Source organism: Macaca mulatta, chromosome 1, assembly GCF_049350105.2.
Source record: "Macaca mulatta isolate MMU2019108-1 chromosome 1, T2T-MMU8v2.0, whole genome shotgun sequence".
Classification (NCBI taxonomy): domain Eukaryota; kingdom Metazoa; phylum Chordata; class Mammalia; order Primates; family Cercopithecidae; genus Macaca; species Macaca mulatta.
The window spans coordinates 108,049,259-108,193,437 of NC_133406.1; the positions used below are offsets into that span (position 1 = coordinate 108,049,259).

Here is a 144,179-nt window from a genome sequence, read left to right on the forward strand (position 1 = left end):
TCTTTTTCTATTGATTGGAATAGTTTCAGAAGGAATGGTGCCAGCTCCTCCTTGTACCTCTGGTAGAATTCAGCTGTGAATCCATCTGCTCCTGTACTTTTTTTGGTTGGTAGGCTATTAATTATTGCCTCAATTTCAGAGCCTACTATTGGTCTATTCAAGGATTCAACTTCTTCCTGCTTTAGTCTTGGGAGAGTGTAAGTGTCCAGGAAATTATCCATTTCTTCTAGATTTTCTAGTTTATTTGCATAGAGGTGTTTATAGTATTCTCTGATGGTAGTTTGTATTTCTGTGGGGTTGGTGGTGATATCCCCTTTATCACTTTTTACTGCATCTATTTGATTCTTCTCTCTTTTTTTTCTTCTTTATTAGTCTTGCTAGCAGTCTATCAATTTTGTTGATCTTTTCAAAAAACCAACTCCTGGATTCATTGATTTTTTGGAGGGTTTTTTGTGTCTCTATCTCCTTCAGTTCTGCTCTGATCTTAGTTATTTCTTGCCTTCTGCTAGTTTTTGAATGTGTTTGCTCTTGCTTCTCTAGTTCTTTTAATTGTGATGGTAGAGTGTCAATTTTAGATCTTTCCAGCTTCCTCTTGTGGCCATTTAGTGCTATAAATTTCCCTCTACACACTGCTTTAAATGTGTCCCAGAGATTCTGGTATGTTGTATGTTTGCTCTCATTGGTTTCAAAGAACATCTTTATTTCTGCCTTCATTTTGTTATGTACCCAGTAGTCATTCAGGAGCAGGTTATTCAGTTTCCATGTAGTTGAGTGGTTTTGATTGAGTTTCTTAGTCCTGATTTCCAGTTTGATTGCACTGTGGTCTGAGAGACAGTTTGTTACTATTTCTGCTCTTGTATATTTGCTGAGGCGTGCTTTACTTCCAATTATGTGGTCAATTATGCAATAAGTGGGATGTGGTGCTGAGTAGAATGTATATTCTGTTGATTTGGGGTGAAGAGTTCTGTAGATATCGGTTAGATCTGCTTGCTGCAGAGATGAGTTCAATTCCTGGATATTCTTGTTAACTTTCTGTCTCGTTGATCTGTCTAATGTTGACAGTAGAGTGTTGAAGTCTCCCATTTTTATTGTGTGGGAGTCTAAGTCTCTTTGTAAGTCACTAAGGACTTGCTTTACGAATCTGGGTGCTCCTGTATTGGGTGCATATATATTTAGGATAGTTAGCTCTGCCTGTTGAATTGATCCCTTTACCATTATGTAATGGCCTTCTTTGTCTCTTTTGATCTTTGATGGTTTAAAGTCTGTTTTATCAGAGACTAGTATTGCAACCCCTGCTTTTTTTTTGTTCTCCATTTGCTTGGTAGATCTTCCTCCATCCCTTTATTTTGAGCCTATGTATATCTCTGCATGTGAGATGGGTCTCCTGAATACAGCAAACTGATGGGTCTTGACTCTTTATCCAGTTTGCCAGTCTGTGTCTTTTAATTGGAGCATTCAGTCCATTTACATTTAAGGTTAATATTGTTATGTGTGAACTTGATCCTGCCATTATGATATTAACTGGTTATTTTGCTCATTAGTTGATGCAGTTTCTTCCTAGCCTTGATGGTCTTTACATTTTGGCATGTTTTTGCAATGGCTGGTACTGGTTTTTCCTTTCCATGTTTAGTGCTTCCTTCAGGTGCTCTTGTAAGGCAGGCCTAGTGGTGACAAAATCTCTAAGCATTTGCTTATCTGTAAAGGATTTTATTTCTCCTTCACTTATGAAACTTAGTTTGGCTGGATATGAAATTCTGGGTTGAAAATTCTTTTCTTTAAGAATGTTGAATATTGGCCCCCACTCTCTTCTGGCTTGTAGAGTTTCTGCCGAGAGATCTGCTGTTAGTCTGATGGGCTTCCCTTTGTGGGTAACCCAACCTTTGTCTCTGGCTGCCCTTAAGATTTTTTCCTTCATTTCAACTTTGGTGAATCTGGCAATTATGTGTCTTGGAGTTGCTCTTCTCAAGGAGTATCTTTGTGGTGTTCTCTGCATTTCCTGAATTTGAATGTTGGCCTGCCCTACTACGTTGAGGAAGTTCTCCTGGATGATATCCTGAAGAGTGTTTTCCAACTTGGTTCCATTTTCCCCCTCACTTTCAGGCACCCCAATCATATGTAGATTTGGTCGTTTTACATAATCGCATACTTCTTGCAGGCTTTGTTCATTTCTTTTTCTTCTTTATCCTTTAGATTTCTCTTCTTGCTTCATTTCATTCATTTGATCCTCAATCGCTGATACTCTTTCTTCCAGTTGATCGTGTCGGTTACTGAAGCTTGTACATTTGTCATGTATTTCTCGTGTCATGGTTTTCATCTCTGTCAGTTCGTTTGTGGCCTTCTCTGCATTAATTATTCTAGTTATCAATTCTTCCACTCTTTTTTCAAGATTTTTAGTTTCTTTGCACTGGGTACGTAATTCCTCCTTTAGGTCTGAGAAGTTTGATGGACTGGAGCCATCTTCTCTCATCTTGTCAAAGTCATTCTCCATCCAGCTTTGATCCATTGCTGGCAATGAGCTGCGTTCCTTCGCAGGGGTGATGCACTCTTATTTTTTGAATTTCCAGCTTTTCTGCCCTGCTTTTTCTCCATCTTCGTGGTTTTATCTGCCTCTGGTCTTTGGTGATGGTGACATACTTATGGGGTTTTGGTGTGGGTGTCCTTCCTGTTTGTTAGTTTTCCTTCTTACAGTCAGGGCCCTCAGCTGTAGGTCTGTTGGAGATTGCTTGAGGTCCACTCCAGACCCTGTTTGCCTGGGTATCAGCAGCAGAGGCTGCAGAAGATAGAATATTGCTGAACAGCGAGTGTACCTGTCTGATTCTTGCTTTGGAAGGTTCCTCTCAGGGGTGTACTCCACTGTGTGAGGTGTGGGGTGTCAGTCTGCCCCTAGTGGGGATGTCTCCCAGTTAGGCTACTCAGGGGTCAGGGACCCACTTGAGCAGGCAGTCTGTCCGTTCTCAGATCTCAACCTCCCTGTTGGGAGATCCACTGCTCTCTTCAAAGCTGTCAGAGTCGTTTGCGTCTGCAGAGGTTTCAGCTGCTTTTTGTTGTTGTTGTTGTTGTTGTTGTTTAGCTGTACCCTGTCCCCAGAGGTGGAGTCTACAGAGACAGGCAGGACTCCTTGAGCTGCTGTGAGCTCCACCCAGTTCGAGCCTCCCAGCTGCTTTGTTTACCTACTTAAGCCTCAGCAATGGTGGGCGCCCCTCCCCAAGCCTGGCTGTTGCCTTGCCGTTAGATCGCAGACTGCTGTGCTAGCAATGAGGGTGGCTCCGTGGGCACCCTCCCGGCCAGGTGTGGGATATAATCTCCTGGTGTGCCCATTTGCTAAGATCCTTGGTAAAGTGCAGTATTGGGGTGGGAGTTACCCGATTTTCCAGGTGTTGTGTGTACAGTTTCCCTGGCTAGAAAAAGGGATTCCCTTCCCCCTTGGGCTTCCCAGGTGAGGCGATGCCTGGCCCTGCTTCAGCTCTCCCTGGTCAGGCTGCAGCAGCTGACAAGCACCGACTGTCCCGCACTCCCCAGTGAGATGAACCCAGTACCTCAGTTGAAAATGCAGAAATCACCTGTCTTCTGTGTCACTCGCGCTAGGAGTTGGAGACTGGAGCTGTTCCTATTCGGCCATCTTGCTCCGCCCCCCATACCCTTTATTTCTTTCTCTTGCCTGATTGCCCTAGCCAGAACTTCCAATACTATGTTTACTAGGAGTGGTGAGAGAGGGCATCCTTGTCTTGTGCCAGTTTTCAAAGGGAATGCTTCCACTTTTTGCCCATTCAGTATGATATTGACTCGGTTTGTCATAAATAGCCCTTATTATTTTGACATACATTCCGTGAATACCTAGTTCATTGAAAGTTTTTAGCATGAAGTGCTGTTGAATTTTGTCAAAGGTCTTTTCTGCATCTATTTAGATAATCATGTGGTTTTTGTCATTGGTTCTGTTTATGTGATGGATTACATTTCTTGATTTGTGTATGTTGAACCAACCTTTCATCCCAGGGATGAAGCCAACTTGATTGTGGTGGATAAACTTTTTGATGTGCTGCTGGATTAGGTTTGCCAGTATTTTATTGAGGATTTTCACATAAATGTTCATCATTGATATTGGCCTAAAATTCTCTGTCTTTTTTTTTTGTTGTTGTTGTTGTATCTCTTTTTTTTTTTTTGAGACGGAGTCTCGCTCTGTCGCCCAGGCTGGAGTGCAGTGGTCGGATCTCAGCTCACTGCAAGCTCCACCTCCCAGGTTTACGCCATTCTCCTGCCTCAGCCTCCCGAGTAGCTGGGACTACAGGCGCCCGCCACCTCGCCCGGCTAGTTTTTTTTTTTTTTTTTTTGTATTTTTTAGTAGAGACGGGGTTTCATGGTGTTAGCCAGGATGGTCTCAATCTCCTGACCTCGTGATCCGCCCGTCTCAGCCTCCCAAAGTGCTGGGATTACAGGCTTGAGCCACCACGCCCGGCCCTGTTGTTGTATCTCTATCAGGCTTTGGTATCAGGATGATGCTAGCCTTACAAAATGAGTTAGGGAGGATTCCCTCTTTTTCTATTGATTGAAATAGTTTCAGAAGAAATAGTACCAGATCCTCTTCCTACCTTTGGTAGAATTCAACTGTGAATCCATCTGGTCCTGGACTTTTTTTGGTTGGTAGACTATTAATTATTGCCTCAACTTCAGAACCTGTTATTGGTCTATTCAGAGATTCAATTTGTTCCTGGTTTAGTCTTGGGAGGGCGTATGTGTCCAGGAATTTATCCATTTCTTCTAGATTTTCTAGCTTATTTGTGTAGTGGTGTTTATAGTATTCTCTGATGGTAGTTTGTATTTCTGTGGGATCAGTGGTCATATCCCCTTTATCATTTTTTATTGCATCTACTTGATTCTTCTCTCTTTTCTTCTTTATTAGTCTTGCTAGTGATCTATCTATTTTGTTGATCTTTTCAGAAAACCAACTCCTAGATTCATTTATTTTTTTTTGAAGGTTTTTTTGTGTCTCTATCTCCTTCAGTTCTGCTCTGATCTTAGTTATTTCTTGTCTTCTGCTAGCTTTTACATTTGTTTGCTCTTGTTTCTTTAGTTCTTTTAATTGTGATGTTATGGTGCCAATTTTAGATCTTTCCTGCTTTATCCTGTAGGCATTTAGTGCTATTTCCCTCTACACACTGCTTTAAATATGTCCCAGAGATTATGGTACATTGCACCTTTGTTCTCATTGGTTTCAAAGGACGTCTTTATTTCTGCCTTCATTTCATTATTTACCCAGTAGTCATTCAGGAGCAGGTTGTTCAGTTTCCATGTAGTTGTGTGGCTTTGTGTGAGTTTATTATCTTGAGTTCTAATTTGAACACACTGTGGCCTGAGAGACAGTTTGTTGTGATTTCTGTTCTGTTACATTTGCTGAGGAGTGTTTTACTACCAATTATGTGGCCAATTTTAGAATAAGTACAATGTGGTGCTGAGAAGAATGTATATTCTGCTGATTTGGGGTGTAGAATTCTGTAGATGTCTATTAGTCCCACTTGGTGCAGAGCTGAGTTCAAGCCCTGGATATTGTTGTTAAATTTCTGTCTCGTTGATCTGTCTAATATTGGTAGTGAGATGTTAAAGTCTCCCACTATCATTATGTGGGAGTGTAAGTCTCTTTGTAGATCTCTAAGGACTTGTTTTATGAACATGGGTGCTCCTGTATTGGGTGCATATATCTTTAAGATAGTTATCTCTTCTTGTTATTGATCCTTTTACCATTACACAGTGGCCTTCTTTGTCTCTTTTGATCTTTGTTGGTTTAAAGTCTGTTTTATCAGAGATTAGGGTTGCAACCCTTGCTTTTTTTTTTTTTTCTTTTCTATTTGCTTGGTTGATTCTCCCTTCATCCCTTTATTTTGAGCCTATGTGCATCTTTGCACATGAGATGGGTCTCCTCAATACAGCACACTGATGGGTCTTCACTCTTTATCCAATTTGCCAGTCTGTGTCTTTTAATTGGGGCATTTAGCCCATTTACATTTAAGGTTAATATTGTTATGTTTGAATTTGATGCTGTCATTATGATGTCAGCTGGCTATTTTGCCCATTAATTGATGCAGTTTCTTCATAGCACTGATGGTCTTTACCATTTGGCATGTTTCTGCAGTGGCTGGTACTGGTTGGTCCTTTCCACGTTTAATGCTTCCTTCAGGTGCTCTTGTAAGGCAAGCCTGGTGGTGACAAAATCTCTCAGCATTTGCTTGTCTGTAAATAATTTTATTTCTCCTTCACTTAGGAAGTTTAGTTTGGCTGGATATGAGATTCTGGTTTGAAAATTCTTTTCATTAAGAATTTTGAATATTGGTCCCCACTCTCTTCTGGATTGTAGGGTTTCTGCTGAGATAGCCACTGTTAGTCTGATGGGTTTCCATTTGTGGGTAACCTGTCCTTTCTCTCTGGCTGCCCTTAACACTTTTTCCTTCATTTCAACCTTGGTGAATCTGACAGTTATGTGTCTTGGGGCTGTTCTTCTGGAGACATATCTTTGTGGTGCTCTCTGGATTTCCTGAATTTGAATGTTGGCCTGCCTAGGTTAGGGAAGTTCTTCTGGGTAATATCCTGAAGAGTGTTTTCTAACTTGTTTCCATTCTCCTCATCACTTTCTGGTACACCAATTCAACGTAGATTTGGCCTTTTCACATAATCCCATATTTCCTGGAGTCTTTGTTCATTTCTTTTTACTCTTTTTTCTCTAATCTTGTCTTCTTGCTGTATTTCATTAATTTGATCTTCAATCACTGATATCCTTTCTTGGTCGAATTGGCTTGATCGAATTGGTTACTGAGGCTTGTGCATACGTCACGAAGTTCTCGTACTGTGGTTTTCAGCTCCATCAGGTCATTTAAGGTCTTCGCTACACTGTTTATTCTAGTTAGCCACTCGTCTTTTTCCAAGGTTTTTAGCTTCCTTGCAATGGGTTAGAACATGCTCCTTTAGCTCGGAGAAGTTTGTTATTACTGACCTTCTGAAGCCTTCTTCTGTCAACTTGCCAAAGTCATTCTCCATCCAGTTTTGTTCCCTTGCTGGCAAGGAGCTGCCATCCTTTGGAGGAGAAGAGGTGCTCTGTTTTTTGAAAATTTCAGCTTTTCTGCTCTGGTTTCTCCTCATCTTTGTGGTTTTATCTACCTTTGGTCTTTGATGTTGGTGACCTACAGATGGAGTTTTGGTGTGGATATCTTTTTTGTTGATGTTGATACTATTCCTTTCTGTTTGTTAGTTTTCCTTCTTATAGTCAGACCCCTCAACTGCAGGTCTGTTGGAGTTTGCTGGAGGTCCATCCACTCTAGACCCTGTTTGCCTGGGTATCACCAGTGGAGGCTACAGAACAGCAAATATTGCTGCCTGATTCTTCCTCTGGAAGCTTCATCCCAGAGGACACCTGCCTGTTTGAGGTGTCTGTCAGCCCCTACTGGGAGGTGTTTCCCAGTCAGGCTACATGGGGGTCAGGAACCCACTTGAGGAGGCAGTCTGTCCATTCTCAGAGCTTGAACACTGTGCTGATAGAACCACTGCTCTCTTCAGAGCTGTCAGACAGGGATGTTTAAGCCTGCAGAAGCTGTCTGCTGAGTTTTGCTCTACTATGCCCTGCCACCAGCGGTGGAATCTATAGAGGAAGTAGGCGTTGCTGAGCTGCAGTGGGCTCCACCCAGTTTGTGCTTCCTGACCTCTTTGTTTACGCTGTGAGCTACTCAAGCCTCAACAATGGCAGATGTCCCTCCCCTCATCAAGCTGCAGCATCGCAGGTCCATCTCTGACTGCTGCGCTAGCAGTGAGCAAGGTTCTGTGTGCATGGGACCTGCCGAGCCAAGCATGGGAGGGTATCTCCTGGTCTACCGATTGCTAAGACTGTGAGTAAAAAAGCACAGTATTTGGTCAGGAGTCTACTATTTCTCCAGGTACAGTCTGTCACGGCTTCCTTGGCTAGAAAAGGGAAATTCTCCAACCCCTTGTGCTTCCCAGGCGAGGCAACACCCTGCCCTGCTTCAGCTCCCCCTCCATGGGCTGTACCCACTGTCCAATCTGTCCCAGTGAGATGAACTGAGTACCTCAGTTGGAAATGCAGAAACCACCCATCTTCTATGTTGATCTCTAGATAATATAAGATCTTTATCTCTAGATGATAATATCTCTGCATACTTTATCTCTAGATGATAATATCTCTAGATGATAATATCTAATACAATATAAATGCTATGTAAATAGTTGTTCTACATGAGAGTAACAATAGTAACAGTGGAATGCAGACTGAACATGAAAAAGTGACAAGAAAAAATATTCTATACATGTTCAGTTCAAAGGAAATCCTTTTTCTTTTACAAATATGTTCAATGTGTAGTTGGGTGAATCTATAGATATGGAGGGCATACTGCACTCAGGTATTTATTACGTCATTTGGTAAGTGTATTTATTCACAATCTACTATGAGACATATCATGAACTAGCAACTGGGATAAAGTGGTTTAAAAGGCAGCCAGCGTACCCCTACTCCTGAAACTTACAGATTGGCTGAAAAGACAAATATCCATTAACTACTGTGTCTTAAGTGATGGAAAATAAACAAAACAAAAAAAAACCTTCTACAAAAGTAAACGCCAACAAGGTTTCTACTAACCTGAGAACGGATCAAAGGCAGGATTTCCTAAGAAGGAGACATTAACACTGAGACCCAGAGAATGGATGGGTTTGACCAAAGTAGGAGGTTTTCAGGTAGAATAAGCAAGATGAAAACCTTTAAGAAGACAAGAGAATGATGTGTTGAAGAAATTTTAGTAGATTAGTGAGTAAGGGCAAGAAATATAAAAGAGGCTTTAGCAGCAAACAATGAACCCAACTGCTTCTTGTTATGGACACTACGCTCTCTCTGCTTCCCACAGAACGACACAAGACAGATCTTACATTAACGAAGTATCTCTTGTGGAAGCAAAAGATTAATTGTTGTGAATTCTCAATATATTAATTTGAATAAGTAATTAGTAGCATTATTTTTAGATAGAACAGATAAAATGCTCTTTTGAGGTTTGAGCCCTATAGGATGCATTAAAGGGCCGGGCATGGTGGCTCACACCTGTAATCCCAGCACTCTGGGAGGCCGAGATGGGTGGATCAACTTGAGGCTGGGAGTTTGAGACCAGCCTGACCAATGTAGTGAAACCTCATCTTCAATAAAAATACAAAAATTAGCCGGGTGTGGTGGTGCGCACCTGTAATCCCAGCTACTCGGGAAGCGGGCATGAAAATCACTTGAGCCTAGAGGCAGCCGAGTTTGTGCCACTGCACTCCAGCCTGGACAACAGAGCAAGACTCTGTCTCAAAAAAAATGCATTAAAGAAAAATGGAGGAAAGAAAACACCTAAGTTAGGAGAAAATTCCTCTGTAATTTTGTGGTTAACAAAGGAGTTCCCAAATCTTTCTCTACAAATCCCCACAGGTGTCACATCACTAGAATTTCTTCCACAGTAATCTAGACCTTATTTTTTTTCAAAAAATGTAGGAATAGCTGTTTGGTTTGTACAAATGGAATGGTAAATCATTATAATCATCCAAAGACTGAACTGAAAGATATTATGATCTTGTGAAAGGCTAAGAAAGTGAAACTATTTTGAAAGATAACAATAAAAAAATTATTTTAAAAGATAACAATAAAGAAAGGCATTGGCTTGGCTTACTTAAAAACTTTACTAGTGGTGATCCTCATACTGTACTATGCTGCAGGGAGACTGAAATGATGGACCAATTCTGAGACTTCTCTCATCAATGTTCTTAGATTTTGATACTTTTAGTTAGAGAAACTGAACTATTTATTTTATGTAGATAATTTATTACAAAGAAAAAACAATAGCATAATTTTTATTTTGTTCTTTTGTAACTACATTTGCACAACAGATAACATAAGGCTGGGATACATGAGAGAAGGAAAACAATTGAGGTGAGACTTATTATGGTCTCAGCTTTTAGCAGTCGATTTTAAGAGTTTGGTGAATGGAGTGGGAATCCAGGCAGAACTTGGTAGTCTTGCTGCGGAGCATCAAGAGATCAAAGTTTAGGCAGAATTTACAGAGCAGAGCACTACAGATGAATAAGCTAGGCAGAAAACAAAGAAGCAAACAAACGAGCAACAACAACAGTAAAACAAACAGAAATCTCTTGTTGTTCTTCAGTCTTTGACTTAGTAACACTCTGTGTATTCCTAGTAGAAACCCCTCAAGATGGTCAAAGAAAAACGTCTGGAGAAAGTACCGTTATTAGGCAGTTGTTAGTTGAAAAATTCCCAGAGCTCATATAGAGCCAAGGATTGTTTGATTTCTCTCTAGCCAAGCTGGATAGGCTTTACTGAATACAGAGCATGTGGCAGAGAGCTCGCTCACTCATTTGGTTAAGACTTCAACACGAGGATATATTAGCTCTAGAATGAAGGCTAATTTTTACCCACCCTAAAATGAGCCTAAAAATGAGATTCAAAAGGATCAAACTAATTGACAAGAGCAGTTTTAGGTTTACAGAAAAATTAGAGGAAAGAACAGAGAGTTCCCATTAACCTATTACCTTCAATATTTCCTATTATTATTTTGCATTAGTGCGGTACACTTATTATAATTGAGCCAGGGAATGGAGTCTCACTGTCACTCAAGCTGGGGTGCCGTGGAGCAATCACAACTCACTGCAGCCTCAAACTCGTGGCCTCAAGTGATCCTCCTGCCTCAGCCTCCCAAGTATCTAGGACTACAGGAATACACCACCACACTTGGCAAATTTTTAGAATTTTTGTAGAGAAGGGGTATTGCTATGTTGCCCAGGCTGGTATCAAATTCCTGGACTCAAGCAATTCCTCCCCTGTGGCCTCGCAAAGTGCTGGAATTATAGGCATGAGACACCACACTTGGCTAGATATAGTTTTACTGACTAAAAAGCATAGTTTACGTTAGAATTTGCTCTAGATGTTTGCACTCTATGGCTTTCGAAAAATGCATAAGGACATGTATTCACCATTACAGTATCAATTAGAATAATTTTATCCTAAAATCCTCTTGGCACCACTTTTTCATTCCTCTTTACTCTTCCTGAACTCCTGGCAACCACTGGTCTTTTTACTGTCTTCTCAGCTTTGCCTTTTGCAAAATAACTTACAGTAGTTGGAATCAAACAGTATGCAGCCTTTTTATATTATTTTCTTTCACTTATCAATATACATTTAAGATTCCTTCGTGTCTCTTCATGGTTTGATAGCTCATTACTTTTTATTATTAAATAATATTCCATTGTATGGATGTACCAAATTTGTTTATTCATTTATCTATTACAGGACATTTTGGTGCTTCCAAACTTTGACAAGAAACTTGTATACAAATTTTTGTGTAGACATACGTTTTAAACTCTGGGTTAATATCAAAGAACATGATTGCTGGATTGTGTGGTAAGAATTTGTTTAGTTTTGTAAGAAACAACCAAAATGTCTTTTGAAGTGGCTGTCTCAAATTTCATTATCAGTAATGATTGAGGTTTTCTATTGCTCCAAAGCTACATCAGCATTTGATATTGTCAGCATTTTGGATTATAGCCATTCTGATAGGTGTGGTGGGATCATTTTGTTTTAATTTGTAATTAATAACATAAGATGTTGAAGATCTTTTCATGTGCTTATTTTACATCTGTATCTCTTACTTGTGGAATTGTCTGTTCAAATCTTTTATAATTTGAACTGTTTTCTGGTTGTCGAATTGTAACAATCTTGCATGGTTTCTGAAATGCAGTCTGATATTATTATCCTTGCTCTTCTATAATGAGAGTATTTTATCCTTCTGACTTCTTCCAAGACTCTCTCTTTGTCTGATTTTCTCCAGTCTAAATATGTGTGGGTGTCATTTTTTCTTTTTATTCTGCTTGGTTCTCTGAGATTCCTGGGTTTGTGGTTGGGTGTCTATCATTAATTTGAGGAAAAACTTCAGTCAATATTACTTCAAATATTTCTTATTTTTCTTTCTCATTTTTTGTTCTTCTTGTATGCCCATTATACATACATTATGCCTTTAAATATTCTACAGTTCAGGATATTTCCTTCTTAATTCTTTTTCTCTTTCTGTTTCAATTTTGGAAGCTTCTACTGACAGTTCACTCATTCTTTTCTCAGCCATGCCTAACTGTTGATGGGTCCAACAAATAAATTCTTCATTTCTTCTATAACATTTTTTATTTCCAGCCTTTCTTCTTGATTTTATCTTAAAGTTTTCATTTCTCTTCATACATTACAAAGCTCTTCTTGCATGTTGTACACTTTCAAGATTAAATTCCCTAGCATATTAATCAGTGTGATTTTAAATCCCTAGATGGATAATTTCAACATCACTGCCGTTTCTGAGTCTGGTTTGGATGCTTGCCCTCTCTATCACTTTGGACTGTGTCTTTTGTATTTTTGTATGCCTTACAATTTTTGGAAAGCAGGACAGCAAGTACTGGTTAAAAATACCTGAGGTTTCATGTTTTTCTGGCTAGGTGTTAGGCTTTGTTTACTCTTTGTTGGAGCTGTAGGTGTTGACACAGGATTTTTCTCAGTTACTTTGTAAGATGGGGACCTCTGGCTAGTGATGTCCCCCTGCCTGGACCTTGCTTGACCATGCTACCTGCAGCCTGCACGCTTGACCTGCCTGGGCTGCAGTATAGAGACTGCTTAAATAATTTCTGATATATGTATATCTTTCATTTGTATTGCCCTGTTATTATATAGGAACCCTATTGATGTGGTGTAAGGGGTGGGAGGAAGAGAAGTGTTCAATAGACGTATGATTAAGTTTTTTTTTTTTTTTTTTTTTTTTTTTTGAGACGGAGTCTGGCTCTGTCACCCAGGCTGGAGTGCAGTGGCGCGATCTCGGCTCACTGCAAGCTCCGCCTCCCGGGTTTACGCCATTCTCCTGCCTCAGCCTCCCGAGTAGCTGGGACTACAGGCGCCCACCACCTCGCCCGGCTAGTTTTTTGTATTTTTTAGTAGAGACGGGGTTTCACCGTGTTAGCCAGGATGGTCTTGATCTCCTGACCTCGTGATCCGCCCGTCTCGGCCTCCCAAAGTGCTGGGATTACAGGCTTGAGCCACCGCGCCCGGCCGCATGATTAAGTTTTAGTCTTCTGGGGAGCTTGTGTCCCCGGGCTCTGACCTTCACAAGTGCTTCTCAGTTCCCTTCCCCCAAACTTAGGTGTAACAGGACAGCTAGAGAGAGTAGGAGTTAGGTATTTCCCTTCCCCCATATCAGGCTCTGGCAATATCTCAGCTGGTTAGGGGGCTGGAGAAATAGTCTTTTGAGGACAGGTCTTGTTACAGAGAACAGAGTGCTCTGAAAATATTTCAAACTGGCTACTTTCCCCCTCTCCCTGACAGAATCACTCAAGGACTTTGTTTCTGGTTATCATTGTGAGAAACTTTTAGGCTCTTCGAGGTAAAACTCACAGAAGTGTGTGGTTTTCCTAAGAAGGGCACTGTTGTGATGCAAATCCTCAAAATTCTCCACATTGAACATCCAGCAATTAATCAATTACAGTTAAGGTTTTCTTATCCTGATACTGGTTGCCATTGAGATTTCTTCATGTAGGTTTGTGCTCTCATAGTTCTGATTCTCCATATCTGCTAGCATGTGACTCAGAATTTTTGGGGCAGTGTATTTTTCCTGTGATCTCAATTCTTTCATGAATCTAAAAATAATTGTGAATTTTTCAATTTTTTAAAGCTATTTTCTGTAGATGATAATTTCTAAGTTCCTTCTGTGTTAGGCTAGAAACCAGAACTGAAATACAATTTTAATAAAAAGTATAAATCCAGAGCTCATACAAGGAATCCAAAAAACCACAAACAGGTTAGACACAAAAAAAACCACATTGAGGCAGATTATTACTAAATTGCTGAAATAGTGTTAAGTAGAAAGTCTTAAAAGAACTAGACGAAAAGAGGCAGTCTGTGCAGAGGAACAAAAATAAGAATGAACACACATTTCTTATCAGAAACTCATACTGGAAAGGGGTTCAGATCCAGACCCTAAGAGAAGTTTCCTGGAACTCACAAAATAATTCAGGGCAAGACCATACAGTCAAGTGAAAGCAAGTTTATTAAGAAAGTAAAGGAATAAAGAATGGGTACTCTCTAGGCAGAGCAGCCCTGCGGGCTTCTGGGTGCCCATTTTTCTGGTTATTTCTGATTATATGCTAAACAAGGGGTGGATTCTTCATGCCTCCCCTTTTTAGACCATATAGAGTAACTTCCTGATGTTGCCATGTCATTTGTAAACTGTCATGGCGCAGGTGGCAGTGTAACAGTGAGGATGACCAGAGGTTACTCTCATCACCATCTTGATTTTGGTGGGTTTTAGCTGGCTTCTTTACTGCAACCTGCTTTATCAGTGAGGACTTCATGACCCGTATCTTATGCCAACCTCCTATCTCATCCTGTGACTAAGAATGCCTTAACCTCCTAGAAATGCTGTCCAGTAGGTCTCAGCCTTGTTTTACCCAGCCCCTATCCAAGATGGAGTTGCTCTTGTTCAAATGCCTCTGACGAAACTACACAAAACCATAAGATAAGGAAATAACATACTTAAAGTACTGAAAGAAAAATACATAATTAGATTTCTATATACATTAAAAATATGTTTCAAAAATGCAAGTAAAATAAAGACATTTTTAGACCAACAAGATTTAAGAATATTTTTCACTTGTAAATAGATACATTAAAATGTTAATGGAAGGTCTCTAGGCAGAAAGAACATGATACCAGATAGAAATTTGAATATACACAAAAAATTATAGAAATAATTAATATATGAATACATAGGGAAGACATGTTCTCCATTATATGTGTGTGTGTATATATATAATATATATATATACTCTAAGAGTAATAAAATGTTTAAAGCACATAATAACTCTGTATTATTATGTTTATAAAATAAGCCGAAGTAAAATACATTACAAAAAGAACACTAACAACACAAGTAAGGAAATAGAAGATCAATGTTATAAACTTCATACATTTTATGTGTAGTGGTAACATTTGAAAATATATTGAAATAAGTTACAGATTATAGATCCTAGAGCAAAGGATTAAAAATATAACTCGTATAACTATTTAGCCAATAGCTGAGATAAAATGGAATACAGATGTTCCTCAGCTTACAATGGGGTTACATCTTGATAAACCCACTGGGAGTTGAAACCATCATAAATCAAAATTTTACTTAGTACACTATGTAGTATCAGTTGTGTACTTTTGTGATCTTATGGCTGACTGGGAACTGTGCTTTGAGTCACTTCCCAGCATCGTGAGATAGTATCGTAGTATATATCACTAGTCCAGAAAAATATTAAGTTTCATAATTCAGCTTCTACTGAATGCATATCCCTTTTGCACCAATGTACAGTTGAAAAATTATAAGTAAAATAACATAATTTGGGGGTCATCTGTACTAAAAGGTAATAATAGTAGTAGTAGGAAAAAGTACAGGACAGATAAATAGAAAATAAATAGTAGCAAGATGGTAGCATTAAACCCAAACACATTAATAATTTTATTAAATATAAATAGCTTAAGCATTCCAATTAACATGCAAATGCTTTCAGAACAGATAAAACAGCAAGACCCACATACTTGCAGTTTATCGAGTACCCAAATAAAATGTAAAGACACAGGTTAAAAATAAGAAGATGTAAAATATTTATCACACCAGTTCAAATAATGATAAAGCTGAAATGATTGGATGAATATCAGAAAAAGTAGACTTCCAAGAAAGGACTATATTATTAAGAATTTACAGGGTACAATTTATAATTACAAAGGTTGAAGTCATCAAAGAGTTATAACAAATGAGTTTAAAACACAAGCTTAAGACACAAGAAGGAAAACCTACAGAAATTTAAAAAATACATAAAACTACAATTATAGTTAGACATTTCAATAAATTTATCAGTAATTGATAAAACGAGTAGATAAATATACAGTCATAATAGAATTAAATAATGATACCAGCCAACTTCACCTAATTGGTGTTTAATACCACTTCAACCAACTACTACAGAAATATACTTTTCAACTGCACACAAATCATTCACCAAGATAGATGATATTCTGGTTAATAAAAAAAGCAATAAATTCAGAAACAAAAAAGTTATACAAAGTATGTTCTCTGATCAGCATAAAATTAAATTAAACAATGATAACAAAAATATATCTAAGATATCTATAAATATTTGGAAATTAATACACTTCTAAATACTTCATAAAAATAAACCATGAGGGGAAATTAGGAAATATTTTTACTAAATAATAATAAAAACAATATATTTCAAACATTGTGAGATTAGCTAATTCAATGTTCAGAGAGAATTATAGCTTCAAATACTTCTATTAAAAATACGAGGTTTAAAATAAATAATTTAAGATTCTGCCTTAGAACTCTAAAAAACAAAACAAAAAACAGATAAATAAAAAGAACTCTAGGAAATTGAACTCATAGTAAATGAAAAGCTGGAGATAATGAAGAACACAAAAATTTGGGAAAAGCCAAAAGAAGAGAAATCAATGAAACAAGAAACTCTTTTTATTTTGTTTTAAAAATTAACACATTGTTTCATGTTCCTGGCCTTTTCTCTCAACAAAATCTGAGACTTATCTGTGTCATAATATATATGACAGATATATTCTTATATTGTTTAGTAGCATTCCATAGTATGAATATACTACAGTTTATTTCCTTTGGTTTTACTTTTTCAGCTTTTGGCTATTGTGAATAAAGTTGCTATGAACGTTCCTGTTCAAGATCATGGTAAATGGGTGTGTTTTTTTAAATCCAAATTTTAATTTTATTTTTAAGAGACAAAGTCTGGCTGTGTTGCCCAGGCTGGATTCCAACTACTGGGCTCAAGTTCTCACACCTGATTTCCAAGGAGCTGGGATTAGAGACACATACCACCACACCAAACTGGTCAATGTGTACTTCTTTTTCCCCTCTCTCTCTAAGAGTGGAATGCTTGATGACATTATGAGTGTTTGTTTAAAATTTTAAGAAAACTATTTTATAAAGTAGTTGCAGTATTTGACAATTACCAAGAGAAAAATATGAGCATTTGCATTGCTCCATGTTTTTGCTAACATGTGTTGTAGTCACTATACTGTTATAATTTCAGCCATTCTTGTAAGAAGTTGTATCTCTTTATGATTTTCATCTGTATTTCCCTGATAACTAAAAAGTCTAAACAATTTTCATGTGCTTATTTATAATCTGCGCATCTTCTGTAGAATGTTCATATATTGTGTCATTTTACATTGAGTTGTTTGCCGCCTTTTCATTAAAGCATTGATAGAATTGAAGAATTCTAAGAATCCTTTGCATATGCTAGATACAAATTTTTTGTCAAATATGTGTTGAGAATAGTATTTTTCCAGTTTGGAGTTTGTTGTTTTCTTTTCTTAAATATATCTTTTGAAGAGGTGACGTTTTAAATTTTGATGACATCCAGGTCGTTAATTTTTCTTTTCCATTTACTGTTATTTATGTGCTAAAAACGTGTAGTCTATCCCAGGTTCATGCAGATTTTCTCCTCTGTGTTAATACTGAACTATTGTTCTGGGTTTTATGTTTAGTCTATGATCTCACTTCAATTAGTATTTTTCTGTGTGGGATGAATTTCAAGTCAATGCTCATTATGTTTTCAGCACCATTTTTTGAAAAGACTATCTTACTTACTGCTATTAAATTCCAATGGCTATTTCGTAAAACATGAATTGATCATTTACAAATCATCCATTTCTGGACTCTCTGCTCCATTTTAATGACCAATATGTTTTTATTTATGCTAATATCACAGTGCCTTTATCTTTATAGCTTTATCATAAGTCATGAAATCAATGAGTCCAAATTCCCTAGTTTTGTGTCTATATTTTGAAATTGCTTTGGCTATTCTAGATCCCTTGCATTTTCATGTACATTTCATGTTCAGCCTGTCAATTTGTACCAAAAAATCTTTTGTGATGTTGACTGGGATTTCCTTGAATTTATAGATCAATTTGAGGAAAATGCACATCTAAAACCTGTTGGATCTTTTAGCCCACAAACATGATCTACTTATTTATATTTTTAATGTCAGTAGTGTTTTGTTGTTTTCAGTGTAAAGGACTTGCATATCTCTTATTATATTTATTTCTAAATATTTTGTATTTATTACTTTCAGTTGCATATTCTATTTTTTTAAAGTTCATTTCTGGCTGTTGCAAATCCATGTAAGTTGGATTTATATATTGACCTCACATTGTATCTTGATTAATTTTATTTACTCAAGTAGTTTTCTTATTTTATTTGTTATAATTTTTATGCAGATAATTATCATCTATGAATAGAGTTTATATACAAATAATTCTTTTCTAATCTTTATTTATTTTATTTATTGTTATACTAAAGAACTTCAGATACATGGTAGAATAGAAGTGAAGTGATCATCCACCTTTCTTTGTTGTTGTTTCTGATCCTAAAAGGCAAGAATGTAGTCTTTCATCAATATTAATTAACTATAGCTTATTTGTTGCTACCATTGTGAGGTAGTGAGCATAGTACTCCATAGGTAGTTTTTCAATCCACATCCCCCCGCCAGTACTCCACAGTGCCTTTTATTCCCACTTTTATGTCCATGTGCACTCCGTGCTTAGCTCCCACTTGTAAGTGAGAACATGCAGTATTTGATTTTCACTTCCTGCCTCAATTTGCTTAGGATAATGGCCTCCAGCTCCATCTATGTTGCTTCAAAGGACATGGTCTCATTCTTTTTTATGGCTTCATAATACTGCATGGTATATATGTACTATATTTTCTTTATCCAGTCCACAACTGATGGGAATCTAAGTTGATTCCATGTCCTTGCTATTGTAAATAGCGTGGCAATGAACATACAAGTGCACATGTCTTTTTGGTATAATGACCTTATTTTCCTTTGAATATATACCCAGTAATGAAATTGTTGTGTTGAATGGTAGTTCTGTTTTAAGTCATTTGAGAAATCTCCAAACTGCTTTCCACAGTGGTTGAACTAATTTACATCCCCGCCACCACTCTACAAGCATTCTCTTTTCTCCTCAGCTTTGCCAGTGTCTGTTGCTTTTTGGCTTTTTAATAATCATCATTCTGATTGGTGTGAGAGTATCTCCTTGTGGTTTTAATTTGCATTTCTCTGAGAAGTAGTGATGATGAGCATTATTTCATATGTTTGTTGGCTACTCATATGTCTTCTTTTGATAAGTGACTATTCATGTCCTTTGCCCATTTTTTATTGGAGTTATTTGTTTTTTGCTTGTTATTTTAAGTTCCTTATAGATTCTGGATATTAGATCTTTGTCAGATGCATAGTTTGTGAATATTTTTTCCCATTCTGTAGATTCTCTGTTTACTCTGTTGATAGTTTCTTTTGCTTCATAGAACCTCTTTAGTTTAATTAGGTCCTACTTGTCATTTTATGTTTTTGTTACAATTGCTTTTAGGAACTTAATCTAAAATTTTTTTCAAGGTGGATGTTGAGAGGGGTATTTCTTGGGTTTTTTTCTAGGATATTTGTAGTTTGAAGCCTTACATTGAAATCTTTAATTCATCTTGAGTTAATTTATATATGGTGAAAGGTAAGGGTCTAGGTTCATTGTTCTGCATATGATTAGTCAGTTACTGAATTTACTGAATAGAGAGTTCACTTATTGAGTAAAGAGTTCTTTCCCTCTTGCTTGTTTTTGTCCACCTTGTCAAATATCAGATACTTATAGGTGTTCAGCTTTATTTCAGAATTTTCTATTCTCCTCCGTTGGTCTGTGTCTGTTTTTGCACCAATACCATGCAGTTTTGGTGACTGTAGTCTTACAGTGTAGTTTGAAGTTGGGTAATGTAATGCCTCCAATTTTGTTCTTTTTACTTAGGATTGCTTTGGTTATTTGGGTTCCTTTTTGGTTCCATATAAATCTTAAAATAGGCATTTTCTAATTCTGTGAAGAATGACATTGGTAGTTTAATAGGAATAGCATTAACCCTGTAATGACTTGCTTTGGGCACTATAGTAATTTCAACAATATTGATTCTCCCAATGCATGAGCATGGAACAGTTTTTCATTTATTTCTGTCATCTCTGATTTCTTTCAGCAGTTCTGTGTAGTTCTTGTAGACATCTTTCACCTCCCTGGTTAGCTGTATTCCCAGATATTTCCTTGTCTTTGTGGCTATTGTAAGTGGGACTATGTTCTTGATTTGACTCTTAACCTGGGTATTATTGGTGTATAGAAATGCTACTAATTTTTGTATGTTAATTTTGTATCCTGAAACCTTACTAAAATATTTTATCAGTTTTAGTAGCATTTTGACATAGTCTCTAGAATTTTCTAAGTATAGAATCATATCATCAGCAAAGAGAGATAATTTGAATTCTTCTTTTCTTATTTAGATACCTTTTACGTCTCTCTCTTGCCTGATTGCTCTGGCTAGGACTTCTATTACTAGGTTGAATAGAAGTAGTAAGGCTGGGCATCCTTGTCTTGTTCCTAATTTTAGTGGAAACACTTTCAACTTTTTATCATTGAGTGTGATGTTAGCTATGCACTTGTGATAATTGGCCTTTATTGTGTTGAAGCACACATTCCTTCTTTATCTAATTTGTTGATAAGTTTTATCATGAAAGGATGTTGAATTTTGTCAAATGCTTTTTTTGCACTGATTGAGATGATCATATGTTTCTTGTCCTTCATTCTGCTAACATACATTATGTATCAGATTGACTGATTTTCATATGATGAATGATCCTTATAACTCAAGGATAGATCCCACTTTATCATAGTGTATAATCCTCTTAATGTGCTGTTGAATTTGGTTTCCTAGTATTGAGGATTTTTTTCACCTACAATCATAAGGTATGCTAGCCTATATAAATTTTTTTTGTAGTGTTCTTGTGTAGCCTTGCTGTCAGGGTATTGCTGACTTAAAAGAGTGTGAAAGTGTTCCCTCCTCTGATTTTTTTGAAATAATTTGTGAAAAGTTGGAGTCAATAATTCTATAAATGTTTGGTAGAATTCATCTGTGATGTGATCAGATTCTTGGCTTTTTGTTGTTGGAAGTTTCTTGATGACTGATTTAATCTCCTTGTTTGTCATTTGTTTTTTTTTTTTTTTTTTTTGGGGGAGGGGTGTTCTGTTTCTTCTTAATTCAGTCTTTGTAGGTTTGGCCTTAATTTGTGTTTCTTTTTTCAGTTCCCTGAGGCATTTAGTTGTTTACTTGAGAGCTTTCTTTTTTAAGGTAAATGCTTATAACTATAAATTTTCCTCTTAGAACTCCTTTTGCTGTATCACATACATTTTAGTACATTGTGGTTTCATTTTCATTTGTCTCATTTTTTAAATTACCCTTTTAATTTCTTCTTTGATCCATTGACTATACAGGAGCATGTTTTTAAATTTTCACATATATGTCAGTTTTCCAGTTGTTTATTTGCTATATAATTAGGTTAATATAGGTTAATTCTATAATAATCAGAAAAGATGCTTATTATAATTTTATTCTTCTGGAATTCATTAAGACTTGTTTTGTGACCTAGAATGTGACATGTTGTGGACAATGCTCCATGCATACTTGAGGCAAATGTGTATTTTGATGTTGTTGTGTAGAATGTTCTGTTTATATCTGTTAGGTCCGTTGGTGTATTGAGTTGTTGATGTCTGCTATTTTCTTATTGAATAACTGCCTGGATAATCTCTTCATTATTGTGAGTACTGAAGTCTCTTACTATTACATTGCTGTATATTTCTTCCCTCAGATCTGTCAATGTTTGTTTTATGTTTTTAGTTGCTCTGATTTTGAATATATATGTAGATGTATCTACAAATCAGATAAATGGAATATGATGGATATGATAATCCACACCAACTAAGGAGGGCAAGTGTCTTGCATATATTGGTACCTTTATGCAAATCACCAGTGTTGTCCCCTTCAGAGAAACCAATTACCCCAACGGCCCTCTTCTGGAGGACATAATTGCATAAAGGAATCCTTTCCTCTAGATCTATTACTTCCCTAGGCCACAGTGTTTGTTCATTTAAGCATGGGCTACATAAATTTAGTCACAGCCTTTATTTGGGCCTTATCCTCTGGAGATCACAATATAGACTCCAGTGTGGATAAGGCCCCATGAGTCTCTCCCCATCTCTAGAATGTGCTTCACAGTGTACAAAGTGCTTAGCCTCAAGCAGCTCACTACTGACCTTAAGAGAACATATACAAGACTTTGGGAAAATAATGTCCTTCAAAAAAAGATATTTTATTTTTTACCTTATGAAAGTCATAAATGCAAAATGTAATATCTAAAAAAATATGGAAGAGTATAAGAAGAAAATTTTATTCCAGAAAGCAACCTAATCTATAACTCATATATAAAAGCTCTTAATATGCTACAGTGTATCTACTGAATCCATTATTTAAACGAATTACTGAAATTTAGAAAACCACAGTTATTAACAACTTAATTTTTTAAGCAGAAATTATTTGTTGCATTTCAGCTTGCATATTTCAATTAACATTCATTGATCCTTCCTTGTTTTTCTTGGCCTTGATGACCTTTAAAGAGAGATAAGAAAGACATAATGAGACCCTACATACTGAAATGAAGCTCTGCTTATGGTTCTCTTTTCACCTGCATGTCTTTTCTTCCCATTGGCTACATTATTCTCCTTCTACCCTATGAAAGCCCATTAGTCACAAAGTTATGAAGATCTACCTTCAAAAAACTCATTTTCCTCCCATTAACTAATCCCTCTTTGTCTTTTTCCTTCCTGAATAGATTTTTGAAATAAACTTCTGTGGTATCCTGGTTAACCAGGTGCCCACTTTTTTAAAAGTTTAGATTTGTAACATTTGCAGAGTCTGGTGGTATACATATTTTTCACATGGCTGATTTCAAACTACCACATGTTTAACAAGCAGTGCATACAATTCCTGAATTTCCAACAATAAGCTGTCTTCAGTAAGGATAGGAGTGAACTCCAGCACACTACTTCTAGTAGATATCTCTGCCCCAAGCCTAATTGCTCTGTAATGCAACTCCATAGATATTTGCTAAAATGTCAAAGTGATCAGGCATTCTTCTGCATAATTTTGTTTCAATTTTTCATGTATTTTCAACAATAAAGTTCCCATTAATTTACTTTTGTAAAAGCCACACCTCTGTTTCTTTTTTATCTTTGGGCCTCAGTAGTCCCTTTTTTTTCTTTTTTTTAAATCTTTGGGTCCCAGAGTCTTCTACATCTACTGAATTTCAGTTGCACAGAACTCATTATGCTGTGTCACGCTTTTGGAATTTTCATGTATCATTTCCTTTGCCCAAAAGTCCCTCTAGTGTCTTTACCTTCCTAAAAAAAAATACTATCTCCCACAGTTCAGTTTATTATGATGTGCCAGGCTGTGAGATAATTAATATGAATGCAGTGTTTGAATGTTTAAACCATTCCAATGAAGTGGAGACTTCCATTATTTTAGAGGACCAAATAAACTATTTCTCCAATATCAGCCAACTAGTGCTTGTTAAAGGCAGGATTCAAATCAGATCTGTCTTATTCAAAGCCCTTGCTCTTAAGTCCTATGTTCCCTGTCCCTAGACACATCTTTAAATCAATTAACACTAGTATTATATCCTTTCTATAGCTGTATGAATGCCTTTACCTTAATATCCTTTTGAAAATCCTCCAGTTACAAATGCAAGGGCATTGTTTAGGTTATCCTTTCACTCGCTGGACTCTCTGAGTAATACATGAGGAATCTGGTGTTCCCAAAGCCTAAGCCAAATTATTTGCCTCTTTAGCAAGCTCATTCTCCTCTATCCAGTTCCCACCTTGATGAAGCTGTGACTTCCGCACACCAGTTTCAGCTTGCGGTTAACTGTTCTCAGTTGAAAGCAGAAGAGTCGAAGTTTATCTCCTTTCTCACACTTGATATTGTGCCATTTTCCATTCCCCACTACATCCATGGATCCTGTATTATCTTTTATTTCATAGATTGTGTTCTTCTTGTGTATGCTTTTCTGCAAAAGAAGATTAACATCCTGTTTCTGAGAGGATTCTTAGTATCGTATACATGAGAAAGAGCCTCATGACAAAGTTAATGCAATATGCACGAGAGGAATGACAGGTACAGGTCATACATGTGGCTTGGCCTGCCATCTCACAGGGCCCATCTTTTATTATCCAACAACAAGGTATTTTTCTTCCTGCAATTTTACACCAGTAAATGTTTCCCTCTTTTTCTCCTGCTACCACCTTCAGATCAGCTGAGAGTAAATAAAGCACCTAGATATAGAGGAATCAAAAATTCCTATAGGACTTCTTGGCTTATGGTCCTGTGGAAAACCAAATGTATGCTTTCTACAATTATTCAGTCAGTAGATTATGAGGAATTTCACTTTATTATTATTTTAATTTTTTAAAATTTCAATAGCTTTTGGGGTACAAATGGTTTTGGGTCACATGGGTTAATTATATAGTGGTGAATTCTGAGATTTTAGTGCACCCATCACCCAAGTAGTGTACATTGTACCCAATATATTGTTTTGTATCCCTCACCTCCCTCCCAGTCTCCCCCTTCTGAGTCTTGAAAGTTTATTATATCATTCTGTATGCCTTTGTGTACTCATAGCTTAGCTTCCCCTTATCAGTGAGAACATACAAAATTTGGTTTTCCACTCCTGAGTTACTTTGGATTATGAGGAATTTTAAAGGAAAAAACGTCTATGACACAATCATTCATTCTTTTTCAGCCTTCCTCATTACTCATTCTTTTCCAGTATCTTGTCCCCATTGACCTAGATCCCTCCATTCATACTCTGTAGTTTCTCACACACTATTACTCATCAATTCTGTAATTGTATTTATAAGCAAGATCTCTTAAAGACAGTGTGAGAAAATGTGGAGGTAAATTTAAGGGGCTATCTTGGAAGACATGTATATAGGGTTATAAAGCAGTCAATCACATAAAATGTTAGTTGAGTTCATAGAAATGTGTAATGTTTCAGAGTGGAGAAAGGGATGGAATGCATTGTCCTAACTAGCATCTTGAATTTGGACATGGACATATCAATAAAACTCTGTGCCTTGTAATTATTTTTTTTTTGTAAATAATATGATGAGATTGCCTTATCCTCTAAGTATCATGGAATTCAATATTTCTCAGTTGTTCAATGCTGTCTTCATAAATAAATGAATAAATAAATAAGACAGAAGAGCAACAGCACAAATGTTTAGATTGTATGGATAGCTGTTGAATGTATTTGCATTTATGAGCATACCAGCCAATCCACTTATTACTCCAAATATATGTCACAACCAGAGTTCAACCTTAGTAGCACGATTCATTATTTAAAATAAATTTATCAAAATTCAAAGTAAAATTATCAGCGCTCATTGGGATGGAGCAGAAAGAGATGATGTTATTAGCCTGCTCCCATTGATTTGGACCCTGTATTGTCCTCTAGTTTATTGTGGCTGACAACAGATTATTACTGCTAATATTTCTTGGTAACTCTTTTTCAAAGTCCCTACATTTACTTTGGCGTAAGAAAGTTAATAGGTCACTTAGTCCTATTTCCTATTTTGTGGGAAAACTTCATCAGTATCTCTAGTCAATATAAATTATTGTGTTCCAATATTGAGGCAGTTAGCAAAGTCTGACAAGACATTTAGTTCCAGGTAATGGTAGAGAAAATTAAAACAAAATTAAGGGATTACCTTTTGTACCATAAACAACCCATACACCATTGTTCCAGATGCTTGCTTGTAAAGTTGACTGATCTTGGGAGTTTTATTTGCTATTTCGATAATTCTGTTTGGGACCTCAAAGTTTTGATCAAAGTCAGACACAGATGATGCTTCCTTTATTTCCATTACTCCTTTACATTCAGAGTAATCAGATATGGTAATGACCTTCTTCCTTATGAATTTCTCTTTCAAGCTGATGTCGAAGACTTTCACATGGAAATACTGAGTCTTACTGGCCACTGTAGCATGAAACATTGTGCTTTTCCCATGTTCTGGGGACTCATATTTAAATGGTGCTGTTGCTTTCAGTACCATCACTGTCACTGGGTCCTTTTGGGGAACATTTCTTCTCGTATCCACCTGACATTGGGCCTGGGTTTGCTGATTCTGTGTTGGGCAGACACAAGAAAACAAACTTAAAACTTTGAGCAGGAGGTCGGACGCGGTGGCTCACGCCTGTAATCCCAGCACTTTGGGAGGCCGAGGTGGGTGGATCACGAGGCCAGGAGATCAGGACCACCCTGATTAACACCGTGAAACCCCGTCTCTACTAAAAATACAAAAAAATTAGCCGGGCATAGTGGCGGGCTTCTGTAGTCCCAGCTACTCGGGAGGCAGAGGCAGGAGAATGGCGTGAACCCGGGAGGCGGAGTTTGCAGTGAGCCGAGATCACGCCACTGCACTCCAGCCTGGGCGACAGAGCGAGACTCCGTCTCAAAAACAAACAAAACAAAACAAACAAGAAAACAAAACAAAACGAAACAAAAAACTTTGAACAGGAATACAAAGTCACTCTGCACGAGTGACTCTGCAGAGCTTTCGACCCAACAACTTTCACAGATACGTGGAGCTGGGGGCTAGGCTAGACAGGGATTGCTGAACTGAAAGGAAAGGCACATGAGCTGGTATAGTTTAGCTAGTGAAAGTCTAAGGTAGCAGACAACGGGCTTGGAAATTAAATCACCCTCATTGACTCAGAATAATCTTCCTGAAGCAAAGCATGATTATCTGCATGAACAATCTAGAGCAGCAGATGATGAAAGCATTATTGTGAAGAAACTTTAAAGAAAGATTAGAATATAATAACAAATCCAAATATCTCCTCTACCTACTTAAATTATCAAAGACAATCAACAAAGTGAAAACAACTTGGATAGCATTAAAAATGAAGAACCATGCCCACCACAAGCCTCAAACATCATTAGATGTTCTAATGATCAAACATTCATTAGAAATTCTAATGATCACTAGTGTACTCTACCATTTTGAGGACCCAACTCCTTTGTTTCTTCCCAAGAAACAGTGCTGTTACAAGTGGAAAGACTTGGCCTGGCTCAGCATATAAGTAGTCTCAGGTAGAGGATTTCTGGTTAGAGCTATGTCCTCGACAGCATTTCACAGTGGCTAGAACACTAGCAATAATGAAAAAAGGACAAGTTTGTTTATCTCATGTCCTCTCCCCACAGTGGCCTGGCCTATTTGAGTTGCAGCAGAATACTTTTCTGAAGAGAACGTTGCCAGATCTGTACTAGGAAGTGTGGGGAGCAAAGATGAGCCATGGACTTGTATGTACTAGTACTAGAAGCCAAGCTACTTACCTGCACAGACCAGAAATGCTTAGTGGTCTGTCTTGGTGTTTTACACACAGTGATCGCCTGTGGGTAATTGGACTTTACTTGCATGTGGCTTCTCACCAATGTAAACAAGGTATCATAATATAGAAAACAGTTTTCCCTCAGCAAATCAGTAACATGAAGAGTTATGCATGAGAGTAACAATAGTAACAGTGGAATGCACTGTGACTGGGTTAAAAAAATGGAGAAGAGGACCAGGAAAGAGTGTACCTGAGCAAATGAAGTATTGGATGGAGTTGATGATGAGGTATGGGGTAATGGGGGATGATCCGTGGCTGCAGATGTGCTGGCTCCTGAGGGACGTGGGGGCTCACTCTGCTCCTGGGGCACCTTAATCCTTTTGGCTTCAGTCTTTCCTTTGTTCAGAGTTTTTCTTTTCTGAAAGCAGTTTAATTTTCCTGTTAATGGGGTTTAGTATGAAAAGAAGCAGAGCAAGTTTTCATTACAACGTAGTAAGTTCTATTTATATTGGATGGGATGTCCTTGGAAACCCCACAGAATTACAACCTCTCACTTGAAGATATGGACAATAGATAATATTGGGTGTGGATTGTTGCACTAAAAAAAAGATAGATGATTTCAACAGATGCATTACTGTTATCGCCACTGTGGTGTGATGAGAAGAGCACTGGACTTGGAATGAGAAAATCTAGATTTGTGTAAGGATGGGCAAGATGTATATTAAATATGATTATTACCACATTTTTATAATGCAGATGATAACATATTTATGTCACAGAAATTTTTTACTACATTTTTATGATGCCTAACTCTTTACCCATCACAAAGATGATCCATAATTACTAATTTGGTAAATCTAAGCTGTGTTGAGATATTAGTGAAGAGCCATGTGCCATAGCAGAGTATCTTCTGTGGGACTTCAATCCTGCTCCTCTTTCTCAAGCTTACCTGAGCTACAGGAATCCTCTCTCCTACTTCAGATGTCAGTGTGTTTCTTGCGGTGGGTGCAGGTGCCACAAGACCCACTTCTTCCTGGTTTATTTTTTTCATTAGAACTACTCCTTGTGCTTTCATTTTCCTAGCAACTGACAAAAGAAAAGAAAAAGGGCACAATAGGCCTAGACTGGAATAGCTTATCTAAGACAGCTAAAGCAGTTTCAATATTACCTGCTGTCAGCTCCTGCATGAGAGTTCGGATTTGCCTGTTACCTCTACTACATTAACCCAGCCTGGCTGCTAGGAGGCCAACAGTAGCATGGTAGGCATAGGCACTGTCTCATTCTCCTCAGTGCTTTCCTCACTCCTCCCCTGTGCAGTGAGAACATGCTTCCTGTCCTGTGAACTCCATGTGCCTCAGTCAACCTTTTCTCAGTCTTGTTCTCCTACCATTTATTTTAAATATCTAAGGTCATGATGCTGACAGGCTGGTCATGTTCTGTGCAATATTTGTTCAAATGACAGAAATACGACCTGAAAGGAAATATGATCTGAATTGTAATGTGGCAAAGTGCTAATATTGGCTTTTGAATTTTAAAAAATAGTGATTTATATTAAGTGGAGAAATTCTATACTTCTCTTAATAGAACTATTTGCTGTGCAAATTGGTTAAATATAAATATTTCAAATAAAATGCATTTTAAAAAGTAGCTTTTTTTTTTCTGACATTTCTAATTTACTGAAACCCTCATCCTCTCATAAATCCCTGTCTTTGATTTTTTATCCATACCCCAAATACATTCTTCTAAATCTATCGATCTCTTTTATATGAAACAGAATGTTCTAAATTGCCAACTGGTCAGTCTCTGAGGTGCCAACATCCCCATGACTGCTGAGTTATAAATTGGGAAAGGGATGTACCAGCTATGACCAAGGTGGGGTTCTACTCAAGACTGGGGAGACTCAAGGCAGAGTAGCCATGTGCAAGGTTTTCCCTATTACCTTTTGACCTCTCTTTTCGAAGATTGTTGACAAGGTTTTTAAGTGGTGGCATGTCTTTGGCCAGTTCTATTAGTTTGTCTACACAGGCAACACCTTGGAACTTTTTTTCCATCAAATCTGAAATCTTAATTCTGTTGTATTCCTCTTGCATTTTTGTAGTTAGTCCTAAATCATAGGCCAGTAAGGACTTAATTATTATAAAATGATACTCATCCATGAGCTCGAATCCTTTCAGCAAAAGAATTTTCTTGTATTCATTCGCCATTTCTGAAGTTATAGCTTGGCCTATAAAGTAAAAATGACACACAACATTACATATTTATGCAGACAATTTTAAAAAATGAGATATGCTTTTGTGAGTGAGTGTCCCAGGACAAAATGTTGTCCTTGGATGTGTATAAGAAAAAGGAACTAAGTTACCAGCTGTGTCACTGTGAACAATGGATCAAGACTTGCTTTATTAGGAGGTTCAGTGAAGTTCTTCCCTTTTAATGTTGGTTGTTGAGCTGGGTCAGAGGTGTGTGTGGTGAAATGATGTTTGGAAACAGGTAATCGTTGCAGTGTTTATAGTATGGGTTTTGTGGTGTCAAAGTCCCTGGTTCCCCTTCTGATACTTTACTGGGGCCTCAGCCTATCCTTCAATGCCTACCTCTTGGTTCCTGACTCTTCCCATACTCACTATGACCAAAGTGGCCTAAGTATAAATGGGCTGCAGCTACTTACCTTATATGAACAAACTTCTGCCACAGCACTACACTTCTGAGTAGTGAAATGGACTCTAGACCTTCTTGGCTCTCCCTAGTCGGCTCTCATTAGCATTTTGTCTCCCTGGGACTTATTCTCTGTGTCTCATGCATCTACAAAGTTATCATTTTACTGTCCTCCTAACTGTTCTCTAGTGTAGAATTGCAGCATTTATTTTTTGTCCATTTGTTTTTTACAGTCAATTATTTACCTCCAACTAGTCTTACTTTTACTAAAAGATTTCTGTCAGACAACCAAGTAGGTTTCTTTATGGATAAAGGCACGACTCTATTTTTCCTGAAATCCTTCAATAAGTTTTGATTTTTATTAGTATAAATTTCCACTCAGCATGACCTGAAAGGCCTTGAATAAACTATAGCTTTCTTTGTGTATGTGTCTGTTACTTTTGAATTTCTTACATCTTATGCTCTAGTAATATACAATATGTCATTCTTTTTCAGGTCTTCTCACTGTTAATTCCCTTCCCGCTACCTGGGAAAGCATTCCCACTTTTCTTCCTCTGAATACTTCCTTAGAGTTTTTAATGCTTAATTGAGGCTTTATCTTCTGGGAGCTGTTGTGGTCCCAGTCTCACGAATGTGTGCCTCTTTAACCCCTTGTGTACTACCTAAGGGTATTCAGTTCTTAATGTATATTCCAATTTTCTATTTAAATTTGTGGGTGTTCCTTTAGGTTGGTGACCATATGTTTGTGCAACTTTTCTATAATTAGAGTGTTCTAATTCTTAGGGCTGTAAATTGTTCTCTTTTGGGAGATAATGAGTGTTCCTGTGTTCAAACCTATCAAATAAAGAAAAATTTCACACATGGGCACATACAGTAAAGCCAAAGAATATTAAAAGCAAAATGATAAAATCTTCCAGAAATACTGAGTAGAACACCTACAAAGATTAAATACTCTGATTGAATAGTCTGTAGCAGGTTAAGAAAGTAATTTTTACATAGTATTGATCCATAATTATATATCTGCAATTTTACAACCTAAGAAGAAGCTGAAGGATGAAAAGATTTGGTAGGTTTCAGGGCCTGGGAAGGGATGAGAGTTAGCAGGGAAGTGTGGTACCAAAATCACTTTGCAAATTAGAAATATGATGTAAAGTAATACGTGGCTGATATGGCTTGGCTATGTCCCAACACAAATCTCATCTTGAATTGCAGTTCCCAGAATCCCTATGTGTCATGGGAGGGACCAAGTAGAGGTAATTGAATCATGGGGGTGTTTTCCCCATGATGTTCTTGTGATAGTGAGCAAGTTCTCATGAGATCTATGGTTTTATAAACATCAGGCATTTCCCCTGCTAGCACTCATTCTCTCTTCTGCCACCCTGTGAAGAGGTGCCTTCCATCAAGATTGTAAGTTTCCTTAGGCCTCCCCAGCCATGCAGAACTGTGAGTCAATTAAATCTCTTTTCTTTATAAATTACTCAGTCTCAGGTATTTCTTCATAGCAGCATGAGAAGGAACTAATACAGTGGTTATTTTTAATCTCCCTTATTCATCTCACTTTAATATGTATAATGACATGGTTTGTTGAAGAACTCTTAATGCATTTGATATTAGGATGTTGATATTACCTCTACTGGGACAATTGCAATGCCTACATACAATGTATGCATTAAGTAGTCTTTCTAAAATCCCTCCCTGAGTAAATGAATTAAAAATCAGAGTTGTCCCAGGAGTTTCAGGTGAAGTGCTGTGAATCAGTTTTCAAGCAAAAATATTTTTCAAACTAAAATTTTGTAACTGGTCAAAATGTTATTTGAACGTTATGGTTTAAAAAATTATTCTCTTGTTTACTTAGAGTGACATTAGTAAGATTACAGACAAGGAAGTTCCAGACTTTCATTATGTCATGGAAACACCAAATAAATAACAATTTATGAACCAAACTAATGTTTTCAGCTGTTAAGAAGTGGTTGCAACAAAAGAAATTCCAAACCAAGATTAAGCCACACTCAAAATAGTAGAAAACTTCTAGGTGTTTTTCTTTGTCCCTGTTTAACTTTCTCCCTTGAACGGTGTGATGTGATCAGGAGAAAACTTCCTAATTCCTCATTCCTCCTCTGGAATAGAAGGAAAAGTGTGGAACTGCTTTGCAACATTATGGCTTATCTGGAGGTTCCTTGAGGGACTAGTATCTGCTTCACATGACTTGGAGCATTGATGGAAATGGTGACATAGTTTAAATGTCAGATTTGAGGCTGCAAAAGGTAGCGGTGGGTGCTCCAGCTTGTGAGAGCTGCATGGGATCTGCTACTCCCTGGGTGCCAGAAGGCAAGAGATTATGGATAGAGGAATACAGTAGAACATCTACGGTTACCAAAAGAGGCAGATGTGGCTCTTAGGGAAATTATGGCTTAAAAGCAGTGTGTATATGAGAGAATTACAAAAAAAAAAAAAATGCATACACATAAGCCCAGGCAAGACACACGTCCATATAGGCCTCAGATAACATTTAGATTTCATACTTAGATGAAGAGTGAAAGTCCTCCCCTGAATGATGCCATTTAATAATGGTTGAGAGGGGGCTGTTTTTATAAATGTCCAGTTTTCAACAAAAAGTATGAAACAAAAAGAAACAGGTAAACATGGTCAATTTAAAAGAAAAAAAAATGAATCTCCAAAAACTTTCTCTAAAGAAACAGAGCACTCAGACTTTCTTGTTAAAGACTAAAGCAGCACTCTTAAATATGATCAGTGAGTTAAAGGAAAATATGTACAGACAACTAAATAAAATCAGGAAAATGGTTAATAAAATGAGAATATACAAAAAAATAGAAATTACCAGAAAAAAATCCCATAAATTCTGAAGCTGAAAAACACATTGACTGCATTGTAAAATTCACTAGAGGTTTTCCTCAGCCTACACCAATAGACAGAAGAATCGGTTACCTTGAAGACAGGTCATGTGTAATTATCAAGACTGAAGAACAAATTTTTTTTAAAGATATAAAGGAAAGTGAACAGAACTTATAAATGACTTACAGTACATCATCAAGTAGGACAATATATGCATTATGTAAGTCTAAAAAGGTGATGAAAAAGAGAAAGGAATAACGAAATTACTTGAGTAAATAAGGACTGAAAACTTTCCAAATTTGAGAAAAGACAAAATGTACAGATATAAGAAACCGAACAAGCTGCAACTATGATAAACTCAAAGAAACTTACACTATGACACATTATTATCAAATTACCAACTCTCAAAGACAAAAACAAAATCATTTAAAAAGCATCAAGAAAAAGGTCACTCATTATATACAAGAAATCTTCAATAGAATTATGAGCACATTTGTCAGTAAATACTTTGTAGACCAGAAATAGTGGGACAATATATCTCAAGTGTTTAAAGAAAAGTCTGTCCATCAAAAACACTATATCTGGGAAACCTGCTTTCATAAATGAGAGAAATTAAGATATTCCTAGATAAATATAAGCTGAATGATTTCATTACCACTATATCTACCCTAAAAGAAATACTAAAGAGCTTTCTTCAAGCTGAAACACAAGGATGAGGCAGTAACTCAAACTCATACAAAAATATAAGTTCTTCATGAAAGGTAAATATATACATAAATATAAAACATGGCTTTTGCTATTTTGATTTGTAATCACTTTTAATTATTTTATAGGATTTAAAATGTGAAAGCAAAACTATTTATAAATCAATGTCAATTGGTACATATTATATAAATGCAATTTGTAATATTAACATAAAATTTGTGTTGAGGAGCTGTAAAGGAGTAAACATTTCACATATGATTGAAGTTAAGTTGTTATCAGTTAAAAATAGATTGCTATAACTTTAGAATATATGCAACCTGATGATAACCACAAAGATATCTGTAGGATGTACACAAAGGAATAGAAGAACATTAAAATGTTTCACTACAGGAAAAATCAACAAAAAGAAGTCACTGAGAGAGGAGAGACAAAAACCTATTAAGACATACAGAAAATAAATGAAAAATGGCAACAGTAAGTTCTAAGTTCTTATCAATAATTAGTTCAAATGTAAATGGTTTAAACTTACTAATCAAAAAGCATATTAAAATTACATATATAGATATATCACAATGAATTTAAAAACAGGGGATCCAACTATATGTTGCATACAAGAGGCTCATTTTACAGATCTAAGGACAAGGATAGAAAGTGACAGAATAATAAATATATTCCATTGAAATATTAAATAAGAGAGCAGAGGCCGGGCGCGGTGGCTCAAGCCTGTAATCCCAGCACTTTGGGAGGCCGAGACGGGCGGATCACGAGGTCAGGAGATCGAGACCATCCTGGCTAACACAATGAAACCCCGTCTCTACTAAAAATACAAAAAAATTAGCCGGGCGAGGTGGCGGGCGCCTGTAGTCCCAGCTACTCGGGAGGCTGAGGCAGGAGAATGGCGTAAACCCGGGAGGCGGAGCTTGCAGTGAGCCGAGATAGCACCACTGCACTCCAGCCTGGGCGACAGAGCGAGACTCCGTCTCAAAAAAAAAAAAAAAAAAAAAAAAAAAAAAAAAAAAAGAGAGCAGAGTTTGCTATGCTAGTATCAGATAAAATAAAAATAACAGTCAAACAGTGTTATAAGAGACAAAGATTATTACATAGTGTTAAAAAGGCCAATTCACCTACAAGATATAAAAATTAGAAACACACATGCACAAAACATCAGAGCTCCTAATATATGAAACATTTACAGAATAGAAGGGAGAAATAGACAGCTCTAAAGTAGTAGTAAGAGACTTTAATGTTCCACTTTCAATAATAGATAGAACAACCTGACAAGAAAATTAGGAAAAAATAAATATTGAAAAACATTATAGACCACTTATAGACCAATTGTATCTAACAGATTTATCCAAAACAGTAAAGCCAACAACAGTGGAATACACAGTTTTCACATGAACATATGGAACACTGTCCCAAAATATACTACAAATTAGGACACCAAACAAGTGTTAATAAATGTTAAATGTTTGAAATCATACAGACTATATTTTTTATCATAATGGAATAAAAGTAGAAATCAACAGAAAGAAAACTAGAAAATTCATGACCACGTTAAAATAAACAACACAAACAATGAAACATGTACAAAGAATCACAAGTCAAATTTAAATCCATATTTAGAGAATTATATGAAAACACAACATATTTCATTAAATGCAGAGAATATGGTGATGAGGGTAATTTGAAGATTTAAACAACTACATTTACAAAGAAGAAGACTCTCAAATCAATAACCTGACTTTACACCATAAAGAACTTAAAAAAGTAGAACTAAACCTAAAGCCATCAAAAGGAAGGAAAAAAGAAAAATTAGAGGTAAAATTGAGATTAGAAAAATAATAAATAAAACCAATAAAAACAAGAGTTGGTTCTCTGAAAATGTGAATAATACTGACAGAACTTTAACTAAATTAACATAGAAAAAAAAAGGAGAATCAAATAACAAAATCAGAAACTAAAAAGAGAACATTACAACAGATTTCACAGAAATAAAAAGAATTATAAGAGAATACTTTGAACAATTGTATATCAATAGGTGGGATAACCTAAATGAAATGGATAAACGGATAAATTATTAGAAAAATACAACCCGCAAATTTTGAATCATAAAGAAACAGAAAATCTGAACAGTCATTATGACCAGTCAGGAGACTGAATCAGAAATCAGAAACCTTTCAGTAAAGAAAAGTCCAGACTAAGTGGTTTTACTGGCAAATTCCACCAAATATTTAAAGAAGAATTAAGACCAAAATTCTTCAAAGTCTTTCAAAATTTGAAAAGGAGGGAACACTTCCAAACTCATTGTATAACTCAGCATTACTCTAATGCAAAGCCAGACAGAGGAGAAAATTACTTCAACACAGTAAAGTCTATATACAAAAACACCATAGCTAACATTATTCCCAATGGCAAGAGACTGAAAACATTTCTTTTGCTCCTGAAAGATCAGGAAAAAGACAAGGGTGAATTTTTGTTCACTTCTGTTTGAGACAGTACTGAAAGTTTAACACAGCCCCCACCCCAAACAATAGACAAGAAATGGAAAATATAAAATATCTAAATAACAAAGAAAAAAGGTAAATTAAAAATTTAAAAACTCTAACTCTTCATATATGTTTAATCATGCAGTTTTGTGCATGTGTGTTTTTAATTGTTATATCTCATTGTGGTTTCTATGGGTTTGATTTGCATTTTTCTAAAGATTATTGCTGTTGAACATACTCATATGTGCTTATTGGCCATTTGTATAGCACCTTTGAAGAAATGTGTATTCAAGTCCTATATTCCCAAAATAAGCGAAAGTGTGATCTCAAATAAATGTATGTACATATATGTTCATTGCAGCATTAATCACAACAGAAAAATGTGAAAGTAGTACACGTGTCCTTCAATGGATGAATGAATAAAAAGAAATATGGTTTCTTATGTATTTTATGGTAAATACATAAAATGGAATATTATTCTACCCTAGGAAGAAAGAATATTCTGACATATGATACAGTACAACATGAAGGAACTTTGAGAACATGAAATGAAAAAAGCCAGTCACAAAAAGCACACGTATACTGTATGATTAAACATACATGAAGAGTTAGAGTTTTTAAATGTATACAGACGGAAGGTAGAATGATGTTTGGCAAGCTCTGGAGGAAAGGGAAATGTTGAAATTGTTGGTTAACGGATTTAGAGTTTTAGTTTTGCAAGATGCAAAAGCATTCTGGAGGTTGGTTGCACAACAATATGAATGTATTTAATACTACTGAACTGTACACTTGAAAATGATTAAGATGACACATTTTATGTTACATGTTTCTTAACACAATTAAAAGAAAACCATTATTATTCAAAGCTTTCAGAAGTTTGGCAGTGAAAATATCTATACCCACAGCTCTTTGAGAAGAACTACTCATTATGTAAAGAAATAAATCTAAGAAATGTTGGAGGCCAAAAGGGAAGTAAGATCAAACAAATAGTTTAATTAGAGTTTTTACTATCTTAAAAATAAGTAAAGCCAGAGTGAAAGAAAAGAAAACAGGAACGATATGAACATACTCTTACAGTTGAAGTTTTATGTTTGGGGGACCAGAAGATGTGAGAGTTTGCTAAGGGGCTTGTCTTTAAGGAGAATATAGATTTTTTAAAAATAAGAAACTTGACAAGGAAGGAGAAGAAAGCACAGAATAAGTGCTATAAATTGAAACAAAGCAAGATGGCAAAACCAAGTTAAAATATATACCTTTATAGAATGTGCATATCTGGACTAAACTCATTAACTAAGAGGAAAAATTTTCCATTTGTATTAAAAATAAATCCAGTCATATGTTGTTGACAAAATACAAATAAAGTATAAGGTCACTTAAGTTTGAGAAACAGCTGGAAAAAGTTATATTCTTCAAACTTTACCTTAAAGAAAGACATTTTAGGAAAAATGGTGTAGATTAAAATAGGCTTTAGTCAATAAGTATCAGCACATAGTTTCACTACATAATGGTAAAGTATGCAACCTGTAAAAAGATATAATAATTTAAATTATATGTATAATCTGTTATTACTTTAAAAGATAGCATATAGAAATTTTTTCTTCTCTCTAAACACACACATAACATATATACTTGGATATACATATTCTATGTAAAAATATATGGTAGAAATCAAAAGAACTACAGTGAGGAATTAACAAAATCACTATTAGAGTTGGCGATTTCACCACCTCTCTCAGTTACTGAAAGAACAAGGTAAAAAAATAGCTTAGATTTAGATTTAGATTTTTCAAACATAATTAACAAGCTTACTTAGAAACTTTATCTTACTTAAATAGAATTTGGAATCCAACATTTATAAACTCTTCTCAAATACTCATGAAGAAATTAGGAAACTCTCATTATGTACTAAGCCATAAAAAAGTCAAAATGTATCCAAAAGTAGGTAATATATAATTGATTCTCCCTGTCTTTTTATTATATCTTGCCACAAAAAATGTTACCTATCACTGAGTAAAGCATAGACCATTTGAAAAAGAGAAATACTTCTTCTTACACTTGCTGTAAAACGAAGAATGAAATGAAACTGATTCATGAAAATGTAAAGATTATTTTTGAGTAAAGGCTTGTAAAATTGAGAAATTAATGTGTGCACATGTCTATGCTCTTTAATATAGAGATAAAATCATATAATAGAGATTTATGTCCTTGTTTATTTTTTACTAAATATTACTTCATAATAATTTTCCCATGGGACTGTCTTCTCTTTTAACTTAGGCCCAAACCCAGTCACCGAGTTTCCTAGTCATCCTCTAGCCAAGAAAACCAAGTATCTCCTCTAAATATCAATTTATGCCAACAGACACCTAAGAATTAATTTTAAAATTTGCTGTAGACAAAATACATTTTTTTGGTTTATACCCCAATTGTGTTAGGATAAAAGATACCTATTTTCTACCTAGACAGGTAACGGATTCAGTTTTCTGAATATGATTGATACAACACTTCTGGTCTCAAGCAGTCCCGTAACTAATTCTCCACTGAGATGGTATGGTTATCAACTAGATACCTAGATCTTTCTCTGAAGAACTTCCCAGAAATCTCACCTTAATGGATACTTTTTCCACAATAGTCTTCAGAAATCCTGGAGTCACTGTCTTGTTTAGGACAGGCTCACTGTCCGTAAAGCTTTGGAGAGAGTAAACTGCAGACTATTATAATCTTGTAAAGGGCTGAGAAATGAAAGCTAACAAGGAAAAATGACACTTGTTAGAGCCTCTCTAAATCTTGATTGTAGATGGCCTTCTCACACTGTACTAACTCCTAACTAGAAAGAAGTTACATAATCATGGAACAATTTTGAGGCCACGCCTATCAGCCTTTGTAGCTTTCTATTTCAGATGTCAGAGAAAGTGGTCAGTTCCTCCTTATAAAAAGTAATCTCAGTTACAAGGAGAAATGAGAGCAAATGGTGCTTCTTCTTTGCTTTTTTGACTTACAAATACTTGCTGAAAGGAATTTCAAACTCAGAACTTTCTTATAAAGCTAATTTACGTTTAGGTCATTAGAAACCAGTAGCCCCTTGAATAAGGATCTTAATATCAATTTGGGAAAGGCAAAACACCAAGGTTTCTCCCTCCTTTCCTGTTCACAGAGTGGCAGGAGCAGGAAATCTTGGTAGAGATGTCTATTGCTACCAGAACTTGACTTCATCTCTTGGATAGGGGTGGGTATACCATGAAATTGTTTTTGTTTAAATAATACCTACATATTCACTCAGTTATTAATAACTGATACACCTGGAGCTTAACAGAGGCAGAAAGTATGTAATATGAAGGATTTACACATGAATATGTAAATCCTTACTCAAATAATTTGAAAGAGTTTCATACTAGTTGCTCTCTTGAGTATAATAACTGCCTTACCTTATTAAATTCATGATTATTCATGCTTTTTGCATTATTCATGGGTAGTTGGTTTATATCATGATTGAAACCTTGAAAATTCTGGGAGAGCACTGAAACTCTGGAATGATAGGGGGCCTGATAAACCCTTTGTACTGCAATTCTGTTTTCTGTGAAAAACAGTGGGTGCACTACAAAGTATCATAACTCTGAATTGTCAAATGAATGGTATCAGTTAGCAGACAGTGCTGTGTTACGAACTAGTTGATCTGTAAGCAAAATGTGATCATGACTGGAAAAGGATCCCAAAACAGCTAATAGGGGAAAAGGATCCAAGGCCATCTACAGAGAAGAATAAAGTTGATTGTCTTAATCCAAACCGGCAGCATAGAGAGAGTTAAATTTTAGATTTGGAAACTGTCTAAACCCCACTAAAGCAGGAGTAAATCAGAAAAACCAAAAGGATCTAGAATGACAGCCGCTAACACATGTGGGTGTTCATTGTTTCAGTTTCTCACTTATGCTGATGCTTTGAGCAGGTCTTAAGGTAAAGGGTAAAGAGGAACACAAGGAAAACTCATCGGGCACCCCACTTCAGTGTATGGGAACCAAAAGAACTCATGACAGGAGTTACCATGTTTCAGGACGGCTTTCTAACTTCATATGGTTTGGCTCTGTGTTCCTACCCAAATCCCATCTTGTAGCTCCCATAATTCCCACGTGTTGTGGGAGGACCTGATGGGAGATGAATGAATTATGGGGGCAGGTCTTTCCCATGCTGTTCTCATGATAGTGAATGGGTCTTATGAGATCTGATAGTTTTAAAATAGTTTTTTAAAAATGGGAGTTGCCCTGAACAAGCTCTCTCTTTGCCTGCTGCCATCCACGTAAGATGTGACTTGCTCCTCCTTGCCCTCTGCCATGATTGTCAGGCCTCCCCAGCCAGTGGAACACTTGGGTATGTCTTTATCAGTAGCATGAAAACACACTAATACAGTAAATTGGTACCAGGAGTAGGGCATTGCTGAAAGATACCAGAAAATGTGGAAGCAACTTTAAAACTGGGTAACAGGTAGAGGTTGGAACAGTTTTCAAGACTCAGAAGAAGACAAGAAAATGTGGAAGAGTTTGGAACTTCCTAGAGACTTGTTGAATGATAAAAATGCTGATAGTGACAGAAACAATAAGATCCAGGCTGAGGTGGTCTCAGATGGAGATGAGGGACTTATTTTGGGAACTGGAGCAAAGGTGACTCTTGTTATGTTTTAGCAAAGATACTGGCAGCACTTTGCCCCTGACCTAGAGATTTCTGTCTTAGAGCTTGAGAGAGATGATTTACAGTATCTGATGGAAGAAATTTCTAAGCAGGAAAGCATTCAAGATGTGACTTGAGTGCTGTTAAAGGCATTCAGTTTTAAAAGGGAAACAGAGCATAAAAATTTGGAAAATTTGCAGCCTAATAATGTGATAGAAAAGAAAATCCCATTTTCCGAGGAGAAATTCTTGCTAGCTGCATAAATTTGCATAAGTAAGGAAGAGCTAAATGTTAATCATGAAGACAATGGGGAAAGTATCTTCAGGGCATGTCAGGGACCTGTGTGGCAGCCCCTCCCATCACAGGCCTGGAGGTATAAGAGGAAAAAGTGGCTTCATGGGCCAGGCCCAGGGTCCCTGCACTATGTGCAACCTAGTGACTTAGTGCTCTACATCCCAGCCACTGCAGCAGTGGCTGAAGGGGGCTACTGTAGAGCTTGCAACTTGGCTTCAGGAGTGCAAACCTCAAGTCTTGGCTGCTTCCACATGCTGTTGAGCCTGAGAGGGCAGAGAAGTCAAGAATTGAGGTTTGGGAACCTCTGCCTAGATTTCAGAAGATGTATGGAAACTACTGGATGCCCAGGCAGAAGTTTGCTGTAGAGGCGGAGTCCTAATGGAGAACCTCTGCTAGGGCAGTGCAGAAGGGAAATGAGGGGTTGGAGCCCCTACACAGAGTCCTTGCTGGGGCACCGCCTAATGGAGCTGTGAGAAGAAGGCCACCATCCTCCAGACCCCACAATGGTACATACACTGATAGCTTGCATCATGCACCTGGAAAAGCCACAGACACTCAACACCAGTCTGTGAAGGCAGCCAGGAGGGAGGCTGTTCCCTGCAAAACCACAGGGCTGGAGCTGCCCAAGACTATGGGAACCCACTGCTTGCATCGATGTGACCTGGATGTGAGACAGAGTCAAAGGAGATCATTTTGGAACTTTAAGATTTGACTGCCTTACTGGATTTTTGGACTTTCGTGGGGCCTGTAGCTCTTTTGTTTTGGCCAATTTCTCCCATTTGAGATGGCTATATTTTCCTAGTGCCTGTATCACTATTGTATATAGGAAGTAACTAACTTGCTTTTGATTTTACAGGCTTATAGGTGGAAGGGACTTGCCTTGTCTTGGATAAGACTTTGGACTGTGGACTTTTGAGTTAATGACTTTGGGGGACTGTTGGGAAGCCATGATTGGTTTTGAAATGTGAAGATATGATATTTGGGAGGGGCCAGGGGTAGAATGATATGGTTTGGCTCTATGTCCCCACCCAAATCTCATCTTGTAGCTCCCACAATTCGCACATGTTGTGGGAGGGACCCAGTGGGAGAAGACTGAATTATGGGAGTGGGTCTTTAGCATGCTGTTCTCATAGTAGTACATGGATCTCAGAAGATCTGATGGTTTTTAAAAAATGGGAGTTTCTCTGCACAGCTCTCTTTTTGCCTACTGCCATCCACGTAAGATGTGACTTGCTCTTCCTTACCTTCTGCTATGATTGTGAGGCTACCCCAGCCATATGGAACTGTAAGTCCAATAAACTTCTTTTTTTTTTTTTTTGTAAAAGGCCCAGTCTCAGGTACACCTTTAGCAGCAGGATGAAGATTGACTAATACATGCTCTTTTTTAGAAACTAACTTTTGTAGTGATACCCTCTGTTGGTTCTCCACCAGGCAATGCACAAACTGCTGACTCAAATAATGATTTTATCTTATAAATATTTCCCAAATATTTATTTCCCAATTTTCTGGTTCAAGTTCTCACTATCTCTTGCTAGGACCATTAGTGTTCTAACTCACCTCCTTTCTTCCAGCCCAAAGTTCTAAAATCTACCCTGCACCATTTCAAGAAGTATATTGCAAAAATTAGATGATAACATATTCTGTGATTGTCTACTTATATTTTGCTCACATAATGCTCCCTTCCATCTCAAGTATTAGTTATCTAAATATTTGTGGAAGGCTGGTCTGTTTTTCAGCTTCAGGAAATGGATGATTATTTACTTAAGTCAATCAGGGAGAGCAAGTTCTTTTTAAGCAGTTGATTAAAAATAGACATGTGACCCAATTTTAGCCACTGGTGCCTGAAGAGAAGCCTGCAGTAGGAAAATATCTTTAAAAAAATTTTCTTTGCTAGTCAAAGGACATGAGCTAGAAGAAATAGCTTGTTATTTGTTCTCACTATCCTTGTGTTTTCATTTGGAGAGCTGAGGCAGTTGAATTGAATACAGCAGAAGAAATGTTTCATGGAAGCTATTATTGAATCTATGAATTAACTCACATCCCTCCTCTCTCCCCAAGTAAAAAATCTTCTTGTAAATTTCTTACTTTTTAAATCATTTAACTTAAGAATTATGTTGCCTGAGGCTGAAATTATTCTAACTAGCTCATTGATCACTTAATTTCACTTTTTAAAATTCTCCAGTGTTACATGTATTGCTCATTGGATAAAGTGATTCTTTGTTTGGTACTCAAGGACCTTCATAACCTGGTATATCTTTATTTCTCTAGTCTCATTTCTTGCTAGTCTCTGTCTTTTCTCTTCTTGTCCTTCTATAACAACTGACTATTTAATTTGTCCATATCTCTAACACATAATGTTATTTCACACATATTGCTAGTTCATGACTTAGTAGATTTAGTCATCTTCTCTCATCCTGCAATTCCCCTCACACATTTTCTGCTTTGCTGTCCAAATTTTCCTCAAATGACTATATTAAAGCTTACTCTTCCTTTGGAAACTTTCCATACCTATCACAGGTCACCCTTGAGTGCCTCTGTAATACTCTACACATTCCTATGTCTTAGCACTTAGTGCATTTTGTTAAAACGTTCTTTTCACTTGTTTGTGTGCTCCCTCTGTATTGAAAGATAGGTGATTAGAGTCATCATTAATTATTCACCTTCTTTGCGTCACCAATTTCCTGACATAAATTAAGATGATCAATAAATGTTAGTTGAACTAAATACAATCGAGCATGCACAAAATTCACCTAAATTGAATAATTAAAATTGAACTTACATTTTTATTTCTCTCTTTTCTTAATTATCAAAACTAAATAAAATGTAGTCATTTCTTTACAAGTTTCCATCTTTACTCATACTAATTTCTGTTAATAAAAAGTATGTTTTAAAAAAATGTTTATTTTAGGTTTGGGGTATGTGTACATGTTTGTTATATAGGTAAACTGTGTGTCATGGGGGTTTGATGTTCAGATTATTTCATCACCCAGGTAATTAGCATGATACTTGAAAGGTTTTTTGTTGTTGTTGTTGTTGTTGTTTTTTAATCTTCCCCTTTCTCCCAACCTTCACTCTCAAGTAGGTCCTGGTATCTGTTGTTCCCCTCTTTGGGTCCATGTCTTCTCCTTGTTTGGCTCCTACTTACAAGTGAGAATAGGTGGTACTTGGTTTCTTTTCCTGTGTCAGTTTGCTTAGAATAATGGCCTCTAGTTATTGAGGCCATAATGCTGCACAATACATATTATTCTTTTTATGGCTGTGTAGTATTATATGGTATATATGTTCAACATTTTCTCCATCCAGTCTACCACTGATGAACATTTAGGTTGATTCCATGCCTTTGCTATTTTGTGAATAGTGCTGCAATGAACATATGAATGCATGCCTTTAGGGTAGAAGGATGTATATTCCTTCGGGTATGTATGTACCCAGTAATGGGATTGCTTGGTCAAATGATAATTCTGTTTCAAGTTCTTGGAGGAATTTTCACAGTACTTTTCACAATGACTGAACTAATTTACACTACTACTAGCAGTGTATAATCATTCCCTTTTCTCTGTAACCTTGCCAGCATCTGTTATTTTTTTACTTTTTAAAAATAGCCATTCTGACTGGTGTGAGATTGTTTCTCACTGTGGTTTTGATTTGCATTTCTCTAATTATTAGTGATGTTGAGCATTTTTTTTTTCATATGCTTGTTGGTCCCATATATATCTTCTTTTGAAAAGTGTCTATTCATGTCCTTTGCTCACTTTTTAATGGAGTTGTCTGGTTTTTGCTTATAAATTTGCTTAAGTTTCTTACAGACTTTGGATATTAGACCTTTGTTAGATGCACAGTTTTAAAATATTTTCTCCCATTCTGTAGGTTGTCTGTTTACTCTGTTGACAGCTTCCTTTGCTGTGAAGAAACTCTTTACTTTAACTAGGTTTCATTTGTCAATTTTTGGTTTTGTTGCAATTGCATTTGGTACCTTTGTCATAAAATCTTTGTCAGGTCCTATGTCCAAAATGGTATTTCTTAGGTTATATGCTGGGGATTTTATAGTTTTAGGTTTTACATCTAACTCTTTAATTAATCTTGAATTGATTTTTTTTAATGGGGTAAGGAAGGGGTCCAGTTTCAATCTTCTGCATACAGATAACAAGTTATCTCAGTACCATTTATTGAATAGAGGGTCCTTTCCTCATTGCTTGTTTTTGTCAGTTTTGTTTAAGATCAGATGATTGTAGGTGTGTGGGATTATTTTTGGCTCTCTGCTATGCTAGTACCATGCTGTTTTGGTTATTGAAATGGGCCTAGAAGAAAATCTACATAAGTTTCTGCCCAAAAACAAGAGTTCTTTTCATCACCACATGGCACATACTCTAAAATCAAATGCACAATTGAACATGAAACAATCCTCAGCAAATTCAAAGAAACCAAAATCATAATTCTATTAGCCCATTCTCACGCTGCTAATAAAGACATACCCAAGACTGGGTAATCTATACAGAATAAAAGGTTTAATGGTCCACATGGCTGGGGCGGCCTCACAATCATGGTGGAAGGCAAGGAGGAGTAAGTCACATCTTACATGGATGGTAGCAGGCAAAAAGAGAGCTTGTACAGAGAAACCCCCCCTTATAAAACCATCAGATCTCATGATGCTTACTCATTATCATGAGAACAGCACAGGAAGGACAAGCTCCCATGATTCAATTACCTTTTCCTGGTTCCCACAACACATGGGAATTCAAGATGAGATTTGGGTGGGGACACAGCCAAACCATATCATGCACACTTCAACCACACTCTTGGACCATAACACTATTAAAAAAAATCAATACCAAGAAAATTTCTCAAAATCATACAATTACATGGAAATTAAGCGACCTGCTCCTGATTGACCTTTGGATAAACAGTGAAATTAAGGTAGAAATTGAGAAATTCCTTAAAACTAATCAGAACAAAGATAAAACATAACAGACTCTCTGGGACACAGCTAAGGCACTGTTAAAAGGGAAGTTTATAGCACTAAATGCCCACATCGAAAAGTTTAAAACATCTCAAAATAATAACTTAATATCACAACTAAAGGAATTAGAGAAATAAGAACAAACCAAACTGAATGCTAGTAGAAGACAAGAAATAACCAAAATCAGAGCTGAATTAAAGGAAATTGAGACACAAAAAACCATATGAAAGATCAATGATCCAAGAGCTGTTTTTTTTTTTAAAGTTAATAAGATAGATAGATTGCTAGCAAGATTAATTAAAAAAAGAGAGAGAGAAGATACAAATAAGCACAATCAGAAATGCCAAAGGGGCCAAAACCAATAGCCCACAAAAATATAAAAAATCCTCAGAGACTGCTCTGAACAGCCTCACACACACAAACTAGAAAACCTAGAAGAAATAGGTAAATTCCTGGACCCATACAACCTCCCAAAATTTAATCAGGAAGAAATTGAATCCCTGAACAGACCAACAATAAGTTCTGAAATTGAATCAGTAACAAAAAGCCTACCAAGCAAAAAAAGCCTAGGACCAGGCAGACTTACAGCTCAGTTCTACCAGATATGTAAAGAAGAGTTGATAACATTTCTATTGAAATTATTTCAAAAAAATTGAGGAGGAAGGACTCTGCCCCAACTCATTCTATGAGGCCAGAATCATCCTGACACTAAAACCTGGCAGAGATGCAACAAAAAGAAATCTTCAGGCCAATATTCTTAATGAACATAGATGCAAAAATCCTCACTAAAATACTAGCAAATTAAATCCAGCATCAAATCAAAACACTAGTCCACCATAACCAAGTGTGATTTATCCCTGGGATGTAAGGTTGGTTCAACATGCACAAATCAATAAATATGGTTCATCACATAAAAAGAGCTAAAAACAAAACCCACATTATTATTTCAACAGATGAAGAAATAGTTTTTGATAAAATTCAACATCCGTTCCTATTAAGAGCTCTCAATAAACTAGGCATTGAAGGAACATACTTCAACATAATAAGAGCCATCTATGAGAAACCCACAGCCAACATTATACCAATGGACAAAAGCTGGATGCATTCCCGAAAAGAATGCCCTCCCTCACCACTCCTACTTGACATAGTCCTAGAAGTCCTGGCCAGAACAATCGGGCAAGAGAAAGTAATAAAGGGCATCCAAATAGGAAGAGGGTAAGTCAAATGATCCCTGTTTGCAGAAAACATGATTGTATACCTAGAGAACCCCACAGTCTTTGCCTATGAACTCCTCAATCTGATAAGCAACTTCAGAAAAATTTCAATATAAAAACTCAATGCAGGAAAATCAGTAGCATACCTATATACCAACAACAACCAAGCTGAGAGCCAAATCAAGAACACAACCTCATTCACAATTGTCACAAAAAGAATAAAATACCTAGAAATACAGTGAACCAGGGAAGTGGAAGACCCCTACAATATGAATCACAAAACACTGCTCAAATAAATCAGAGATGACACAAACACATGGAAAAACATTTCATGCTCATGGAGAGAAAGAATCAATATCGTTAAAACTGCCATACTGCCTAAAGCAATTTACAAATTCAATATTATTCCTATCAAATGACCCATGACACTCTTCACAGAACTAGAAAAACTATTTTAGAATTCATATGGAACCAAAAAAGAGCCCAAACAGTCAAGGCAAACTTAATCAAAAAGAATAAAGCTGGAAGCATCACTTTACCTGACTTCAAAAAGTTGTCTTAATACAGGGGATCTTCATCAACCTGATGAAGGACATCTACAAGAAAATGACAAATATGCATATGAAAAGATGCTCAACATCATACATTCACAAGGAATTGCAAATGAAGAATAATGAGATACCACTACACATCTATTAGAGTAGCTAAAATCCAAAATGCTGACAATACCAAATGCTGGTGATGATGTGGAGCAACAGAACTCTTATCAATTGCTAGTGGAATTGCAAAATGGTACAGCCACTTTGGAAGACAGTTTGACAGTATCTTAGAAAACTAAAAATACTCATACATTCCAGTACTTGCTCTCTTTGGTATTCACCCGAAGGAGTTGAAAACTTACATCCATAAAAGAAGCCTTTAGACATGACTATAGCATCTTTACTCATAATTGCCAACACTCAGAAGCAATAAAATGTCCTTCAGTAGGTGAGTGGATCAATAAACTGTGTTATATCCAGACAATGGGATACTATTCAACCCCAGAAGAAATGAGACATTAAGCCATGAGAAGATACGGAGGAACCTTATTAAATGAAAGAAGCTAATCTGAAAAGGATACCTACTGTATAATCCTAAAATGACAAAAGTATAGAGAGAATAAAATCAGTGCTTGCCATGGGGTTGTGAGAAGAAAAGGAGTTAATGGAGAACAGATCATTTTTAGGGCGATGAAACGACTCTGTATGATACTATAATGGCAGATAGTTGTCATTTTGCATTTGTCTAAATGTATTGAATGTAAGATACCAAGAGTGCACCCTAATATAAATTGCAGACTTTGGGTAGTAAAAATGTATCAGTATTGAACACATGTTCACTGATTGTAACAAATGTACCCCTCTGGTGAGGGATGATGATGATGAAGGAGGTAGTGCATGTGTGGGGTGAGGAGCATATAGAAACTGTAATTTCCATTCAATTTTGCTGTAAATCTAAAACTGCTCTTAAAAAAGTATATTAAACAAAAAAGAAGATGTTATTGGATTTAAAAATAACAAGATTTATTTGCCATAAAACATCCAGGAAGACTAGAGCTTGTAAGCAGCCTTGTTAGTGAGATCAAAAGTGATCGCACTGTGATAGGATTTTCTGGCTACTGCTAAAAGTAGACAGGAACTCGTATTAATTGAACTTCTTCTCTATGCCAGACTTTAATCACAGTTCTTTTTCATATCCCCTGATTCTTCCCAATAACTTCTCAAGGCTGGTATGCATATGTTGAAATATTTTATATCTCCAGCTGGGTTTTCTTTCTCGGCCATGGCCATAAGAGCACCGTGGTCTGTTTGCCCTTGTTGGAAATGAAGTTTATATCCTCAAAGAGAATTGACTCTAGGGAAGTTTCAGAAGTGGCTTTGACCACTTTTTTAAAAGTTTGGTCTATAAGTAATTGCAGGACTTCTAAAGGGGCACTCTTACTCCACACAAATAAAAAGTGTTTGGGATTTTAGCCCTTTGTTGAACTTCTTAATGGAATGATATACTTATGGATTTAGGAGTCATGTCTGTGTTCTATTAGGCATGATATGTGTAACTATGATGCTAACAATAATAGGAATCAACAAATTTGGATTTTTATTTCTTAAGCACCTACTATATGCCAATTTAAATTATCTTACTTAATTCTTCCAACAACTTTATGATTAAGTATGATTTTCAGTTTTGCAAATGAGGCAAAAAAGGGTTAGCTAAATTGCCCTACAATTTACAATGATGATTTATGGAATCGGAATTAAAACTCAAAGTTGTTGGCAACAGGCCCCAAAATCTGGCCATAAACTGGTCCCAAAACTGGACATAAACAAAATCTCTGCAGCACTGTGACATGTTCGTGATGGCCTTGATGCCCATGCTGGAAGGCTGTCAGTTTACCAGAATGAGGGCAAAGAACATCTGTCCCACCCAGGTAGGAAAGCTGCTTAAGGTGCTCTTAAACCACAAACAATAGCATGAGTGATCTATGCCTTAAGGATATGTTCATGCTGCAGATAACTAGCCAGAGCCCATCACTTTATTTCAGCCCATCCCTTTATTTCCTTTAAGGAATAGTTTTAGCAAATCTTATGACTGGCTTGCTGTCAATAAATGTGTGGGTAAATCTCTGTTAGAGGCTCTCAGCTCTGAAGGCTGTGAGACCCCTGATTTCCCATTCCACACTCTCTGTTTCTATGTGTGTGTCTTTAATTCCTCTAGCGCTGCTAGGTTAGGGTCTCCCCAGCCATGCTGGTCTTGGCACAAAGTTTTTTGACTGTATGTTCTATTATAAACAACACTGAAAATTGTGCTTGTGGTTTTATCTTTTAGTAGCGTCTGAGAGTGAGTCATGAGAAACAGTACTATGTATATGTGGATGGGTGTGCAGATAAGCTGAGATGTGCAGACAGGCAGACAAGCTGACTGCTTTTTTTTTTTTTTCCTAAAAAGGAAATGACGGTTTAAAAAAATGCTCTGAAAGAACCAACGAGTATGGCAACACCTTTTTTGGAACTCCCATGGTATACATTCCTCTTTTTGTGTGGGGGATTGTTTTGTTTTACTTTAAGGGAGTCAAGCAACTAACCTGACTTGCTTCTCTTGATGCTTTTACCCCGGTATCAAAGTGAAAAACATCATTTATCATAGTTCAAAACAACTTTAAAATGTATGAAGGTCAAGGAATGTGTATGACCCACATTGTGCAAGAGCTAGTTAGTAGCAGAGCCTAGATTAAAAGTCAGGCCTCCTGACTCCCAGTCTACATCTCCACAGTGACTCCTATGAATGTAGGAAATGATGCCCTTCTGTGTGGTTCAGGCAAAGCCTCCCAATCAGGCCTGAGGAAGGGACGCCTAGCTGGACTGTATTCTAGTGCTGTTTCTTTGACATCCCGATCTACATTCCCATGTTCCCAATTAGCATTAATTGAGGGAGAAAGAGGAGAAAACTGGAGCCTCCCCAAAGCTCCCTGCTCCACAACTCGTGGAGGGGGTGGTCTCTGCTGAGAAAAGGTCGATAATTACAGAAGTTGAGGCTGTGAATCATTGAGCTGGCACCAGCTCCCTTCTGGGGACTGTTCCCTTGATTCTCCCCCGACTTTCCCAGTTCAATTAAGCAGCTTGTTTGCCTTCTCATTAGTAAAACTTGTTAGCACTTTGTTCTATTCCCCTGAGTTGCTTAGGAGAAAAGTTCTGTAGGAGGATTTGCTTCATTGGATAGGTCTAGCTCTCATGCTCTCTATGAGATACTGAGGTACCCATGTCCTCCAAACAAGCCAAATATAACAGTGGTAATTCAGCAATGGGTCCAAGGCTCCACTGTTTGGACAAAGGGAAGAGGAAGCAAAAAGCTAGACTGGTAAGGATAGGGAAGTTCAATGCAACTGCCTCAGATCCAACTGATAAGGACATATTTAAGACCTGTTTTGTACACATTGCTCAAAGATTCCCAGGCACATTGCATATTGTTGGGCCTCTGAGCAGACGTACCCATGCCTTCTGATCTCTCCTCTCCATGTACAGAATTTGTGCAGATCCTCACATTGCTACAGCTTTTCAGAGCTCATCAAGCACTTTCATATTTCAGTAGTGCCTCCCCACTCAGGCAAGCTCCTACTTCTTCAGCATGAGCTTACTGTGTTCCTGGCTTACTCAGAACAGAGACTGACTACATCAATAGGGGAATTTCTAACCCTTCGCACTAAGATCAGGTGAAGTGACATTGAAAATTGCCCATTTTTTTTTAGCCCATTCAGACCAACCCTCAACAAGTTAATTTAATACCTATATGTTGACCACTGCCAACATTAGTAGAATATCAGTAAAACTATTGAGTGACCACTAAAGTGGCTATATAAATGTATAAAGGAAATTGAGACTCAGAAAGATTATGTATCTAGTCCAGGATCACAGAAAAAAAAAATCACGAGTCTGGTGTTCATGCATAGGTGAGTGGTGTAGAAGGAGGACATTCTGGACAAAGAAATATAGAGAAAGTAAGGAGGTGGTTCAGTATTTAGTAATAGTCCAGAGTGGATAAAAAGGGAAGTATAGAGGGAGTATATAAATAAATGGAAGACCCAATTAAAGATAATAGATTCAGAAAATGTTAAAACTTCATCATCACTCTGGTTTTCCTTTCCCTGACCTGAGACACCTGGATCTATTAAAGCACCCATCCTTAGTCTCCTGAAATGTCTAAGGTCTGAGTTACAGCAGAAACAAAAGACTCTTTAGTATAACAAGGGTCTCAGAACCTGCCCCAATTTCCCCCATTCTCTGCCCCTCAGCATTAGAAGGAGTTTGTAAGTTATGCCATTATCCAGCCTTTGCTTCCTGGGTCTCAGCCCGTGTGCCTGAGGTCCTAATGTTGCTGCCTCTTTCCTTGGGGGCACTAGACTGTATTTTCCTTTTCAGATTACACCCATGCCTATGCCTCCCACAGGTAGGCAGGTCTCCAGGAACCATGGATGTTCTCTCTTCCTTCTCATTACTTAGACAATTGCTGCACAGCACTGGCAAGGAGCAGACTCAGTTTTGCAGTGAGATCAAAGGCAACACCCTGGAAATAATCTGATCCCATATTTTTGAACAAACCAAAAAGCAGCACTAGAAAATTAATATATAAAGCAGGTAAATACCACACAGAAAACAAACTAAAATAGTATAAATGGGGAATTGAAGCTCTATTTCCTGTGCCCTCTTTTCTCCCGTGGCTTTCCTAGCAGTTTCTCTTCTGAGATGATTTAGTTCAACCTTTTCACTCTTCTGATGAGTGAATTGAGGGCCAAGGAGGTAACATGACCTGCCAAAAGATGCACAGCTCATTAGTGGCTAAGGCGAACTAGAACTTTTCAGAGGCAGGTCACGGAGTTGGGTCTTGAATACCTTTTATAAAATTGCTTCTTAAAAATTATTATATATTTGATCAATAACCAATTTTTGCTTCTTATATTTCTGGTTTATATCAGCAACTATAAGCTGTTTTCTGAATACCTTCATACTCTTTAGATCCTTTAATACCTTTATAATCTTTAAATTTATTTCTTCATTCTAAGAGAGGATTATCCCAATTTTACATAATGAATAAAAAAATGTTACAGAACTTGCTCTAAGAAAATATAAATTCAACCCTAGATTCACTCCAGCAGACTGAGTGACTGTGGTAAGACTTTCTCAACCTCATTTTCTTTGTCTGCAGAATGAGAGGCTGGCAGTTGATGACTGCTTACATTCCTTCCATCTTAGGGAGTTTTGATCCTGTGATTACAACACTTCTTAAAGAAAGTAGGATCTGAACTCGGCCCATATGGGTAAGATCCAAATATCCAGAGCAAAGCTGGGAAGGTGTTGGTCCAAATTCAAGTGTTGCCACGTTTTGGTTATGTAATTCTGGACAATTTTTTTTGTTTGTTTGTTTTTGTTTTTTGAGACAGCATCTGGCTCTGCTGCCCAGGCTGGAGTGCAAGGGCACGTCTCGGCTCACTGCAGCCTTGACCTTCTGGGCTCAAGCAATTCTTCTGTCTCAGCCTCCCAAGTAGCTGGAACTACAGGCACGTGCCACCACACTTGGCTAATTTTTAAATTCTTCATAAGGACAGGGTCTTGCTTTGTTGCCCAGGCTGTCTAGAACTCGTAGACTTAAGCATCTGCCGGCCTCAGCCTCCCGAATTACTGGGATTACAGGCGTGAGTCACTGCTCCCAGCCTGGGCAAAAGATTATCTCACTTTGACCATCTCTTTCCTTATATTTAAGAAGATTATGATCTCCACAGTTCTCTAAGGCTTAAAGTAAACAAAACATACAAAATGATTAACACTGCTCCTGACACTTAAAAGGTGCTCATGAATAATAGAAAGTCTTATTATTTCAGAGACACGATGTATAGAAAAGAGATTTTAATGCCTGGCTCTTTGGGGTTCAATCATTATGTTTAGTATATTCTTCTTCTTCTTCTTCTTCTTCTTCTTTTTTTTTTTTTTTTTGAGACGGAGTCTCGCTCTGTCACCCAGGCTGGAGTGCAGTGATGCGATCTCGGCTCACTGCAACCTCCGCTTCCCGGGTTCACGACATTCTCCTGCCTCAGCTTCCCGAGTAGCTGGGACTACAGGATCCCGCCACTCCGCCCGGCTAAATTTTTCTGTATTTTTAGTAGAGACGGGGTTTCACTGTGTTAGCCAGGATGGTCTCGATTTCCTGACCTCGTGGTCCGCCCGCCTCGGCCTCCCAAAGTGATGGGATCACAGGCGCAAGCCACCGGGCCTGGCCTATGTTTACTACATTCTTAATGGCATGATATGAATAATGCACTTAAACCTTCCTTTTTCTTCAGTTTCTTCATCTGCAAAATGAGGGCATCAATAAGAATTTCTCCAGACAATACTTGTGAGGGTTAAATAGTTGTAAACATGTAAAGCATGTAAAATAGTAAACACTATCTACAAGATAGACATTATTGGCTGAATTTTTTCACATCAGTTTCTACAATGGAAATTCATGCCTAGTTTTACAATACCTTACATTTTTTAATGTGGATCAGTAGAATTGGCAGTGGTCCAAATCAGGCATTTACTTTGGACTGAGGTGGCCAAAGTGACCCTGGAGCATCCTAGGTATATCTCTGGGCCCTTGTGAAATTTACTCTAGGGCCCTAATATATAGCTTTTGGGACCCTATTTTTCTTCTTTCCCTTTCTGTGTTCCTACATTACAGTGATCTCAACCTGCTTTATTGAGAGGTGGTTGTGTTAGCAAAATCACTGGCAATTGCTTGGCTCACACTAATTGACACTGTCGAGGTTGTATAGTGCAATGAGCCAGGGAAACTTGCAATCTACATGGAGACCCAAGTAGTTGTATAACAACTCACGGCAACATATACCTCATGTTGCCTGGCATATTCATCAATTTATGAATAAATGAATGGATGAATGGACTCCTAAGGATTAAATGAGGTTGACAGAGATTAAGCACCTTTCCCGTGACTACACCAGGAGTCATCTTCCTTTCTTAGATTACTTCAGTGCTCCAGGCTTACCTCTCTTTTACTTCACAATCATTTATTCTCTGCAAACTTTTAGGGTCCCTTCTTCTAATCTTCCTTAGGGCAGAGCTTCCCAACAAACATAGGTATCAGGTGTGCTAAGCACCTGATCTCTTTGCCCCTCATCCTTTGAATGACCAAGTGGATCTTGAGAAAATTATAGCCTTTGGTCAGTTTGCATTTGTCAACAAGCAGCCTTTCTGTTTACCTCAGTGTGTCATACAAATATTATTGCTTTAGTTTTTTTTTTCTATGATGTTAAAAGAAGTGGGAAATAATCATCAATGTTATGATAGGTTAATGCATTAGGTTATGCTATGGATTAAATATTTATGTTCCTATAGCATTCATAGGTTGAAACCTAACCCCAAGGGCTTCTAGGAGGTGAGGCCTTTGGAAGTTGATTAGGTCATGAGGGCAGAGCCCCTATGAATGAGATTAGTGCCATTATAAAGGATACCTTAGAGAGTTCCCTCTCTCCTTCTACCATTTGCGGCTGTAACGAGGAGAAAGCCATCTTTGAACTGAGAAGCAGACTCTCAACAGACACAGAATCTGCCAGTGTCTTGATCTCTATTTTCAAGCCTCTAGAACTGTGAAAATAAATTTTTGTTGTTTATAAGTCACCCAATCTGTGGTAGTTTGTTATAGCAGCTCAAACTGTGTAAGACGAGGTCTAAGACCCTGTCTAAGGCCCAACTCTTTGGCCTTATCTTTTATGTTGACATCAGTTTTAACACTCTAGAAGGGTAGAAACTATATGCATATGTGTGTGTGTGTGTGTGTGTATACATATTAAAATCACAAACTCTGCAGAGGCATCAAAGTTAAAGTTTTATCATCTAGGATGTTCATATAGTTGATCATCCAAGTGAAGCCCAGATAATTTTAAGAATGAAACAGGGCATTATTAACAGTTATTCTGGGTCAAGAAGCACTTAACTAAAACTCTCTTGAGCAAACCAGAATATATCACTGTATTGACATGCATTTTTAAAATTTATGTATTTGTTTCAATAGACAGTATCTCTGACTGGGCATGGTAACTCACACCTGTAATCTCAACACTTTGGAAGGCTGAGGTGGGAGGATTGCTTGAGCCCAGGAATTCGAGACCAGCCTGGGCAACATGCTGAAACTCTGTCTCTATCAAAAAAATAAAAAAAAAAAATAAAAATTAACTGGGCATGGAGCACATGCCTGTAGTCCCAGGGAGGCTGAGATACGAGGATGGTTTGAACCCAGGAGGAGGAGGTTGCAGGGAGCTGAGATTACGCCAGTGCACTCCAGCCTGGGAGATAGACCCAGACCCTGTCTCAAAAAAAAAAAAAAAAAAAAAAAGACGATACATATACATTATTAAAAAATCAAAATAATCCATAAAAGGTATATATAGAAGAGTTTAACTTGTAGGCCCATTTGTCCCTTTCTACCCCTTGCCAGCCTCTATCTTCACAATGGAAAACAACTTTTAGTAGTATTTTTTACAGTCTTTCCATTTTTCTTTATGTAAAAACAAGCAAATATAAATATTCTTAGATGCCCTCCGGAGCTCTTGCCATATCACTGAGGAAGGTGCTTCCTCATTTTGGTAAACATCTCTGTGCTTGTTTCACAAATGGGAGATTTAACAAATCTCCACTAAAGTGCTCTTGGGTCACTTCCAGTCTTCTGCTATTACAAAAAGCAGAACTACAGCGAACAACCCTGTGCATGCACATCATTTCATGTATGTGTGTATACATATCTGCAGGATAAATTCTTAGAAATATGATTACTGGGTCATAATACAAATAAATGTGTAGTTTACACAGGTTTTGCTTTTTCACCCAACGTATGCTATTTTGTACTGCTATAAGCAATGCATAAAAAGGTCTGCTCCTTGCAGCTTCTCCAACAAAGTATGTTTTTGAACCTCTGGAACCTTGTCAATCTGAAAAGTCAGCAAAGTTGTTTAATTGTAATTTAAAATTGCATTCATCTTATTATGAGTTAGATTGAATGTCTTTTCATATAAGTGCTCCTACTGTTTTATAAATGCCTATCTTGGGGTCTGTTTCCCCCGTTCCAAATTAAGCATTTCAAGGAAAGGAACCGTGTGTTAGGCATCTCATATTTTCCCTAGTATGAGGATGGGAAATAGAGTGTTCAATAAATGTATTTAATGAATAAATAACAGAATCACTGGTATTTCCTCTTCTCACACTTTTTTAGTTGTACTTTAAATCACCTTTTCTAACCTTCAAATCACATTTTTTCTTGGAAAATATTATTACACATGTCTGTCCCTAATATAGAATATGTAGATGAAAAAATTTAAAATCACTTATAAAATTAAAGCAATTATTTACCTATTTCTTTTTAATCATTTGTCATAACATAGGCTTTTTCAAATATTAGCAATCGTATTATGAAATGTTGACACTTTTGAAATTCTCCTTTCTTCACCGAACATTATAACACTCTCAGTTGTCTCTCTTGCTAAATCATGAATTTCTTGATAGAGGCAGAACGCCTCATTCTTTTCTCTAATTTCATGTCTAATACAGCGTAAATGTTAAATGAGTACTTTACAGGAAGAAGATCTCGTGAGAAGAAATTAAACAATTTTCTTAGCTAAGCAAGGCCTATATTTGGAACACTCTCACTTTTATTTTATCCCTTCACGTTACTTTTCACTTACAAACCTCTCACTCCTCATTATATACAACGTAACATTTTTAGCACATATTTCTGTATTGATTTTGTTTTGTGTGTAATTTTCTTACAAACAGGCACTGATTGCTTTCTGAAGGTGAATACACAGCCATCACTCATTTGCTGCCAAGACAGGATGATACACTACAAAGCATAGCGGAAGTCTGTATCAGAATATATCTTATAAAACCCATAGATAAAGCTGCAAATTAGGGGTGTTTTAGTATTTGAGACTATGAAAGATAAACTAATTTTGTCAAGTGGCAGCTGCAACGATGCATCCTGCAGAAAGGTCACATGTTTCTGATGAAGTGGAATCTTGGCTTAAGGCAGGAGAAGACCGAATGAGAACTTCTAATTACCCAAGCACCTGGATAGTTTTTCACTCAAGGAGACAGCCTTCCAATCTTGAGGTTACAGTATTTTCTAAAGTAAAACTCTCCAAACAAAATCTCATCCTTTCCTGCTGTTTAAATAATTCCAGCCCTCTCGGGAAATTTTTCAGGTTGATATGAGGAGACTCAAGGGTTTCCTCTATATCGATGTGGTCTGTGTGAAAATCTTTTACAGTGAATATTCTGATATCCAATTTAATTTTGCTATTATCTTGTATGATTTTCTTTTTTGCCTCTGATTCCTAAATATCAAACCACATTTGTATCTACAAGTGATGCAAATGTATTCTTCTCCAGTGGATCAGGGCTTCAATCTGTTATTTATATGGCCTCTGCATCCATCCAGTACATGCTCATGTATTGTGTTCAGTTGAGGTCAGAGTCCATGTACTGACCATAAGACTTTTATGAAGATGATACCGATAGTGATGAAAAGGAAAGCGATGATGAAAACATAAATAAACATATGTAAATGCCACATAAAATAATGATATGGTGGTCGTGTAAACGATAGCAATACTGGTGATGGTGGTTTAGAACACTGCTCGGCACATAGAGAGCATTTGACAATGATTAAATCAATGAATAAATGATAGGGGAGATAGTGAGGGTAGTGGTCATAGTGATTGTTGTGGAGACGGAGATAGTCAAAGCAGAAGTGATGGCACTGCTGATCTTTCTCATATTGTGGTAGGGTTAATAATGGAAAAATACCTTTGCAGGGACATGGTTGGAGCTGAAGGCCATTATCCTCAGCAAATTAACACAGGAACAGAAAACCAAATACCTCATGTTCTCAATTATAAGTGGGAGCTAAATGTTGAGAACACATGGACACTTAGAGGAGAACAACACGCACTGGGGCCTATTGGAGGGTGGAGAGTGGGAAGAGGGAGAGGATCAGAAAAAGTGACTAATGGGTAGGAGGCTTAATACCTGGGTGATAAAATAATCTGTACAATGAACCCCTGTGACATAGGTTTACCTATGTAACAAATCTGCACGTGTACCACACATGTGTTAAACCTGCATATGTACCACACGTGTATTAAAATGAAACTATTACACATTAGTAGAAAAATGAGGAACAAACAGATTATTTACTCCTTTCTGGTCATTTCGCTGATCTTACTAGAAGGGAGTAGAGATGAAGCTGATTGGGAAGTCTTCGCAAAGTAATTTTTAAGAAGATTAAACTCGTTTTTAGAGTGATCAAGGTGTTGTTCTCCATGTATGCACAAGGATATATGAGTTGGATTTGTTCTTTTTTTATAAAAGGCTACATGGGACTTGCAAAACTTCTAGTGGCCCAGAGGAGGTAATGCACCTGGGATTAAACGCTAAAGTCCACAGTGAGGGTTGCAGAACTGAGAAAAGTCATTTGAGACATAGAGCTGCTCTGCTGCACTTCCTTTTGCACAACTTCTTGCCCCAGAGAAGTCCTTATTGAAAGCTTTACACACTTAGCAACTCCAGGGAACATGTAGCAAGGAGTCCCTGGGAGGCCCACATTTCCAGGAATATGAAATATAAGTAGGGGAGTGTCTTGGGGTAGAAAGGATGCCGAGGAGAATGCTATAGTCCTAATGTCATCAAAACCATCAGGTAATGGGCAGGAGTGGTGCCGAAAAGATGAGGGTAGCCAAAGAAGACAGCTAGATGAAGGCTTTGAATGAGGCTTATTAGGGTATGGGAGGAAAACTCAAGTGACATAGGTGTTGATTCCCCTCAAAACCCACCACCATTTCCCAATTTAGGGAAACATACATTATCTGTGTCGTAAGAGTCTTGGGAAACAAATACTTGTTTTTTTTTGAAGAGGAAGCTGAGGTTAAGTAAAAAGTTGCTCAACCTAATGTCTAGTGGCAACCAAATCGCTGACTTTAGAGTAGGGTTTTCCTATTATACCATAGGACTTCTGGCTTCTTGGCTTCTTGGCTTCTTCTTGACTTCATGGTTTTCCTTTTTGAGAATTCCTAGCACACATCCTTTAGGGATGAATTTTTCACCCAGCGCAGTGTATCCGCTGGGTGAATTATCATTAGGCACTACGGGCCTAGGATATTACAGTTTTTGGAGATTCTGCATTTCTTTTATTTTCCATTTTTTCTTCTTCTAGTTCTTACCAGGAGAGGCTAAACACTTCAGAGGGGCTTCCTGAAAGAAGCTTCAACAGTCACTTTAGGGAGATGACTTTTCTTCCTTCTCCACAGTCCAATATTGTTGGTTATTTTCTCATTGGGAACTATCGAGGGATAGCAGTAGGAATTTTCTAGCTCTCCTATTATTGGATGGTGGAGTAGGGGAGAAAATCACTGAGTCACTGGAGCACAATATTATAACATAGAAAGGGATTAAACTGGGATCAGGAGCCTTGGTTTCTAGTCCCAGCCCTGCTACCAACAGACTATGATATGGGACCAACCATTTCTGCTTTTGGGGCTTTAGTTCCTCTAGTGCAAAGTGAGGAACATTGATTAGATAATGTCTCAAGTTCCTTTTAAGTGCTCAGATTTTACGAATAGAGGAAGAAGCTTGAAGTAATTTATATTCTATCTTTGTCACTTGTTCCTAGGACTCATGGATCATGTCAATCATAACTGGACCCAGAGTTTTATCCTTGCTGGTTTCACTACCACTGGGACCCTACAACCTCTTGCCTTCTTGGGGACCTTATGCATCTATCTCCTCTCTCTTGCAGGAAACATTCTCATCATTGTCCTGGTACAGTTAGATTCTGGACTGTTCACCCCCATGTACTTCTTTATCAGTGTCCTCTCCTTTGTAGAGGTGTGGTATGTCAGCACCACAGTGCCCACACTGCTGCATACCTTGCTCCACGGGTGTTCACCCATCTCATCAGCTGTATGCTTTATTCAGCTGTATGTCTTTCACTCCTTAGGGATGACTGAGTGCTACTTGTTGGGTGTCATGGCACTGGATCGCTACCTTGCTATCTGCTTCCCACTCCACTACCATGCACTCATGAGCAGACAGGTACAGTTACGACTAGCCGGGTCCACTTGGGTGGCTGGCTTCTCAGCTGCACTTGTGCCAGCCACCCTCACTGCCACTCTGCCCTTCTGCTTGAAAGAGGTGGCCCATTACTTTTGTGACTTGGCACCGCTAATGCGGTTGGCATGTGTGGACACAAGCTGGCATACTAGGGCCCATGGCGCAGTGATTGGTGTGGCCACTGGTTGCAACTTTGTGCTCATTTTGGGACTCTATGGAGGTATCCTGAATGCTGTGCTGAAGCTACCCTCAGCTGCCAGTCGTGCCAAGGCCTTCTCTACCTGTTCCTCCCACATGACTGTGGTGGCACTATTCTATGCTTCTGCCTTCACAGTCTACGTGGGCTCACCTGGGAGTCGATCTGAGGGCACAGACAAGCTTATTGCCTTGGTGTATGCCCTTGTTACCCCTTTCCTCAATCCTATCATCTACAGCCTTCGCAACAAGGAGGTGAAGGAGGCTTTAAGGAGAGTCATTGACAGGATCAGAATTATTTTAAGGGAACCTCAATGATCTAATTTGTCATAGCCCAGCTTGTTGGTGATTGTGAGAATCAGCTGGTTGGCTTGTCAATCAAGTAGTCAGAGTCTAAGAAAACACCAGTAAAGAAATGAAAAAGATCAGTAGTCAAACATGCTGCACACACCCGTGCCTGAACTGGTCAAAGTTAGAAGATGTAAAGAGAAAGGGGTTATGGTCTCTGATTACCCCATTCTAATGGGAAAGAAAAGCAACAAAGGGAGAAAAAATAGCGATGCAGAACAAGTGGTTAAGCTGTATTTATGGCTTAGAGAGACAGTGCAATATAGAAAGAAAGAAGACAAATTAAAGCTAGGAGTGGTAGGTTTAGTCAAGATTCCCGGAGAAAGGTTAAGAAGGTGGAAAACTAGGTTGGCAAAAAGGAGTCTAAAATTTTAGCTTGTATAAAGTTGCAGATGTAGATCAGCAAGTCATGAGCAGAATGCTTATCAATTTGTGGCATCCAGTGATTCTGGGTTATTATGTGACCAAATGTAGCTTGATGGAGAAAAAACCTGAAGTTCTGATCACACTTCTTTTCTCTCCAACTCCTCTATTGCTTCCTCTGCTGAGCAGAGTCATCTCCCATTCCTTGATGGTGTCTGAACTAGGGGCCAAGTACCTGATAGAGTATGATCAGATAAATTAGTGAGAAAATAGGACTAGATCTTGGCAGAGACTAAGTATGGCCTAATCTTGAATACTTTCCATTTTCCTTATTCTTATAGACCTTACTGCTTTATTTTATGTATGTCTGTATATGCCAGAAATAGTTATAGCTGCCTTCATGTTTTTAAAATGTTAATATTTTTAATATCCCTCTGAAGAAGGAAGAACATCCCAATATTTATGTAATAAAATTATAAAGGTTATTGAACTTGTAGTAAGGAGAGACAGAATCAACCCTAAATCCACTTCAGCTGACTGAGTGACCCTCCTCAGCCTCATTCTCTCTGTCTGTAAAATGAAAGACTGGCAATGAATGAGTGTTCACATTCCTCTCAGCTTAGGGAGTTTTGATTCTATGCTTATTACACTTGTTTTTTTTTTTTTTTTTTTTTTTTTTGTTTTGAGACGGAGTCTCACTCTGTCGCCCAGGCTGGAGTGCAGTGGCCGGATCTCAGCTCACTGCAAGCTCCGCCTCCCAGGTTCACGCCATTCTCCCGCCTCAGCCTCCCGAGTAGCTGGGACTACAGGCGCCCGCCACTTTGCCCGGCTAGTTTTTTGTATTTTTTAGTGGAGACGGGGTTTCACCGTGTTAGCCAGGATGGTCTCGATCTCCTGACCTCGTGATCCACCCGTCTCGGCCTCCCAAAGTGCTGGGATTACAGGCTTGAGCCACCGCGCCCGGCCTTGTTTGTTTTTTAAGATGAAGTCTTGCTCTTGTCCCCCAGGCTGGAGTGCAATGGTGTGATCTCAGCTCACTGCAACCTCTACCTCTCAGGTTCAAGCCATTCTTCTGCCTCAGCCTCCTGAGTAGCTGGGATTACAGGCGCCTATAGCACTTCTTAAGGAAAGCAGGACCTGAACTAGATCCATATGTGTAAGATCTGAATTTGCAGAGCAGAGATGGAAAGGTGTTGGTACAAATTCAGGTGTTGCCATTTTTGCCTCTATGATTCTGGGCAAAAAACACAAGCTCTCTCTAACGCCAGATTTGTTTTCCTTTTAAAAAAAACTACATCACAGTGTTCTAAAGTTAAATAACACATAGTAAGTATTTCATAAGCAAGTTAGTCTGAGCATCCCAGAATCAGGACAGTATAGTGGTTATAGCATGGACTTTGAAGCTTCTCTGCCTGTGTTCAAACGTCAGTTCTACCATTTATTTGCTGTGTGATCATATGCAATACACTTAAATTCCCTCCACCTCAGTTCCCTTATATGCAAAATGGGAACAATAAAAGAACGTTAAGCATATAAATATTAATCGTTGTTACTTCAAAGTTTTCCACATAAATGTCTTCAGTGGGAATTTATTTCTTTGATAATGCTTAGTTTTATACCTATCTCACATTGTTATTACAATAGACTTGGTAACTCTCCAAATGAGGCATCTTCTTTTGATCTAAGGGTCTAAATTTATCTTTCCATAAACTGAGCAGTAGTTCCTGCTTTCAAGACGTCTATGCTGTTTCCCCAAATACAAGGTGCAAAACTCTATTCTGCTGATGGGCTGAGTCTACTACCTTTGGGCTCCTTTTCTTCCTCTCCTTCTGCACCTGACTTCACTCAGACTGCTCTTTTTGCAGGAACTATTATGGGCCCAACAGAAACTCTTTTTTCCCTGTGGTGGCAGCACTAGAGGATGGCTCAAATTGAAATGGCTTAGATCACATTAATTAATAGGTCATTATAGTAATAATAATTACTAAAACTGTTATAACAATTATTATTAATTACTAATATCTGTGGGGTGCATACTGTGCAGTGAACATGGGGACTTACTATCCTGTAGTGAAGACATAAGTAGTCATCTAACAACTCAAAGTAGCTTATATCTCACTACTAATTTGTACTACAATGCATGGTATCCACTCATATTTGAACAAATGAATGAATGAATAAACAAACTCTTAAAAGTCAAATGGGTGTGATAGAGATTGAGTTCCCCTCCTGAAACTCCACCAGAAGGTATATTTTTTTAAGATCCATTTACAGCTGCAAACTCCCCTTGCCTTTCATTCTACACTCTTCTTTTTTTCTCTTGACACCTCCTTAGGTATTTCCTTTAGAATATAAAGTTCAGGTCATCTTTAGCACAGAGCTTCTCAACAGATATAATTAACAGATGTGGTGAGTTACTGAGTCCCTGCCCCTAACACACACACTATGAATGGTCAGATAGGACCTAAGGGAATTGAAGTCCTTGGACTGGTTGCCTCACGCAGTAAGTGTTCACCTTAGTGTGCCCTACAGATACCATCACTTTTATAAGCACTATGATATGAAAATAAAAGTTTGAGAAGTAGTGCCTTAGTGTGACATGTTGGGGTAAGTGCCCAAGATAAGGTCCAACTTGTGGCCACTTCTCCCATGGTGACAATTGGATACTGACTCTAGCAAGATAGACAGTAAGAAGCAGTCAGGTCTAAAAGGCAGCATAATCAGACCATTCACTTGGTACTAGCACCAAGACTGACATACTGTCTCATAGGACATTCAAACTCAAGTACATCAGAGAACAAAATGAAATGCTTTCAATGTACCTGGGGAAGACAGATATAAACCACAGTTGTACTGGGCAGACAAGGGCATGTGATCTTGATATATCACTTCATTTACATAGTTGTTTTAAAAGTTTATTTGCTTCAATAAATAATATCTCTAAAAGGTTCAAAAATTCATCTTATGTGTGAAGTTGACATTTTTTTCTTATGTGTTTATATTTTTAAAAAATAATCAGGTGATTTGAGGATCTGTCTCCTCCCACTCTATATAATAATTATCTTAAGGGAAGCAACAGTGTTATATGCATCCCATTTTCTCCAGTTCCTAGAATAAAGTCTGGGGCATAAAAACCGTTTCAAAAATGTATTAAATAAATAGATAAATGAATTATTGTGAATTCCCCTATTTCTCACATTATGTTAGTTGCATTTCATATCATTTTTTCCTAACATTTAAAGCACATTTTAAAAATAATGTATTACATATAAATGTAGGACATTAAATGTTTAGGTAAATAAAAATTTAAATTACTTATAATCCCATTACTTCAAAAATTATTTCTCTATTTATTTCTAAATTCTAATAAGCATATGCTGTTTTTCCAAATAGTGGCAATGGTGCTATGAAAATTTGAACATGTTGAATACTACTTTTTTCACTTAAGCTTTTAACAAATAATTTTAGATCTCATCTTTCTCCTCAAATAATGAATTGCTTGATGAAGGTATCAGTGTAACCACAGAACCAGTTCAATCTGGTTTAACTTTGTCAGTAACAAAATACAACAAAATAATGACTTGTTTTTTAGTTGCAATGGACCCTCAGGTTGCAAGTAACCCAAACATGCCCAGATGAACCAAGTGTGCCAGATTTGTGACCCTAGAGCCAACCAGAATAAAAAGGTAAACCACATGCAGAACCTAAGTATTCAGACCAACGAATGGTGATCAAATTAAAAAGGAAATGATAACCTGTTGTGTTGCAGTACAGTTATAAAAGTCAAGGACCTGGCAAAACTTCTTTTCAGGAACCAATCAGGTAACGCTTTGTTGCATCCTCCTATCTCCTTCTTACTTGCTCTCTGCCTATAAAACCTGTCTCCAGACCTTAGTTCGGGGAGACAGATTGAACATTGCCTCCTGCCTCCCTGCTGGTCAACCTTGAAATAAGGCTTTTCCGTTCTTAAAAGCTGGTGTCACAGTATTGACTTCTTAGCTCATGGGACGGTGAGCCCACTGCACAGTAATATCAGAACTTGTCATTTTCTCTCACTCTATTTCTGATACAGAATAAATGCCAAGTAAGCACTCTTTATTGACAAGTAGTGGCATAAAAGAGAAGAAACAATGCCCTTGACTAGGCTAGAACTAAACTTGGAAGCCTGGATCATTTAGTACACATATCTACACTAACTGATTCTAGATAATGTTTACAATTCTTATGCTCAGGTATTTGTCATGTTAATAGCCTTCTGAGGGATCATGCATGGGCATTATAATTTACTCAGTCAATACCAAGTCATACAAATATACAATTAGACAATACAAATGATGCAGAAAGTCTGTCTCAGAGTCTGGCTCACAAGAGGAAAAGAGGAATGTAGGAACACCAATGTGATGTGATATGTAGAGGAATAAAAATGAGTATTAAAGTGGCCACTTTGAGTACAGCACAATTATTCATTTGAAGGATTGGGATAGATGGCTAATCTACATGTACCCATGAAATGAAAATAAAAACAAAAGGTCTACTGGTGCTTGAGACTGTGGGAGATGCAGTAATTTAGTGAAGGATAGTTTCAACTATCCATCTTTGAGAAAAGTTAGGTATTTCAGAGTAAGTGGGACATAAGCTAAATGCTGATTAAGGTTGAATGAGACCATCATATTGTCCAAATATTTGAGAGACTCTTCCAATCCCAAAGTCACATTAGTACCTGAGAAACAAATATTTTCCTTTCCTTTGGCTCAAAAACTTTCCATCTCCTACAGGAAAGCTTTTCTAATTTGATCTCAGAATACTTAGTGTTTGTCTTCCATTTAATGTGATCTACTTGTTAATCTTTTTATGGTTACCTCCTTATCTTAAATTTAATATAGCAACTGCTCTTTCCACCTCTGATTCTGAAAAATAAAAGTACATTTGGGCCTATGAATGATTCAAATACGTCACTTCTGATAGATAAATGCTGTAATTCCATTATTTATCTGGACTCCATATGCATCAAAGTATATGCCCACAGAGAACACACAGCTGAGATAAGAGCTCAGATGTCAAAATTAGGATGTTTAATGAACATATTGAGGGTATGGATGTAAACAAAAGTAATAATGAAAAGGATTAGTCTCATGAAGACGCCTGGGTAATAACAGTGGTGATAATGTAAGTAATAGTAACAATACTGGTGATGGAGACTTAGACAAGTGTATTAGATATTCAACAATCAATGATTTGGAACAATGGCTAAAGATATCTGACATGGCAAAGGGAGGGACAGTGGTGACAGTAACAAAGGTAGAGATGGTCGGCACAAAAGTGATAGTGGTGCCTGTGCTGACTGTGATAATATGGTGATGTGGTGAGGTTAGTAAGGATGGATGAGAAATCTCCTTGCAAAGAAAACTTTTAAAAAGATGAAACTCACCTCTGGGGTGCTAAAGATGTTATTCTTCATGTATTCAAGTTGGATTGTCTCTGCTCATAAAAAGCTATGATGGGGAGGCCAAGGCAGGTGGATCAAGAGGTCAGGAGAGCGAGACCATCCTGGCTCACACGGTGAAACCCCATCTCTATTAAAAAATACAAAAAATTAGCTGGGTGTGGTGGCACATGCCTGTAGCCCCATCTACTTGGGAGGCTGAGGCAGGAGAATCGCTTGAACCTGGGAAGCAGAGATTGCAGTGAGCGGAGATCGTGCCACTGCACTCCAGCCTGGGCAACAGAGCAAGATTCCGTTTCCAAAAAACAACAAAACAAAACAAAACAAAAAAATCTATGAAGGACTTGCAGAACTTCTAGTGTCCCAAAAGAGGAAGTGTCCCTGGGATTGGATTCTAGAGCCAGTGAGGGTTGCAGAAAAGCCATTTGAAAGAGAGTTGGGCTGCTTTACTTCTCTGTGTCCAACTTCCTACCCCAGAGGAGCACTTACAAAAAACATTACACACTTAGCAACTCCAGAGAACATATAGCAAGGAGCCCCTGGAAGGCCGGCATTTCCAGGAACACGAAATATAAGTAGGGGAGTGTCTCAGGGTAAAAAAAAAGATGGAGAGGAGGATGTTGCAAGTTCTAATGTCATCAAAACCATCAGGTAATGGGCAAGGGTGGTACAGAAAAGATGAGAGTATCTAAAAAAGAGAACCAGGTAAAGGCTTTGATCTTTCCTGGATAAGGCCTAATGGAATATGGAAAGAAAACTCCCGGGACATTGATATAGACCACCCACCTCTACATCCATCCTAGAAACATTTTTCAATGGCTTTAGAATCCATAGACTAACAGGGTGGTGAGGGGCTTTATACAACATTTATTTAGAGAAGGGGAAGTTGAAGTAAAGAAAGGAGAAATGGTTAAGCCCAATGTTCATTTTCAGTTAGTGGCAAAACAAGTTTACAAAGTCAATTTAGAAATAGAATGCTTTTTCTGTTGTGCTACAGCCCTTCTAGACCAAGAATATAGGGGCCTTACCTTATCAATTCCTCTCTCTCCTCATTCCCTTTGAGAATTCCTGATGCCTGTCTCCCTTAGGAATCCTTCTTTAAAATGCACTTTGTCTGTTCATTGATTCTTCATGTAGCCCTGCAGTTCTGAGCTTTGAGAGATGGGACATTTCTTTAGGGACTAGATGGAAATTTTTCTCTCTCCTGTTTTCTGGCAGGGTGTGTGGGGAAAAAATTCTGGCACTTACGATTTTGTTTTAAGGAGCCAACACACTCTCTCTCTCCCCACCCCTACCTTTTTCTCTTCTTCACATACATACACACACAGACGGACACACACACACACACACACACACACACACACACACACACACCAGTATGTGCAGCAACATACTAACACCAAAAAGACAGACTTTTTTTTCATTTTGTTCTATGTATTTTTGTAGTGATGGGAGGTCATGAAAAGTGGTGGGAAGGAGTGCATGGATTGGTGAGAAGTGAATGAGCAAAACAAAAGAAAGTCTCACAGAAGTGTAGAAGTGTATTGTGACCTCTCCTCATGCCTCAGACTTTGGAATGCTAACTGGGCACCCAGTTGGTACTTCTCTGAAGGTTCTCTTAAGACCAGGTGTGGAACTGTAGGATCCTACTAGGAGATTCCCTGTCTGAGGACAACATAGCCATAGCTTATTGAAGATACAAAAAGAAAACTTATTTTTGAAATACAAACTCTCTGGGCAACTTTTAAAATTTATTTTTAGTGATAGTGTAAGTTTTGGGTTTCCTGTTTTTGAAAAACAATGTCGAAATGCTTTCTTTCCAAATGCAGGGATGACTTGGCATTTATTTTAGCTTATTTTAAGAGAAAAGGTATGTGTGGAGAACAATGTCGTGGAGTAGCATACAGAAGCAGTATCTCCTTCTCAATTTAGTAAATTTGACTAAGATCACAGAATGTTCTGGGACCCCCAACTATTAAATGTGAATAAATTGTCCAATTTGAGGTTTTTCTATGACAATATATCCTCAGGTAAATTTTCCCTGATCATCCAGCTCAGATATGGACTATATTCTCTTTTCTGACATTTGGTGGATCCTAAATAAAGGCAAACCCATTATAATATTGTCAAACCTTAAAAATTAATGCTGTGGAGAAAAACAACAGCAGCAAAATAGTAGAAATTAAATCCATGATTTTTTTTTTCCTAGGTAAAAGCAACTTTTCCTTTGTGGGTAGATAGGTTCAAGTGTTGGGGTAAGCCAACACATAACTTTTGAAGACTTGCTTTGAGCAAACACCATTTGCAGCTAGGTGAATTCCACCAGAAGTCACTGAGAATCATTGAACTTCTGATTTAGATGGTGCTTAAGAAGACATCTGATCTAAACCCCTCTGTCTTCACAAAACATAAAACTGAAATCAAGAGGTAGGGAATAACTTAATTAATTAAGGTTACATGGCAATTTAGAAAAAGACTGAGAATGGGATAGCACCAACGTTTTCTAACGCTTTCCAGCATACCTTTTGGCATTTTTGTTTTCATTTTATCTGAAGTAGTAAGCCTCTGGCATCAAGCACCACGCAGCAGATGTAGGTGAGAAATCAGATTCAATGAGTCATAGACTTCTTCTAGGTCCCTGACTATCTTCCCATAGAGTAACTCATACCTGTAGAGAACATGGCTGGCTGTGGAGGTTCACAAGTCTTGTCCAGCCAGACTTTCTTCTCTGACTCCTGTAGTCTCAATTTTCCTTTCCAGAAGTAAGTTTTGGTTTCATACTTCACAAACCATCTCATGATCTTGCTTAATTTCATGATCCTTGATTATACAAGTATCCCTGATTACACAAACATATGATTATAGGTGGATGGCCTTTGTCCATTTTCTCATTAAATCTCCCATAGAAGGTAAATAGATAAATGTCTTTTCAACATTAGTTAGTAGATAGATTCTAAGCTTAATCCAGAAGATTTAACTTTCATTTAACAGCCAAGAGGATCTAATCATGCTAACTGAGGCTTCATCCTCCTTACCATCCCTGACAACTATGGGTTTTTAGAACATATATGACCCCACAAGTCAGCCTACATATGACCTTTCACTTGAATGACCTTCTACTTAAACGTAGGCTAGAGAAAGAAAATCCTTTTAAACGTGATTCATATGAGCCTGCAGAGTAATTATTGGGAAGGTATTTTTTGTCTATGTTTATTAAGATCTAAAAGTAATGTCAACTTTTATAGGTACGTTAGTCATTTCTTTGGCTAATATGGTGAACAAACCATAAAATCTTTTTAAGCTTTCTCCCAACATTGATTAGGTGTGGGATAAATGGGGATCAAGTCACCTGGGATCTTCTCAGGTAAAAACTTTAGCAATAGAAAAAGATTTTTATTTTAATGAGAATATATATCTCAGATCAACTAAATTAGATTCTCTGAAAGTGGGATCTAGTAATTGGTGTTTTAATAAACCTCAAGAAGTTATGCATGCAAGTTAAAGAACTTGGAGAACCACTGGTCTACTCCAATCGGTGAGATTGAAAGGAGGAACTGGGCATATGTAGCACAGTTCTTTCCTGTGCTGTTCTCCCAGGGAGCCAGCCTGCCTGGTTTGTGAGTTCTGCTCTGCTTTCTGCCATTCAGTGGAAGGGAGTCTGTGACTTTCCATGCTGCACAGTAATTACGTAAAAGCAACATAAGGAAAATTAACACACTATCAGAGTAAGATATTTGAAATCTCTCCCCCAAGTAATAAAAACAACAGGCAAATAAATCATAAGTTTATATAGAAATTATTTGTAGAATAATTAACAAGGTCCACCTGCTGGAGGCATATGGAATAAAGATTGATTTCAAGCACAGTGGAATTAAACAAAAGCTAGGCCATAAAACAAGTCTCAATACAGTTAATAGAATTAATAATATTAACATAATATAGACCTCTGCTTCTACTAGTGATATAAATAAATAAGAAATAAATAAATGATGCATTTAACATGTCCATATATTTGATATTTAAAGAAAATACTTCTATACAACTTACTCTCAGAGGTAGTCATAGGAAAAGTAGAAAACATCTATATCTGAACAGTAACAAAAAGTATAATTTCAAAATATTTGGAAAAAAGGGCTTTTTAGAAGTTTATAACCTTTAAATTTAATATTATTAAAAAAGTATAAAATTAATTAACTAAAAATTAATTCAAGTTGAAAATTAGAAAAATAATGTTAGGGAGAAAAAGAAAGTGTAAGAAAAAATGTGGGAGCAGAAATTGATAGAATAAAAATAAACATATGACAAAAATTATATACTAATAAAAATGTTGGTTCCTAAAAATAAAAATAAACTCCTGACAAGACTAATAAAAATAAAGGAGAGAGGGGGGCAAAAATAAGAAAGATTAAGAATGAACAATTGGCAGAATTACAGATGCATCAATGTTTAAAGTTATAATAAGATATTATTAAAGATATATGCCAATTAATTAAAATTTTAAATTGACTAGATTCATATCTAGAAAAATTATAAATTAGAAATATCAATGTCAGAATTAATACAAAATCTAAATAATATTAAATTAGGAGTTACAAAATCACTAGAAAGAAAACATCAGTGGCGGCTTGCTTAATAAATGAGTTCTACCTAATATTGAAGAAAAACATAGCTACTATTTTTATAAACTTTCTTCTGAGAATTAAAACACTGGAAATACAACTCAACAGTGCATTTTACAAAGGCAGCCTAACAATGATTCCAAAATAAATAAAACTAGTAATGTGAAAAAATAGGCGATAATCTCATTTATTAACATATATGCAAAGTTCTTCCTCCAAATATTCCTAAGCCAAATTCAATAATTCCCATTAAGAACAAAACAAGATTCATTACTAATATTACTTTTATTTAATATTGTACAGAAAAAATATGACTTAGGTCACCAAAATGATAGTGTGAAACAACCTGTCTCCACTACCCTCGATCTCATAGAAAACAAAAAACAAATAACAAAAAACAAATACGCAGGGCAGAAATGATCACCAGCAATATCCCAGAACCCAAATAGAAGGATGAGATAGCTTCTGGGGTTGCAGAGAAGTAAAAACACTGTGCAGAGGGTAACAGAATCAGATTTTTATAACTATAATGCTTTTCCCCCAATTTGCCATGAACCAAGCATTTGGGAAATTTCCCCTGATTCACAGTTACTACTCTGGAAAAGGTAAGTTCAAGATGGACAACCAGCTTCCTCAACATCTTGGCTTTCCGGGCAGGAGACCTGTTCCTGCCTCAACACGCAAAAAGCTGCACAAGTACTTGAATGGAGAAATATTCCTGAAGACTGACAGAGACAAAGTGGCCAGTGCGTCTAGCAGCATCCCCAGCCTGGGAAACTCTCTGTATCTTGGCTGAAGGAGATGCCAAATTAGAGTGTTCAGTAGAACCTCACTGTAGGAGGTATGATCTGTTAGTCTCTTGGGCACAAAATCCTAGACAGCTTTCCCATTCTGCTATGTTATCCCCCTTTGGGACCTCCCCCATCCTGGACAGGCAGCACTCTGAACAGTTGCTAAAACAGAGGTAAACCTGGACTTAGTTGCCACTTAGTGCTAAAAAGGAGGCAGTGACCTAGCAAAAAAAAAAAAAAAAAAGACAACAGGTAATTGTAAAGAAAACGCTAAGCAAACATATCCAATAGAAACAAAAATATATCAGATAAAGGAGACTGGAATAAATAATTTTTCAATTCAAAGTCATAAATGTACATATACGAACAGAAAATCATGAGCTCCCCAAATTGACAAAGCAAAGCACCGGTAACCAACCCTAATAAGACAGCAATAGGGAAGCTCCCTGATTAAGAATAAAGAGAAGTTTTAAGAAAACTCAAAGATATTCAAAATAATACAAAAAAGCAATTTAGAAATGTATTAGAAAATTTTAACAAAGAGATTAAAATAACGAGAAACAAATCGAATAGGAACCCTGGAACTTAGAAGTATATTTGCTAAACCACAAAATTATTTAGAGGCTCTCAACAGCAGAATGGATCAGGCAGAGGAAAGAAACAGTGAGCTCAATGACAGAGTGTTGGAAAATACACAGAGGAGAAAAAAGAATGAAACTAAATGAAGGAAGGCTACAGGATATAGAAAATTACCTCAAAGGAGCAAATCTAAAAATTATTGAAGTTCAAGAGGGAGCTGGGCATGAACAAAGAATAGAAAGCTTAACAAAGAGATAAATGATGTACCTTTAAGGTACCAAATAAGACCCCTCCAGTTTGCCCATGATTATGGAAAACTCTGAAGCATCCTGGGTCGTTGAGCCGTCCCTCTGACTCGAAGTACTTTCCGAGAAGCCCCTTTTACATCCTTGTTCCTACGGCTGGAGATGATGGGTTTTATGAAGGCAGAGACAATGCTGTAGAACAGCACCACCTGTTTTCTCGCTGTAGGTTATACTAGGAGTCAGACCTCATGCACATGATCACGGCTGGCCCTTAGAACATGGTGACCACACTTTTACTTTTTTTCCGTGATGGCAGGTGGAAGGCATTGTGAATGTGATTCTACCGTGTAGAAAGACAAAATGGTGTGTAGAGATTCATGCTGTGGACTTTTTCCAAGGAGCAGCACAGGAACTTAACAGAAAAACTGAAAGAAGCCACAAACTCTGTGAAAATAGTAGTGTGCAGCAGCCTACACTGTGACCCAAACAGAAAACGATGAGTCTCCAGAGCATAAGTAGTGGGGGGACTGCTGCCATGACACACATCCCCACAGTGGGGAGACTGTTGCCATGACATCCTTTCCCACAGGAGAGCTGGGCAATCCAGGCCATGAGGGGAGGCCTCAGCCCTCCTCAATGCTGGGGCTGATTTAGGGAGCAGTGGGTAAAAGATGAAAAGGAACAGCATGGGGACATACTTTGCATGCACTCTCAGATGCCACTGGAGATGGAGGGAAGCCGTCCATCTGGGAACTGCCCTCTGGGGCCACTGCCTGCACCCACACGTGAGGAGCCAGAGTACAGACTTACCTGACTCAGCCCCCACCTGGCTTTGCTCCTAGACCCACCTTGGTAGCGTAACACAATGTGTAGAGATATTAGGAATTCCATAGGAGCTTTGGGACACCTACAAATTGCTTGAGATGCCAGACCACCTTCCCTGGGTAACATACGGCAAGCACAAATTCCACATTGCAGCTGGTGTTCTTTTAGGAGTACCACCTCCTGGCTGGAAGCAACCAGGATAGCCTTTTACAATATCTGGAGGCACAATTACACTGTGCTTAGGAAGGAGAAAACTTTTGTGTAATCTCTGCTATTGCCATTGACTGCATCATCCTGGCTAGCCAGGAGGTCTTGAATCTATCCACATGCTCCAATACATTATTTCTACAGCTGACATTCAAGAAAGCCAACACACTAAGGCTATTTCTAACTAAGGAAACCTTAGAGTCTACTAACTTCCCTCCCATCCCCATCAGAGCTGGTGCTGGTACCTGCTGCTGGAAGACTAGAGGAAAGGTCATATCACAGGATCCCTTGCAGACACTCCCCAGCAACAGTGTGGAGTGTGGAAGCCCCACTGGGTGGCTCGACCCAGGGGAGCAGCAGGATTCACAGTAGTCTGGCCCTAAGGGACTGCTACTTCTAGGGGAAGGGGGAGTGCACCACACTGAGGGAGTATCCCATGAGAGAGAAGAGGCCATATTACGGTCCTTAAGTCCCTGAACTTTCCGCTTATGGGATTGAAGAGGCACAGGTGCAGTGCTGGGCTAGTTGGGGAATGTCTGTGAATCTACTCTGACAGTCAGGCAGCCCTGATGCTTGTGAAGAGTATAAGAGAAGGGGACTTTTCTCCCCACTGATTACCACTGCAAACACAGCTGAAACTTCTGCTATGAGAACTCAGCATGTGTGTATCTGTAGACAACCTTTCTGAAATACTTTGGTATGACACATCCCCATAGGAGGAGTGCCCTCCAGGTTCAGGCTTGCATGAGAGGTAGAGTCACAATCCCCCTCTACATAGAACGTCAGGATTCCTGCAGATAAAAAGAAGTGCCTGTCTAATCTGAATAACCAGAACATCAGGTTAGGAATGTGACTGGAAGAAGGATCACATTTCCGATGGCTGGGAAGGAAAACTGTGGTGGCTCCTGCTCCTCCCGCTGAAAAGATCTAGTGCATCTCGCTGAGAGATTCCCCAGCTACCTCTGGCAAGGCTGGGACCTCTGCTCACCATTGAAGTATTGCATTTACCCACCTGCTTTAGCTGCAGCTGGATTTTACCCATGGGCACCTCCTACTGACCTGAAGCCTAAATTGTTCAACCCAGTGAATCAAATACTAGGAAATTATTATTATTATTATTATTATTTTGCCTAAGTATTCATAGTGCATTTTTTATTTTATTTTATTTTTATTATACTTTAAGTTCTAGGATACATGTGCACAACGTGCAGGTTTGTTACATATGTATACATGTGCCATATTGGTGTGCTGCACCCATTAACTCATCATTTACGTTAGATATATCTCCTAATGCTATCCCTCCTCCCTTCCCCCACCCCACGACAGGTCCCGGTGTATGCTGTTCCCCTTCCTGGGTCCAAGTGTTCTCATTGTTCAATTCCCACCTATGAGTGAGAACATGCGGTGTTTGTTTTTTTGTCCTTGCCATAGTTTGCTGAGAATGATGGTTTCCAGCTGCATCCATGTCTCTACAAAGGACATGAACTCATCCTTTCTTATGGTTGCATGATATTCCATGGTGTATATGTGCTACATTTTCTTAATCCAATCTATCATTGATGAACATTTGGGTTGGTTCCAAGTCTTTGCTATTGTGAATAGTGCCTCAATAAACATACATGTGCATGTGTCTTTATAGCAGCATGATTTATAATCCTTTGGGTATATACCCGGTAATAGTGTGGCTGGGTCAAATGGTATTTCTAGTTCTAGATCCTTAAGGAATCGCCACACTGTCTTCCACAATGGTTGAACTAGTTTACAGTCCCACCAACAGTGTAAAAGTGTTCCTATTTCTCCACATCCTCTCCAGCCCCTGTTGTTTCCTGACTTTTTATGATCACCATTCTCACTGGTGTGAGATGGTATCTCATTGTGGTTTTGATTTGTATTTATCTGATGGCCAGTGATGATGAGCATTTTTTCATGTGTCTGTTGGCTGCATAAATGTCTTCTTTTGAGAAGTGTCTATTCATATCCTTCGCCCACTTGTTGATGGGATTGTTTGTTTTTCTCTTGTAAATGTGTTTGAGTTCTTGGTAGATTCTGGATACTAGCCCTTTGTTAGATGAGTAGGTTGCAAAAATTTTCTCCCATTCTGTAGGTTGCCTGTCCACTCTGATGGTAGTTTCTTTTGCTGTGCAGAAGCTCTTTAGTTTAATTAGATCCCATTTGTCAATTTTGGCTTTTGTTGCCATTGCTTTTGGTGTTTTAGAAATGAAGTCCTTGCCCATGTCCTCAATGGTATTGCTTAGGTTTTCTTTTAGGGTTTTTATGGTTTTAGTTCTAACATTTAAGTCTTTAATCTATCTTGAATTAATTTTTGTGTAAGACGTAAGGAAGTGATCCAGTTTCAGCTTTCTACATATGTCTAGCCAGTTTTCCCAGCACCATTTATCAAATAGGGAATCCTTTCCCCGCTTCTTGTTTTTGTCAAGTTTGTCAAAGATCAGATGGTTGTTGATGTGTGGTATTATTTCTGAGGGCTTTGTTCTGTTCCATTGTTCTATATCTCTCTTTTGGTACCAGTACTATGCTGTTTTGGTTACTGTAGCCTTGCAGTATAGTTTCAAGTCAGGTATCGTGATGCTTCCAGCTTTGTTCTTTTGGCTTAAGATTGTCTTGGTAATGCGGGCTCTCTTTTGGTTCCATATGAACTTTAAAGTAGTTTTTATAGCTTTGAGAGTTCCTTTGGAATTGATTTCTAGTTTCATTTTGCTGTGATCTGAGGAGACACTTGATATGATTTTTTTTTTTTTTTTTTTTTTGAGACAGAGTCTCACGTGGTGGAGTGAGAGCAAGAGGGGGAGGAGATGCAACACACTTTTAAACAACAACATCTCACAAAAACAAATGATGGAGAATAGAACCAAGCCATGAGGAATTCACCCCCATGACCCAACATGACCCAAACACCTCTCACCAAGTCCCACATCCAACATGAGATTTAGAGAGGACAGCATCTAAACTCGTTACAGTTCAACATGAGATTAAAAAAAAAATCAATAGTGTTCAGAGTACAGGTGGTTTTTTGTTATATTGATAAGTTCTTTAGTGGTGATTTCTGAGATTTTGGTGCACATGTCATCTGAGCAGTGTGCACCATACCCAATATGTAGGCTTTTATTTCTCATCCTCCTCACCTTTCCCCGAGTCCCCAAAATCCATTGTATCACTTATGCCTTTGCATCCACATAGCTTAGCTCTCACTTACAAGTGAGAACGTACGATATTTAGTTTTCCATTCCCAAGTTACTTTACTTGGAATAATGGTCTCAAGCTCCATCCAACTTGCTACAAATAACATTATTTCATTCCTTTTAATGGCTGAGTAGTATTCCATGGTGTATATACAAACATTTTCTTTATCTACTTTATCTACTGGTCGATGGGCACTTAGGTTTGTTCCATATCTTTGCAATTGCAAATTGTGCTGCTACAAACATACAATGACTGCTTTTTCTTGGAGTAAATATCTAGTAGTGGGATTGCTAGATTGAATGGTAGTTCTACTTTTAGTTCTTTAAGGAATCTTCGTACTGTTTTTTATAGTGGTTGTTCTACTTTACATTCCCACCAGCAGTGTAAAAGTGTTCCTTTTTCACCACATCCCTGCTAACATCTATTACTTTCTAACTTTCTGATTATGGCCATTGTTGCAGGAGTAAGTTGGTATCTCATTACAGTTTTAATTTGCATTTCCCTGATAATTAGTAATGTTGAGCATTGTTTTCATATATTTGTTGGCCGTTTGTATATTCTCTTTTGAGAATTTTCTATTCATGTCCTTTGCCGACTTTTTGATAGGATTTTTGGTTGTTTTGAGTTCCTTGTAGATTCTGGATATTAGTCTTTCATTGGATGCATAGTTTGTGAATATTTTCTTCCACTCTGTGATATGTCTGTTTACTCTGCTGATTATTTCTATTGCTGTGCAGAACTTTTTAGTTTAATTAGGTCGCATTTATTTATTTTTGTTTTTGTTGCATTTGCTTTTGGGGTCTTAGTCATGATTATGAGATTTAGAGGGGACAACATCCAATACGAGATTAAGAGGAGGGCTTGAAAAGTCTAAAATAATTACCATATGGCCCTTTAAGAAAAAGTTTGCCTGCTCCTTCCCTGAAGTATTTATTAGTATCCTGTATAGATTGGTAAATTTCATATTGATTAAATTATAATCTTAGGATAAATTATATTCTCAGGACAAATTAATAGTGGTTACATATTATTTTTATGTTAGTTTCCAACTTGGCATCTTCTCACTGATGAGTCTGATTTCTGAGCCAGCATCCTTAGGTACTTTGCACAATGTCTCTCCTAGCTCTATGTAGTTGTTACTAGGGATCTTAATTTTTATTTTGCTCTCTTTGCATGATCCCAGTCTTAGGAACATATCCTGGATACACTTTGGGGAGAAAAACAAAAATGTGGCTTGGATGAGAGTATTGTTAGGAGAATTTATAGGTAGATGGGTAGTTTTTCCTAAAGAATGTTTATTTAAAAATGGCTTTCAAGAGAAGGATCTAGGAGTGTGTCACGGTAGTCTCTACTCAATCAACAGTAACACTCAAAAGTTAATAACCCAGATGGAAAGAGGCCATTTAGCTGGAAGAAAATTCATCAAGGCAAGGTTTGAAAGTTTGAAAGCTGGGGGTTCTAGCATTGGCAGAATTCAGTGTTATGCTGGATTCAGAAAGTTGCCATAGGACCAATGAGGGGAAGTGACAAGGAGATGGACTTCAGTTCATGAAAACTAAATTTCAAACAATCCAGAGCTACATGTTTATTGTGACTGTTTGTAATACAGTTCTCTAATAGGGAACATTGTCAATTAATGTTAGAAACACTAAAAAGGAAAAGAGTATGACGGGTAGGAGGGAGAGTGACTTAAAGTTTATGGATCACTTACTATGTACAAGACTTTATATTTTGCTCTTTATATATTTTATCTGAGCAAAACACAAGCTAGCTCATGATATTCTCACAGAATACCAACATCAGACAAAGTCACTCTGTGACCACAATGAAGTGAGAGGAAAAAAAATACCACTTAATAATCCTGTCTAATTACATATAAGACTGTACAATCAGAAAAATATATTTAGTTTTCTAGTTAAAATGAGTGACTGATATGATATTTCTCAATTACAGATTTAGTCTACCTTAATAAATAGATTCATTAAGATACCTAATCATGGAATTATTTCTAGTAATTGACAGGACCAAATCCAGAGCAAGCTTAGCTTTCTTGAACCCTTCCTCCTCACCTAATGTGAGCTCACATCCTGTAATAATTTCTATCTAACACTCTCTTACAGAAATGTCCCACAACTCCAGTGGTGTGTGATCACCCACATTGCAGTGAGTCAATAAACCTAATTTTGTTAGATTATGGGTATGCTCCTTTATTTTGCTGGAAGGCCGTGTCCTGTCATTTAATTCTCAAAGCAACCCAAATATGTTCAGTTTAAAGGTAAAGAAAATAAGGCTGTGAGATGCTAAGTCACTTAGGCAAAGTTAATTATTTGAAGAAGTTTAGTTGCCAAACAGGTATTCTACACCTGCAACATGAAGTGGGAAATGTAAACTAACACACTTTAAAACTATTGTAGTTAGTGTTTACATTTTATCTTACTGAATTCTCACAACACACATTTATACATAATAAAATACTGGTTCAAATAAATACACAACTGCCTGAGGGTACATAGGTAAAGAGTAGTAGTTAAGAGCACAGACTTTAAAAGAGGTAACACATTACGGTAATGTGACCTTGGTTATGCTCCTTTGACCATTAGGAACATTTCCGAGGCAGTGGAGCTTAGAGGTGATGATCATGGACTCTGGGGTCAGAGTGATTGGGTTTATAATTCTGTAGAGCACTTGTATGAGCTTGTACACATTATTGAACTCTCTGTACTTCAGTTTTTTCAAATGTAAAATGGGAACAACAGTCATACTAACCTCATAGAGTAATTGTGAGGACTGTATTAGTACATACATTGTGCTTAGAACAATATGTGTTGCTTGGCAAATGGTCAGGTAAACAGGTCTTTAATTGGAACTACAATTCAAATTAAGGTTTCTGAAGCTCCACAACCCCAGTTTGTTTGTTTTAAGAACAGGCAGCTCTTATCAGAGAGGCTTCTCAAAGGAAGAGTATTAGGTGGGATTCAGCACATTATCAGGAAAAGTAATTGGCTAAAATGATGAGGGGAAACAGTGTCTCTTTGGATTTCTGAGGTGAGTCAAGAAATGTGAGAGTGCATGTGTTTGTGAGAAGAGTGTTGGGAGGATTAGGGTCATGTTTTCAGATCCAGAGCCCAAGAGTCTAGGTTCGGAAGTCACTAGTGATGAGGGAATAGGAGTGGCAAAGGAGGGTGATGAGATAGCAAACATTTGGGAAAGACTTTTCTGAGCCCACCTCGGCAGGTGAGAGGTAAACTTGGCTTCCCAGGAGTCTCTCCTGAGCCTGATTCTCACCTGCCTCTGGGGTTGGAGGTCTCCCTTCCTTCTGTCACTGTGGCAAAACAGTTAGTGTTAGCTCTGGGGACTCTGCCTCAGGAGGATGAGACTTGCTATAAAGGAGAAAGGGCTTATAGATCCAGTGTCCATCTCCCACACATATACTGATCCAGGCAAGATCAAAGCAGACACTGAATGATGTTCAGTGGTTGGTAGGTGAACTAGGGGGCACATTAACTGTATTGATCAGGGATTGCAAAGGTGGGACTGATAATAAGGGACTTGAAAACAGGCACTACTTTGAAATCCAACAATCAGTTTAGTGAAAATGTGAGTTAAGCAACTGGGACTTGAAATAATTCAATTTTGATAATCTTAGAGTATCAGATTTGGAAGAGACTTTGAAGGCCATCTTGTCCACCATTCCCTCCATTTGATTCTTACTTCATTCTACAACCAAGAGTTTAGCAAACATTTGCTTTTAAAACGTTGAGAGACAAGAAATTATCTTATGTGTGTGCTGTCACAGATTGGTCAAGTGCTGACACAGATGGTAGAAAGTAGAGGTTTCTTAAACAATTATTTGTAAAATAGAGGCTGTGATTGAGAACATCTAAAGGGGTATAGACAGTCTCCAATGAACGATAATTCTACTTACATTTTTTCTACTTTACAGTAATATGAAAGCAATACATATTCAACAGATTAATACATGAGATATTCAATACCTTATTATAAAATCGGCTTTGTGTTAGATGATTTTGCCCAACTGTAGGCTAATGCAAGTTCTCTGAGCACACAAAAGGGAGGCTAGGCTAACATAGGATGTTTGGGTATATTCCATGCATTTTCAACTTATTTTCATTATGGTAGGTTTATTGGCTGTAACCCCTTTGTAAGTTGAGGAACATTTATATTGTATTCTCTCAGGAGAAGCTGCATTTGAAAATGCTTATCCTAGAGAAGGCCTTACAGAGATTTTCTATTTGGAAGAGTAAAGACATTTGGTCATGCAATAATTTGGGGTCCAGAGGCCTTTAGGGTGCTCCTGAAATTATTATGTTTGCTAGACCTTACTTGATCTACAAATACAGTTGGCATCAGAAAATCTAACTGGTATAAAGGGGAAACATTACCAACAACAGTTCCTTGCACACAAAAGATGATCAAAACTATTTCTTGAATTTAATTTCTCTGAGTCAGGGGGAAGCAATGATGGGTCTTTCAACAGGATTAGGGAAAGTTGAGGCCAGACTAAATTTGAGAAGCTAAGTTTATTAGAATACTGTAAGCTTTAAATTGCTAAGAAGACAACAAAAAGGATGTGTTCGGGTGCAATAGAGAAAATGTAACTTAAATTTAGGCTAGAATACAACATTAATTGAGTTCACAATTCTATGCTTACTGTTCCAGGCATCAGCAGGAAAATATATAATAATTAATGAAGTACTACATTTGCTCTCAAAGATCTTAACAATTTATGGGGAAGACAGACTTGTTAAAAAGGTAACAATGTGCTAAATGTAAATATTATGAGGGCATAGAAAAGGAATGTATAATTCTTTTTCTGAGGGATTCAGTAGAAGTATATTTAAGGAGTTAAGATTTGATCTGATTTTGAAGGATGAGAAGCAGTTCCCAGATGGAGAAAAGAAGAGAGATGACTTGGAAGAAAATGAAATGTAATGAAGCAAGAATTTCTTTTTTAACATATCTGTCTCCCGTAATTGGAGAGGTGAATGTACAGTCTCTTTAGTTTAGAAGAGAATCAAGAAGGGTCTTTTAAGTGTCAACTGCTTCCAATGAATTTCAAATTCTAAAATATCAAACCAAGAAGTTTATTTCTACTGCAGGGCATTTGAGTTTGAAAGAAATGCTCGGTGTTGGGTGAGCGGTAGAGGTGCAGGGAAAGTATTGGTCTACTAATTATTAAATGAATTGTTTAAATTAATTCGTTTGGTTATTAATATCTTATTGAATACTTTTAATGTGACAGCCATTGTGACGAGTGTTAGGATGATGAAAATAAGCAAGAGACTGGTTTGTCAGTATGATAACTAGAATTGGGCAGTTCTCTTCAACTGCAGTATGATCTACACAGGGTCTGGTGTGACTGGCACTGGTTGCCATTTTATGCATTTAAAGTTGCATTGTGATTTTTGTTGTTTTCTTTTTGCATCTGTTACACGTTTTGCTTAAGAATAATTAGAATAGTATTTTGTATGAAATTTCACCAAGCCAGCTATATACTTTTCACCTGTATTTATATAATTGATTTTATGAAAACACAAGATGCATGTTTATTGCCACTTATCATGTTTGTTTTTGAATCTGCATTCTTTTTCTTTTCTTTTCTTTTTTTTTTGAGATGGAGTCTCGCACTGTCGCCCAGGCTGGGGTGCAGTGGCGCGATCTCAGCTCACTGCAAGCCCCGCCTCCTGGTTTCACGCCATTCTCCTGCCTCAGCCTCAGGAGTAGCTGGGACTACAGGTGCCCGCCACCTCGCCCGGCTAGGTTTTTTTTTTTGTATTTTTTAGTAGAGACGGGGTTTCACCGTGTTAGCTAGGATGGTCTCGATCTCCTGACTTCCGCCCGCCTTGGCCTCCCAGAGTGCTGGGATTACAGGCGTAAGCCACCACACCCGGCCGAATCTGCATTCTTACACCAAACACGCTAACCACCCTAACCCATCTTCCTGTCAGCAGTACCCACAAGGCAAATTCACACCTTCATCTCCGAGCTTGAGGTCAGAATAGCTAAATTTTAGTTATGTTTTAAAAGTCTACATCTGACCAGGTCACTCATCTAGCAAACATTCTTCAGTTATGCCCTACATCTATGGAGCTAAGGTCTTAAAGCACTGAGTGAGCTTTCCCAGTTTGCTTACCATAGAGGGGAACATGTGTTTCCTTAACGTGGGCTGCTTGCTGCTCAGTGCTTTTATTTTTGTCTGAAATATTTCTTTTTCTCTTTTACATAGCTGATCCCAGATCTTCTTGGAAAATTCATCTTATGGGCTTCCTCTAAAAGTTTTTTTTCAGTCATCCGGGCCTGAGAAATGAGCCACTTCTCAGGCACTCTGAAGTGTTCCGTACTTTACAAATCCTATTGAGATGGCTGCTTCTCTATAGGGTTGTAAGCTTTCTGGTGGCAGAGACTGTACGTTGCTGAATTTTGTGTTCTTTCTACCTGACACATATTTGTTCAATAAATATGAACTGAACTGAACAATAAGAAAAGATTTGCTACTATATTAATCTCATGCCCAAAATTCACTCTTTAAGACTTAACTGAAGAAAAAACTATGACCTGGGAAGAGGAGTTAGAATGTTTGGAAACAGTCATACAGTACAGAGCTAGAATGTTTGAGGATGGTCTAAATGTTGTTTCCTTGAAATAGTATCTATAGGAAATAGAAAAGTCTTCTAATTGTTTCTTTCTCTCTATTCCTGAATTTTCTTATTTGCAAAATAGGCAAAACAATGGTGCTTATCTCATTGAAGTATACAAATTAAGTAAATATTGAATGCAAGACACTTGTAAAAATGTTTGATGAATAGTTAAGTGCTAAGAAGAGTTAGCTATTACTATTTTTACAGTAATAGTAATAGTAGTGAGAGTAATAGTAGTAATTTTAGTGCTACTTTTAAGTTAAAAAGAGGGAGAGAGAAATGAAGTTTTGGCTGGATTCAGCAGTCATATCAATCCAATGTTTTCTTCTTTCCTTCTTTACCTCAGCCTCCCATGGATCAACACAACCATTCAAGCCTGGCTGAATTTGTGTTCCTTGGCTTTGCCAGTGTGGGCTATGTCAGGGGCTGGCTTTTTGTCCTGCTGCTGTTGGCATACCTGTTCACCATCTGTGGCAACATGCTCATCTTCTCAGTCATCCGACTGGATGCAGCTCTGCACACACCCATGTACCACTTTGTCAGTGTTCTTTCCTTCTTGGAGTTGTGGTATACAGCTACCACTATCCCTAAGATGCTAGCTAATATTCTCAGTGAGAAGAAAACCATTTCTTTTGCAGGATGCCTCCTTCAGACCTACTTCTTCCACTCCTTGGGAGCTTCTGAATGCTACCTTCTTACAGCCATGGCCTATGATAGATACCTGGCCATTTGTCGGCCCCTCCAGTACCCTGCAATTATGACCACCACACTCTGTGCCAAGATGGCTGCTGCTTGTTGGATTTGTGGCTTCCTGTGTCCCATTTCTGAGGTCATCCTGGTCTCCCAGCTCCCATTCTGTGCTTACAATGAAATCCGACACATTTTCTGTGACTTTCCACCTTTGCTGAGCTTAGCCTGCAAGGACACGTCCACTAACATTCTGGTGGACTTTGCCACTAATGCTTTCATAATTCTTATCACTTTCCACTTTATCATGTTTTCTTATGCAAGGATCATTGGGGCTGTGCTGAAGATAAAAACAGCATCGGGAAGAAAGAAGGCCTTTTCTACCTGTGCCTCACATCTTGCTGTAGTCCTCATCTTCTTTGGGAGCATCATCTTCATGTATGTGCGGCTAAAGAAGAGCTATTCACTGACCCTTGACCGAACACTTGCTGTAGTTTACTCCGTACTAACACCAATGGTCAATCCAATTATCTACAGTCTTCGTAACAAGGAAGTCATTAAAGGCATCAGGAGGACCATCTTCCAGAAGAGAGATAAAGCTAGTGTTGCTCACCATTGACTTTCTTCCAATGTCCTTTCTCACCTCAATGTTCAATTCATAAAAGTTCTATGTCCCTTTAGCTTGGCCTTGAATAATCTTCCCATCATCACACGTGCTCTGAATTTCACTTCCTTTCACCTCTTCAAATACTTCATTTCTTTATGGTTTTCTCATTTTCTACATCTCTACTTTTTCCATTTTTTACTTGATCACTTATGTCAGCATTTAAGAATATTTTAGTATCTACATTCTTCTTTTAAAAAATAAGCATGTATATTTCCTTGGCCACACATATGCATCCAGCTAGAGATCAATTTCTCTGCTCCTTTTTCCAGTCAAACTTCTCAAAACACCATATCTCCTCTTCTTTACTTCATATTCACTTCTCAGCTTATTCCAATCTTATTTTGGCTCAGACCTTCCAACTAATATTTTGTGAAGGCCATTATTGACCTCCATGCTGCCAAATTCATCAGAAACTTCTTTTCCTTCCTCTCTCCTAAACTCTTGACACAGACGACCAGTTTTTATTCCTCAACTCTCTTAGCTTTTACTCCTTAAGTCTCCCTAAATCTCATGACATCATTACCTCCCAATTTTCTTCTTATCTTTCTGGTGAGTCTTTCCCAGCCTTCGTTGTCCTGCTGTGCTATATCCCTAGATACTCAGAGTTATTCTTATGGATTTAAATACGATCTCTGTCTATCACAAGGGCTCTTAAATTTTTATCTCCAAACCACATTTTTTCTCCGAGATTTAGACTTATATATTCAACTTCCCACTTATCAACAGTGCCTGGATTGTAATTCTTAATAATTTAAAACTTAACATGTCAAAATTGATTTCTTAAAATTTCTAACCATGAAATCTTGATGCTTTTGTTTCCCTGTGTTTCTTCTAGAAAAGTTTAAATATTCTATTTTGCTTCCTTTTCTTCCACTCATAATTGTGATCAACTATTAATGTATGCCGATCTTTTCACAAAATATATTCTTGAATCAATTTATTTCTTATTCACTTTAATGTTTCTACCCTGGTGTAAATTGCCAACATCTCTCAACTGGATTAATATAATAATATTCTACCCACATTCCTTTCTCCTACTCTCATTCTATTCTAATATATTTTCCACACAAAATATAAAGTAATGTATTTGAAATCTGAATTGTATATACCATTTTATAAAAACATGAGAAATTCTCAATTGCCCTTAAGATAAAATTCAAAGCCTCACCATACTTTATAAGGCTAAACAAAATTCTTCCCTGCCTTCCTCTCCAACATAGACTCATACCTCTTCTCCCTCAGCTCCCTCTTCCCTAGCTACCTGATTACCCTTTCAGGTCTTCAAATACATTACGGATTTTTCTGGCTTCAGGATCTTCACCCTGTTTTTTCCCCAATATTTCATTTCGCTCACTCCTCTTAATTGTGTGATTTTTCTGTTCAAATATCAATTTGCAGTGATGCCTGCTTTGAGAGGACTTCTGAACACTCAGTCTAATTTATGTCACTCATTTTTATCTCTGAAGTGTGTTTTGCTTCTCTTCAAAATATGTATGGCAATTTATGTGTTTGTGGACATTTATGTATGTATAGATACATATAGTTTGTCATTCTTTCCTACAAGCATCTATAAACTAGATTTCGTCTCAAATTATTTCAGTTTTTTAATTTGTTGTATGTCCAGAATCTAGCACAGCACCTAAATAGGACGAGTATTCGATGCAAGTGTAATGAATGAAACATGTAATGAATCTTACCCACACCTGGTCAATAACATATTTGGCCTTTAACAATGACATAATGATTCTAATCATTACTGAAACTCACTCATCCACAGAATGCATTGGTCTTCCTTAGTTGTACTCACCTGTTTTCTGCACATCCCACCTCAACTTGTCTACATCTGCCTTTTGAATGTCCTTGGATAATACTGGTAGCTGGTCCTTACTTAGTCACTGTGCATCATACTAGGTTATCTTTTCTGGATCTGTATTTTTTTACTCACAGACTTTGGTGGGCCAGTAAGCTATCTCTAGATAATATTCATTTTTAACATGATATGGTTATGTGTAAACATACATTTTCATGTCATTTGAGAAAATGCATAAGTGTAGGATTGCTAGGACGCATGATAAATGTATGTTTATAATTAACTGTCTATCTGTTTTCCAAAGACTAGTGCTTTTGGGGTCCCTCCGCTGTGGTGCAATGTGGGGCATGTGTAGTAAAAGTCCATTCAGTCTGGGCAGCTTTCCTGAGCTGTGGGAATGGGCTTGTCATGAACCCCAGGCTTCTGTTTCTCATTGCTGCCTGTCTATGAGTAACAAATCTGCTTTTCTTGATTTGTTATGTGTTTTGTCTCACCAGATTCATGAACTAGGTAGAGAACCTTTGCACATATATGTATGTCCTTTATTCCAAATCCTCCCTGCTGTCATCCACACTATTTTATCATATATTTTTGTAAAATAAACACACAGTACATTGCTACTATTTTTGCTATATACAGTCATTTTCTGTGAACAGTGGTGGTAAAAGACATTACAAGAGGGTGAGAGGTTAGTTAGTACTGAGGAAGTCAATGGAGTTACAGGTTCAAGTCATGTGATAACATAAAAAAGACCGGCAGTTATGTGCTAAAGTCTGCTCATAGTTTTTGAGAAATGATTGACAACTTATTAGAAATTCTGTGGCACCAATAGCTTGGAATCAGATACAGTGGGAGTATTAGCACTATGCCAATCAGCACATGTTATAAATCAGGGCCTTTTTAAAAATGGTAGGCTATGTCAAAGCTAAACAATGCAGACGCTAAAGTGGTAAGGACAGATTTAATCAGTAATATACAGATATAAAAATATATACACACACACAAACACACACACACACGCACACACACACATAGACATAAATTATTTTGGTAGCTTTGATTTTTCTCAGGCAGGCACTTAAAGAGATGCTAGGATCATCTATGGCCTTGAGCTCTTAGAAACTATGTCAGTGTTTAAGTCTTTTAATACATGTGGTGGGGGAGGGAAGGTGGGGACGGTGGATGAAATAATTTTTGCTGACAGTCTATAGATTTTGTAAGCCAAGGTTGAGGTTTAGTCAAAAAGAGAACTAGAGTTCAATGAAGTAGAGAATCTTTGTTAGAGGAAAGTCAGTCATTAAACATTTACCCCAACACAAGTAGAGACAGAATAACATTTGGAGGGAGGGTAGCAGAACTGATGGACGTATTTTAGGGATAGGTGATATTCTAGAAGAATTGATGGACATATTTTAGGAATAGATGATATTCTAGTTCACAGAAAAAAAGTAATTGAAATGAAACTGACAAGGTGGAAAATTTAATTTAAAAGGTAGTGGTTATTTAACCCTTAATTGCCTTATAGGGATTTAGAAAACTTGAATAAATCTTTAGTCATTAAGTAAATAAAATTATTACTTAAACTCTATGTATACAAATCAAAAAACAAAATAATACTTTGACTCAAAAATTATGTTATTAGTTAAAAATCTATTTACCACAAACAAAATATTAAATACTTGCAACTCAGTTTGAAAAAAAAAAATCTTCCAGAAAGAAAGTAGGAGATAGAAAAAAAATATAAACTTGGATGAAGAATATTGAAAGTGTGGGTGGGATGGGGAAAGTGACAAAAATTATTTAATTCTTCTCATAGTTTATATTATAGTTTGTAAGTACCTTTTTACATTATCACATTTGATTATTACTTTTATATGAGGAAAGTAAATCTTCTTTATACTTTTTAAAATTTTTATCTGACAAACAATTATATATGTGATGTTTTGATACATGTATGCAGAGTGGAATGCTCAAATTAGGCTAATTAACATAATCACCTCACATATAGTACTTATCATTTTTATTTTGTGGCAAGAATATTTAAAATCCACCCTTCTGGCAGTATTGCCAACCAAGGCTTAATGAAGTGCCTAATGTCACATAAGTATTTGGAAGAATGGCTGGAACTGAAATCCAGGGTTCTGAAGCAGCACTCTTTACGGAGCAGGTAACATTAGAGTGGAGAGGAGAATGCAGTGTGTAAGACAGCATATAACTGCTATAAATATGAGCAACAGACAAGATGAGGAGTCGGCCTTAATGGTATTTATGTCCTCCGTGTCTCCCTGTCCTCACGCTTTCAGGGTCAGAGAAGGTCAGTTACATTTTATAAAGATCCTATCATAATTGAAAGTTGTATGCTTACTCCCAAGTCATGCAATACAGGAACCCATTTGAACCTAGTTTTCACACCAGTTATTGTTATTTACTAAAGGAAGTAATTGCCTTGAGACATGTTCTATCTCAACTTGGACTGGTAGTTATTGTTGTAGTAACTAATAGGTAATGAAGGACTACTAGCTAATGAACTTGCTGTATGTCAGTTCCCTTCCTGAGAGAGCACTTTAGTGACCCCAGGAGGTCTGCTCAGAAGGCCCATGGGCTTCTGCCTCTGTAAGAACCCTATCAAGAATCCAGGTTTTATGGGAGAAGAATTTGTTTTATGGTTTAACTTATTCCCACAGGTTCCATCAAAGTGATAAACTTCAACCCCTCCAGGCCCCTGGAGTGGCTGGGTATAATACTGCAAATGAGACATAGGAAGTGAGCAGGAAGTTCTTTTTGAATTTTAGACTCTGAGTAGTGGCCGGGCTTCCAGAGTTAAGCTGTAGCAGAGCCCTCCCCAGCATCAATCTCTAGGTAAGACTTTATCAAGCAGGTATTTTCATCTTCACATTCCTTCTTAGCCTGATCACTAAGAGACCTAGAAGATTCAGAAATATGGAGAGGTTTTGAATAATCAGGGTCCATAAAACACATAATTCAAACACAGAAACTATTTTAAAAAACAGTTATTCTGCTTTTCAAATGCTATAGTGAAGAGTCTGGCTTCAAAATTAGTAAATTGACTATATTTCTAATTAACTGTGTAAACTGGAACAAGTCTTCTCCCCTTTCTGGATCCCAGTTTTTTTGGTTGTTGTTTGTTTGTTTTTTTTAAATGAAGACATTGAGTGAGATAATCTCTAAAATTGTATCCCCCTTCTCACCCCCAGATCTTTGGCCGTATGCCTAAACAATTATGAACTATGAATAATGCAGCTGTGGTATCTGAAGAAAATAATTCAAGGCATATATTCTAAAAGCTTTCTAGAATTAGGGGAATAAACTAGGATTTCAATGGACCTAAGTAAGATAAATGTAAATTTGTATATGTGGTAGGTTTTAAGAGAGCCCTGATTCCAATATCAGGAAATGGGAGTAGATGAGTAACCGATGAGTGGAAGAGATACACAAGTCATCTTGATCACCCTCTTTTTCATTACCCACCATAACTCTGATATATCAGGCATTGTGCTAAGTACTCTAGGAGGTACGACATGGTATGAAGTTTCCTCATTAATTTCAAGAAGCTCACAGAGAGTTGCTTTGGAGTGATAAGACATATGCATGGAAAATAATTGCAGTGCATTACAGGATATATTTGGGGGGACAGTGAGAAAGTACTACTGAGAATTTAGAAGTGTGAAAGAACAGTATTTAACTTAGATGGTTAGGGGAAAAAATAACAGACTTGAGCTAGAAAATGGTTCAAGTGTCTTCAGATTGATAAAAAATAAAGCGTATTTCTAGAGAGGGTACACTGCAAACAAAGCAGTCTAGGCTAAATACAGAAACTCACTTGGCAAACACTGAAATTGCTATAATGCTGATGAAAAGAGTATTTGAAAACATGACTCTGGACCAGAGCAGTAGGGTTGTATCACAGAGCAAAGCAAAGAATAATGGTGAAAGCCAGATTTCTGGTCATTGGAAGGGATAGTTGTAAACTAAAGCATTTCAAAAATGGAGAGAACTGTCTTATGGGTCAGGAAGCTTCCAGTGCTGTAAATCCAGGCAGAGGGTGGATGCCCATTTGTGGGGACATGAATTCCTTTATGAGTGAGAAGATACCAGTTTTTGCTGGGCTGAATCAAAATTAGAAACATAAGTACAATATGAAGTTTGATACACATGATTTATCCTTCTATTTTAGCCTTCCTTTTTGTGATATTTAAAGGTCTTTTCTTTTTATGAACTGTTGGAAATATATAATACATTTAAGATATTCTAACAATCCAATGAAATCCAAAATTATGGGGGCCACTAGAGAGGCATAGTTCCTAAAGCTTTTTTCAACACTAACTTAAGGTTTATCTGTACTAGAAGTTACAATCATAATTAGAAATAATAAAATAAATTTTTTTTAAAAAAGGGAAAACCATCGGTATTTTTGCCATCTTAAAGCGGGTGTGAAGAAGAGAAGGAAATGGTCCAAACCTCTGAGAACTGTGAACTTGTAAGATGAGGGAGTTGGGGGTGCCAGTTTTCCATGGAAAATAATACTTGATCTGATCCTGGTGACTTTGATTGCTTAGGCAGAGTATGGAGGGAGTGAAAAATAGCTGGTCATTAATGAGTGATGATACAATGTATAGTGTGATAATAAGTATTTGGAGTTATGTGGAAACTTTACCTTCTTAGAAAGGAGAGGACAAGATACTGGCTTCTCATATTCAATCTTCTGACCAGCCATCTATGTAGATCTGAAAATTTAGTTAAGGGTTCAGAGTCTAGACAACTCATCTGTGAGTGGGACTGGAGCCCAGAGAAGGAAAGAGGCAGCTCTAGAATAGAACCTTTTATTTATATTTAGAAGGGAAGGAATGTAGAACATCTAGAAAATAAGGGTCTGAGAAGAAGTAGACATTTAGGGATAATCCTTTATAGAAGGCAGGTATGCATCCAAGACTCCAAGGAAACAGAAGGCAGAATTGGGCAGTGGATAGACATGGATATGCAGTGAGAAAAACTAAGACAAAGAAATTTTGGATAATAAAGCAATTGTGCTAAAGCAAAATCATCCATATAAAAGTTTGGCCCAGAAGTAGTTCTCTGGAATCTTAGTAGAGAAACATCCTATATTAAGTCTTGTATTGAGAAAGGCTTTTGTGTATGGGATGGACATGCTCCCTAGGTTTAGAAAAATGCCAAGAAAAATCAGAGTAAACAAAGTTAGTCTGGATGAATTTTAGGATCCTGGAGAGGGAAGAAGTGATAAGAAGACTGGAAGGCAGAAGGAGAAGACTCGGTGTCTTTCGTAACTCTTGGCCTTTGCACAAGCACTCCCTTTTGTTTCAAATACTGTTTTTTCATTTTTCCATCTAAAAAATTCTGACACTTTATTCACTTCAAATAAAAATTATATATTCTGGCAAGGCAAGGTGGCTTATGCCTGTAATCCCAGCACTTTTAGAGGCCAAAGCAGGCGGATCACTTGAGCCCAGGAATTCAAGACCAGCCTGAGCAACATGGCTAAACCCTGTCTCTGCCAAAAACACAAACATTTGCTAGGCGTGGTGGCGCATGCCTGTAGTCCCAGCTACTTGCAAAGGCAGAGGCGGGAGGATTGCATGAGCCAGGGAGGTCAAGGCTACAGTGAGCAGGGATCCTGCCACTGCACTCCAGTCTGGGTGATAGAGGGAGATGCTGTCTCCAAAAATAATAATAATAATAAAGTCTGTGTTCTATGAAATTTTCCTGATTTATCTCCATATCCAGCCCATGGCTCGTAACTCCTACTACATATGCAAATTAGCAGTTATCTTAATTGATTTGCATATTAATTACATAAATATTTATTGAGTTGTTGTAACTATATTTCAGACATGGCTCTAAGGACTTGACATACACCAGTAAACAAAATAGAAAAGAAAAAAACTTTGCCCTTAAGGAACTTATACTCTCAAAGAGGAGAGAACCAATAAACAATAGGAATAAGAAATAAGTACATTTTACAGGTTAGAACATGATAAGTCCTCTGGAAAAAAAGTTAAAAGTTAAGTAGAGAAAGGCAATAGCAGTACGGAATATGGATGTAAGGATGGAGGCACATTGCTGTTATATAGGGTGGCCCAGGTAGTTGAGCTGGTGAAATTTGAGCAAAGATAAAATCAATGAAAGAGCTATCCAAATGGTGAAAGAGATTCAAGAAGAAGAAAAGAGCTACAGCAAAGGTTGTTAAATGATATGTCACTGAACACATTTGATCAATGGAAATGCAGAACCTAATTTAAAATTTAACAGGATCACTCTGCTGTGTTAAGATGAGGCTACAAGTGGACAAATGCAAGTAGGGAGATCTGTTAGGAGTCAATTACAGTAATAGAGGTAAGATAAAAGTGACTTGGACCAAGGTGGTAAAACACAGTCAGTTCCTGGATATATGAGAGAAAGACAGAAACAAGGATGACTGCAGGAGTTTAGTCTGTCAGTTGGAAGATTGCAATTGCCATCATTTGTGATGGTGAAGACTAGGGGTAGAGCCCCCAGGAGTTCAGTTTGAGATGGCTCTTAGACTTACAAGAGGAGATGTGAGTAGGTAGTGAAATATATGAGTCTGGAGTAGGGGAGAAAAATATTGCCTGAGATATGGATTTAGATGTCTTCAACACATTTATAGTGTTTAAAGCTCTGGTATTGGATGGCATTAGCAGATGATTTGAGTTTATATAGAAGAGGAAAGAAAAGATTAAACATGGACCATGGGCACTGTGACATTGAAAGGGTGGGGCATGGAGGAGAAACTAATGATGCAGAATGAGAAAGAATGACTAATAAGATAGAAAGTAACCAAAAGTATAGTACCCTGAGAATCAAGTGAAGGAAGTGTGTGAACAGGCAGGATAAATCAACACTGTCAAGATACATAGATAGTCGAAATAAGCTGAAGAGTGAGAAATGACCGTTGGATCCAGGAAATCTTAGATAATTAATGTCTATGAGAAAGGAGGTTTTAATGGCGTGGTGGTAATGCAAATCTAATTAGAGTGGGTTTAAGAAGGAACTTAAAGAGAGACATTAAAGGCAATGCATATAGCCGACTCTTGGAAGAGTTTTCTTTTAGGGACTTAGAAATAGAGCAGTGGCTGTGGGATGAGTAAAGAGAAAGAATTTAAGGCTCTTGCTTTGTTGTTTGTTTAGTAAATGAGAATAATAGCAGGTTTTTACGTTGATAGAGTATTCCATGAAAGAGTTGTATAATAGTTAGTTGTTTCTCTATACTCTGTATTAGAATATTAGTTTGTTAGCATCAGGTGTCACATTTTATTTATCTGTTTAGTCCCTGTTCTAAGTATAATACCTAGAGTACTGAAAATACTCAATTGTTGTTACATGGACTTCAACACAGCAGAGCATGTATATGTAATATCTACAGAAGCAATAAACCAGAAAAGAGCATTTGAAGTTGATAGAGGGGGAAATGGCAGGAAGAATTGATGAAGTGGCCACAGTCTGAAATTGAAATGCAGAAATATAGATTTTCCTCCTGTCTTTCTTTGGCTCTTTTATTTACTACAACCTTCTTATTTTTGACTGGAGCTCTCACCAGTGTCCAAAAGAGGTCTAAATTCTGACTTACATGCCCCTGAAAGATGCTAGCAGACCTGAGTTCTCATAAAGGAATAGGAGGGAGCAGAAGGGAAAATAGTTGATTCTTTGGTAGCCAGAAAGTTGAAGAAGAAAACAAATTAAAATAAGAAGTTAGAAAATAATATTCAAATTATATCTATTTGGTCCAGTACAGTATCAATATATTATCAGTATAAATGATGATTTGTATCTTAGACGAACAATATGTATAAATGTTAATATATACCTTGGATTAGAAACACTTAAATTTCTAAAATCTATATAGATTCTACTGAGAAAATCAACTGGGTTACAGGATGGATTAGGAAGGCCAAAAATGAGCTGTGTTAGTCAGGGAAGACTAAACATAAAGGTGAATAGTCTGAAGGAGGCTGTTGACAGGAAGGGCAGGGACGTATGGAATTGAAATGTTGACCTCTCAAAGCATTTATTGAGAGGGTTTTACTTTGGAGGTGAGTGAAGGGAGGGCAATAGTAATTTGAGGGTTGCCTTCTTGTTAGAACCTCTATAGTTCAACTTTCTTTCCTGTCCTTCCACACTTCACATCTAGGGACATGAATGGTGAGCAATGGACACAGGGAACTGGAGCCAGGTAACAGAATTCATCATCCTGGGCTTCCCCCATCTCCAGGGAGTCCAGATTTATCTCTTTCTCCTGTTGCTTCTCGTTTATCTCACAACTATGTTGGGAAACCTGCTGATATTCCTGGTGGTCTGCCTGGACTCCCAGCTTCACACACCCATGTACCACTTTATCAGCATTCTCTCCTTCTCAGAGCTTGGCTATACAGCTGCCACCATCCCTAAGATGCTGGCAAACTTGCTCAGTGAGAAAAAGACCATTTCGTTCTCTGGGTGTCTCCTGCAGATCTATTTCTTTCACTCCCTTGGAGCAACTGAGTGCTATCTCCTGACAGCTATGGCCTACGATAGGTATTTAGCCATCTGCCGGCCCCTCCACTACCCAACCCTCATGACCCCAACACTCTGTGCAGAGATTGCCATTGGCTGTTGGTTGGGAGGCTTGGCTGGGCCAGTAGTTGAAATTTCCTTGATTTCACGCCTCCCATTCTGTGGCCCTAATCGCATTCAGCACATCTTTTGTGATTTCCCTCCTCTACTGAGTTTGGCTTGCACTGATACGTCTATAAATGTCCTAGTAGATTTTGTTATAAATTCATGCAAGATCCTAGCCACCTTCTTGCTGATCCTCTGCTCCTATGTGCGGATCATCTGCACAGTGCTCAGAATTCCCTCAGCTGCAGGCAAGAGGAAGGCCTTCTCCACGTGTGCTTCCCACCTCACTGTGGTTCTCGTCTTCTATGGGAGCATTCTCTTCATGTATGTGCGGCTGAGGAAGAGTTACTCACTGGACTATGACCGGGCCCTGGCAGTGGTCTACTCAGTGCTCACACCCTTCCTCAATCCCTTCATCTACAGCTTGCGCAACAAGGAGATCAAGGAGGCTATGAGGAGGCAGCTAAAGAGAATTGGGATATTGGCATGAGTTGGGGCTGGGAGTAGGCCAAGGCTGGACCTGAGGGTATGGTGACCGCAGGGATCAACAGTGGCCAGAGACGAGAAACCAAAAATTCAGTGCTTTTCTATGTGGGGTGGTGCAGCTGCAGCAAGTGCTGACTGACTTTCAGTGTTACAGCGACCTTCATACTGTCTGCTGGAGCCACATTCGGTTTGAGACCAGAGACTAGGGAAAGTACACATCCCTTCAACATGATGTGGTGCAGTGATTTTCAAAACTCAGATGTTTATGTATCATACTTAGGATTTTTTAAAATTTGTGTCTTACCTATTTTATATATATAGGCATTTTTCAAATTTACTTCACTTAATGTAAATATAGTCAGTCACGTCCTAAACAAAATGTGCTAAATAAAATTTAGAATATGAAATTCATGATGTTTTTTGTACCACTTGTAATCATTTCATGTGGAGAAGACTGGTACAGTAGAAAAAAGCATGTTTTTTGAACTCACATATATCTGGATTTAAATCATATTTTGTTCAGTCACTTGCTAAATACTTAATCTTTAGAAAGTAACTTAGCATCTCTGAGTCTTAATTTCATTATTTGATAACGATATTTTCTTGAAGAGTCTTTTGAATATTAGTGTTAAGATTTGTAAACCACAGTGCACAGTGTCTGACATGTAGGTGATAGTAAATAAATAAGGACTTATTTTTATTTTATTCTGCAAGACCTCTCATCATTACTCTGAGTCTTAGAACAATATCTAGTAAAACATAAATAAACAAAAATACTTTCCAGGTGTTTTCCCCAAAGGAAAGGAGCAAACTAGCCAGAAGGAATACTTGTATAGTATACAAGTATAGTGTACTTGAAAAGTATAGTTTGTCACAGTTCTGTTTGGACAAGTTTCATGTACCTGTCTTAGTGGTCCTAATATCTATGCCCAGTGTAATGTAAGAAAGTATGGGAGTCGAGTCAGTGGCAAGAAATAGGATTACTTTTACGTTAGACCATTTCTTTATTTAAGAGATGGCTAATTATTTCTTGAAACATGTGAAAAATAATTCTAAAGTGTAGCATATGAAAGATCTGGGGATTTAATTAATAGCTAATATTATGTATTCTTTATGTGTCCTTCCACGAATGGAGGATCAAATATTAGCTACAAGAAATCTTTGAATTCTATAGAACTTCCTAAGAAGATCACAAAGTATTTTTAACACCACACTTTTAAAGGTATTCATCCATCCATACATTCAATTTAACACGTTTATTTAGCTCTTACTATATATCAGACGCAGTGTCAGCCCTACAAAAGCAATGAACAAGACATATATATGTCCAGGTCCTATCTTTAGGGTGTTTTAAAAGAGTTGAGAATATAAATGTTAAAATTACAATTAATTTATAATTAGTTATAATTAATTATAATTGCAGGAAGTAGTATTAAGATAAACATGCATTCTTTCCTTGAGAAAGTTGCATTTAAACTGAAAACTGAAGAATAAGTCAGTTAGCCATTTTTATGAAAGCATGCATAGCAACTATTGTATCTATTCTGAAATATTAGAAATTCAGAACTTGGTAGATGAAACAACTTGCCAAAACTATTGAGTAAGTCAGAGTCAGGGACTCTGAATTAAGAAAAGTATTCATCCTTCCAGGCTAGGTTTCTCTAATCTTTAAAAGGACCAGGGAAGGAAAGGAAAAGGACTAAGATATAAAAGTAATAGTTTAAAACATAACAACCAGGTTATGGGTTTGGAAACAAAAATGCAGTGGCTGAGCGGCTGCCAGGGTTGCTTTGTTCCTTGGAACTTCCCTCCCTGTTTAAAGAAAATGATTTAAACTGAGAGAATGATGTTCTTTGCCCCAGTTTTAGAGAAGCATCGTTTAACCTCATACTCTGAGAATTTTTGACTCTTTCACTAAAGCATTCAATTACAAGACTGATAATTTTCCAAGTCCAAAATAAAAATAACTGTGTCTTATGAAAGTTAATAAATTTCTAACATGAAGGAACAATGCTGCATCATAAATGGGACTCTACTTCTTTCTATTTTATTTTTTTTTTTGGAGTTGGGGTCTTACTCTGTTGACCAGGTTGGAGTGTATTGATCACTGCAGCCTCAAACTCCTGGCCTCAAGCAATCCTCCCTCCTCAGCCTCCTAAATAATTGGTGTTACAGGCATGAACCATAGCATTTTCTACCTGTGAAATGGTAAATTGCTGTTTTGTTTGTATCAAAATATTATGTAACGGTTTCAGTTCTTGGCCCTGAGAAAGTCATTTTGTGAAATTTGGGGAACTCAGCTATTGCTACTAGGATTTCAGAAAGCAGAAACTAAAGATTTAATAGCATCCTCTGGACTTTTCCAACATGTTGGCCCTATAAGTAATTTTTATCTCATAACAATAGTAAAAAATAACTGCTAAACATTATAGGCACTGTGCTCAGTATTTTTATATGTATATATGATTATATATATATAACATATATTATATATATAGTCTTTACAATCTATGAAACTCCCATAATATAGATAGAAATATTAAGACCCAGAACACCTGTCTCAGTTTTCAAGGTTGTAAAGCTGGTTAGTGGAAAAGCCATGATTAATCTTTAGACATTAGGATTTTGAAGTTCTCAGTCTTAATGAGACCTTAAGTCTACTCTAATAAAGAGAAGCTTTCTGGTTATTGGAACTAGTTAACAATGGGAAAGCCACCTTAGTTAAATGTTCAAGCAGAGGCTAAATTACCTTTTTTGTCATATGCTGATGAGGAGTTCACATATTTAGATGTAGAAAAAAATAGATGTCTTTTTTTAACTTTTATTCTAAGTTCAGGGGTACATGTGCAGGTTTGTAATATAGGTAAACTTGTGTCATAGAGGTTTGTTGTACAGATTATTTCATGACCCAGGGATTAAGCCTAGCACCCATTAGTTATTTTTTCTGCTCCTCTCCCTCCTCTCACTCTCCACTTTCTGGAAGTTTCCAATGTGTGTTGTTCCCCTCCATACGTCCATGTGTTCTCATCATTTAGCTCCCACTTATAAGTGAGAACATGCAGTACTCGGTTTTCTGTTCCTGTGTTAGTTTGCTGAGGATAATGGCCTCCAACTCCATCAATGTCCCTGCAAAGAATATGGTCTCATTCCTTTTTACGGCTGCATGGTATTCCATGGTGTGTATGTACCACATTTTCTTTACCCAGTCTATCATTGATGGGCATTTGGGTTGATTCCATGCCTTTACTACTGTGAATAGTGGTTCAGTGAACATACATGTGCATGTGTCTTTATAAAAAAAATGCTTTATATTCCTTTGTGTATATATGCATCTGGCAAAGGTCTAATATCTAACATCTATAAGGAACTTAAACAAATTTACAACAGAAAACAAACAGCCCGATTAAGAAGTAGGCAAAGAACATGAACAGATACCATCTCACACCAGTTAGAATGGCTATTATTAAAATGTCAAAAAATAGTAGATGGTGGCGAGACTGCAGAGAAAAAGGAATGCTTATACACTGTAGATGGGAGTGTAAATTCGTTCAGCCATCGTGGAAGACAGTGTGGTGATTCTTCAAAGACCTAAAGACAGAACTAGATGTCTTCCAAGGTAACTTCAGGTTCAGAGCAAATGAGGACAAATGACTATTCTTTTACACAGATGACCTTAAGGAAAAGGTAAGAATGCCAAACTAATAGGAGAGAGCCCTATACTGAACTAAGGCTGGCACTAAGAAGAAATTAAGAGGGGTACCTAAAAATAAAGTACTGAAGGATCTGGATAGACTTATTATTTTAGCCTGGCTCCTTTGAGTTCTGTTTCCACTTGGGTGGCAAGTTTTCCATTCTTTACTCCTTCTCCTTCTGTTATCTTAGGCCGATATGTGCGTTGCTTATCATTGACCTCAAAGGCTGACCCTTCTCACTCTGTCTCATTTCTTCCCACAGGCCTTGATCCACCAATTCTCTCAGCCAGCCCAACCTGTTAGTCAGTTGGTGCACTAGCCAAGAACAAAGCTTGGATAGTTGACAGATAATCTGCAGAATTATATACTGTGTTCTGGCAATCAGAAGGATGAGAAAACGTTTCTGCTATAAGTGAACCCCTACTTAGTCTAATGAGAGATGTGGGACAAACAAAACTATATTAATAGCAAGAGAAACAAAAAGAAAAAAAAAAACATATCAAAATAAGGGCCAATATTGGTCCTAAAATCAGTGCCAGAGATATTAGTGTGAGGAATCTTTCTTAAAGACTGCAGTAGTTTGGAACCAGGTTGAGAAGCTGGGGGCAACAGTATTAAAAAGTAATTATTTCTGAGGTTCAGTCATAAAGGTTAAGGATATCTTTGTGAAAAGAATCAATGTGCAAGGTTGAGAGAGAGAAGAGAATTAAAAAGGGTACACATCTAAAGAGGTTTCAAACACACACAAAAAAACTTCAGAAGGTTTAGAGGAAATAAAATGGCCTAGGGTTGGGAACAATGAATCCATAGGGATTATCTCATCTCATGACAAGAAAAACATTAAATTTTATGGGTAATGACATTCTCATTAATAGCAGCAATAATGATTCATTAGACTCCAAGGCCTCCAAAGGCAAGACCACTCATATGATAGCCACTAAGTGAATCCTCTGCACCTAACAGGGTGCCATAGAATTTCTACTCAAACTTTTAAAAAATAAATAAATCTTGATGACTTGAGGAATAAACCCTTTCACCACTTAACGTATGATAATTTGTCATTGCATTTACTTATTGAATACCATATTTCCTTTAGAACTTCTCTTAAGTTTTGGGATTAGGATGAAAGCCTGTGAACTAGGTATGAGATCATGGTCAATAAAGACATGGCTCTGGGACCAGACATAATGAATTTCTGCCTTAGATTCAAAATAATTATCTCTGTGTACTTGGACTAGTTATTGCAACTCTGTGTATCATGTTTCTCATGTAAAAAGTTCATATTTATTAAATAGAATTGTTGATGATAAATGAGATAATACATGTTAGGAAATTGTTAAAAATGAGTATTAAATAGCCTCAGGACTAGAAATGATCTTAGTGATCATCCAGCACAGCTGTTCCTAAATCTTACCCATCATCTGAATTTTCTGGGAGATTTTTAGAAATGCAAAAGGCCAGGCTTCACTTTCAGATTTTCTGAACCACAAATGTTAATGATCGGTTTGAGCAATCACTGATCTAATCCAACCACATAATTATAGAGGAAGCTAAAGGCCAGCAAATTAAGTGGATCATCCAAAATGGCACAACTTAGTGTCAGAAAAAGGTATAAAATACAGTCCTTAAATCTTCTTGTCCCATAGTCTTTCCATGATGCCACAATCACATGAGGGCTGAGGAATTCATGGAGGAAAGAATCATTAACTCCTAGGACTCATTGAAAACTGGTAAGGTTTCATTAAACTTTGGGGAAAAGAAGTTTGCATAATTTAGCTTTTTGAACATCAAGTAAATTACACAAACTTATATATTTATTGGGGACAGAGAATACAGTAGAGTACCTAAGGTTAAATCCCAGCTCTGTCACTATGTATATGACCTTAGGCAAGTCATTATTCTGTGAGCTTTAGTTTCAAGATTTAAATAATAGTGATCCCTGACCCATTTACTTCAGGGTATTTTAGATTTCAAGAGGATTTATACCTGTGAAAATATTTTAAATAGTAATGTGCTCAAGACATGTAGTAGACTGTTATTAATTTTTGTGGAACCCCTTGGGGTCTAAAATTCTGTAACACATCATGTACATAATCAGTTCACCTTTGCTGAAATGAGTTTGGGAATTAAATGAGCTAAAAGTGGAGAAGACCAATCTCTAGTATCAGGAAACGATTTATTTATATGGAATGCCAAATGACAGGGGATGCATTTCCAGAAAGGGTATTGGGGAAGTTAGCAGTAGCAATTCTCAGAACTTTCTTGTCTGTCATACCTCTTCTATTCTGCTTCCCGGCTCCACTAGCATGTCACATCACTGAAGAGACTAGCAGGAGCCTCGCTGCTAGAGTGCAAGGAGGAAGCCAACCTGTGTTAAAAGCAAGAGAGTCCATCTATACTGCTTCAGCTACCACAAGCATAGTATGGGCATTGACGTAAACGGGCCATCCACTTACCATCCACAGCCTGTATACAGCAGTTTGTTGCGGGAAGTCAGGGACCCCAAACGGAGGGACCGACTGAAGCTGTGGCAGAAGAACATAAATCGTGATGATTTCATGGACATTTATTAGTTCCCCAAATTAATACTTTTATAATTTCTTGCACCTGTTTTTACTGCAATCTCTGAACATAAATTGTGAAGATTTCATAGACACTTATCACTTCCCCAATTAATACCCTTATGATTTCCTATGCCTGTCTTTAATCTGTTAATCCCATCATCTTCATAAGCCGAAGAGGATGAATGTCTCCTCAGGACCCTGTGTTGATTGCGTTAACTGCACAAATTGTTTGTAGAGTGTATGTGTTTGAACAATATGAAATCTGGGCATCTTGATAAAAGAACAGGATAACAACAATGTTCAGGGAACAAGAGAGAGAAGACTTCTGACTGCCTGGGAGCCAGACGGAACAGAGCCATATTTCTCTTCTTTCAAAGGCAAATAGGAGAAATATCGCTGAATTCTTTTTCTCAGCAAGGAATATCCCTGAGAAAGAGAATGCACCCTGAGGGTAGGTCTATAGATGGCCCCCTTAAGGCGGCTGCCTTTTACAGTCAAAGCTGAAGGGATGAAATAAGCCCCAGTCTCCTGTAGCGCTCCCAGGCTTATTAGGATGAGGAAATTCCTGCCTAATAAATTTTGGTCAGATTATCTGCTCTCAAACCCTGTTTCCTGATAAGATGTTATCAATGACAATGCGTGCCCGAAACTTCATTAGCGATTTTAATTTTGCCCCATCCGGTGATCCTGTGATCTCGCCCTGCCTCCATTTGCTTTGTGATATTTTATTACCTTGTGAAGTATGTGATCTCTGTGACCCACACCCTATTCGTGCACTCCCTCCCCTTTTGAAAATCGCTAATAAAAACTTGCTGGTTTTATGGCTCAGGGAGCATCATGGATCCTGCCAATGTGTGATGTCTCCCCCGGACACCCAGCTTTAAAATTTCTCTCTCTTGTACTCTTTCCCTTTGTTTCTCAAACCAGCCAAGATTCTTAGGGAAATAGAAAGAAAAGAACCCATGATAAATATTGGGGGTGGGGTTTTCCCCTGATAGCAGTTTATCATTCTTTTAAAAAATAATAGAACAAGTAGCTGTAGCAATAGGAAAAGAGGGTCGACATGGAAAAGATAAGTAAACAGTGAAATTTTGCTCTTCCAAGAGGCTTTTTAGAGTCTCCAGGATCTGTATCTATTTCCCAGCCCAACTAGCCCTCTTCTGATAGTGGAAAAGCCTTCCAATAGCCTCTTTCATGTCCTTGTTTCTCAGGCTATAGATGATGGGGTTGAAAAAGGGAGCAAGGATAACAAAGGTGACAGCAATTGCTGTGTCCCAAAACACTGAGTAGGTGGCTGAGAATCTCAAATACATGACAGCCACACTGCCAAAAAATAGCAAGAACACAGTAAGGTGAGCAGCACAGGTGGAAAAGGCCTTGTGACGACCTTCAGTTGAGTGCATTCCCAGAATCACCATAATAATCCGGATGTAGGATAGAGCAATGACCAGGAAGGAGGCTACAATTTCCACTGCATGGATGGCATCCACAATGACCACTAGGGATGTATCTGTGCAGGCCAAGCTCAGCACAGGTGTGAAATCACAGAATATCTGGTGGATCTGGTTGGAGCCACAGAAAGGCAAGGTGGCAATCCATGCAATCTCAGGAAGCACAAGGAGGAAGCCACAGAAGCAGGATCCAACTGTCAGCTGGATACAAAGCTTGGGAGTCATGATGGCTGGGTAACGGAGAGGATTGCATATAGCTAGGTACCTGTCAATGGCCATTGCTGTCAGGATACAGCCTTCTGCGATACCAAGTGAGTGGAAAAAGTACATCTGCAGGAGGCAGCCAGCCACGGAGATGCTCTTCTGCTCACTGATTAGGCAGGACAGCATCTTGGGGATGGTGGTTGTGGTATAGCAGATCTCCAGGAAGGAGAGGACACTGATAAAGAAATACATAGGGGTGTGCAGGGCCATGTCCAACTGGATGACAATGAACATTATTAGATTTCCAGTTAGGATGAATCCATAGATGAGAAGCAAGGGAATAAAGAATGAGAGTCCACCTCTTTGAGGATGCAGGAATATAGAGAAGAGGAACTCAGTCACCATTGTCTGATTCCCACTGGCCATCAACTGTGTCATCTGTGAAGACAGAAGAGGAAACAAGAGACTCCTAGAATTGGAATGTTGATTCCCCACTGAATATTGCTTCATTCCTTTCTGTAATGAGTTACTCAACTTGATTCTGGAATCCTGAAGAGACCAGTTAGAAATGTCTCTTAAGCTTTACGTCCATTCTAAAATTATCTGAAATATTTGCTGTTGGACCCCTAAATACCTTTTTGTTTTCTGGTAAACATCTTCAACTGATGTGCAAAAAGCAAAGCAACACACAAATTTCATTATCTGGAAATATTTTCTGTAGGTTTGGTCATTTTTAAATTTCTGCTTCTGTCCCTCTGTTTTTAGCCTTAAAATTTGTACCTTCATTTAAAACTATTTTTTTACTCTTGTTCTTCAGAAAAGTTATTAATTTAAACATACATTATTGGAGCTCTTTTTCCAGCAATTTTTTATGTTGCTGCCCATCTTCCCCAGCACTGATATCTAGCCTGAGCCTATCTAAATAATTCATCTTTATAGCCTTGTCTTTTTTTCTGTTGGTTTCATAGTAGCATGTCTGTTCCTCATCCAATGGTAAGCACTCAGAAATCAGAAAATATTCCTTTTTGCATCTTCTGCTTTCTCTGTAACTCCCCTCTCTCTTTCTCCCATATCAGTTGTTGATATTGATAGCTGCTCCAACTAAAAATCTTTCCAGAATTGCCTTGCAGCTGATTAATGGCCATTGATTTCTGGTCAAGCAAATAATTCCATCTCCACAGACGTCATCCCTCCCATGAAGGCCATATCTAAAAGCCAGAGTAAGAAAATCGTTCTGAAATTTTAAAAATTAGTTTTATTGTAACTATGGCTGCCTTGGGAAAGAAGTATCACAGAAATCAGCTGCAATGGGAATCAAACCAACATCTGTTTGTGAGGATTAAAAGGCAACTAAACTTTTTGTAAGGCTAACTAAATGTAGTGATAGCAATTAACATTACCTCTCATGTTGACTATGTTATCTTCTTTTTCACTGATCTTCTTTACCTCTAATGAGTCATTCTACAGATGAATATTCCCAGCATCTTTCTTTACTGCCCCTCTTTTATTTTCTTCAAAAACATTCAGGGATAAAGCTCCAAAGTATTAGCCTCTGATAACCATTGCCTTCTCTAATCAGGTTCCCATCAAATTTTGGAGCCAAGTATCCTACATTTTCAGTAGCTCAACCATATAAGACTAATGTCATGCATTTCTGTTTTTGCTTATGCCATTCCTTCCTTCCATTTTCTTGGTATCCTCCTATTGGAATCCTAGGTGTCAATATCTACTAAATGTCCCCATTGTTGTGGAAGTGTCATTGATCCTTCATGCCAAAAGTAACCACTCTTTCTTCTGACTCTTAAGAGGAGTACTATTTTTTCCCTTTCATGACATCTAATACATCTGTCCTTGCATTTTAAATATTTGCCTATCAGCATTATCTTCCACAAGGGAACTGAAAGCTCCTAGAATGAATCATATAAGAGAAATGAATTAGTGTTATTGAAATGTTGCCTTGTAGTGGTTATGGTCATGATCCTGGGCATTTTACATATTTTACTTTACATATTTTATCTCATTTTTCTCTCTATTATAGAGAGATTGTTGTCATTTTTTTTACAGCTAGAAAAATTGAGAACAAGAGAGAAGAAATAACTTGTCCACATTTACATAGCCAGGATCCAAAGCAGTAACTTGGATGCAGGTCTCTTTGCTGTAGAAGTTCAAGACTATCCTGTGTGTCACAATGAGAAATATAACTCAGGACTCATTGGCCATTCTATCTGTTTCCTACTCTGAGTACCTCAGTATATTTAGGACTGTCTTGGGTGTGAGGTGAGAAAGTTGACATGGTTTCTTCAATAGGTCGAAAGCAGATACAAATAAATTCATTTCAGACTAGGAAAATTAATTATTATTATTATTATTAATTTTTTTTTTTTGAGACGGAGTCTTGCTCTTGTTGTCCAGGCTGGAGTGCAATGGCGCAATCTCACCTCACCGCAACCTCTGCCTCCCAGGTTCAAGCGATTCTCCTGTCAGACTAGGACAATTACATTTTAAAAGATGCCTCTGCCTTGCACCTTAAACTTTGAGGAAGGTAGTTACTTGTTCCCTTGCAAGGGAACTTCCAAGGGAAAAAGCAACAGTGCTCAGCAGAAAGACAGAACCTTTAAGAGGAAAGGTATAAAAGATGGGAGTTGTCTTCTGACTAAAACATCCACTTCTCTGTCCTTCCTATGTTTTTCTTTTCTAAGCCATTGAATAATCATGCTGAGCAATCATTATAGAGAATAGGGAAGGACAGAGAAGGAAACATAGGGCTATACCAAAAGACAAGAAAATAGGTGCTAAGTGGCTCATAAAAGCCAAACAGAGTGACTACTTTGTTGCTGTATGAATGGGGCCCTTCTCAGTAGTAAAGCTGCATCATTATTCATCGTTCGTACATTTATTCAACTAGTATTCATATATTGATTGATCTTCTGCTATGTCAATGATGCCATAGGTTCAAGGGCTATACAAACGTAAATAAATATTATTCTTGTTCCTGAAATACATAAAGAACATCAATACAATCCTATTGCTAAAGATATTTCATAGGGTCTAAGGAGTTCAACCTAAAAATATTTCTTGTGTAATGTAGAAACACTTGAATTAGATTAGACTTGACTTTGAAGAAAAGCAGTAACTTTCTCTGTGACTCTTCAAGAATCCACAATTATTAGGGTTTCAATAGGATTTTAATGTCTAAAAGACCTTAGACATTAACAGTATCTTCATACTGTTAGCTGAACCATATTCTTTCTGATATCCCTTCCAGATTTCATTTACCCTTATTATAATATTTTACTCATGTAACAAAGTTCTTAAAATATGACACTTTGCCATGAAAGAGTAGGGCAACAGTTGGGTTCTGAAGAGTTGAAGATATAAGGAAGCTATTGGGCAGGCAAAGTAGAAATAAAAGGAGGTTGGAGGATGCCCTTTCAATGCAGTCTTTAGTACTTACCCTGCCTGACACCATGAGAATGCTCCTCAAAATCTCTGCAGCCACCTGCCTCTTCTCCTAGCTCGACAATAAGGGTACAAATGTCTCTGAAGCCTCTTCCAGGAATAACTAGAATGGAAAGATGGTCTTTCCTGGGAGTTTCTCTTTGGATGATTCAATGTCTAAAGGAAAATTATGTATCTTTCTCTTCCCTCTAAGGGACAAATTAGGAAAAAAATGTTACATCATAATTAGACATTCCCCAGGGTCAGGTTTCAAAAGTTGTCCTGGGACTTACAAAACTCCTGATAGAGGAGTAGAGTATATAAAGCTGGGCACTGAGGCATAGCTGTGGGAGTCGGAATAAACTTCATCCAGGATCATGATTCTCTGGAATACTCAATCAGTAAACACTTTTTCCTCTCCACTTTTACTCATTTTCACTATGATTTCTATTCCCTCTGCTGATATAGTCAACATTATCATATTTTTAGAAGTTTTTAAATGCAAGTCTCATTTGATCCTTTAAAAAACCTATTTGTTTTTTGTTTTTTTGGAGATGGAGTCTCACTCTGTCGCCCAGGCTGGAGTGCAGTGGCCAGATCTCAGCTCACTGCAAGCTCCGCCTCCCGGGTTCACGCCATTCTCCTGCCTCAGCCTCCCAAGTAGCTGGGACTACAGACGCCCGCCACCTCGCCCGGCTAGTTTTGTTTGTTTGTTTGTTTGTTTGTTTTGTATTTTTTAGTAGAGACGGGGTTTCACCGTGTTAGCCAGGATGGTCTCGATCTCCTGACCTCGTGATCCGCCCGTCTCGACCTCCCAAAGTGCTGGGATTACAGGCTTGAGCCACCGCGCCCGGCCTAAAAAACCTATTTGTATGCTGAAAAAAAAAATAGTTAACATGGTAACATTTATGTGATTTGCTTTTCATCACATTAAAAAAAAAAACCTCTTTGTATAAGGTAAGCAAGACTACAGTGATTCCCATTTTGCAGATGTAGAGGCTCAGAGAAGCCAAAAGCTTTCTCCAGTTCACACGGGCAATACAAAGCATGGAAGAAATTGAACCTTAATCCTCTAAATTCAAATCTAGTTAAATACTAGCATTACCTTTCAATTATACCTCTACTGTTCAGTCTTAAGCATATATTCCCTGACTTGGGAATATATTGCCAGTATTCATGGCAGCAATGGGCCATCTGTAGTGGCCAGTGCCTTCAGACCAGCTGCAGCAGGGAGGTGTGGCCGGCGCAGGAGCCAGGGACAAAAGGGAGTCCTGTGCCTTTCGAGTTGGGGTGGAAGCACCCCAGGAGTCACTGCAAGCCAATCCTGCAGACCCAGGCATCCTTGTGCTCTTGGGGCCAAGGAGGAGGTGAGAGCCCCGTCCTCCAAGCACAGCTGCAGCCACCCCAACCCAGGCTATAGATCTGGGCCACCTGCTCCATGGAACAGGCAGAAGTCCCACCCAGGAGGTTTGGGTTACAGCCATCCAAGTCATGACTGCGGATCATGGCCTCCCATTCCCCCAAGCAAGTGTAACCACCCAAACCACGGCTGCAGACCCAGGCATCTCTGCACTCCTGGGGGCCTGGGAAGGTCTGCCTTCCCTTGCAGGTTTGAAAGCGCATGCTCCTGCTGCCTGGCTTCTCCCTGCTGTTGATGTCCACTCCAATCTAGGAGTAAAGTAGGGGCTGAGACCTGGTACTATTGCAGTCTGTCCAGGTGTGCACACGCTAGGAGCAGTGCTGATACACCAGCCCCTTGATGCCTTGTCCCCCTCCAGACTTTGGACACCAAGAATAGGAGGGAAGCCGAGGTGGGCACAGAGGGCATCTCAGAGCTGGCATGCAGGCCCCCCTTCACATCTACAGCCTGGGAGCCATGAATGGCAACAGGAAGCAGACAGATTCCTGGGCAGAAGGGGGCAGGTCCCTGGTAAGGTCCCACATTCAAGCCAGGGAGGGCCTGAAAACAACTGGTGGCTGGACTGCCAGTCCCTCAGACCAGAGCGGGAACTTGCGGTACCCAAGTTCCCTTAGAAAAGAAAATAATTTTTGTATTTTTAGTAGAAATGGAGTTTCATCACATTGGTCAGGCTGGTCTTCAACTTCTGACCTCAAGTGATCTGCCTGCCTTGGCCTCCCAAAGTGCTGAGATTACAGATGTGAGCCACTGTGCCCGGTCAGGGGTTCTCTTTTTTGTGCTTGTAAAGCATCTAGTGCCTACATCTGTTGTTAAAATTATCTAGTTATAAGTCTAGATTCTGAGAAATTGGATGATTATCAATATTAATTTATATTTTAACCTTTAATGCATAACCCTAAGACTTACCTAAACTCAGGTAATGTATGTTTAATAGAAGAGGATCATCTAGGATTTTGAGGTGATAATACAAGATCCATGTTTATAGATTATTTAACACATATGCCTGTCTTCAATCATATGGCATGTAGAATGTAATAGGGAAGAGACAGAACTGGAAGGTAGGGTTCGGCGGTGTGGAGGTCTTTGAATGTCAGACATTGGGATTTTGAAAATATATTTTTACATAACAGAAAGTTATGAGATAATTTTGAGTTGGAATTAATGCACAAAATTGCATTGATAATATGTAGAATGCATTTAAGTGGAGAAATTATGGAAGTAAGAAGTATTATTTATTCAACTCACATTTATCGAGTACCTATCAGACATCAGACCCTATTCTGCAATAGTCTGGAGTAAAGGCCTAAAATAGAACTGTAATAATGGAATTAAAGGACAGAAGAGATGGGAGTAATTGTGAATAAAGAATCAATAGGACTCGACACCTGACTATATTTGTGCCATGATGAAAAAAGGAACATTAAAGGTAACAGGTTCATAAACTTGAGTTAGTCTGTCAGATGGCACTATTGTCAGATATGGGATCAGCTAAAACAAAAGCTTGTAGGGGCAACTATAAGAAGATGAGTTATAGATATTTTACCTTGAAAATGTGAAGGTAAGTATTAGAAATGTCTATTTGTCATTAATGATGAAGAACTGGATTTCAGAAGAGACGACAAGTCTCTTCTTGGACACATCTGTGGACACAGATGTCTGTTATTTAAGTAGAGATTATAATTGAACTATGAGAATGCACTAGATAATTGAAAAAGAATGTAGGGAATATGAGAAGAGACTGGAGGATTACAATTGGTAGATGAGAGAAAAAATGGTATTAATAGTAAATAACTTTCATTTATTAAATATGTGACAAAATATGCTAGGGCACTTTTTTTTTCTTTTTTTTTTTTTGAGACAGAGTCTCGCTCTGTCGCCCAGGCTGGAGTGCGGTGGCGTGATCTCGGCTCACTGCAAGCTCCGCCTCCCGGGTTTACGCCATTCTCCTGCCTCAGCCTCCCGAGTAGCTGGAACTACAGGCGTCCGCCACCTCCCACGGCTAGTTTTTTGTATTTTTTGGTAGAGACGGGGTTTCACCGTGTTAGCCAGAATGGTCTCGATCTGCTGATCTCGTGATCCACCCGTCTCGGCCTCGCAAAGTGCTGGGATTACAGGCTTGAGCCACCGCGCCCGGCCATATGCTAGGGCATTTTTATAGTTCATCTCATTTTATCCTTTCATACTTCTGTAAATTAGTCATTATTATTTCCACTTAAAAGATGAGAAAACTAAAGTTTAATGACTGTGTATCTTCTCTGTAGTCGGGTAGCTAAGTAGGTGGCAGAGTAAGAATTTGAACGTAGGTCTATCTTACTGTCTTATCCCGAAGTGTTCAGGAAACTAAGAGAGAATCAAGGCAATGATGTATTACAGAAATCAAAGGAGAGAATTACAGGAACAAAGAAACAATCGCTGGGTGAAATAGACTAACTTTTTCTATTATTATTTGTAACATTCAGCATCTAAAAATTTATATATATTTTATAATAAATATAATCCCCATTAAAAATTGTATACATAGATATGTATATATACCTATATAAAGACATATATATTTAAAAATGGGTATCCATCATAAAAAGTAAAACTTTGTTTGAAAATAAGAAAAAGAAACACACAGCATTAAGACTATAAAGAATAAAGAATGCAATTAATTAAAGATGATATAAAATTTCCAAATGAAAATAAAAATAAATTTAATACAAAGTTCAGCAACTGCATTGATACAAATGGATATATTTAACACTGTATTATTATATATCAGTAACAGTTGACAAAAATGTAATAAAAAATGCCATTTGAAGTATCAACAAAAATAAAAAGCTATAAAAGATATGTTACATCTAAACGTAGCACTTTATAAAACTGTATTGGAATGTATAAAAAACATAAATAAATTGATCCATATGCTGTATAGATGAATATGTATAGATGAATGAGTAGAATGTCTCAGTTACATAAACATGCCAATCATCTACAAGTCAGTAATTTCAATCCAGTTTCAATCAAAATCTCATTTTGAGTAGAGAAGAGTGGGACAGGTAAGAATGAGGGCCAAGAATAAGACATTTCAAAGGAGGAGATTAAAATGGTGGCGCTTGTCTTACTACTTATTAAAAGTTATTATGAAGTAATATTTGTAATAAAATACCAGTGGGAGTAAAGAGCCAATGGAAGCAAAGAAATAGACTAATATAATATGGGATTTTAATATACTTGAGAGCAGGTATGGCAAATCACTGGGGAAAAGATGAACGTAGCCAGCACAACAGGTCTGTGGAAAAAGGTGCATTGTTTAATCAATTGTATTGGAACTTCAGTTAAAAAGTTTCAATTCTCTATAAATATAAACCATAAATTTAAAGACTGATGAATTAAACCATTTAATATTTCCTTTCATCAAATAACATCATTAAAAAAAAACAACAAGATATACACTAGGAGTCTGTATTTGTAATAATATATATAACTAATTATTATTATTTAGAATATATAAAAAGCTTCTGTAAAGTAATAAGAAAAAGATAACCAAATGAGGAGTATACACACACACACACTCACACGTACACACACACAACATTCAACTGTAAATCAAAGCAATAGCATATTGTTTACACAACAACCGAGTAGCAAAAATATGACCACCCAGCACATTAGAAAAGATGTGAAACAAGAAAATTGCATGCATTGCTGATGGCAGACAGATTTTGGAAAACAATGTGGCAGCATCTAGTGAAGCTGAAGATGCAAATGCTCCAGAATATCAAACGTTGAAGGCTAACGAATGATTAAATTGTGCTACATTTATACAAGACAGCTGGGATTTTCCTTTAAAGTTGCAGCTAGATACATTGACATGAATGATTCTCAAAACAAATGTTGAGTGAATAAGGTAATGCCTAAAATACAATTCTATTTACGTAGAGTAAAACAGACAGAACTAAACAGTATATTGTTTTTGAGTGTGCATACATGTGCTAAATATAATAATAAACACAAAATTCAGGTTAATGGTAATATGTAATATGGCAAGAAAGAACTGTATTGGGGAGGAGAGTATAGTGGTCTTCAAAGTTATTCATAATATTCTATCTCTTAAGTGGAGTTATAGGTTCATGTGAACAAGAGGTGAAAAAGTGGAGACAGAAATACCGATAAAAGAGTGAACTATGCTTTTAGGAAAATAAGAAAGGGAAGAAGAACGTCAGTATGGTACACTTAGAGCAACAATGAAAATGAGAAAGAGTATATACTTTAATACGTTTGAGCATATTCATAAGCTGTATAAGCAGACTAAAAAGAGGAAAATTTTGAGGATATATAGGTAAGTGAGACAACTGAAGGAACAATGTCTCTACATGAGATGAGACAAATAGGTTCAAAGCATAAAAGGAGGAATTTATCTCAAATGGTAAGACTGGATAAAATCAGGGTCAAAAAGGTAAACGTCAGTGTGGCTACAGATTAGGCTATCTTTGGGTCACTCTCTGGTTCTTTAGTTATTCACCAATTCGTTTAATTGTTCATTTATTTAGTCACATATCCATTAATCAAATGCTTATTGAGGGACTGTCTTTATTTGTTGTTATTATTTTTATTTTTTAGAGACAGAATCTCACTCTATTGTTCCAGTCGAAGTGCAGTGGCTGCTCACAGGGGCGATCAGCGTGCACTGCAGCCTCGAACTCACGGCCTCCATCAGTGCCCCTGCCTCCACTCAAGGGTCTGCCTTTAACATCGCCTATTACAAATGCCTCTTGTTCATTTGCCTGATCAACATCAAAACCCCTCCCTCTGATCATTTCCAGTTGATTGTCATATTCAGGAAAAAATGGAACAGTGGACCCTTTTCTCTGTTGGCCCATGTCCACCTATAGGTTCCCCAAAATCTACATTCTCCCTGGGCCCAGAGGACTGGTTCTTTGTCTCTCTTCAACCTTCATCTCAAATTGTCTCTAAGCACCACCTTCCCCAGAGCTTGCCAGGTTGGGTTTTGAGATTAGGGACAGGTCATGGGTATGTGGAGAATGGTTTGGAGGTTGAGGACAACCACAGGTGTCTCATTGCTGCCGTTTCTCCTGAGGACATAATCGCGTGGTCACCTTGGACCCTGTCACTTCCTAAAATTACTCATTCTGTCATGCCATAGAGGTCAGTTTTCCTCTTTCTTGGCTTCTGCCCACAAACATTCACCAATTGTTCATTCGCTCATTCAGCAAATATGCCACCTCTGCAAGATGAGCTCCCCTGCGGGCAAGCATGGTCTGAAACATTCTTTGAGCAGTATTTATTGAGTGCCTACTATGCATTAGGTACCGTGCCAGGCACTGACAAGCCAGTGGTAAGGGAAACACAGCTCTAACCTCACCTCATTCTCCAGGTTACAAAGGCCATGTGCCCCTTTCAATCTGGCAGAGAAAGTTTCCTTGTTCTAAGTATTTGCATCTACTTCAAGCCAGATTCTTCTGCCCCTTTCTCCTTACTAGACCCCAACTCTGTGCAATGCTGACCACAGCTAGAGTCACCAGCCTCATTGCTCAACCAGTGTTTATTTTCCTAAACGACCCTTCCTCACATTCCCTTCCCTCCATCTCTCCTCACCAAGCACCCAAAAGAGGATTTAGAACTAGCAGGGTGGACATCAACTGGTTGTTTCTACTTTTCTCTGCCTAGCACAGAATTGGGAGAAAACTGGAGCCTCCATCTGCAGTCACACGTGTACAGATCTAGTGATTTGGGTGTAGGCTTTTTCTAACTTCTCTCTCAGAAGCTTCCACAGAAACCCTTCCGTCTGTAGCCTCAAGGGCCCACCTCCAAGGGAAGGCTTAGGCAATGATCCTGTTTCTACCAACACCACACCTTATCCCAAGAACGTGCCCTAGACCTCCAGTGACCATATTTTCTCTCCCTCCATTTCTACCCAGACCTCCAGGCCTCCTTCTGGAATCATAGAACCTTAGAACTGGAAGGAATTTTAGAGGTTATCTAGTTGGAGTTGTATCCAACAGAGTTCATTAACACCAGCCTGGGCCTCTTTTTCCTCCACCCTCTGGATTTTTTTCATCTTTTCCTCCACCTCAAAAAACACTGGCACACAGATTCTTCTTGTATAGGCACCAAAACCAGCTCCTCTGCCCCTAAGGCTGTGTCCCTATGATCTCCAGCCACCCCTGCCCCAGTCACTCACCCCTTCCTCATCTCTGGAATTTGGCCAGGTAGTCCCAGAAGACTCTGGAGTGACCTCCTTTGCTTAAAAAGCACACAGATAGGCATGCTGCAGGCTGTGAGTGTGTGAGCAGAGGAGGACTGGAGGGTGAGAGGGAAAGAAAATGAGGGTAACTTTCATGGAAGATTCATATATTTTCCCCGATTGTACCAACCGCATGTATTTTTGGCCTGGCTGCAAGGAGCAATATTGGTTTACTCTCGTATCCTTGAAAAGTTACAGAACTGTGTCTTAAGAGAATTATTTATAGTTACTATAACTGAGTTGACAAATGTCAACTTAACTGATAAATTATATTTGGTAAAATAAAGAGGACGTTTATTTTAAAAAAAAATCTAATCATTCAGAGTGAATAGTCACCTCTGCTCTGACTCATTTTTTTGCACCATATATGCCTGTGTCCCATCAGGTATTTTTTTTTCTGATTTCAAATCTGCTTTCAAATTCTGTTGCATTTCCATATCCACTGCTACTATTCCACTAAACATTTAACATTTCATAATTATTTTGTATCTTTTTGTGACAAAAGAAAAAATCTTATGTGTTGTATGTATCTATTTCTTCTGCCTTTACCCACCTGAAGGTTAATATTAAGTCCAATTTCAGTTTTTAAAAAATTGGAAAAATAGAAAGAAAAGTATCCTTCTGCTTCTATTTCCTGTCCACTCTATGAGGGCTTTCTTTTTTTTTTTTTTTTTAAATCTCAGGTCTGTACAAGGGCTAGCTCATGTGTACTCATCAACACAGCTTTCATGTAGCAGGAAAGGTTGCCCTTCAATCCTTTCCTGACTCCAAACACTTGGGATATCTACTGCTGCAACCCCTGTAGCCCATGAAATCTCATGGGAGTCCCCTCATTCCTGCCACTACTGCAAACAGCCCTGTGATCCCTGGATCCTTCTGAAGAAATTCCACTAAGTTGTGCTGGATGGCAACTGGCTGAATCTTCTGCAATACACTTCAGGGTTGTGCTGTGCAATCAATAAACTCCTTCAAAGAATAGAGAAAATTCTCCTGCCTTTGAACCACATTTTGTTAGTTTCATTCCTTTTGTTCCTTATCCTTCCCCTTTCTCAGCAGATTTTGTAAGTTAAACTATTCTTTACCCCTTGGACAGAATGGAAAGCCCAAGTACTCTTTTGATTTGACTTCTAGCCTGACTGAAAAACCTAGCTTCCCGTAGGTGTGTTGACCTCATGAAAGGGGAGTGTGGTAGCAAGTGTTTTCCTAATTAGCCACATGAGGCATAGAGTTGCTTTTCCCTAAGTCTAAGGCTTAGGGAGCCCCCGAGGAGAGAGCCCTTTATAAGAAAGCCTTTCTCCCACTTAGCAATTCCCTGTGAAGCCTAGAGTTGTGGCTGTGGTTACAACCTTCCTACTTATTGGCCTGCAGAGCAATGAAGATGGAGACATTTGGAAAAGAAGTGACTCTGTTGGTTTCTGGAAGAGGTAGATGGACTGAGGGGTGGACTTTCTACTTTGAGATATGAGTGAATGACTTTGTTTTCTAGATATTGGGGGACAATTGTCACAGAACGGTATTTCCTATTGGACTTTAAGGAAGGACTTGTGGACATTTTGTTGAGATTGTGATAACACATGAGGTAGAGGAAAGGACCATAACTTAGGGATGGAGGGCTTTGGTGAGTGTGTGTCCTACAATTAGAGGTAGTCATAAGATAACAAATACCTGGACTAAATCTATCACATTGTGTCTGACCCACTAGCTCTGTGACTCTTCCACAACTCTGCTATTTTCTGAGCTAAATTCTAATCTGGGATGCTTGTATTATATTTAGTGGCATCAGGACAGGCTCTTAAGAACAAAGGAATGTCAGGACAACTAGTGGAGCTTATGGTTGAGATTCTGGAGTATCCATTCCTACAGAAAATAGGAGAGTCCCGTTAGGTTTAACTTTGCTCCCAAGACTCTGTATCAAATTGCCTTCCTATAGGCGTCCTCTTTCCTTCTTAAAGACTCCAGTTCCTAAAGACCTACCTTTTTTAAAAAAAATTTCCAGTTTACAATTTTCTAATTCAAAACTGTACTGGACATAGAGCTTAATGCTAGTTTCCCTGTTTATCTCCCTACTGCCTCTGTAAGCAGAACACACAACAATTATACGGGTATCATTTTCTATCACAGTAGGAAAGCCTGTTGGGGATAATACAATCATAAGATATTGGGATGACAAAATAATTTTAAAATCTCGTATACAGCCACATTATCTGTTCTTCTTAAAGGCCCAGGTTTGAGTTGGAGCCCTATAGAGAGCCAGTATAAGGTTTTCAGAGAATTGACAGCTTTGCATTTAGGAAAGATTATTTCAGTAGCTATGTGAAGAGTGAGTTGTAGTAAGACAAGTCTGGAAACAATAAGCCCAGATAAGAGTCATTAAGTTAAAAATGGCTAGAGTGTAAATTACTTTTTATGAACCTCTATTTTTTATGTAAAAGTTTTCTTCAAGAAAAACAAGGAAATTTTCACCTCATATTTTCCTGTTTCAACATAGACCTACTATTTTGCTGTATGCATAAAAAGCAAGAGAAAAAAATTGTGGTTGCCATATGCCAAGCTGGGTTCTTATTTGTGGATAGCCTCTGGTATTATGGTTTCCAAATAATTTTATCTATTTGTTGTATTCACTGGCAGTTCACAGCTGTCTGACTGTTTTGGTGGATATCAGTAGCTTTCTCTATTTAGAGATCCCATCTTCACCTCAGTACCAAGTCAAGAGTCAGAATTCTGCCAAGCAAACAAACATTTATTAGCACACAGGCAAAAACATACTACTATTAGGCCTTTTCCTGGAAGCTCATGGAAGTCTCAACTCTTTTTCCTTATGCTTTCTGGTTAGTATAATAAATGAAAGTTTCTATCAAAGATAAAATGTAACAAAATTCTCTCCAGTAGAAAAGCCAGCTTTCTAGTGACATTAGGTAATAAATATCCCTTTAAAGAGGGAACACAGGAATGAATGGATCATGTGCCTATTGTACCTCTCCAAGCTCTACAGGCTGCCTAACTCATCATATTTTACATCCCTGCAAGCCGGAGGTTAGGTATACTTTCAGCCAATCAACACATCTTGATCACCTGGTTTTTCATTTAAAAAAATTTTCTGTCTGCCATTGGTTCTTAACTGGCACAAATTTTCTTGTACTTCTTCCCTACAGGGACATTTAGTGATTTCTAGGACCATTTTGGTAGTCATGATGGAGGGAGGAGTCTATGCTACTGACACCTGATAGGTGAGACCAGGAGTGACTGCTAGACATTCTATAATGCATGAACAGCCTCGCCTTCTCTCCAAGCAATGAATTGTCTGTTCCAAAACGTCAATAATGCTGAAGTTGACAAAATGTGCTTTACATTCATTAATAAACTCTACAGTGTGGATACAGATAAGAATATTTGAAGATCTTGTCAAATCTGCCTCTTGAGGTAGACTATTGATTAAAGTATTTCAAATGTTAGCAAATTACACCTAGAATGTAATTTCTAGATTAGCGCACTTCAACCATAACTAACCCCCTGTGAAAGTTAATACCGAGTGTCAACTTGATTGGATTGACGGATGCAAAGTATTGATCCTGGGTGTGTCTGCGAGGATGTTGCCAAAGGAGATTAACTTTTGGGTCAGTGGGCTGGGAAAGGCAGACTCACCCTTAATCTGGGTGGGCACCATCTAATCAGCTGCCAACGTGGCTGGAATATAAAGTAGGCAGAAAAACATGAGAAGACTAGACTGACCTGGCCTCCCAGCCTACATCTTTTTCCTGTGCTGGACCCTTCCTGCCCTCAAACATCAGACTCCAAGTTCTTCAGTTTTGGGACTCGGACTGGCTTTCCTTGCTCCTCAGCTTGCAGACAGCCTATTGTGGGACCTTGTAATAGTGTGAGTTAATATTTAATAAGCTTCCCTTTAACTATATATATATATATATATCTCCATCTCCTATTACTTCTGTCCCTCTAGAGGACCCTAATACACCCCCTTTAGGGTGTAAATTAGATTAATTTGCACATCCATATATATCACATGAGATTAGCCTGTTGTCTTAAATTATATTCAGTGGAATATTTGGATTTTTTCTTCTCATTCATTTGTTAATAATGAGTGAGACTAAGGGAAGCTGGTAAACATACTTTAGTTTTAAATATGTCGACTTAAAAATGAGCTTATTCTTATCCACAGAGGGTATCATTTTGTCATAATCCATTCTGTGTCCCCAATACTTCATCTCAAAAAACATAAAAATGTCTACTTACTTAAATTGTTTCTAATTTGCTGTTATAATAAATATTCTAGCTAATATTGTCATATATCTCTTTTTAATATCTGAAATATTTCTCCTAGACTACATAGTGAAAGGCAGGCTCTAAATAGTCTTAAACTCTCAATATAAATTGCCAAATTGCCATTCAGGGGAGTTTGTACCAATTTATATGTCTAACTAGCAATACTGTTAGCTTATCCAACAGAATAATTAACAACATAAGTTATAATTACTAAAAAACATTTGGAAATTTGACAAGATAACTTCGTATTTTGCAAAATAACTCACATAGTATATTTTATTTGACCAGCCTAATTTCAAGGCTGTTTAGCTGCTTGAAAAGAAAGTTTTTATTTGTTCTTCATATGTACTTAGAATGCTAACTGTGTTTTATTAGCCAACAAGTGAAACCGCTGAAAATATGGATCCAGAGAATCAGACAATGGTGACTGAGTTTCATTTCTCTGGTTTTCCTCAATCTAAGAATGGCAGCCTGTTATTCTTCATTCCTATGCTCTTTATTTATATATTCATTATTGTTGGAAATTTCATGATTTTCTTTGCTGTCCAACTGGACCCCCGTCTCCATAATCCTATGTACAATTTTATCAGTGTCTTCTCCTTCCTGAAGATTTGGTACACCACCGTGACTATCCCCAAGATGCTCTCCAACCTTCTCAGTGAACAGAAAACCATCTCTTTCATAGGCTGCCTCCTGCAGATGTATTTCTTCCACTCACTCGGGGTCACAGAAGCCCTAGTCCTCACAGTGATGGCCATTGACAGGTATGTAGCCATCTGCAACCCCCTTCGCTATGCAATCATTATGACCCCTCGACTGTGCATCCAGCTCTTCACTAGCTCTTGCATTTTTGGCTTCTTCATGTTATTGCCAGAGATTGTGTGGATTTCTACTCTTCCATTCTGTGGCTCCAACCAAATTCATCAACTCTTTTGTGACTTTGAACCTGTGCTGCAGTTGGCCTGCACAGATACATCCATAATTCTGGTTGAAGATGTGATCCATGCTATTTCCATTCTGACTTCTGTCTCTGTCATCACCCTTTCCTATTTAAGAATCATCACGGCGATCCTGAGGATTCCCTCTGGTAAGAACCATCAGAAGGCTTTCTCCACGTGTGCAGCCCATGTTGCTATTTTCTTGCTGTTTTTTGCAGTGTGGCACTCATGTATCTGCGCTTCTCTGTCACGTTCCCACCACTACTGGACAAGGCCATTGCACTGATGTTTGCTGTCCTTGCCCCACTTTTCAACCCAATAATCTATAGTCTGAGGAACAAAGATATGAAAAACGCCATCAAGAAAATCCTCTGTTCTCAAAAGATGTTCGATGCCTCTGGGAGCTAATGGGAGTTCACACACATCTCTTCAAAGAAATCTCATCATCTCCTTAAGTTTAAAATGCTAACAAATCAGTTTTTTAAAATTACCATGCACTTTTTCCTTTTTTAAAAAAAATTTAAAGAAATTTTGGCATGTATTTTCAAAGTGAAGTATCTAATGATTTTTAATATGAATAAAACGGTACTAAGTTGTGTGTCTATACATTTCAATTTATAGGTCTTGTATTTCTAAGGCTATAATAAGTATGATTTATAAATGTTATAACTTTTGCTTAAAAAGTTAAGCTGTAAAAACAAAAACCAAAATGAATACGTTAAGCTTTAAAGATATTTAAATGATTGTAAAACCTTCTTATACATTTATCTACATTGTTCTCTTTTCCTGCACTCTGCATTTCTTTGTGAAAATCTGTATTCATCTGGTGTCATTTTCCTTCCACCTGAGAAGCTTCCTTCAACTTTTCTCATACCGTGGGTCTGAAGATGATTAATCTTTTTTGCTTTTGTAAGTTTCAACAAAGCTTTGTAAATCTGAGCAAGTCTTTTATTTTGTCCTCATTTTATAAGATGTTTTTTCGGGATATAGAAGTCCAAAATATAAGATTTTTTTTCTTTGTTTACATGAGTTAAAGATGTTGGTCTACTTTGTTCTCACTTGCATTGTTTTTGATGAGTAGTCTGCTGACATCCTTGCTTGTGTTTCACAGTATGTTATGAATGTCTTTTATCATCTCTTTTATTTTTTAGTTCTCATTTATAAGTGGAGCTAAACATAGAGGTTACATGGACATAAATACGAAAACAATAGACACTGTGGACTATCAGAGGGTATGGAGGGGTGGGTAAAACAACCACCTATCAGCTAATACGCTCACTACCTGAGTGACAAGATCTGTACTCCAAACCCCAGTTTCACGCAAAATCCCCCTGTAACAAATCTGCACATAAACCCACCGCACGTGTTTTGATTTATGCTGTTGATTTGCTATACTTTCCAATTTTCTAATGTAAGGACTAATGTTTGATCTGACGGGATGTCTGCTATAGATTTACCTATGTTTCTATCGTTCACAGATTATAATAGAATATTTTCTTCACTTTGTAACTTCAGGTAGTGTGATGTCATCTTCCCCAAATCAAAAGAGAATACTGGCCTAAACGACAATCATATTTATTACTTTATAATTAAGTAAATCATATTTATTACTTTCTAAGTGTTTCCATTATGAAATTTTTCATTTAATATTTACAATACCCTTATGTCAGTTTTTTTTTTTCACTATAAAAAGATTAACAAGATGCACACCAGTGAACTGATTTGGGCTTGGAAAAGAAGCCTGGCTCCTTAACATTCAGTCCAGAGACCTTTACCCCTCCATCAATTGTCCTCTGATCTATCACAATGATTATGCGGCACATAGAGTCACTGAACTTGCGATGTTTGTATAATGCTGTTACATGAATTCCTTTATGGATTAATTTTCACATCATTTTGTAGATGTCAGAGCAAATGCTCTTGGGTCCTTGAAGATTAAATAGATATGTAATATATAGGCTTAGGACCAAAAACACAAATACACAAATTATACAAAGATATATAGTTATATTTTGGTAAATTTTAAAAAATTAATGTCACTACTATTGAAAACATTCCATGTTCTGGTTATGTTATGTTATGTTATGTTACATTACGTTATGTTAAAATGCTGTGCAGTTTTATATCTCAACATCTTTGTTCTCATTGCATTTTTGCTCTGGAGTGTTGCTCCCTTTCTTCTTCTCTGCTTTGGAGCTTATACTCAGAAAGTTCACACACACATTTTATCTTCTGAGATAAACGTCCCTGCCTTCCTCCCACAAAACTACACTAGCATTTTTAAGAGCTGAGTAAATTGTCTCTAGAAAAGGAGTTTTGCTCAGCTCCTGTGGAGAAAAAAGCAGGGACACAGGGCAACTGCCAGTGGAATCATAATGATCAGGAGGCCAGCTAGAGGTGTGGTGAGAAAATAAGCAGATCGTAGTGGAAATATCAATAGTGTTGGTCAACAAAAGTCCCAATCAACTGTTTTCAGGCAGGCAGTTAAATTCTTCTATCTGCTTAGGAGTGCTAAAGTGGAAAAAAGACCTTAGTCCCAACTTCAGTGCAGCTCCAGACCTTGTTTTCTCCCCTGCCTTGTGGACCCAGCCCTACCATTTGTCCCTTCTCACTCCTGTATCATTAAATCCTCTCCTGCATTGATATGAGATTTTAAATATTGATGACAACACATTTTGCATGAAGAAAATTATATATGTTTCTTCGATTATGCAATTTAAATTTATTTGAGGTAAACATTAAAAAAAAACTTAGGTCTTCTTTAATTCTTTGAATTCCCACTTAAAAACCTTAGTATTCTATTTATAAATCTAATACATTTTATTCATTTTTAAAGGTGTTACACATATATTTTGTCTGATTCATAAACTTGGCATTTAATTCTCTTTAAACTATGTTTAAATATGATCGATTTCATTTATTTATTTATTTATTTATTTTTTATTATACTTTAAGTTCTAGGGTGCATGTGCACAACATGTGGGTTTGTTGCATATGTATACTGGTGCCATGTTGGTGTGTTGCACCCATCAACTTGTCAGCACCCATCAACTCGTCATTTACATCAGGTATAACTCCCAATGCAATCCCTCTCCCCTCCCTCCCCATGATAGGCCCCAGTGTGTGATGTTCCCCTTCCCGAGTCCAAGTGATCTCATTGTTCAGTTCCCACCTATGAGTGAGAACATGCAGTGTTTGGTTTTCTGTTCTTGTGATAGTTTGCTGAGAATGATGGTTTCCAGCTGCATCCATGTCCCTACAAAGGACGCAAACCCATCCTTTTTTTTTTTTTTTTTTTTTTTGAGACAGAGTCTGGCTCAGTTGCCCAGGCTGGAGGGCAGTGGCCAGATCTCAGCTCACTGCAAGCTCCGCCTCCCAGGTTCACGCCATTCTCGGGCCTCAGCCTCCGGAGTAGCTGGGACTACATGCGCCCGCCACCTCACCTGGGTAGTTTTTTGTATTTTTTAGTAGAGACGGGGTTTCACCAGGTTGGCCAGGATGGTCTCGATCCCTTGACCTCGTGATCCGCCCATCTTGGCCTCCCAAAGTGCTTGGATTACAGGTTTGAGCCACCACACCCAACCAAACTCATCCTTTTTTATGGCTGCATAGTACTCCATGGTGTATATGTGCCACATTTTCTTAATCCAGTCTGTCACTGATGGACATTTGGGTTGATTCCAAGTCTTTGCTATTGTGAATAGTGCTGCAATAAACATATGTGTGTATGTGTCTTTATAGCAGCATGATTTATAATCCTTTGGGTAAATACCCAGTAATGGGATGGCTGGGTCATATGGTATTTCTAGTTCTAGATCCTTGACGAATCACCATACTATTTTCCACAATGGTTGAACTAGTTTACAATCCCACCAAGAGTGTAAAAGTGTTCCTATTTCTCCACATCCTCTCCAGCCCCTGTTGTTTCCTGACTTTTTAATGATCGCCCTTCTAACTGGTGTGAGATGGTATCTCATTGTGGTTTTGATTTGCATTTCTCTGATGGCCAGTGATGATGAGCATTTTTTCATGTGTCTGTTGGCTGTGTGAATGTCTTCTTTTGAGAACTGTCTGTTCATATCCTTTGCCCACTTTTTGATGGGGTTGTTTGTTTTTTTCTTGTAAATTTGTTTGAGTTCTTTGTAGGTTCTAGATATTAGCCCTTTGTCAGATGAGTAGATTGCAAAAATTTTCTCCCATTCTGTAGGTTGCCTGCCCACTCTGATGGTAGTTTCTTTTGCTGTGCAGAAGCTCTTTAGTTTAATTAGATCCCATTTGTCAATTTTGGCTTTTGCTGCCGTTGCTTTTGGTGTTTTAGACATGAAGTCCTTGCCCATGCCTCTCCTGAATGGTATTACCTAGGTTTTCTTCTAGGGTTTTTATGGTTTTAGGTCTAATATTTAAGTCTCTAATCCTTCTTGAATTAATTTTCGTATAAGGAGTAAGGAAAGGATCCAGTTTCAGCTTTCTACTTATGGCTAGCCAATTTTCCCAGCACCATTTATTAAACAGGGAATCCTTTCCCCATTTCTTGTTTCTCTCAGGTTTGTCGAAGATCAGATGGCTGTAGATGTGTGATATTATTTCCGAGGGCTCTGTTCTGTCCTATTGGTCTATATCTCTGTTTTGGTACCAGTACCATGCTGTTTTGGTTACTGTAGCCTTGTAGTATAGTTTGAAGTCAGGTAGCGTGATGCCTCCAACTTTGTTCTTTTGACTTAGGATTGTCTTGGCAATGCAGGCTCTTCTTTGGTTCCATATGAACTTTAAAGCAGTTTTTTTCCAATTCTGTGAAGAAACTCATTGGTAGCTTGATGGGGATGGCATTGAATCTATAAATTACCTTGGGCAGTATGGCCATTTTCACGATATTGATTCTTCCTATCCATGAGCATGGTATGTTCTTCCATTTGTTTGTGTCCTCTTTTATTTCACTGAGCAGTGGTTTGTAGTTCTCCTTGAGGAGGTCTTTACATCCCTTGTAAGTTGGATTCCTAGGTATTTGATTCTCTTTGAAGCAATTGTGAATGGAAGTTCATTCATGATTTGGCTCTCTGTTTGTCTGTTACTGATGTATAAGAATGTTTGTGATTTTTGCACATTAATTTTGTATCCGGAGACTTTGCTGAAGTTTCTTATCAGCTTAAGGAGATTTTGGGCTGAGATGATGGGGTTTTCTAAATATACAATCATGTCATCTGCAAATAGGGACAATTTGACTTCTTCTTTTCCTAACTGAATACCCTTTATTTCTTTCTCTTGCCTGATTGTCCTAGCCAGAACTTCCAACACTATGTTGAATAGGAGTGGTGAGAGAGGGCATCCCTGTCTTGTGCCAGTTTTCAAAGGGAATGCTTCCAGTTTCTGCCCATTCAGTATGATATTGGCTGTGGGTTTGTCATAAGTAGCTCTTATTATTTTGAGATATGTTCCATCAATACAGAATTTATTGAGAGTTTTTAGCATGAAAGGCTGTTGAATTTTGTCAAAGGCCTTTTCTGCATCTATTGAGATAATCATGTGGTTTTTGTCTTTGGTTCTGTTTATATGCTGGATTATGTTTATTGGTTTGGGTATGTTGAACCAGCCGTGTATCCCAGGGATGAAGCCCACTTGATCATGGAGGATAAGCTTTGTGATGTGCTGCTGGATTCGGTTTTGCCAGTATTTTATTGAGGATTTTTGCATTGATATTCATCAGGGATATTGGTCTAAAATTCTCTTTTTTTTGTTGTGTCTCTGACAGGCTTTGCTATCAGGATGATGTTAGCCTCATAAAATGAGTTAGGGAGGATTCCCTCTTTTTCTATTGATTGGAATACTTTCAGAAGGAATGGTACCAGTCCTCCTTGTACCTCTGGTAGAATTCGGCTGAGAATCCGTCTGGTCCTGGACTTTTTTTGGTTGGTAGGCTATTAATTATTGCCTCAATTTCAGAGCCTACTATTGGTCTATTCAGGGATTCAGCTTCTTCCTGGTTTAGTCTTGGGAGAGTGTAAGTGTCCAGGATATTATCCATTTCTTGTAGGTTTTCTAGTTTATTTGCATAGAGGTGTTTATAGTATTCTCTGATGGTAGTTTGTATTTCTGTGGGGTTGGTGGTCATATCCCCTTTTTCATTTTTTATTGCGTCTATTTGATTCTTTTCTCTTTTCTTCTTTATTAGTCTTGCTCGTGGTCTATCAATTTTGTCTATCTTTTCAAAAAACCAGCTCCTGGATTCATTGATTTTTTGGAAGGTTTTTTGTGTCTCTATCTCCTTCAGTTCTGCTCTGATCTTAGTTATTTCTTGCCTTCTGCTAGCTTTTGAATGTGTTTGCTCTTGCTTCTCTAGTTCTTTTAATTGTGATGTTGGGGTGTCAATTTTAGATCTGTCCTGCTCTCTCTTGTGGGCATTTAGTGGTATAAATTTCCCTCTACACACTGCTTTAAATGTATCCCAGAGATTCTGGTTTGTTGTATCTTTGTTCTCATTGGTTTCAAAGAACATCTTTATTTCTGCCTTCATTTCCTCATGTACTCAGTAGTCATTCAGGAGCAGGTTGTTCAGTTTCCATGTAGTTGAGCAGTTTTTATTGAGTTTCTTAGTCCTGAGTTCTAGTTTGATTGCACTGTGGTCTGAGAGACAGTTTGTTATAATTTCTGTTCTTTTGCATGTGCTGAGGAGTGCTTTACTTCCAACTATGTGGTCAATTGTGGAATAAGCACGATGTGGTGCTGAGAAGAATGTATATTCTGTTGAATTGAGGTGGAGAGTTCTGTAGATGTCTATTAGGTCCACTCGTTGCAGAGTTGTGTTCAAGTCCTGGATATCCTTGTTAACTTTCTGTCTCGTTGATCTGTCTAATGTTGACAGTGGGGTGTTGAAATCTCCCATATTGTATGGTAGTCTAAGTCTCTTTGTAAGTCTCTAAGGACTTGCTTTATGAATCTGGGTGCTTCTGTATTGGGTGCATATATATTTAGAACAGTTAGCTCTTCCTGTTGAATTGATCCCTTTAACATTATGTAATGACCTTCTTTGTCTCTTTTGATCTTTGATGGTTTAAAGTCTGTTTTATCAGAGACTAGGATTGCAACTCCTGCTTTTTTTTGTTCTCCATTTGCTTGGTAGATCTTCCTCCATCCCTTTATTTTGAGCCTATGTGTGTCTCTGCATGTGAGATGGGTCTCCTGAATACAGTACACTGATGGGTCTTGACTCTTTATCCAATTTGCCAGTTTGTGTCTTTTAATTGGAGCATTTAGTACATTTACATTTAAGGTTAATATTGTTATGTGTGAACTTGATCCTGCCATTGTGATATTAGCTGGTTATTTTGCTCGTTAGTTGATGCAGTTTCTTCCTAGCATTGATGGTCTTTACCTTTTGGCATGTTTTTGCAATGGCTGGTACCGGTTGTTCCTTTCCATGTTTAATACTTCCTTCAGGGTCTCTTGTAGGGCAGGCCTGGTGGTGACAAAATCTCTAAGCATTTGCTTGTCTGTAAAGGATTTTATTTCTCCTTCACTTATGAAACTTAGTTTGGCTGGATATGAAATTCTGGGTAGAAAATTCCTTTCTTTAAGAATGTTGAATATTGGCCCTCAATCTCTTCTGGCTTGTAAAGTTTCTGCGGAGAGATCTGCTATTAGTCTGATGGGCTTCCCTTTGTGTGTAACCCGATCTTTCTCTCTGGCTGCCCTTAACATTTTTTCCTTCATTTCAACCTTGGTGAATCTGACAATTATGTGTCTTGGAGTTGCTCTTCTCGAGGAGTGTCTTTGTGGTGTTCTCTGTATTTCCTGAATTTGGATGTTGGCCTGCCTTACTAGGTTGGGGAGGTTTTCCTGGATGATATCCTGAAGAGTGTTTTCTACCTTGGTTCCATTTTCCCCGTCACTTTCAGGCACCCCTATCAGACGTAGATTTGGTCTTTTCACATAATCCCATACTTCTTGGAGGCTTTGTTCATTTCTTTTTCCTCTTTTGTCTCTAGACTTCTCTTCTCGCTTCATTTCATTCATTTGATCTTCAATTGCTGATACTCTTTCTTCCAGTTGATTGAGTCGGTTACTGAAGCTTGTGCATTTGTCATGTATTTCTCATGTCATGGTTTTTTATCTCTGTCAGTTCGTTTATGGCCTTCTCTGCATTGATTATTCTAGTTATCCATTCTTCCATTATTTTTTCAAGATTTTTAGTTTCTTTGCGCTGGTTACGTAGTTCCTCCTTTAGCTCTGAGAAGTTTGATGGAATGAAGACTTCTCTCAACTCGTCAAAGTCATTCTCTGTCTGGCTTTGATTCATTGCTGGCGATGAGCTGTGTTCCTTTGGAGGGGGAGATGTGCTCTTATTTTTTGAATTTCCAGCTTTTCTGCCCTGCTATTTCCCCATCTTTGTGGTTTTATCTGCCTCTGGTCTTTGATGATCGTGACGTACTGATGGGGTTTTGGTGTGGGTGTCCTTTCTGTTTGTTAGTTTTCCTTCTATCAGTCAGGACCCTCAGCTGTAGGTCTGTTGGAGATTGCTTGAGGTCCACTCCAGACCCTGTTTGCCTGGGTATCAGCAGCGGAGGCTCAGAAGATAGAATATTGCTGAACAGTGAGTGTTCCTGTCTGATTTTCTCTGGAAGATTCGTCTCAGGGGTGTACCCTGTCATGTGGGGTGTGGGGTGTCAGTCTGCACCTAGTGGGGGATGTCTCCCAGTTAGGCTACTCAGGGGTCAGAGACCCACTTGAACAGGCATTCTGTCTGTTCTCAGATCTCAACCTCCCTGCTGGGAGATCCACTGCTCTCTTCAATGCTGTCAGATGGGGTCATTTACATCTGAAGAGGTTTCTGCTGCTTTTTGTATAGCTATGCCCTGTCCCCAGAGGTGGAGTCTACAGAGACAGGCAGGCCTCCTTGAGCTGCTGTGGGCTCCACCCAGTTCAAGCTTCCCTGGTGGCTTTGTTTACCTACTTAAGTCTCAGCAGTGGCAGGTGCCCCTCCCACAGCCTTGCTGCTGCCTTGCAGTTAGATCTCAGACTGCTGTGCTAGCAATGAGGGAGGCTCTGTGGGCGTGGGACCCTCCCAGCCAGGTGTGGGATATAATCTCCTGGTGTGCCATTTGCTAGGACCCTTGGTAAAGCGTAGTATTAGGGTGGGAGTTACCCAATTTTCCAGGTGTTGTGTGTCTCAGTTTCCCTTGGCTAGGAAAAGGGATTCCCTTCCCCCTTGTGCTTCCTAGGTGAGGTGATGCCTCGCCCTGCTTCAGCTCTCGCTGGTCGGGCTGCACCCGTGGACCAGCACCAATTGTCTGGCACTCCCCAGTGAGATGAACCCAGTACCTCAGTTGAAAATGCAGAAATCACCCATCTTCTGTGTCGTTTGTGCTGGGAGCTGGAGGCTGGAGCTGTTCCTATTCAGCTATCTTGCTCCCGTCTCGTATTTCATTTTTAAGAATCTCAATTTGCTGACTTAATAAAGCCTCATCAGACTTTTAAAATAATCTTTTTAATCTAAAAAGAAAATTATAAATAAAGCATGTCTTAAATCCTTTCAAATGTTTCAATACTGTGATCAATGAAGTAAGATTTCAACTTAAAATAGTAAGCTTAGTATCTTGATTAACTGGGTAATTTTTATTGACTATTAAATTTAACCTGGATGAAGTTAATTTTTAAAAGTCCAAGTTAATTTTTCAATTACAAATTTTAAATTATAATTACAAAGTAGATCTGGTATTCAAATAGACAAATTATCTTAAATAATACAAACACAAAAAATATTAAATATATGCATATTTACTAACAAAAACATGAATAATAGATTTCAATCCTTTAAATAATTTTACTTTTGGCTCTAAAATTCTGGTGAGTTTTAAAGATGCTAACCCATGAAGGAAATAATTACATAACCCATTTTTACATTCATGCAACAAATATTTACTGAGGCTACTCTGCCAAGCACTGTTTTAGGTCCTTAAAATAGAACTGACAAAAAAATTCCCTGCCCTTATGTAGCTTATGCTATAAGGAGGACAGGTATTTTTAAAATGCACACTAAAAATAAGCAAGAAAATATAACTGTTACATGAAACTATGTATTCTGTAGAAAATATAAAAGAAAATAGAACAAGATGATCTGGTGTCGGTAGCAGGATAATAATTTTAGAACAGGTTGGTAAAGTTGAACCGTATTTAGAGGGCCACAATTGAACAAAGATTTGAGGAAAATGGAGTTAGTCATAAGGAAGGTGTGTAAAAGTTAAAGAAAGAGGAAAGAAACACGAAACATGACTTCACTGTCCAAGACAGGTTTTCTTTGCATAAAACCTGAAAGGGGCTTCTGGTCAATTTCGGTCAGGACTGTTTTCTCTTACAGACTAAGAGTATATGTTGGTTTTCAAGTGAAGAGCGTATTACAAGCTTGGAATGTTTCTGTGTGAGGGAGAAGTTTTATGCTGGGGTTGGAATGTCTCTGGGAGGAGGGGAGGTTATCTTGGGGCTGACACCTCTCCGGCTGGAGGGGGATTATCTCTAGGCTGGCATCTTCCTGGCCAGAGGAGGGCTATCTTGGGGCTAGCATGTCTCTGGTTGGGGAAGAGTTTGGAAGGTTTCTGGCTGGAGATGTTATGTATGGTTTATATTCATGCTGATCTTAGCCATTAAGCTGATGCTTTTTGGATTTAGGTGGTTTTTTAATAAGGTGAACTTTAGAATGAGGGACTTGTCCAAGATGGTGATGCTCCTGCTCTGTCAGGAAGAATAAGCCAGGCAGTACTAAAAGCTAGTGAAAAAGCCCTGAAGTGGGTGAGCCTCTGACCTGTTTAAGGAATCAGGAGACTGATATGGGGGAAATGGAATCAGGGACAGGTCTGGAAAACTAGACAATGAGTTCAGGGGGAAAAATATATATATATAGATTATACAGAGCAAGCTTGTCCAACCCGCAGCCTGGAGGCCACATGTAGCCCAAGATAACTTTGAATGTGGCCCAACACAAATTTGTAAACTTTCTTTAAAAATGAGATTTTGTGTGACACTTTTTTCATCTCATCAGCTCTTGTTAGTGTTAGTATATTTTACGTGTGGTCCAAGACAATTCTTCTTCCAATGTGGCCCAGGGAAGCCAAAAGATGGGACACTCTGATACAGAGACTTGAAGGTCATTACGAGATTTAGATTTTTCTAATTTACTCTGAGAATTGGGAAGTTATTGGAAAGTATGGAGCAGAGGAGAGACATCATCTGACGTTGAGTTTAACAGAGTCAGGCACGCCTCTGTGTTGAGGAGACATTGAAGGGAGGCAAGTGGGGTAGCTGCAGTCCTTTGGGAGCTTCGGCAATAACCCTAGTGAGAGATGATGGTGGTTCAGATCAGGATAGTGGCAATGACGATGGAGAAGTGTGGTCAGTCCGATTCTAGGTTCAGTTTGACAACAGAACAACAGAATTTCCTGATAGACTGCAAATTGACTGTGAGAGGGCAGTCAAGGATGACCAACTGGAATGGTGGAGTTGCCATTAAAAACATAGAGAATACTGACAGAGAATACTTCAGGAAGATGTTGGGAGAAAGGATACTAGAAGTCTAGTTTTGCATATTTTAAGTTTAACTGGACTGTTAGACATCTAATAAAAATGTTGAGTAGGCTGTTCCATAGTTGGATACTCAGGAGTGAAGGCTAGAATGGAAATACATGTGCAACTTTTTCATAGAATTTTACTACCATTGAGAAAAGAGAATTAGGGTAACAAGGAGCAAGTGGGATCACTAAAAACTTTGTTGGTTGTGATTCACAATAAATAATATACTTTAAATCACAATTTAGGACATACATACATTTACACATTCATATTCATTCTTCTAATAGAAAAGTATTTTTATAAAGCAATGCTTACACTTACTCCATGCAATATTTTTGATCTTTTCTATTCTGTTTTTTCCTATTCTATGTTATTAAAAACATTTTTGGAACTGATTTCACTCATTAACAGGTTGTAACCCTCAATTGATAAACAAAATGAGATTAGGTATTTCAACTAATTTAAATTAAGTTTAACCTAATTTAAATTACCTTTGAATAAACATTTGATGCATGATTTCTATTTTTAATTTTTTATTTATGGTTTCTAATTTTTATTATAATAATTGCATTATATTAAAAGCTAAGTTTTATTTTTAAAAGCATATGATAATTTTAAGGTGATGAAGAAAATATATACTCTCTGACAATGCTAAGATATCAAATAGTATAATCCTTTCTAAAGCAAATTAGCAATGTGAGTCAAAATAATTAATAAACATGAATATCCACTTAGAAGTAAGTGACAGATAAGACTTCATCAGTGCAGTAGAATTTAAACTGAAACTTGAAGATTGAGAAGGAATCAGCCAGAAAAACACGTAAGATAAGTCATTTGTGCAGATTCCCTGAGTTTAGAAACAGCTGGGTTCATTAAAGGAACCAAATGTAGGCATGTGTAGATGGGACACAGTCATGAGATGAAGGCTGGAGGCAAAATATGTAGAATCTTATAGGTCATGCTTCGAGAAATTGGAGTTTAATCCAACCTACAAGTGAAGACATCAAAGAGATTAAGTAAGACATTACACTCTTAGAATAACATTCCTGGTGTGGTATGAATAGTAGATTGGACTTGGAACAAAACTGTGGAGGTGGGAAGGATGATTTAATATAATTTATCAGTTATATTTTGCTATATGACAAGCCACCCCAAAAGTTAATGGCTTAAAAGAGAACCTATATGTTTGTCTCAGAATTTCATGAGTTAGGAATTTGGGCTGGAATTAAATGGGTAGTTTCTCTAGTCCTGGTTCACTCATGTATCCAAGGTCAGCAACTGGTTGGTTAGAGCAGGCTGAACTGGGACAAGATTAGCTAAGACAATTCTATTCCCATTCGTGTGGTGTTTTACTTTCCAGAAGTCTGATTCTGAGTGTGTTCACCCAGTTACCGTTTAGAGTGTTGAAACAATCTAAGTGTGCAGACAAGGTCTCTTGAAGCCTAGGCTCACAACTGGCCCATAATCTCTTCTGTTATGGCCCAATCCAGTCACAAGGAGACATAGAGGAAGGGAAAGAGATTCTATCTTTTAATGGCAAGAGCTGCCAATACACCTTGCAAGAAGCATGAACACAGGGAACAGTTAAGATTGTGTAATTTTCTTTGCAATATAGAGATTATTGGTATTTTCACATTATGCTAAAATCTTCCTTGGAACCACTAGAACTAATCATGTGCATGTGGGCTAAAAGAGTAGGGTATGGTCTATGTTTACAACTGTGGCAAAAAGTACCTTGAGCTAAGTAAACAAATTAATTATAGCATTGCCTTTTATGTAATCAATGGTGTTGCAATGAATTATGTCTTATTTCAGAAAAATGAACAGGTCTTGAAAAAATTAACTACCCTTTCAGAGGATAGAGAAGTAAAAATAAATAAATAAATTCTTAATTCTGTTGAAAGTAATTCTTCAAAAGAACGTGTATTCATATAACCTGTTGATTCTGGGCAAATCTATCAAATGAGGTTCATACTTTACTTATGACACACACTTATGATATAACAGACACGCAAAAGGACCTCAGCCAATGTCTTCAGATAAAGAGACTTAGGATGAAGGCTCCGGGGCTAGGAATAGAAATATGCAAAGCATGACCAGCCTGAGTCCTTGACTAACTCGCTTCAGAGGCTACAATGCATTGGTCCTACACAGAACCTGGTGTAGGAGGAGCAGATTTCTTCGTGAGCCTGCTAGGTAAAGCCTTTACTTAGATGCTTGGAGTTCCTGACACTATGGAAAACTAATGAGAAAATATCAGAGAAGGAGGTTTCTATTAATTAAGCCATAGGGAAATAGAATTGCTGCTTTTCTCTAGTTATCAGGGGAAATACCCCAGTAGAGAAATCTCCCCAAGAAACCTTTAGAAACAGGTATAACAGTGCTTCCGGCTGAACAGAAAGGACTTAAATTTCATAAACCCAGGAATGGGTAGGGACCTCATTGTCTCTGCTAGAGGTAAGAGGAGAATGCACATGGGTTAAGATGTAGGCTTGTCATGGGTCAGGGAGAAAGTAAATTGCCAAATAGGTAGAGAGAAAAGAACATTTAGCTAGTGATCTTTCTGTTGACTTAACAATATTTGAGGACATATTTGAGGCTGCTTGGTGGAGGAGGGAAGGATAAACACAGGATTAGAAATCAGAGATAAGGTTTTATTTTTTTCTGGAGCATGACATATTGAATAATTGAGACTTTTTCACTGGTCATAACATTGTTTCTCTGCTTTCATATCCTCAGAATTTTCTAAATTAATTATGATCCAGGAGGACACCATTGCACATACTGGTACCTTGTTTGAGCCAGATAAATATAAATCATCAGTATCATTAATAAGAGAGGTCAGATGTATCAGAAGAGTCTATTATTGAAAATCTTATGTCAGGATATTGACGCAAACAGAACAGTCTCTATCCCAGATCAATTTTTTATGCTTACCTTCCTTTCTCTCAGTGGGATTGAGTGAGCTTATGTCTTCCCTTCCAAGTCTCCAACAGATAAACTTCTAATTATCATATAAATCTCTGAAGAGTAGAACACTGATTTTGCCAAAACACAGGTTCCCTGATTTTATTAAAAGGATTAGCATCAAACACTTTGAAGAAATACATAGGAATTCCAGAAACACAGTAAGACAGTAGCTCTGACTGCTTTAGAGGTCCTAATGATCTCAAATTTCTGGAATTAGTAGCAGCCATCTCTATGCTAATTTGAAAATTGAGATACTAATAAATCTTTTTACCTTTTTCTTTAATCTCTTCATCTGTGTAGGTCAGGGGCTCAGTAGAGTTGAGAGAGAGCATTGAGCTGCCAGGTGTAGGGGTAGTCAATTAGAGCAACAAGGAGACATGATGAAAGTTAGCAGTGAAGTCTTTAATCACTTATGGTGATAATGTGAGCAACAAGCTAAAACCGGAGAAGGTGCTACTCCTCTCTGTTCTATTTTCCCCCATGGACGTGTGCTCAGGTCAGGTGGATCAGTGCAGACTTGGGGATTGTTCCACTGTTGAGGGAGCCCCCAGAAATGGTTGCAGCAATTTTATGGATCTTGTGGTAAGGGAAGGAAGACAGCTAGAAGTGGAAAAGTACTGAGCTAAGTCAGAATAGGGCAACATGTCTTCAAGGTTTTCTCTTCTTGCCACCTCCCCCCGTGCACACCCACCAGAGCAGAGGTCTCAGCAGAGACACTTCAAAACGACATCAACCAGCATCTTCAGATAAAGAGACTTAGAATGAAGGCTCTGGGGCTAGGAATATAAATACACAAAAAACGTGACCAGCCAGGAGTTCCTGAGTCCTTGACTAACTCACTGGAGAGACTGCGACGCGGTCTTGCTTCTGCACCAAGTCTGGTGTGGGGAGAGAAGCTTTTCCTATAAGACTGCCAGGTTTCCCAAAGGCTTTAGCCTTTGTCGTTGCCTGTTTTTAAGCCTGAAAATTCACACATAGGTTTTAACCAGGAGCTGGAACTCTTCAATTTGATTTTTTAGGACATGAGTGAGAAACATAGGCTACTTTAACATGGACCCGAGTCAGGTCAGATGCTGAGGTGCTGTGAAAGCAACAGCACAACAATTAGTCTGAGGCAATAGCAGACCTAGACTATGATCGAGATCATTCCAAGTAAGATGATCAGGCTTGCCTGGAAGATTGAATGGAACTGAGTCCCAACAGTTATCAAGCAAGGAAAAGCTGTTCCAAAGCCCACCAGGATCTACTTTAAAAGAACCAGAAGGCTTTCTCCTATTTCTATATGGATCTCTTTTACCTGCCTGGAGCATCAATTCGGAAACAGAGCAACTATGCCAATAAGCTGACTTAAAGGCCTCCCAGGATTCTAGCATTGTCATGACAATTGGGGTACACACACAAGAAGCATCCTTTCAGAGGACATATATGGTCCCCTGTAAACAAAGAGTTAACAATGTTAAGGCAAGCCATGCCGGGCATACATTAGGCGGGTAGTCAGGTTAGCAGGGTCCCCAATATAGCCTCCCATCATGGGGCCTCCTGTCCTGGTGTTTCCAGCTCAGTGTGAATAATGTAGTTGAATCTTTGGTTTTACTGCCCCATCTGGGGCAGTCAGTTTTAAATAGTTTTATTTGTCTGTGGCATTTGTCTATGGGTCTCACAAGTGAGGACGACATCCGCAGTAATTTTTTGTGGAATGTGTAGAAACTGACACCATCCTCTGATATCTCACAGTCAGCGTTATCAGTTCTCAGCAGCTTGGAAAGGCAGCACAGGGTAGGATTTTTGGTTCATTTTTCTTTTTACTTATTTGTTTCATTCTTTTTTAGAAAAAAGGAAAACTTTTAAGAGCAAGCCTGAAAAAAAGATTATCAGTATCTTTCCATTTCCCCATGTTTCCTCAGGTGCCAGGTTTTAGTTTATTGTTATCAATATGTCTCATAAGTAACCAAAATATTATATTTTTAAAATAATTATTGCTTATTTTTTATGTGTTATGGAGCATGGAGAATCCATCCTATGGCTCATGATTGGGCTCCTTGATGTGCAGCTTTCGTGGAAAATTGGGGCCATTATCAGAAGCGATGTGCTCAGGAGAAAATGAACAGAAAGCACATGTGTTTTTCTAGGACCTGGATGGTATGGCCTGGGTCAGTGGAATGCACAGGAATGACTAGGTCAAACCTAGAGAAAGTGACTGCTGTTGTCAGGATCTGAGAACCCCTCTGAATGGGATGATGTTACTTACATGCCAAGAACGTCCTGGCCCATTGGCTTTGACCTCTGTCCATGGGCAGTGCGGTTAGCCTTAGTCAGGTTTTGACAAGCAGACCAGTTTTTCGTGCTGTTTTTGAGACTTCTGATGGCAGTGGCAGTCCATACATGTAGGCCCAATCTAAGATGGTTCCTGAATATTTATGGGCCATCCTCTTGTGGATCAAGGAGGTGATCAACCACACATCAGCTTGCTGGGGGGCAGAGGACAGTTTGCGCTGTGTGCTTAATTGACAAGTGCAGTCTGCTCATTGGTCGTGTTATCCTTGTTAGCACGGGGGCCTTTCTGGTCAGAATCCACATGGGTAACAAAAAGTAGGAACAGAACTGATTTCTATCTAAATATCTTATCCTCACAGTGGGGCTTCTATATATCAGTACTAGGCTTCCCAGTGGCTCCAACAAATGGCCAGGCTAATAGCTAATATCCATGTATCAGGTAGGTTTATAGTTTTCCATATGCCTTGCTAAAATGACCTAAAGTGCAGCAATTTCAGAACATGGGGGCAAAGACATGCCGAGGCGTACATAGACTACACATTAGTACTGATAATACATTTAATAGTAGGGATAATAACAGTGAAGATTTATAGGGGCCTGATGGAACCCACTCATAGTTGAGCTTGGGCAAGGGTACCAGTGGTGGTGACCTCAAAACAGAAAGCATTGTATATTTTATCCTCATTTTGTTGCCAGTGAGACATACAGTCACCTGTGAATGGGTAGCTAAAAAGTTTAAGATGTACAATTTTCTTTTATTTCCCTTTTGAGTGTTAACCTTGGTTTAGAGTCTCTAGTCCCCTATGTACAGAAGGACATTGTTCAAACTCCTAGTTTTGTTTAATTTTGAAAACTGAGATATCTGGGCAAGTCAATGAGGTCTTCTAACCTATCCCTAGACCCACAGGGAGGGGCGGAGAGAGATCCCTTATCACTTACAGAGGCTGGTCCATCAGGATTTGGTGATGAGTTTTCCGGGGCAGAAGCAGGAGTTAGAGAACAAGGAGGAGCAACAGGTCGAGGTGGACAGTTATTTTTTTTTTTTTTTTGACCAGGACTTATAGAGGCTGCAAAGGACAGGCTAGTTTCATCCCAGTTTCCTTAGCTTTCTCCTGGCCCCTCTGTTTGGTCTTTAACAAACAGGAGCTAAAGGAAAGAACTAAAGTTCTCCTTCAGAACAAATAGTTTATATAAACAATATGCTAGCAACCTCCAAGAATGTCCCATTGCTTCTACTAGCATGTTCCCAGTCTCACTGACATGCTTAGAGAAGTTCTGCTTGGGATTCATTGGCACCTCCCAAGAGTCAATGGCAAAGTGCCCTGCAGGACCCTCAGACTTTTGCAAACAATCTGGTAGCATCTCTCTACAATGTTCTGCAGACTCTTCTACCACCTCCCTACAGTACCCCATAGGATCTTCATGCTTTTTGCTTTTGCAGAATGGGATTGTTCTTAATTACTTACCCCGCTTACTGCCCCGATTTGTCAGGACCTCAACTGAGCTGAGAGAGAAAGAAAGAGACAGAGGGAGAAAGACTGGAGTTGAACTGCCAGGAGTAGCTGATTAAAAGAACAAAGAGCCAAAATGAAAGTAACAGTGAATCCTTTAATCGTTTACTTTGATAGTATGAGCAAAAGCCTAAACCCCCTCCAAAATAAACGCTGATTCTCCTGTTTCATTTCTCCCATGAAAGGAAGGTTGAGAGTCAGGTGGATCAGTGCAGATTTGAGGGTCATCTTACTGTATAGAGAGAGTAGATACACTGCACATAATCATGTAACGATCACCAAAATCAAGACAAGGAAAAGTCCACTCCTTGCAGCCTCTCCTCCAAATTTCTTAATGGTGCCCTTCATAATTGATATTTCCTTGGACAAGACCCTCTGGCATGGCAATCATTATCTGGTTCTGTTCCTATGCTTTTGCCTGTTACAGAATATTATTAAATGAATCATACAGTATGTAGCCTTTGACGTTGACTTCTTGCACTTACATAGTTAAGATTCATCCATGTTGCTGTGTGTACCAGCAGTCATTAATTTTTATTGCTGAGTAGTATTCTGTTTATTATATGTGTTTATCACTTTTTAAAATCCATTTACCACCATTTAGGTTGTTTCCAGTTTTACAAATAAAGCCACTATAAGTATTTGATTACAGGTTTTGGAGTGAACATAAGCTTTTATTCCTCTTGGGTAAATGCCCAGTGGTGTTATCGCAGGATTAATCGTAAGTGTATGTTTAACTTCACAAGAAACTGCTAACCTCTTTTCCACAGTGGTTGTAACATTTTGCATTCCCACAAACAATGTATGGAAGATCAAGTTGCTCCACATTCTGCCCAGGACTTAACATTGTTAGGTATTTTTTTTCCTTTTTAAAAAAATTGCAATAGTTATTTTTATTGATGAGTACTGATACTGTATCTCATTGTGGTTTTAACTTGCATTTCTCTAATGACCAGTGATGTTGATGTTGAGCATATGTTTACGGACTGATTTGACACCTGAAAGTTTTCTTTGGTGAAATATCTGTTCAAATAGATTGCTAATTTCTTTTAAAAAAGTGTTGTTGGCTTTCTTCTCGTTGGGTTTTGAGGTCTGAGGTATTCTAGATGTTTTCTGTCAGATTTTTTTTTTTTTTTTGCAAATAAATTCTCCTGTCAGTAACTCAAAATAAAAACACAAACAGAAACAAAAATAAAGTACTGAGATTTTGATTTAAGTTGCATTGAATGACTAGCTTTGGGGAATTGGTATCTTCACAATATAAAGTCTTCCTACCCATCAACACAGCATCTTTTCACTTATTTAAGTCTTCTTTGATTTCTTTTATCAGTGTTTTACAGGGTACAGCATATTGACTCTGCAATATATTTTGAGAGATTTATAACTATTTTATTTTTTATGTTATTTTGAATCATATTTAAAATTGTATGTCCCAATTGTTCATTCTTAGCATATATAATATATACAGTAATTGACTTTTTATGTATTGGCCTTTTATCCACTAACCTTGTTTTTCTACCTCAAGTCATCTGTGCTCTAATCCATTCTACATAATGCAACCATACTCGCTTTTCAAAATCTAAAGCTTTGTCAAGTAAATTTAATTCTCTGTTTAAAATTATTCAGTGGTTTCCTTATTTCTGGCAGGGTAAAGTCTCATTCTGTCAAGATGGAAGTTACTACTTCCTTCAAGATAAGCTTTTTGCTGATTTCTCCAGCTTTATCTACAGCATCATCATCATATTCTCTCTGACACTCTCTCTCTCTCTCTCTCTCTCTCTCTCTCTCTCCCCACCCCCACCCCCCCCCCCCCCGCCTGTTCTGCCCAGAGGCAATGAGTTTAATTTCTGGTATGCATCAGGCTATTTTTGTGGATTTAAAAAAAATCTTTATACTTGTTATTCTTTCTGAAACACACCTCTTCATAGCTGCAAGCTTTTTGCCAGTCTCCCTTCTACATATACTTCAGACAATGTGCCAGTCACTGTTCTAAGCATTCTGCCTGTATAAACTGATGTAATTCTACAGCAACTAGGCAAATTTACTGTTTTTATTATCTCCATTTTACAGATGAGGAAACTGAGAGTATAGTTTATACAAATGCCCTAAAATCACAAGTGCAATAAGAAGTGTTAGAGCCATGATTCAGATCCATGCAGCCTATAACCAAATTCCATGTTCTTAAATACTAACTTATTTTAGTCCAGTTTCTACTCTGAACTGCCTCTAAATTATGTGCTCAATAAATTGTTCCCATTTAAATGAATCAACCCACTCTCATGTGCCTTCCTCTCTCATATTTCACTGAAAATTATTTGGATATAGTTAGCAGCGATTCCCAAATCACTTCATCTAAAAGTATTCTTATATTTCAACCTCTGCATCACTTGAATAATCTTCAGAATTTGAAACTGTCACGTACTACTTTCTTCCTTAAATTTTCTACCTTTCTGGTGCACCTTTGCCAGTTAGCTTTTCATGATCCTTTTCCCCATTTCTTCGTAGAGACTGGTGTTTTCCCGGGCCTCAATTTTCTGTCACTTTACTTTCTACTTTTCTTATATACTTTCCCTGGATACCTTTATCCATATTGAGTTGCCACTGATAACTTATATGTGGGTAACTTCTAAATACTTATCACTGATGTAGACATCATTCTGAACTTTACACCTTCTACTTGATGGCCTATAGAATATCTTCCTTTTAAGATCCCATTGGTACTCCAAAGTTCAGCCACTCTAAACCTATCTCTTCACTTTACTCCAAATCTCCTCCTCCTCCAAAATTCTCCGATTTTTATTAATTTTAATTCGTGGTTGCAATATTTCTTTATTTTTAATGTTTTATTTGGTTGTTTATTCTCAAAGCCCAGTAAACTATAAAATGACACACAATAGGAAATAATAAATGTAAATAAATAAACTAGTAATAACTTATAATTGAAAAATTGGTTTTTATAAGTAGGCCACTCAATTGCCTGTATAGTATTTTAGCATTTAAGGCCGTTGTCTGTTATCTATAGGCTTCCTCTCATTTTCAATAGGAAAAGTAAGCATAGTTTATTCTTAGAATCATCTTTTAAACTTAAAACTAAAATCAGATCATGTGTGTATGTATATATATATACACACACACACATTCTTTTTTCTACAATATAATCCAATGTATAAAATAAGAGGAATATATGTCAAAACATCTTGTGCATGATGAATACATATAATTCTATCAATTTAAAATAAAATAAGATAAATATATGTATAAGATAATTACATACTAAGAGAAAGTATAAAAATTCATTCTGCTGTGCCTTTGAATATACTCTATTTCAAAACTTGCTTTTTAGATTTTAGATTTTTATTTTTTTACTTTGTTATGGATTTTCTCTGCTCATAAAGTAATAAAAGTAAATTATTTTCTCCTTAATCAATGTTTAAATTAAACTGGGCTCCAAATGATCTCAAGGTTTGTTTATTTTTGGTTTAGTTTGTTTACCTTTTTGTTTTGTCTTGTTTTGTTTCACTTTTCTGCTTTATGTTTAATCTCTCTTCTCTAGCTAGTACTTTCCTCAGAGAAAAGTCAAAAGAATTTTTCTTGTCGGTATCCACTCTGCATCAACAGATTTAAGGTCTAACTCTGACTGTCAATACTCGAATTATTATTTATTGACAAGCTACCTTATAATATAGCAAAAACCTGTTTTTATTTGGTGTTCAGATCAATTTCTTTTTTTTTCTCAGTAAATTCATCAATGATAACCAGTTCGGAGTAAGTGGAACCTGCTAATTTTCTAGCATCCAGCATCCACATTCACAAATTCAGAATTCTATCTTTAAAATAATAAGGATATGGAAAAACATGTGAATTGACTGTTGGATTGATCAACTTTCTCATAAACTTTTTTAGCAACATGTTTTATATTCTGCATAATATCAAAGAGCTACGACACATGGGAGTTTTGGTAGGCTGGCACTACAAGAGAAAAGCTGAAGTTCACCGTGAAAGATTATTTACCAAAGTGAAGCAGTTAAGAGAAGCAGAAAGGGATAGATAGATAGATAGATAGATAGATAGATAGATAGATAGATAGATAGATAGACAGATAGATAGATAGATAGATAGATACATACATACATACATACATACATACATAGATATCCTTGTGCCAGATGTTCCATAAACAACAAATAAATCAACAAATAAATCAATCAATGACAATATTTGTAGAGCAGTAATATTTTTGTTTGCAACAATCTTCCTTTATGAAAATCTGAAGGATGCGCATATATAAAAACAATCAAAATGTCCTAATTCTCTGTAAGCACTTGATTTTCTAGAAGCTGCCAAAGTAATATTTGTTAAACTTTGTTAATGTAAACCAGTTCTTGATAGAATGTGTTCGAGATGTATATTTTGTTCTGTAATGAGATGTCTGACAAATACCAACATGTACCAAATATTTTTATTTCCCTGATCTATGTTTCAAATGCCTTGTTTTAATTTAAAACTTCAAATATTATTTCTTACTAAAATAACATGAAGTTTTAAATTCATGATTTATAAATAATGTTTAAAATAGTATTAGCTAAGGAAAAATATTTGCTGTCTTCATGGAGAAATGCTGGTGTACAGCATAAGCAAATATTCTTGTCTGAGGAGTTAATTTTTAAATGTTTCCACATTACCCCGAAGGAGATATTATTTTTTCAAACTTCCTTTGTGTTCTAAATCTCTCTCCTTAATTAATTTTTGATCCATCTGTTAGGCTAGCTTCTGAATTGCCTGGACAATAAGCCCTGGGTGCAACTGATGAGTTTCTTTGCACTATTTCTTTATAGTTTATGCCACTTTTGAGGGACATGGTATCAAGAGACCTAAATTGTGCTAGAATCTCACATTTTGGCCTCTGCCTTCTTACGGTGATGGTCTTTGTCAGGATATAAGCAATCTGAATCCTGTGACTTAGAT

At 37.8% G+C, this 144,179-nt stretch overlaps 6 protein-coding genes and 1 pseudogene across 8 annotated transcripts in view; 5 read left to right on the forward strand and 2 right to left on the reverse strand.

Annotated features, from left to right (window-relative positions):
• Positions 1 to 22,296: 22,296 nt before the first annotated feature.
• MNDA (myeloid cell nuclear differentiation antigen) lies at positions 22,297 to 67,745 on the reverse strand. 3 transcript variants are annotated; one of them, XM_077941596.1, is made up of 9 exons: positions 67,469 to 67,570; positions 67,232 to 67,376; positions 47,752 to 47,808; positions 29,335 to 29,619; positions 28,345 to 28,481; positions 27,646 to 27,813; positions 25,772 to 26,188; positions 23,884 to 24,072; positions 22,297 to 22,613 (listed from the first exon to the last, which is right to left on the reverse strand). In XM_077941596.1, exons 4-9 carry the CDS (start codon positions 29,597 to 29,599, stop codon positions 22,566 to 22,568), a joined length of 1,224 nt encoding a protein of 407 aa, XP_077797722.1. In that variant the 5' UTR covers positions 29,600 to 29,619; positions 47,752 to 47,808; positions 67,232 to 67,376; positions 67,469 to 67,570; the 3' UTR covers positions 22,297 to 22,565. The 3 variants fall into 3 exon arrangements, with proteins under 3 accessions (XP_077797722.1, XP_001117129.3, XP_014968179.3); XM_001117129.5 differs by having other exon boundaries at positions 67,232 to 67,745; XM_015112693.3 differs by lacking the exons at positions 47,752 to 47,808; positions 67,232 to 67,376; positions 67,469 to 67,570 and adding an exon at positions 38,695 to 38,906.
• LOC719970 (olfactory receptor 6N1-like) lies at positions 59,651 to 61,410 on the forward strand. The gene has a single exon (XM_015112711.3). The coding sequence runs from the start codon at positions 60,463 to 60,465 to the stop codon at positions 61,408 to 61,410; it is 948 nt and encodes a 315-aa protein (XP_014968197.3). The 5' UTR covers positions 59,651 to 60,462.
• Positions 67,746 to 84,724: 16,979 nt separating the features above from the next.
• On the forward strand, positions 84,725 to 85,678 carry OR6N2 (olfactory receptor family 6 subfamily N member 2). Its single transcript, XM_001114852.5, has one exon. It carries the CDS (start codon positions 84,725 to 84,727, stop codon positions 85,676 to 85,678), a length of 954 nt encoding a protein of 317 aa, XP_001114852.3.
• A 4,542-nt stretch (positions 85,679 to 90,220) lies between these two features.
• On the forward strand, positions 90,221 to 98,123 carry OR6N1 (olfactory receptor, family 6, subfamily N, member 1). The gene is made up of 2 exons (XM_077941605.1): positions 90,221 to 90,395; positions 95,719 to 98,123. The coding sequence occupies exon 2, from the start codon at positions 95,737 to 95,739 to the stop codon at positions 96,673 to 96,675; it is 939 nt and encodes a 312-aa protein (XP_077797731.1). The 5' UTR covers positions 90,221 to 90,395; positions 95,719 to 95,736; the 3' UTR covers positions 96,676 to 98,123.
• A 5,893-nt stretch (positions 98,124 to 104,016) lies between these two features.
• OR6K6 (olfactory receptor family 6 subfamily K member 6) lies at positions 104,017 to 105,188 on the reverse strand. Its single transcript, XM_028827294.2, has one exon. It carries the CDS (start codon positions 105,090 to 105,092, stop codon positions 104,061 to 104,063), a length of 1,032 nt encoding a protein of 343 aa, XP_028683127.1. The 5' UTR covers positions 105,093 to 105,188; the 3' UTR covers positions 104,017 to 104,060.
• Positions 105,189 to 120,294: 15,106 nt separating this feature from the next.
• Positions 120,295 to 121,749, forward strand: LOC100430596 (olfactory receptor 6K3-like; annotated as a pseudogene).
• Positions 121,750 to 143,440: 21,691 nt separating this feature from the next.
• The window catches only part of LOC719948 (olfactory receptor 6K3-like), a 4,818-nt gene continuing 4,079 nt past the window's right edge, over positions 143,441 to 144,179 (forward strand). The window contains exon 1 of the mRNA XM_077941617.1: positions 143,441 to 144,179. This exon is cut by the window's right edge and continues 4,079 nt beyond it. The gene's annotated coding sequence lies outside the window, so the exon portion shown is untranslated.

Coding starts and splice junctions, on each gene's coding strand:
- MNDA (XM_001117129.5), bottom strand. CDS start 29,599: ATGGCGAATGAATACAAGAAAATTCTTTTGCTGAAAGGATTCGAGCTC. Junction 26,189..27,645: donor CCAATACTTCATTTGCTCAG/GTACACTCTTTC, acceptor TGCCCAACACAG/AATCAGCAAACCCAGGCCCA. Junction 24,073..25,771: donor GGTTGTTTATGGTACAAAAG/GTAATCCCTTAA, acceptor CTTCTTTTGCAG/AAAAGCATACACAAGAAGAA.
- LOC719970 (XM_015112711.3), top strand. CDS start 60,463: ATGGATCATGTCAATCATAACTGGACCCAGAGTTTTATCCTTGCTGGT.
- OR6N2 (XM_001114852.5), top strand. CDS start 84,725: ATGGATCAACACAACCATTCAAGCCTGGCTGAATTTGTGTTCCTTGGC.
- OR6N1 (XM_077941605.1), top strand. CDS start 95,737: ATGGACACAGGGAACTGGAGCCAGGTAACAGAATTCATCATCCTGGGC.
- OR6K6 (XM_028827294.2), bottom strand. CDS start 105,092: ATGAAGCAATATTCAGTGGGGAATCAACATTCCAATTCTAGGAGTCTC.